The sequence below is a fragment of the Silurus aristotelis genome (assembly GCF_946808225.1).
Source record: "Silurus aristotelis genome assembly, chromosome: 15".
Classification (NCBI taxonomy): Eukaryota; Metazoa; Chordata; class Actinopteri; order Siluriformes; family Siluridae; genus Silurus; species Silurus aristotelis.
The window spans coordinates 17,119,302-17,263,480 of record NC_139588.1 but is presented as its reverse complement, the minus strand read 5'-3'; the positions used below and the strand labels follow the sequence as shown (position 1 = coordinate 17,263,480).

The following is a 144,179-nucleotide window of genomic DNA, read 5'->3' as shown; positions in this document are numbered from 1 at the left end:
TAAAATGATTTTCCAGACTGAAATTTCACTGTTAATAAATAATGAAATCTAAAATAAAATAATCAAATGCAAGCTTTTTTTTTTTATATTAATTTTGTCTCCTCAGATGTGAAATCAGTTGTAAATTGACAAGCTGTCACAGGGTCTCAGTGAAAATTTGTCACAACAGACCTTAGTTCATCATTATTCCACTGCATGACTAAGGACTAATTGGATTTTAAAAATCAGGTTAATGGATATACATCATTAAAATCGTCACGCTGGTGTCATAAGGAATTTAGGGATTCACCAGTCAATTACATGAAGGTTCAACTACCGAAAAGAATTTATTTAAAAATACTGCTTTCATGCAACAAAATGTATTCATAGATGCCTCTAAACTCTTGAACAATTATATTGTTTAAAAACATAAAACAGTATTTCTCATCTGATGCAATCACACTACTGTCAAGGCATTATCATTTGTCTTCTTAAAATAGTTAATAGATTTAAAACAAAGCTTTTGTTTTTGACTTGTCAATCAATTGATTTTTTTTAGGGTTTCACAATCTGGCCTTACTGGCAATACATTTTGGAATCTTTATATGCTTATCTAGCTATGTGCATATCTACCCATCTTACCTTTTTTCTACGCACTCTTCCAATTTTGGATTAATCATTTCATGCTCATTCGTTTATAAATCTATTCATCATCTATCCATCAAATATTTTATTTGACTATCGTATAAGCCATACATTCCATCCTCTATTTATTTCTGTCCATCCATCCGTCTTGCTAATCATACATCCATTCTGTCCCTCTTTGTGTTTTCTAGTCTACCCCAGTGTCTGTCCAGAGATTTGCTGTAGGCTACCCTGTAATTTCGGTTGCCAGGTGACTCTAACGTTGCCAGGCTTCACTGTGTGTTCAAAGGAGAAATCAGGTGGGAAGGGGTGGATGGGGTGGTTTATTGCATCTACTCAGTCTGCTTGGGTATGACTAACTCAGCTTGAAAATGTATGGCTGATGCTGGCCTGACAGTATTTGTTTAATTAAAAAGCAAATCAAAGTCCTGATTAAGCACTTAATTACCAGTTAATTATGGGCTCTAAATAGGCGACTTTATAATCCGCATTGTACTTCAGATCCATTCAAGCTTATAAAATCCGCTCATTATTTCTTATTGTACTGCTGTAGTGGTGTCACATAAAAATTACAGCATTAGTGTAAGCATTTTATTACTGTTATGAGGCCTTTCATGCCACTCATGTGGGTGGTGTAAATTTGGGCTATCAATTATGCCCCCTTATCACTGCAAAGTAAATATTAATCTGTACACACACTAAAATCTGTTTCAGAAAAACAGAAATGTGGCAAGGTTTTATTAATTAATCAGGACAGGAGACGTTGCCGGTTCATTGCAGGTTTAGTTTAGTGGAGACAACATGCGTTTGTCGATGAACACTGAACTCAAGCTAAAGAAGAAATACAGTAGCAAATCCTGACACCACTAAATCTATTATCAGTGTTTGATTGTGGGGTTCAGCACTGGTGAAAACATTTGGCTTTGTACTGGTGCCACAGATCAAGTCTAATTAAACACAGTTAAGTACAGAAGTGTTCTCATCAGTGCATCTTTATTGCTTATTACATTTGTATGAAAACGATGCACTTGCAGGTGCAAATTTGACAGGGGACACCAAGGGCCCAAATTGGATAATGATGAGGTTGTATTTAGGCTGGGTAAAGAAATTAACAGCATGACAGGACCCAGATTGCATAGCTACGCAAAGGATGCAAGGTAATCCAGGACAAGAATGACACAAATTAGATAGTGACAAGGAAGGGACAAGGCAAAGAAACTATATCATGACAAGAAAGACCTGAATGAGGTAAAAACAATAAGCAACCCAATCAACAAGGCAGCTCAATGATGGGAACCAAGATTACATAACAAATGAGTCCCAGATAAAGCAATAGCAAAGACAAGGCAGATGAAGTAGCCAGATGGAACCCATGCAGCATAATAAGTGTGGACGATTATCCTCGAGTCAGTAAAAGAATGAGGAATTTGCACCTAGTGGGAGCGCACAAAATGTAGTGGATCCTTATTATCTGATCAGCATGAAAAGAGTGATAGCACCTGTATCATGGAGGCAGTGGACTGCTCCATGTTAACTACTACACCTTTCAGTTTCTCCCACTACAGTTCATAATAGTCAGCACCCGGTGTCTTGGTGCAGTGGGCTAGTTGACATTCTGCTGAGCAGATTCCAAGTGTGTGTGCAGAATGCTGGCTTGTGTTGGGCCTGTTAAAAAACTATACTGCTCTTGCTGCCAAGGTCGAGTGTGCTGCTGGTAAAAGGATAATTCAAAAACTCCCTGAAATTGCACTGTCTAATATAGTCCTTATAATTAGATTATTGGGTTCGGTATGTACCTCGGATTTTGTGGTAGTAGTGGTAGCTTAGTGGTTAAAGTGCTGGGTTACTGATTGGAAGGTTGAGGGTTCAAGCCCCGGTATCGCCAAAGCTTGGGCCCTTGAGCAACGTACCCTCTGTGCCCCAAGGGTGCCGTATCATGGCCGACCCTGTGCTCTGACCCCAATCTCCAAGCAAGTTGGGATATGCGAAGAACAAATTTCACTGTGCTGTAATGTATATGGGACAAATAAAGGCAATACTAGGATATATTGTGGCTGTACACGTGAGAATGTATTTTGTAAATGTGCACATTATATTATAGGGTAGAATACTGTAAATATTTAAGAGCAGTTGAGAATGTCAGCATACTGTTGCAAATGTTGTAAGCAGATGCATACTATTTGTGAATAAGAATTGGATAAATATGGAAGCATTTTTTGACAGTATATTTTGCAAAAATGTGGCAGCATTTTTGTGAAATGCTTGGATATATGGTGAGCGGTAAAGCTTAAATAATGACCAAAGTGGCAACACGAATGTAAAGAAGCAACTGTGTACCAGCACAGACACTAGTTTTAAAAGGTTTATAGAGCCCAGGAAGAATCCAAAAAATGCTTTTGTTTGTTTTTATAGAGTGCTCGCACAGGCCCGTGTTGCTCAGCAGACATGACCGGTTTTGCCGAAGACAGTTTTACAGTCACCTCCACCTCATAAATTTGATTTTGATTCCCTTATGACAATTCTGTATGATCCTGCGGTCGTGAGAGGGTTCAGTGTTTACCCGCAGACTGTTATTACTTTTCCATTGCTGCTCTAAACATGAATAAAACATGACATGGCTGTTGGTATTATTCTACCACATGCAAACAAAGCATTTCCCACAGCTCCTATAAACCATCCTTATCACACACGCATCAGTGCGGCCAGACAGTCCAGACTTTACCGTTCATTACAGCAGAAAAAATCAAAGTGGTGTCGCTCTGCCCACGTGTAATTTACCCAGGCTGTGCTGTGGCGCTTTGTTTCCGCAACCCCATTAAGGCTACCATGGAGAACAGGTATTAAAGAACTGGTAATAGGAGAAGGGTCTGACCACAGATACCGGTGGTATCTATAAGTGGGACCAATGGACAAGTCCTTGATTTAATATGTTGCCTCAAAGACTTCCTCAAAAATTTCTGATGAGACACAGCAGCTGTAGCACTATGCTGTACATTGGGTATGAAATAAACTAAGACAGGTTAATTAATCCTATCCATTTCATTCAATATTAATGGATTACAAGAAAAATATGGCAAAAAATATGTATCTGTTTACTTATTTGGGTTTCCTCTAGTTTGGCATCATAGTTTATGTATTGTGGTTTTGTGAAGTTCTTTCACCTAATATTGTAAATGATCTACTAACAACTATTAAATAAATTGCATAAAGTGTATAAATTGCCAGATTGAATGTTATTTTCATAATTAAGTTACTGAAGGGCTAGTTACTATGAGACAACTATAGACTTTATATACTTTCCAAAACATCAGGTTGTGACTAGAAAACACAATACTATATAGAACTACTTAATTTTCAGCTTTATTCGTTTTTTCCTTATGCTTTGTTGAATTAACTTTTTAGTGACATGTTATATGTACCACATATAAAGTCAGTGTGTCTACATAGTAAAAAACAATATCCCTGATACACTATATGAACAGAAGTTTGTGGACACCTGACCATAAGATTCATATGTGCTTCTTGAATATTCAATTCCACATCTAGTCCCCATTTGCTGTTATAATAACATCCACTCTTCTGGAAAAAATGTGAGAGATTTGTTTTAATTCAGCCACAAGTTCAAAAGAAAGCCTGGGGTGCAGTCAGCATTCTAATTCATCCCAAAGCAATTTAATAGGGTTGAGGTCAGAGCTTTAAGCAGGCCACTCAAGAACTTCCACTACAAACCTATGTAAACCACAGGAGCATTGTCCTGCTAGAACAGGTTTGAGTCTCCTAGATAAATTGAAGGGAAAATGTAATGCGACCACATCCAAAGACATCCTATACAATTGTGGGCCTCTAACTTTGCAGTATGGGAAAGAACCACATATGGCTGGAAAGTTAATGTGCCACAATACTTTTGTCGATATAGTGTATATAGCCTATTATTTTGCCATCTTATGTATTATGTGTGTATGTATGAACAGTATGTAATGTGTATGTTATCTAATATAAGCAGCCACCTAGCTGAACTACTGGTGCTGTTAACATTTTGCATTGTGTCTTCATACAGAAATCATTTAAGATATTTCAATAGATAAAAGATTGGACGATTTTTTGATGGACTTTCATCAGGATTTCATCAGCTTTTAATATGCCACTGACACACTGTGGGTACCTTGCAACATGACAGCAACTCAAACTATGCACTGAAATCAACATAATAGTGTTAATTCTCATTTATGTGTTTAACAATGACGGTGTGAGGAATTAAGTGTGTTTGAAACGTAATGTATAGCATTTAAAGTCGTTTATTTGCAAGCATGCTTGATAAAAAGTACATTTTAAGACGATGGAATTTTTAGATTGTTGTGATTATCTAATAAACTACCGAACAACTTCGACAGTAGCAGAAGGGAAGGCGACCATTTCGTTTTCTTTGTATAACAGAGAGCTGTGATTTCAGTGACAGTGGCAACCAACAAAACGACAGCAAATCAGCAAGTGACATTTGCATTGACATTTTCTCAATTCTATGCTAATTAAGGACGTCATGGTTGAACAACAAATTCAGATGATTGACTCGTATGTTTTTCCAGGGCCAATCCTATGCCAATCCTGACATTTCTTAATTTCCTTATTTAACTTCATTTCCCACCTGCGTTTGTTAGATTCAAGCATGGAACTTTTTTTTCTTTTTTTATCTTATCCTGCCATATATGGCCTTTCATTATACCTGCCTGGAGACATTACAAAAAAAGAAATAAAGCTTGGAGGGAAGAGCAAAGCTTGTTTCTGTCTTGTTTAAAAATTGGAAACATACCAAGATGAATAGAAAAGCAGCAATATTGAATTATATGGTTATCATAGCATTGCAATTATATCACGGTTCCAGCACAGGTTTCAATTTAAGTAGGAAAATAAAAACAGCTGGCGCGACTCTGGAGGTGTGTAACGGTTGATGTATAATGAAAGTGAGTGAGAGATGAGAGAATGCATGAGTCATGGAAGGTGGACTGGATTATTCAGACATTTCATTTACAGACACACACACACACACACACACACACAGACACACACACATACACGCATACTGTATATATGCAACTGTTCTCTTTATTGGCGTATGCTCCTCTTGTCATGAGAGTGCACAAGAGTGGGAGGCCAAGACAAACAACATCTGCAGGAGCAGGTAGAGGTGTCCCACTGTCACTAGCATTCACTGCGCGCGCGCACACACACACACACACACACACACACACACACACACACACACACACACACACACACACACACACACAAACACCATTCCCAAGTTCATCATAACACTCAATAGTCACTGCTCTCATTTGTGTTCCAAACTTGTGAACTCGCCTTTATTTCCTTGTTTTAAACTCCTTGTTGTAAGGGCTGTTCTACCACTTACAAGCCCAAATAAAGTTTGTTAGACTATTGTATTTGTAATTGACTTAGGATAGAATAGGATTGGTCTTATAGAGCATTTTTAAGCCTCTTAGGTCAGCGGTCAAGGTTGTGCATTTTCCAAACCGGGTGATGTTCAGAAATGTAAAACAAAATATTTTTTATTTTTAAAAATGACTGACATTTGAAGCGCTAAATAAACTGGCATTCTATCTCATAGACAGTGCAGTGATTTGGGATAAATCGATTATTGATGATGAATAAAATAATAAATGATACAGCATTTGATTGTACTGTAAACCAGAAAGGCTATGGATAAACTCCTTATTACTTCTAATTATTATTTCTATTTCAATCCTTTCATATAGCAGTTAATTTTGACTTTTCCACTTTAATGATTTTTATACTATTTAATATGTAACGTACAGTTTTAAGGAGAAAAGTATCAGGACATCTGACTTAAACTGTTAGTTTGTTAGTTGGAGGCACTCAATTGTATGTTCCATCATGACAATGCCCCCCTGTGCACAAAGCGAGTTCCACAAAGATATGGTTGTAGTTGAAAATCTTGAGTAGCCTGCTATAGAGCTCTGACCTCAACCCTACGGAACACCTTAGGGATGAATTAGAAACGCTGACTGCACCCCAGGCCTCCTCAGCACAAATCAGTACCTGGCTTGACTCTAATGCTCTTGTGGCTGAATGAGCACAAATCTCCACAAGAACTATCCAAAATCTAGTGCAATATCTTTCCAAACGAGTGGTGGTTATTAAAACAGCTAATTCATGGTGACCACAAACATTTGTCCATATTATGTACCCTATGTTGGCATTTGTTTTTAATGCTGCAATGCCTCTGCATGTACAATACATGATTGGTAATGATACATTATAACTTTATTCTGCTTGATTTGAAGCAACGTACACAGATCATTTGCCAATTCTGCTGCAGGCAAATGCTTGTTATATTGATGGTACTTACTTCAGCTTGTACCTGCTAAAATACTCTATAATTAATGGTCATACAGACAACTTGCAACAGACAAGTCTTTTACTTGTGTCTACTCACAATAAAAAATCTGTCATTTTCTAAATTACAGAAAATACATAGGATACACTTTTTGCTTCACTTCTACCTCCTATCTGGCATGTGTTCGAAAAATCTAACCAGAACTCAAAGTATAATCGTAAACAGTATATTGGGTAAAATCTAGGTAGAGTTTGAATTATATTTGCTATATACACTAAGACCAACGTGAAAAGTGCTCTAGTATATAAAACTGCATACTTGATTACCATCTCTGAAACTCCCAGTCTGCTACAGCACTCAAGCAGAATTAAACACAACAAAGAAAGCATTGAAAAGCAAGACCGTCGTTCGACCCTGCATTCGCCAACCTCTTTGATTATAGTGCTGTCATAACAGGATATGTGTTCTCACCAGAGACTATGACGCTTGAATGGATTATTTTGATGGAAAAGAAGTTTGGGGATATCAAGTGTTGTGATTGGTAAATGTAAAATGCATTTCCTTTGTACATTTATACATATAAAGTAAATTCTGATCTAAATGTCGGTGTTGGGAGGTCATTAATTATTCACCCATTGCACTGTATACTGTGGCCAACAAGGCAAACATTAACCTCATTAAAAAATGCCACTATAGATTTCGGTCCCCTGCAGCTTTAAAGTTTCGCCGAAGTTACAGAATGCTGTGATTATGAATCGTCTGTCACTATTTTCAGAGTTCCTAATAGCAGGAGGGTCTAGTCAATAATCCAATAAGCACTTGTGGTCTGTGGCTGATAAAGGCTTAGCACTGAGTCTACACAATACAACCTTGCTGAAGAAAAAAAAACCCTGCCAAGTAGCCACAGGAGCCTCAGGTAGAAAAAAGAACGTTAAAATGGATTTAGTCACTCAGCAAAATAGCAGATAAAATGTGTTGGACAAGACCTAGGGGGAAACTGTAGCAAACGTCTGCTTTTTACGCTTTAAGAAGCAAAACAAATGTGTCCTTTTCAATGGCCAACAAGATTTCCTTTAGGCACTTAACTCCTGCCATCCATTATAATGTCTAATCAAAAGGGTAAAGTGTTTTTTTTTTCATCTGCATTCATTCATCTGTTTTTATCCTAGCAGTGTTACATTAAATCTTGGCAGAAAACTAACAAAAAAAAATAGTTTTTTCAATATTTTATCACCACAACAGATTGTATAGACTAATGGTACTTATCTGTGACAGAGTGAACCAGCTTAAATATTTACTGATAGTCTTGAAATCTCTAAAATTCTATAAATGTAAATGGAAACACTATGCATGAGGCAGGAATACACTGTGGCTGTCCAAACAAGTCAATTAACAGAGCACTAGGTCAATTTTCATTCTCAGTTATGAGCTATTTAGTATCACCAGTCCACCCACTGGAGTGATTTTTTGGAAGGTCAGAGAAAAGGGAGAACCTGGAGGGAAACCATGCTGATACAGGGAACTTGTGAAACTTCACAAAGCTCTACACACCTGTGCTTGTGGCTCTGAATCTGCGAGGGAGCCAAACTGCCCACAGCACCATGTGCCACTCTAGAATTCAAGACAAGTCAAGAAGCTTTTATTGTCATTTCAACCATATATAGATACACAGTTTACAGTGAAATGAAACGTTTCTCCAGGATCCTGGTGCTACATAAACAACATAGAGCTACAGGACAGACAGGGCTAAGGACTAAAAGTAAGTTGTCCAAGCCAAACAGTGCAAGACAAAAGACAAAACAAACAATGCAGGACAGATGCATTTTGTACTGAAATGCATGCAAAACAGCAACTGCAATTGAGTAGGTGTGCAAATTGCAATAACCAGTCTTTGACAAGATTTACCTTATTATTTGTCACTGGAATAAGATCTGAGGAGAATTGTTGACACACGGGATTGAGGATGACAGACACATCAGTGTATCAGTCTGTAGTAGTACCAATATTAGTCTAAATATCTAAATGCTGGACAGGTTTCCAGGAAAGTTGTAGCTCAGTAGTTAAGGCTCTTGGTTACTATTTGAAAGGTTTGGGGTTCCAGCCCCACTATCGCCAAGCTGCCACTCTTGGGACTTTGAGCAAGGCCCTTAACCCTCTGTAACAATGTTTACCCTGCACTCTGACCCCAGCTTCCTATCATTGGTTGGATTTGCAAAGAAAGAATTGCACTGTCCTGTAATGTACATGTGACAAGCACAAAGCTCCTTTACCTAATGACTAGCTCCATGCATGAATGAAAGCAGTTGATTTATCCATTGATAGAGACTTTAAAGAATATTTGTACATCACTGTAGATAAGGACTTCCACTAAATGCCATAAATGTAAATTTTCCAGTATTGCGCCACCAAGCTAAGAGGGAAAAGGTTGACCCCTGTTTGCTCAGAGACATCTCGCCGTACCTTTTCGTATATGCTATTGCAATATGGTATTGTTATGCTAATTCTGTAATAGAAATCTAAGAAAGAAAGGCCATACCTGCCACCCAGCAAGCAAGTTCAGTACTGGTGGCATACACTCATGCAGAGCGAGTCTATGAGCACGAGGTAACTATCATTTAATTTAGCTCATCTGACAAGAATGACTGTGTGAATTCTTCATCCTCCTTTGATTAAATCTGATACGAGAGAATAATAACATTAATGGCTGTCATTAAGAGTTCGGAATGAAAGTGTCCTCTCGTTCATTACATGTCAGGTCCGTTATTAATCTAAGAAAGATTGAGCTTAGGGAGTGGCACCAGTTGAGTAACGAATGTTGGTTGAGTTTCAAACACACACACCGCCTCACACTACAGCTCCATCAATCCATTGCTTGCTCAGAGCCTGACGAGGAACAGATGATGCAGAGCTGGTGCCTCAGCCAATGCAAGAGGAATCAGTGTGTGTGTGTGTGTGTGTGTGTGTGTGTGTGTGTGTGTGTGTGGCCTTGTCAGATGTTGCCTGATGTTCAATATAAATAGGTCTCATCAATCACGTGGATGTCCTTCAGTCAGCAGGGGTGTGCCTTAGGGAAAAGCGTGCGCGCCATTAAAGCATGCTTTCGATCAAGCACACGTACGCAGGATATGATTATGGATGTTGTACTGTAGCTTCCAGCGTGTTTGCATGCTTATTTTCAGCTGTTGATGCCATTCAGGGCAAATTGATTCTATTTCACTGGTATCAAATAGAAGTTATGAGGAAGCCTCTAATACCCAGTGGCACTAAAACATTGCGTTGAAAAAAGAAAAAACAAAACAAATACAGCTACATTTATTCATTTACGAAACACTTTTATCAAAGACAGATGACAAGTACGGAGGAATCCAATTCAGCCACAAAGCTGAGAGTTTAGGGCCTTGCTCAAGGTGGAAAGCAATGGAGGTATGCTCCTGACGCAAGGCTGAGATCATGTGTTATCCAAATCCGGTTTGATACTCACAAATTTGTAAATCCAATTTTCAGTAACTATGATGCCACTGTACATATTTGCGGTAGGTAATGATGATGATGATGATGATGATGATGCTTATTGTTAATATTATTATGTTTTATTTGCATGTGAAACCAACATGCACACTGCATCTATATGGTCGGCCTCACCAAAGTAGCTACAAATTCAGGTTTACCACTTTCACAATGTTTATTCTCTACATTTAAAGGACAATTAATTCCCTTATTTTTGCTACTTTTACAATGCACCAGTTAAAATGCCAATGCAAATTAAAACCATAGTATTTTTAATTTCATATTTCACTATTGCAAAATAAAACCATAAGATTTTTTATGAAATATGTCACTATTGCAAAATTTCATTATAAAAACTTTGATGGCTGGACAGATTCAGAGGTATGGGTTGAGTGGAGCTAAAACGAAATACTACAACTACAATTCATACTGAATTAGTCAAAGCTCTGTTTATACATAGAATGAATCTCCTGACATTTCATCTTTAATGAGAGCTGGAGTCTTCCAGGTCTGGAGCAACTGCTACCATGTGACTACCACAGGAAAAATGGTAAAGTGAACATGATACATCTCTGATTTGTTGGACTGCTAATTGCACCATCCACAGATCTGTTATTATGGAAGCCAATAGTCAGTATTATGTTTGATGCAAACTGGTGACTTGATTGTATAGAGATTTTATACTTGCAGTGCATAAATTGTTGCAATAAATAGATTCAATACTTTTGGCACACAATGACAGTGCTATGATTTGTTCTGTTGGCATAGTGTAATGATTCAGGTATAATTAAAGAAAAAAAGATGATTAGTCTAAACCAGAAAGGTTTCTTTTCTTTTGTAGATCCTCCAAAAGAAAATCTAAAAAACAAAGTTTTAACCCTAGAATATATAAAATGGCTTTTGTTATAAAGTCTATACTGTAAAAGTCTATTAACTTGTAGTACTTGTTACACACGGAATTGTATAGAAATCAATTTTACAGAGAAAAAAAGCCAAACAGTACTACATGTATATATTTGTATGATCATATTGCATTGTAAATGAGAGTTCCTGGCTAGAGAGCAGGGCAGTCTTTTGACAACAACAGCAGTTAATTGGATGGACAGGAATCTATGATATACAGTGCAGTAGGCTTTAACTAATGAATTTAAAAAGCTAGTCCTAATCTGTTATGAAAAATATACAAATGTCTAGAGTACTCAAAGATGAGATTATACACAGCAGCAGACGTTCACAGACTTGATCTAGTCACCAACAGGCTGCAGCAAAGATACAAAATATTTCAAAATACAGCAATGTATTGTACAACAAAAAAAGGCACATTGTTAAAATATACATTGTCATTTAAGTGTCATTAAAAGACACTTAAACATGCAATGACCTTCAAAGTTGAACTGAAATCAGCATTTTTTAAGCCTAATATTCTATAATTCTGTATTTGCATCCCTTGCTGTATCCACCTGTCAAGGTTTATCACAAAGATGAAGACAACAAGGGTCCATTAAAAGCAGCAAAGAAAACATGGTCCTGATCATGTTTCCCACTGAGTGACTGCAGTCTGTTATTTTACACTTCACGTGTCGAAAGGAAGTTGAAATAAAGTTTGAGGCCTACCGAGGGCGTTTTTCCCATTACACCGATCCCAGCGGAGGAAGCAGTGTTTATGGGGGAAATTACATTTTAGCCCCTCAGACAGATTGAGTTTTCTCATTCTGTTGAGTGGCGAAATCATATTTCACCAACTGCACGCGCACGCGCACACACACACACACGCGCGAGCGCACATGAGCGCGCACACACGTGCACACACAACTATGCCGTTCTCGCATCACGCTCTCTAAATGTCTCAATCCCCATCTTGGCCCCTGGAGTCCGATTCTTTCATCTGCTCTTTTTTTCTCCAGCACTCTGTTAAACACTAGAAAACTCAGCAGTGTAATGTATTCACAAAATATTCATATCAAGAGCTCAGGTTGGAATATATTCTCACTGAAAAAAAAAAATCTTTTGGAAACAAAACGTTATGACTTTTAAATTCCAGTGATATTTATGAAAAATATAAATATGCAAATGGCTGTTTAATATGCAGTGTTACAAATTGCATCTTTAGCTTCGCTGCTTACACACACTTTACCTCGTTTATGCACTAACCTATTCATACAATTCCAAGCCTTATTTTCCTTCAATCTCTGTGAAGACGATACAAAGTAAACAAATAGTAAAATATACAATGCAGCCTACATCGTGAGATGAGCTGGTGATTAACATGGTGTTTTAAATTAGTTCTATGTGGATCTTAGGGCAGAAAAGAGTAAACATAAGATTAATATCAATGCATTTCTATGAAAAAAAAAATGACAATAGATCATAATAATATTAAATACACTAAAAATCATTATTATATATTTAATAACTCTGGCTAAAAAGAAAGGTCTGAAAAAATTTGTTTCAGTACTAAGAGTACAATCTAAAAAAACCTTTAGTAAGTCTAGAGAACAGCAGGAACGGCGCGGTGATAAACTGGAGGCATAATTCTGCATTATTATTATTACACTGACGTCTGAAAGCACTTTGTGTTTATGCCGGAGGTGGAGATGGGGAAAATGTCCCACCTGCGTCTTCTTAAACCCTCAGGTCTCTGGTCTCAAGAGAACTTCGCCAGCTTGACTGACTCCCACCTGCTCAGTGAAAAAAAAAATCCATCAAACACAACCAGCTTTGTGCAACAGCATTTCTGTTCTAGTTCTGTGGTTTCTGCCAGATCTGTGTCCACGCAGCTGGACTTTGAATATAATTCTTCTATCCTGCATTGGTTTGGAGTGTTGCGATGAATTTCATATAAAGGCCTGCATGTCTAAAAAAAGCATGAATGTTTTAGGTACTGTGTAGTTGCTCGCTCATAGGGGGTGTGGTAGCTCAGTGGTTAAGGTGTTGGGTTACTGATTGGAAAGTCGAAGGTTTAAGCCCCGGTATCACTAACCTGCCACACTTGTGCCCTTGAGCAATGCCTTTAACCCTCTATGCTCCAGGGGTGCTGTATCATGTCTGACCCCAGCTTCCAAATAAGCTGGTATATGTAATGGATGTTTTTGCTGTAATGTATGACAAATAAAGTCTATTCTAGAATCAGAAAGAGCTGTTATGGTCACTTTAAATAATACTCTTCTGTATTTATCTTCACATTTGTAACTTATACTATGTTATTAAAATACATATTGCACCTTTGCGCTCCCATAATACGTTTATTGTCTTCTTCTTCTTTTGGCTGCTCCTGTTACGGGTTACGCCACAGCATATCATCCGTCCTCTACATCTGCCTCACATCATATATAGTATGTTGACCATATAGTGTATCATACCCTAAACCCTCTGAGAAATGTACATGCAATCATAAATCATTATGAAAACATCAATTTTGTTCACTGCTTAGGGTTTTGAGCAGCATGAGAAGAACTGATTTGATCAAAACCGCACACCTAAGCTACTCAAACTCAACCCTATTCTGTAGATATTTTTGTAGGAAGTGGTAACTCACCAGCCAAAGCATGACATTCTGATCAAAAGGTTGTTCAATTCCCAGCACCACCAAGCTGCTACTGTTGGGCCCTTCAGCAAGGTCCATACCCATTATGTATAAATAAGATAAATGTAAGTTACTCTTGATAATAGCGCCTGCCAAATGTCATAATTGTGCAACCCCAATTCCAAAAAAAGTGGGACACTGTGTAAAATGTAAATAAAAACAAAATGCAATGATTTGCAAATCGTATAAATGTATATTTTATTCACATTAGAACATAGAATACATATCAAATGTTTAAAATGAGTATATATGTACGACTCCAAAAATTTGGGACAGGGCCATATTTACCACTGTGTAGCATTACATCCTCTGCCCCTGTACATGCGGGAACTGAGGAGACCAGGTGCTGAAGTTTTAGGAGAGTACTGTTGTCCCACACAGTATGTGGCTGATACTGGATTCTAGCTGCTCAACAGTTCTGGGTGGCCTTTATTGTATTTTTTGTTTCATGATGCAACAAATGTTTTAAATGGTGAAAGGTCTAGACTGCAAGCAGGCTGTATTTCTTCCTTAAAATACTACATTTCCCAACTTTAAATATTTGATATGTTTTCTATGTTCTATTGTGAATATGGTTTTAAGATTTTTGCAAATTATTTGCACCAATCTATTGCCTCACTGGACCATGTCATGTGATTGTGTTTGGACCTGTTAAACATTTTTTGGAAAAATCCACATGTATATAAGTCTCACCTTGCAGAGCACTTGCCTCACATTTGTCATTTATAGTTGCATTTGCTTTCCGCACTTCAGGTAAAATTTTTTGCAAAAGAAATTCAGTACTTGCATCCGCTTTAACACTCAATACACGACATGTGCGTTATGATCACAAAAACCCCTAAGCATTTCCAGAACTTTCCTAAAAAAAGGCTGACATGCTAATAAGTGAAAATTAGACATAAATTCTGCCAAATGAGTGTTGATGTGAAGTATTTTCTTGTCCATTCCTTATACTACACATTACATTTTTCAAAAGTTTTACCTTTACATCACAGCTTCACAACCTTGGTTCTGGTGTCCAGCACATTTTAGTGTTTTCTGCACCAGAGTTATTGAATCATATATACTGTACATAACCGAAGTGTAGCAGGGAAATCACCAGAAGATACAGAACAGAGGTTACTCCAGGACAGAGTTTGGGTACCTCCACCTTGCATCATGGTTTTATTTCTGAATCATGGCTTATATTGTGACTCATAACAATATGTTGCTGAAAACATCTCCAACTTTGGCTTTCTTGTCACTCTGTCTCCTCATGCCTCCTCATTCAGTGTTCTCTTATTTAGTACAAAGAAAAGTGTTTAGAACTTTTACCAGAAGAGAAATAACACTGAGCTCAGCATCAACTTTTCTGCATGCTCAGCCCAGTTTCTCTAATGAACATTAAAGAGAAAAGATTTATTGAGGATGTGAAAATAAATGTTGCAATAGGATTGCTGTGAAATCCTGAAGAGGCGGCCTCTGTGAATCACACTGTGCCTCCAGCCTCACTACAGAGAAAGGTCACCTGTCACTGCAGCTCATTACAGCAGAGAGACAGGGAACACACACACACACACACACACACACACACACACACACACACACACACACACACACACACGCACATGCACACACACACACACACACATACGCACAAACAAACACACACACACACGGACGCACGCAAAAGTGCTTGTGGTCTAGTAATGTCAGAGGAGAATAAGGTCAAATTTGCCTCCCTGCAGTAGCAGCGTGTTAATTAAAATCCACGCAATAGCGCATTAGTGGTGATTACCAGAAACGATGCAGGTTTACGAGCGTGTGTTGCTTTTTGATTAAAGCGTTATGAAGTAAGCAAGGAATTAAAGTCAAACCTATTGCAAAAGCTCTACTAATTTGACAAATAGACCCAACACAACTTAATGGATATGACGTGTCACTGGCAAGCGCTTAAAGGCTTGTATTCGTTCTCCAGATATGTTCGCGTCGAAACCTGCTGAAACACTTTTTTTCAGAAACCTCCTTTAAAATCTTTGTATACTGTGCTGATTTTTTTTATCACGTATGATTGGATTTTTGAAACGCACCACTAACTGGATTATTCTCCCGAGATAGAAAACTTATTATACCATTTTATTGTAATTGCCCTGTTAATACAATTTAATCCCTTAAACTCACATCTTATTATAGTTATTATACTAAAAATTATATTAAAAGAGAATGTTGTATCTCGTTGCAACATTAAAGAACACAAAAATAAAAAAGAAGAGTTGTTTTCTGCCTGACTCTTGTTTTCAATCCTGCCTAAGCCTCACACATTCTGTCGCTGTCAGGATGAAAAAAATGAGCAGGTAGCAGTCAACCTTTACACGTCAAGCAGAGGAGCTATGTGGGAAATCAATCAGCACCCACAATTAGGCAAAAAAGAACAAGCCCACCCCCCCACCCCCCCAATTATTATTTTTTTTATTAAACATGATCGGTAGGGGTCTTAAACACAAATATTATTTGCCATCTTTAAAAAGCCCTGTTCATGTCTGCTATCTCACATTATTCAAAATTTTCTTTGGTTTTCTCATTTGCTTCCAACTTGAAAGATGCAGTCTCACTTTTATTCATGTGAAATCAAATCTGCTGAAAATGTTGAGACATTTGTCTGCCAACAAAAATTGGCATCAATGGAAAATGTAATGAACTAAATTAATTCGAACACTTCGCAAAATCAGTTTGTACAAAACAACATGGTCAAGCCTATTTTGCTAACTGAAACGCGTGTGTACAGCACGGTTTTTTAGTCATCGACAAACTAGCCGCTCGCTTAGGGAATCTGGAATCTCACTTCGTGTGCCAAAAATCTAGAAATGACTCATTAACATAAAAAAAAACCCATTGTGTTTTAGAAATGTAATTGATGTAATTTTTTTTTTTTTTACTTTTTTTGTAAATGTAGGTAAATTTTTTGTTTACTAGAATAAAAAGAATTAGGTCCCCTGGTGGTCTAGTGGTTAAGATGCAGCGCTCCCACCGCTGCGACCCGGGTTCGATTCCCGGTCAGGGAACCATCCCCAGCCAGTGCCGGTCCCAAGCCCGGATAAATTGGGGAGGGTTGCGTTAGGAAGGGCATCCAGCGTAAAACATGTGCCAAATCAAACGTGCGGAGGATCCGCTGTGGCGACCCCTAACGGGAGAAGCCGAAAAGAAAGTTTTACTAGAATAAGAAGAATTAGAGTACGTGTGGGGGGGTATGTGTGCATGCATGCATGTATGTACATGTTTGATTTCTCTTACACCTGCTCCCTCCTGCTGTTTTAACACTCTCACCTTTCCCCTCTGGGAATGCGAGGCAAGCTTAAATACGACAGGATGAAACACACACTCGCAGATAAAGAGAAAGTGAGAGAGACACAACAAATGAGGAGTGAGTGGCACTTTTACACTAGCAATCTGGCAATGTTGTGTCCTGTTGTCCTAATTAGAAGCTTCCTGTTTCAGTAGAACAGCTAGAGATGTGTGTGTGTGTGTGTGTGTGTGTGTGTGTGTGTGTGTGTGTGTGTGTGTGTGTGTGTGTGTGTGTGTGTGTGTGTGTGTCTGTGTGTGTGTGTGTGTGTGTGTGTGTGTACAGTACATGTGAGAGCAATCCTGGTGTGTAGCCAGAAATAGACCCAACATACACCCTTTTAATGTGTCAAATATTTTTTTTTTCTTTATGAAAATGAGAACAACTTCTTTCGGCTGCTCCCATTAGGGGTCACCACAGCGGATCATCCATCTCCATACTACTCTGTCCTCTAGATCCACCTCTTTTAAACCAACTACCTGCATGTCTTCTCTCACCATGTCTATAAACCTCCTCCTTGGCCTTCCTCTTTTCCTACTTCCTGGTGGCTCCATTCTCAGCATTCTCCTACTGATATACCCCATGTCCCTCCTCTGCACATGTCCAAACCATCTAAATTTGGCGTCTCTAACTTTGTCTTCAAAATGTCCTACATGTACTGTTTCTCTAATAAACTTGTTTTTAATCCTGTCTATCCTCGTCACTCCCAATGAAAATCTCAGCATCGTCAGCTTTGCTACCTCCAGCTCCACCTCCTGTCTTTTACTAAATGCCACTGTCTCTAATCCATACAACATCGCAGGTTTTACCACAGTCCTATAAACTTTCCCTTTAACTCTTGCAGATACCCGACTATCACAAATCACTCCTGCTATCACTCTTTTCCACCCACTCCACCCTGCCTGCACTCTTTTCTTCACTTCTCTAACACACTCTCCATTACTTTGCATAGTTGACCTCAGCTACCTGACCTTCTCCACCTCTTCTCCCTGCAACCGCACCACACCACTGCCCTCCCTCTCATTCACACACATGTACTCTGTCTTACTCCTGGAGACTCCTGTCTGACCTCGTCCATCAACCTGTCCATCAGCAAACAGGAAAGGGCTCAGAGCCGATCCTTGATGCAGTTCGAACCCCACCAGACAGAACCAGTCTGTTTCTAATGCAAACTTCACTGCTATCACACTGTCCTCATACATGTCCTGCACCACCCTCACATACTTCTCTCTCACACACATCACCCTTTTTCTTAAAAATCTAACTAACTTTGTGCTATGATGGAATGATGCTCACGTGAAATCATATAAAATCAGCGGGAATAAAAGATTACATGTCATTCCTGAGTGTTCCTGAGTAAACAGAGGGCTTGTCCAAAGCAGGTTGTTCGATATATTAACCTGTCAGATAGCATATATTTATACTCATGTCCCTGAAGCAGAATGAATTACACTGTGAAATATATTAGGTGGCATGTTGATGCAACGCCTCACATTTACAGGGTCTCTGGTTAAACTGTCTGTTTGTGAGTTGAACATGTTCGCATGAGGCTTCTTTACTGGGGTACTAATGTTTCTTACTGCCTTCCAAAAACATGGTAGTCAAAAGCAACTTTCGGTGCAAGTAGAGTTGTAATGTCAAGGACATATTCCTGTTTTTCTCTCATGATCTCATGATTAAATAAAGATTTTATAATAAAGGACAAGAAATTTAAATGACATATTGCCATAGTAATTGCACTGTTAGAATTTTTAACCTTTACTTTATTTCTTCTTTCTTTCTGATTTTGCTTACAGCTGATCACAGAAAATAATTAGCAGATATAAACTAGCAGATATAAAACTTAAACTAGTTTTTAATGGAACACTTTTACTAATGAATGCACAATAACAACACAAAAAACTACAGTCTAATCTGAGTTATGCACTTTTGCAGCAAATAAAACATCTCCTATAATGCTATTTATTATAATGAAAGAAATTGCAAATGCAGATTTATAATACAGACAGTAAGTGCACGCATTGAACAACTTACGATTCGAGGGCATTTTGCTTTCAGCTGGGTCTGCATCACTGGCGTCTGTCTTGTCTGTCTTCAACTTTCTTTCTTGTGAGTTAAGTGTGTTTGTTCTCCACCCATGAATCAGTGCTGTAGATTCCAGAGCATGATTTTTTTTCCCCTTGCATTATTTTTATTTTGTTGTTTTTTACTCAGTAATAGATGTGATTTAAAATGTAGTTAAGTACAATACGTCAAAGAAAACATACTTAAGTAAAGGTAAAATGACACATTTTAAAAAGTACTTTAAATACAATACAGTATACAATAAATTTCAGTAATTATCTTTATTTCCTTTTGGTTTTGCTTAGAGCCTATAGCAGAAAACAATTAAATGTGTGGTAATGTTTTTAATAGATGGAGAAAAATACAGCTGGTGATAAATTATTTTATAAACACAGATGCTGTATTTCAGCACAGAATATTTTAATATTAAAAATATGCAAGGCATGTTTGATGGGCTGATGAATTATTAGAAAATGAACATGTCATGGCCATTCTGTGCATTTTATGGGGGAAGCAGTAAATCAGTGATTAAAGCTTTGGCCACTAGATTGGAAGGTTACAAGTTCAAATCCCAGCATCCCCCAGCTTCCACTTTTGCGCCCTTAAGCAAGACCCTTAATCTTTAACTGCTCAGTTGTAAGTTTCTCTTTAAAGTCGAGTCCTCCACATATGTGTAATTCTATACATTCTCAGCAAGTTATTCTTCCTATACCACAGATACCAAAATTGTTCAAAAAGGGAGTGGTGGGAAGTGAAAGCTCAGTGGTTAAGGCTCTGGGTTACCAATCAGCAGGTCAATGGCTCAAGCTCCATTATTTTCATGCTCAAGGGGTGTGTGATCATGGCTGACCCCCAGTTTGTAACATTGTTTAGATATGCAAAGAAAAAAATTCACTGTGCTGTAAAGTAGATGTGACAAGTATAAAGCATTTTTATCTAAATGTAAATAAAAGTTTTGCAAGATTTGTCAGATAAAAGTACAGTTATTGGAGAGACATAAAGAAAAAGACGGATAATTTTTCTTGTTTTCTCTTTAAAGATAAATGGAAAAAAATAAAGACAGAAAACACAAAGGTCACAAAGGTAAATTATTATTTATTTGTAATATTTTCAACAGCAATAGTAGGTTATTTAAAAATAAATGCCAGCATTTTTGTATGTTGTATCATCTGACTGCTCCGGGGACAGTAGGCTTTCCAGTTCTTTCATTAACATTCATGTTTTAACTTGTAAATGTGATCTGGAACTAGTCATGTGGTCTAGTTCTGGAACTACTTTAAAAGTGATTCAACTAAAAACAGTTAGCATCTGTTAATCAACCAGAATTAAGTAATAAAAATAAAAAAGTGTAAAGGGCATTTTTGGAATCTTGGCATTTCAGTAATACCATAAAAACAAACAAACTAAACTGTGTGTTTGTAAATGTTAGAACATTTAGCAAAAACAAAAAGAAATTTACAACCAACAAGATTTATTCCTTTATTCGTTTACTTTAGCTAAATGTCATGTGATTAAGATACAATTGTATTTGTTTTACAAAGTTCACAGTAAGAAATGTACAGTGACTGCATATTTGGTTACTCTATTGTTACTGTATGAGTTTTTTTTTTATTGAGTTATACCCATCATATTTGAAGAGGTAGATTAGTGGTTAAGATGTTGGATACTAACCAGAAGGTTGTGAGTTTGAATCCCAGCACCACCAACCTGCCATGCTACCTGTACACTTGAGCAAGACCCTTAACCCTCAACCGCTCAGTTGTATAAATGAGATAATTGTAAGTTGCTTCAAATAAGGGCTTATGCCAAAATGCTGTAAATATAAGTACATATTTAGTCGCTAGATATATTTTTTCGGATTTTTAAATCTTTATATTTTATAAAGTAAAAGCTTCTGTGGCTCCATGTTCAACAGGATTTTATGTGATAAATGTTCCCTGAGCTGTACTACAGAATAAGTATAAATATATATTTTTTAAACCAGTCACATCGTATCACCATTCAGGAATGTTGTCGCACTTGCATTTTGTGACCGAATTTATTTATAGTAAATTGGCCCCCGTAGTGAGTCCCAATGTGTTTCTTCACAGGTTCAGAAATCACTAATCGGCATCAGTTCCTGTTCCGTCCTGGTTTCATGCAGTGTTTCTCAGCTCTCTGTGTGTGTGTGTGTGTGTGTGTGTGTGTGTGTGTGTGTGTGTGTGTGTGTGTGTGTGTGTGTGTGTGTGTGTGTGTGTGTGTGTGCCAAAATCCTGCTGATGGTTGTGATATTTCAGAGGACATTTAGAGCATTTCTACCTTAGAAAGCAAAACCCCCTAGACACTCCATCCTGCATGAAATGTGAGACACTGACTTCCAGTAAATTCCAAGACAGAAAAAGAGACTTTTTGTGAGCAGATCTTATTACTTCTACCAAGCCCTGTTTATATCTTCTATAAAATCCAAAGTAGACTGGACTTTATTGTTCAACAGGAGGGAGTTCATGAGGAACATATTAAAATAAAGTGTGCAATGAAATGTCTACAAAAAAAAGGCTGGGTAGAAAAAAAAAGCCAAACTAAGAAATAAATTTGCAAGATGAATACTCTGTGGGGATAAAAAAGAAATTATGTACGCTGTGTCTAATATTTCTCATGTTGATGCAGAAAGCTATGTAATTGCAGATTGTGAAGAAAACATTGAGGGTATGGATTTATAATTTATTACTCTTTCTTTAATTTCTTTACAAATTAGTCAGTGATTATAGCACACCTGTGTATTGTTTAACGTTACTCGAAGAATAATTATCTATGTTAACTAGACAATTTTACAACAGTACGTCTCTATATTGCTGTATCTACATAAATGAGGAATAAGATTGTGGAGGTTGATTCCCAGCACTTTACAAAGTTATATATTGTGCATACAAAGGAGCAATATGCCAATGATTTTTATTAATGAACAAAACATTGTAATTTTTTAGTACAGCGTTCCTGAAATAACATCTGTCAAACTTAGTTTATGGTATAATCATTCCTGTTACAGCTCAAACTAATGTTTTGTTTCAGCTAATAATGTCTCTTTTATATGGTATAACGGGTCCTGTTACAGGTTTAAATGCTCCTTTTACAGGTTTAAATGTTTCTCATACAAGTATTAATGTTCCTGTTACAAGTTTATATGCTCCTGCTACAAGTATTAATATTCCATTTACAGGTAAGAATGTTCCAGTTACATGTATTTATTGTATTTTCCTGAAACAGGTTATAAATGGTTATAAATGTTGCAGGTGTAAATGTTTCTGTTGCAGAGTATAAATGTTCCTGTTACAGGTTATCAATGTTCATTTTACATTTAGAATGCTTCTGCTACCGAATGCTGTTTTCGCACTAGCCCCTTTATTCCCCTCTCTTGAAGTTGATTAGACAAAGCACAAAACACTTCTCCATTCCTAAGACTTCCCAATGGTGAAAATGAGTCATTTTGAAGAGGTGGCACTAAAGACTCGTTAATTTTTTGTTTGTTTGTTTTTTTGTTAGAGTTTCTTTTTCCATGTGTTTAAAAACTTCAAACATACACTATATGTGAGCGAATGATCTTGACTGGCCTGCTAAAGAGCTCTGACCTCAACTCTATTGGACACCTTTGGGAAGAATTGGAACGCTGACTGAAATCCAGGTCTCCTCACTCTACATCAGTACCCGCCTTTACTAACACGCTTGTGGCTGAATGAGCACAAATCTCCACAAGCATACTCTAAAATCTAGTGGAAACATCTTCCTATAAGAGTGGAGGTTATTATAACAGCAAATGGGGGCTACTGTAAATGTGGAATGGGATGTTCAAAAAGCACATACAAATTATATGGTCAGGTGTCCACAAACAATTGCTCATATAGAATATATTAGAACAAACATATTACTAAATATCTGGCACAAGTGCAGGCTGACAGTTATAATCCTTGCGAAATTCAGAAGCGAGGTTGAGGTGCAGGCAAAGATCATACAAATCAGCAGACAAGGGCAGACAAGCGCAGTTTGACAAAACAAGATCATAATCATGATGGCAAACAGCAAAATAGGGCTTGGTAGCTACTGGGGAAAACCAATGCAAAGCATATACTTTGCAGAGTTAGGCCTCTTATGTTGCAAATGTGTCTGAGACTGTGATATAGTCCAGGTGTGTGTAATAAGTAATCAAGTAAACGTAACTGTAACTGTGAGGAAGTCTGAGATGACAGTGCGCTGGAATACTTGCTTCCATGCAGCACTGCATTCCGGTAGCTGTAGTTTGATGCCGATATAAAAATAAAAAATTTATGTAAAACATTTTAATGATCATCATTCTTTTGAAAATGGCAAATGTTTAATTCTTAACTCATTCAGGGATGACCCACTGTTTTTCCTCTTTTAAAACCTGTGAAGATCTGAGCTGAATTTTTCTCTTTCAATTAATTAGCAAAGCTTAAAGGCTGTGTAGACCACCTAGAAAAGTGTATTAAGAAAAGTTTGTATGAATACAGTCACTGGATATATTGCTTGCTTGCATGTGTGAGTGCAATTTGTGAACGCCAGCACAATGTATTCAGAGTGAGCAACACAGTGAGATCAGAAAGTGGCTGAATCTTTTATAAGCTTCTGTTTGCTTTCAGTGAGCTAGAGCCCCAGTACATGCAATTCTATTAGCAGAGAACACACACACCCAGCGAGTCTGCAGTTATAATGCTCATATGAGTCACTGTTTTGTTTTGAATACACTTTCTTTGAAGACAAGGCCAATTTCAGAGACCTCACCATAAAAATATCAAGCACTAGAACAGAATAGTTTTGCACAGCGTTACATCTTTATTTAACTGCTCTGACTGAATTTCTAAGGAATTGGTATTATGCGATTTTAACAGAGGCTTTTTAATGAGTGTGGGAGTATCATGTCATTTGTTGTGATGTCCAGTAACACTGATCGCAACTTTGTTTACTCGCGTTCTGAATCACATCACACATACAGATGTGTTGATTATCTACCAATTAAATAGTAGAAATCAAATCAAATGAATTAATCAGATATGTAAGTCCTCTAAAGTAATGTTGTTTTCCATAAATAATTGCCCCTCAAATGGTATCAGGGTTCGATCCCTGGTCAGGGAACCAACCCCAGCCACTCTTAGTGAAGGTCCCAAACCCAGGTAAATGGGGAGGGTTGCGTTAGGAAGGGCATCCAGCATAAAAACGTGCCAAATCAAACATGCGGATGATCCGCTGTGGCGACCCCTAATGGGAGAAGCCGAAAGAAAGTTTTAAGATTGGAGACACACAATTGGATGTGTCAGCATTATATTTTCCCTTTACTTAAATGCAGAGACCTAATTCGGTTTCAGCATGACAATTCCCCATGCACAATGCAAGCTTCATGAAGAATTACTTCAACCCATGTAAAATTAACATTTTGAGTGGCCCGCTACGAAGCTCTGACCTCAAACCCATTGGGTATTCAAAAAGATCAAATTTCTTATGGTCAGGTGTCCACAAACATTTTTCCATACAGTGTAATTAAATTCAGTTCAGTTTTATATATAAAATATCAATTTGTCCCTATACGTTTATCACATACATCATATGCATTTTGCATACAGTATAGTGTCATCCATGCAGCTACAGTTCCTTGTAATGCCAAATACACATGAACCAAACTTGTTGAACCTTTTGCAATGTAAAGTATAGCATCATATAATTACTATGTAAAGACTAAGGTGGATTAATGGCTAGTACATGAACTGGATAAGCAGGTCTAATGAACATGCAGTGGTGTGACTTAAACGGCCCATTTTGACAAGCAAATGTAATGTGACCAAATTTAGTGTAGGACTTTTCTTTAGGAGAATTTCTAACCTTGTCTTGGTGTCTGCTTTGATACAGATCACTTTGGGTAAATGTAAATGTCACCGCTTTGATAAAGCAACATGTAAACTATAATCTTAATCCTAATTACCATATTATCAGATACCAGCAATCAAATTGTTTGTAATACACTTGCAGTCATATCATCATCAAAACAGAGAGGAGATCTTACACATTGTTTACTGCTGACAGCATCATTTATAATCTTAATGAGAATCATCAGTCACCAAGACAGAACTGAGTGAACGAATCAGATGAAGTTCAGGTTCATGTTTAAATATTGTGAGTGACTTTTTTTTTAATGTGATTTGAATAATGCTGCTATGACTAAAGTGACTTATGTTCTGTTGTAAGCTTGTTATTCTTTAGAGTTTGTCAGCGGTGCAATTTATTTCCATAAAAAAAAAAATATCTTCAAACATGCAATAAAATATAGTACATATAAAACAATTCATAATAGCCTGGAGCTTTCAGAAGATATTATATATATATATATATATATATATATATATATATATATATACAGTGGAACCTCAGAGCTCGCGGCCTCAGCGCTCGCGACCTCGCATGCTCACGACTTTCATTCTGACCGGCGACTCTCATTTAGATCGGCTCGTGAGCAACCGCGAACTGCTCAAAACGCTAGTTTTAACATTTCTAATCAAGGTTTATCTCATTAAAATTGTCTAAAAAATGCTTTAAAACTATTTTTATTATGTATTAATATACTGTACTTCTCTACTGCATACTTTACTGTACCTGTACTTAATTTTTTTTAATTAAGCATTGTAATTGCTGTTAATTTACATAAAGTATTGTTAAAATAGTCTAATAATTAAGTGTTATGGAGTGAAATAGTGTTATTTACTCATTTAAATCGATTTCGTATAGTGTTCTTTGGGTTTTTACTGGGTTGGAAGGGGCGTATCAAAAGGTCGCAGCTCTATCATACAAATAAATAGTTTAAAAATCATATATTGTGATTTCTGTTTTTTTCTTTTTTAGATTATGTCTCTCACAGTGGACATGCACTTACGATGACAATTTCAGACCCTTCCATGATTTCTAAGTGGGAGAACTTGCAAAATAGCAGGGTGTTTAAATACTTCTTTTCCTCACTGTATATATAAAATTATGTTAGTAGATCATGTCAGTATTTTTGCAAGCTGCCACATAAACTATTTACATTATGCTGGCTAGATAATTTTAAGCACTGAGCTGTAATCTAAAAATAGACATGTTAACAAATCCCAAGGCAAGTGATTAATTTACATTTGTAAATGTACATATCAGTTGGAATGGTATTTTGACTTGCTTATGTTTATTTAAAACCTTCAAGAAACTCTGGGCCTGTGAACCAACTTCTGTTGCTAAATCAAGAAGTACAGTACTCTTAGGAAGAAGATAACTTTTGAATTTGACAGATTCTGGCTCTGAAGTTTACACATTCTGCCCAAATGCTGCCTACCTGGCTAGAGATGTGCCTTCTATAATTGGAGCACGATGCATGTCAGATCTGTGGCACTAAAATATTATATAACCATCCATCAATATGCACATAAAAATTGGGGTGGCGATTAGGTTAGAGAATCTCCAAATGACAGGCCTTGTTGGGTATTTCGGGTATGCAGAGGCTAGTACCTTCTAAAAGTATTCCAGAGACAGGGTCACAGGCTCCCAAGGCTAGCCTGTCTGGTCTAATTCCACAGAAGAGTATCTGTAGAAAAAATTGCTCAAAAACCTAATACTGGCGGTGATAAAAAGTTGTTAAATTAAACAGATCATCACAGCTTGCTTTGAGGAGAAGTCAGAGTCTTCAGGCTAACCCCTTCACACAACCAAAAGCACCTACAATGGGCATGTGAGCCTTGGTGTTGGTGCCCTTGCTGAGCCAAGGTGTTGACTTGGTGTTCCTCCAAATGTCCCAGATCTCAATCCGATTGAGCATTTGTGAGACATAATGGACAAACAACTCTGATCCATGGAGGCCCTACCTCACAACTTATAGGACTTAAAGGATCTGCTGTTAACAACTTGGTGCCAGATACCAAACACAACTTAATGGGTTCTTGTAAAGGCCATACCCTGAGAAGTCAGAGCTTTTTTTGGTGACACAGGGGTGGACTACTCAGTATGGTACAATAGCTTATCATTGTAGAGGACAATGTAAACAGCCAAAGTGCATAACAAAAAGTCCAGTTTGTGTCCATAGCTGGAAAAGACACCTCAACATGACTGCTTTGGCAAAACACACAAGCCTTAAGAGCCTTGTGGTCCCTTGCCATCTGTTACATCACAAATCTGAGGAACGGTGGGGATGAAGTGAGAGTCACTCAGGAGTACAGTAATCCTTTCAGCCTGTGGTGGAGAGAGATGGGGTGATTGCTGATTGTAAGGAAAGGCGCAGGTGTGTGTGTGTGGCGAGCCACTGCTTGTTCATATTTTCTAGGGGGTTATGGTTATAGAGTATTGGTCCACAGCAGGTGTGTAGTGCTTCTAAACCTAATGCTTGCATTCACAGCATCTCAAGTGTACACAAATACTAACACACGCTGTCGAGCCTAAATCCTGATCACAGCTTTAACTCCTCTTTTTGTAATGCGTATATCTAAGGAGTTTTTTTCTGTTGGAAATAATATGAAAATTAAGTGATGAGAGGATCATCTAATTAAGACAATATAAATAGACTCAAAAATCTGAAAATGTCATGGAGTTTAATGAATACATAACCACTCACTTAAGTACTGTACTATTCCTTAGGAATGTTACTAAAACGCACGAACCCCAAATTAAGTATTTTATCTTATCCTATCCTATCTGGACAAAAGTATTGTGACTTTTTCAAGCCACATCCAGGTCTTCCCAGAACTGTTTCCACAAAGTTGGGCTCACCCAATTGTATACAGTAGGTTGGCTTTGGATGCAGCAGTGGTAGTACATTTCCCTTCACTTGAACTACGAGACCCAAACTTGTTCCATCACGACAATGCTCCTGTGCACAAAGCCTGCTTCATGAAGATACAGTATGCTTTACATGATAGGGAGTGGAAGATCACCTGTTATAGTGCATAATGTTTAAACGCTGACTGCACCCCAAGCCTCCTCATCAACACTTTACTAACACCCTTTTGCCCGAATGAGCACAAATCTAGTGGAATATCTTCCCAAAAGAGTTGCGGTTAATATAACAGCATAATAGGGGCTAAATGTGGAATGGGATGTTTAAAAAGCACTTACCAAATGTATGGTTAGGTATCCTCAAAACTTTTGTCCATACTATATATGCATGCTAGATAGGTCTCATTTATATAAAATGTAAAAAAAAATAAATTATGAAAATGTTTATATATTTATTTATATTTTATCTATCTATCTATCTATCTATCTATCTATCTATCTATCTATCTATCTATCTATCTATCTATCTATCTATCTATCTATCTATCTATCTATCTATCTATCTATCTATCTATCTATCTATCTAAAATGTTTCTTTTCGTCAAACAATTTGCAGATGTCATACATTTGTATCCATATATATTTACACTACTTTTACACATTTAACATTGCATTTGGGGTGTCTGTTTTTGGGGAAGGTTTCTTAAAAGTTTTTTATTGATTTACCATCTTTTTTCTGCTGCTTCCCATCAATGTGAAGGAATTGAAATTCCAAGACTTTCAAAACAGCTTCTGTTGCATCTGAGACCATCAAGACTAAATTTGCTCATCTCTGTGCTTGGAGTGAATTCAGCCTTGAATTACAACTCAGTTTGGATAAAAGTGTGTGTGCCAAATGAGTGCTGTTCATGCAAATGTAAATGGGATCTGTAATCAGTAGCAGACAAACTGAATATGATGTGTACTGCAAAGTAAAAGGGACAGTTCTGCTGAAGTCCCCTTATCTTTTTCTACACCCTCCATCGACTCCTTTATCCCCACCATCTATCGTTTTTTTCCCCCCACTTTCTTTTTTTAAGAGTCTCTCCTCGTCTCATTATCTGAAAAGCTTCGGTCTCACCATCGTTCTCTCTCTGTTCTAATGAAAAGTGATGGCTCATTAACATCCAATCACAGCAGATCAAAGCAGGCCATCTCTCTGTCTGTCTGTATCTCATTCTGATTTTACCCCCCCCCTTCTTTTTCCCTATCCCCCTTCTCTCTCTCTCTCTCTCTCTCTCTCTCTCTCTCTCTCTCTCTCTCTCTCTCTCTCTCTCTCTCTCTCTCTCTCTCTCTCTCATTTGCTCTGTTTCATTTGTATCTTTTTTTCAGTTTCTCTTTGTCTAATCATCTCTGTTCGACACCATACAATGCAGTGAGCATTATTTATGACAGAACACATTGGCAGCATTGGGAATACCGTTTGAAATTCTTAATTCACTGCATCTCTTTTCTCTCTCTCACTCTCTCCAATTCTCTTTCACCTTCACTATATCTCTCTTTATATCTTTGATTTATTTTTCCTGCTTTGCTATTTGCAAGACGGAGTAGTTTGTGATGATTAATTAAATGAATATGATAATTGTACTGTGATTATTATTAATAATAATAATAATAATAATAATAATACAATAATAATTGTTATTATTATTATCATCATAAAATGTAAATGCATAGCAAACACAATCATAAAATTAACACATTCAATGGTATAATTTACAATCGTATAATTTATAGTAATACAAAAACGGCAAAGAAACAATAGCTGTATAAGTTGTATAACTGTGTGTGTGCGCACTCAAAGCTCCATCTGTGTGTGCTGAGACAGCAATGAGTAGAGACGCTCAGTGTGTGGACTGACAGTGTGTCCCACTGAGACACAATATGAGTCAGCATGAACTCTCACTGTCCTGACAGTGTGTACGTACGTGTACGTGTGTGTGTGTGTGTACTGAGACAGATGACTTAGTGTGGAGGGGAGGATTGAAGGAGAAAAGCTAGAGAGTGAAATAAGAAGAGCAAAAGCAGAGCAGAACAGAAAAAAAGTAAAAAAAAAAGTAAAAAAAAAAGGTGAGAGAGAGTGAGAGAATGCAAGAGAGGAGACAGGGGAGTGAAGGACTGATAGAGATGATGCAGGGAAAGTAAGAATGAAAGAGTGAGGGGCCGATGATACAAAGGAAGTGAGGAAGGGAAAAAAAAGAAAGATAAATGAAAAAAGGGTATTAATTAGTGAGTTTTAAATGTATTACCTGATTTGTCATTTATTAATAACACATTCTGAATTACTCTGTGTTTGGGCAGGAATTCTTACTCTGAGGTGTAACATCCCTCCACCCAGGAGACGCCGACTGGAACAAACTGCACAAGAAACCTCAGAAGAAAAAGCTGGAGTTTCATCAGAACTGAAGAAATTGAAAGAGTTCTTTTTAAAAGCAGATGCTCTTCATCTATACACATGGTGCGCTGATCTACTTTAGCCATTTCATGAGGAACACCAAAACAGCAATAATCTTCTCTACAGGACGGCAAAAATTCAGCACGCTACAAAATCATCAACCCGTCCCTGACTCAGATGTACTAGTGTCCTATGCCATACGCAGCAACACAATCGTATAGATGGATAGACAAGCAAGAAACTGAAAGACAACAAAAGACATTGTGAGATCCTTTCAAAAAATTGTTTATTGATGTGGAAATTGATGTATAGCGAACCCCAACACATTATACAATCAGTGACACATCCAACTTCCTCATATTGATTATAATGAATTAACAAGGCCATGTGGGTCCTTAATAATAATAATAATAATAATAATAATAATAATAATAATAATAATAATAATAATAGATTAATATTGAAACCTGATTTGTCACTAATTCTTTTCCCTGGTATTCCCTTTGTTATAAACAAAAAAAATAAAATTCATCATTATTAAAAAAAATACAAAAATATCAGCCCACTTGGCAGCTATGAAATCTTGAGGTTGTCCCCATGGTGATCGAAATGAATGGACAAAAAAGAAACAGAAAATTAGCCGCATGACTCATCTGTAGACTTTATTTTCTCCATTATGCCCTTATTAACATGGATGAGGACAACAGAAACAAATACTCCTTCAGCACAAATCAAACAAAAACCCCAAGTAAGGAGGAAAAAAATGGCTGCCTCATAGCAGTTACTCATTCCTGACCTTCTTATTTATTTCCCCCATTATGTTCACACGCTAATTTAAAGTAGACCGATTTGGACGTTGTCTTCTTTGTTGTCGTCCTCACTGTGATTAAAGTGCACAGGATCAGACAAGCCGGGCAACATAAAAGGAAAAGAAATTGCCCACATAACCAACCCGTCAAATCACAGTGCACGTCCTCTGCCTCCAGAATGTCCTGGTGCTGATCAGAGTGGATTATGTCTTAGTGTTGTGACTTTATTGGACGTTGAAAAGGGACAACATGCGTTTGTGGACAACGTCCTGGCGCTGGGTGGCACTGGTGCTGCTGGCCTGGGCAATGCTGCTCTTCTTTATGGGAGGCCACTTGGTGCGCGAGAGCCAACACACACACGAAACGACACACACACGCAGAGAGCTGGCCAACATCCTCACCAAACTCGAACGGCTTAAACAGCAGAACCACGAGCTGCGGCGTATGGCACAGGCTCTAAGGTAAGTGTGTGTGTGTTTTTTTTTTTTTATGGCATATTGTAACTCATGTACACTCCTGGGAAATTGAAAATAGACCAATGGACAACTCAATTTTTCTAGGTACAAATGCACACACTTTTTGAAGGAACTGGGCAGGTAGCTTGTTCTGAACATCTTGAGATCAGGACTCTGTTTGGGCCAAACCATCACTTTCAGGATTCGCTACACTGAAGATAGTTCTTAGCATTGGCTGTATGTTCGGGGTCATTGTCCTGCTACAAAATAATTTTGGGGCCAATCAGACGCTGCCAATTGTATTGCTGGACACCTTCCAGTAAAACTGTCTTTCACAACCTCACCTTAGTAGCAGAGTTTGACCCTCCTACACCACTGTTTCTGTTTTTGTTAATGTTCAATTCTGTTTGAACCTACATATGAAACTGGTAATCATTTCCACATTAGCAGCTTGGTAGAAATGATTAATTATACACTTGATGCTGATCCTATAAAATCCCTCACTTTGTGCAAGTGTACAAAAGTAAGAATTAAAAGCCAAAGGGTAGTCACACCAAATATTAAATTGATTAGGATTTCTCTTCTGTTTACTCACTATACATTTAGCAAATTAATACAAATTAACAAGCATTTTTACTTTACAAGATTTCTTTACCCAATACTGTGAGAAAGAGAGAGAGAGAAAGAGAGAGAGAGAGAGGGAGAGAGAGAGAGAGAGAGAGAGAGAGAGAGAGAGAGAGAGAGAGACGTGAGTACACCCCTCACTTTTCAGCAACATTTTTATTATATCTTTTTAATGGACAATATTATAGAAATAAAACTTGAATATATTTTATAGTAGTCAATGTGCAGCTAGTATAGCAGTACAGATTTACACAGAAAATAACAAAAGAAATACAGCTATTATTGTCAAAAAAGCTAGCAACAAAATTTGGGTAATTATGGTACGAATACATGAAAATAATATACACCTAATATACACTATTTCCAAAAGTATTTACTCACCCATCTATACCATTGTATTCTGGTGTTCCAGTCACTTCCACTAGAGCAGTGGGGACGTGTTCTCTGGATTGACGAATCACACTTCACTGTCTGGCAATCCAATAGACAAGTCTGGGTTTGGCGGTCCCAGTGAAAGGACTTTTAATGCTTCAGCATACCAAGACATTTTGTACAATTTCATGCTCCCAACTTTGTGGAAACAGTTTGGGGACGGCCCGTTCCTGTTCCAACATGACTGCACTCCAGTGCACAAAACAACGTCCATAAAGACATGGATGAGTGAGTTTTGTGTGGAAGAACTTGACTGTCCTTCACAGAGTCCTGACCTCAACCTGATAGAAAACCTTTTGGATGAATTAGAGCAAAGACTGCAATCCAGGCATTCTCGTCCAACATCAGTGTCTGACCTCATAAATGCACTTCTGGAAGAATGGTCAAAAATTTACAATTCCTAAACCTTGTGGAAAGCCTTCCCAAAAGAGTTAAAGCTATTATAGCTACAAAGGGTGGGCCAACATCATATTAAACACTATGGCTTAAGAATCGGATGTTACTCAGTTCACTTGAATGTGAAGGCAGACGAGCGAATACTTTTGGCAATATAGTGTATATTGTAACAAATTCACTGGCTCCGCGCTGGAAGAAAGAAAGACAGGCAAATGTTCAGCAAGCAGAGCTTTCTTTATTTTCCTTTCATTTTCACCCTTTCACGTGTTTCACCAGCGAACCTTCTGCTTGTCTCTGCATGTGGTCTCTCGCTGAAACAGAGCGCACTGAGTAATCTCATCAGCTGCAGTTGTTTTTACCGTTTGTTCATATACACAAACACACACACACGTGTATATATATATATATATATATATATATATATATACACACACACACACACACACACACACGCACACACAACAAAATGCAAAACATAAAATTGCTTGTCTATTTTAATAAGTATATTATTATTAACACTTGTGAACATCTACAGTTTACAGTTTAAAAACAATAAAAAAAATGCCTGCTTGGTTAAATAATTTATAAACTAATATTTCATAATATAAAATAGAAAAATAAAATGGAAAAAATCAAATTAATCACTTTTATAATGTATTGAGTAAATTATTAAATTGGCACAAATTAAATTGAATTAAATTAAATTAATAGGACAATTGGATGACATGGTTTACATAAGTTAGACCCCATTTGGGTACTATAGGTGTGTAAGTGTGTTTTACATTTAATATTTAATTGTTTAAAGATATTATCTACTTTACTGTTCTAGTTATGTTAGGATATTTTAACAAATGTCCTTATTCCTTCTATCCTTTATTCATTCACTCTCTCGATATGTGGAACTGTTAAGTTTTTTTTTTTTTTGTTTTAAGAGAAATTCATGAAGCTGGATATAAAACGCTATAGAATCCAAAGCGCCAGTGTTAGCCGCTAGTCACTTTCTAGCACTATGGATTCGTTAATGTTTTAATGCATGTGCAAACAAATCTTACGGAGTGAGTAGGCACAGTGACACTGCGCTAACTCTAGTTTCTTTTTATAAACCTGGAATTGTTGTGTATATTTTTAAGTTTAATAATAATTACAAAAAATGTAAAGTGCGAGGTGGAAACTAAACAAACTTGCTGTCTGCCACATTAAATACATTCTCAACTATTATAACTGAGTTCCGCACGTAAAAAGTATTGCATTCGGTAGACGTGTGTACTGAGCTGAAAGCCCTGGTACGAATATGTGTACAGTTACATTACTAATACATACTGTATATCATCTGATCCAAGAGATAAGCTTCTGTTGCTCAAATTGCTGAAGAAGTTGATGCTGTTAATGCTCAACAGGTCAGTACTGTTTTGGCAGCAAAAGGGGGACCAACATAATATTAGGCAGGTGGTCATAATGTTATGACTGGTCAGTGAATCATACACACACACACACACACACACACACACACACACACACACACACACACACACACACACACACCATCTAGAGACGTACCAGTGCCAATTGGATCCCGCTACATGTGTGGAGTTTGACATTGGACCTCCTGGAGTGTTTAAAGGCTCTGGCATGGAGAAGCTGATGCTGGATCTGTGATGATCACAAATGTTGGGCTCATAAAACTAGGAGCTACTAACCATATAGACTGTATAAGACTGCAGAAAGAACATCACTTATAATCTTATATTCCAGTAATCATGTTAGTTCTCACTCTCCACTGTATTGTTAAAAGATTTATGATCACACTCTTGATGTCACCCAAATGAGGATGGGTTCCCCTTTTGAGTCTGGTTCCTCTCAAGTTTTCTTCGTCATTGCATCCAAGGGAGGTTTTCCTTGCCACAGTCGCCACGGCTGCTCATCAGGGATAAATGCACACCATTCACCTTGACTGTTGATTTGTGTAAAGCTGCTTTGAGACAATGTCTGTTGTGAAAAGCGCTATAGAAATAAACTTGACTTGACTTGACTTGACACATACAATATGGACAAAAGTATTAGGACTACCTATTTCATTTGCCATATTGTGGTTGTGTACCACAAAGATGCGGCACACAATTGTATAAGATGTCTGGATGTTGTAGCATCAAATTGACCCTTCCCTTGAACTAGAAGACCCACACCTGTAACCCTAATGAATATCATTGAAATGAATTGGAATGTTGAATGCACCCCAGTGCGAAGTGAATGATAAGGTTTAATTTGGTTTTGCTGGTATGGACTGAGTTTAAAATAAGAACTTCACTGTTCTGATGATGTAAGGAGACCCCCTGACATCACAAGCTAGCATGGTAACGTACACTACTTAAACTCAGGCAGTGGTACACACCATACGATTAAATATAATAGTATTAAAAAATAGGCAATAAAATATAAATGTAAATCAAAAATAGTAAAATGGCTGCTAAAACATTATGAATTATTTATTAATAAATGCAGGTATTATAATTTTTTTTTTTATATAGTGCATATCCTTACATATTATTGTTTGCCTGTATGTGGTTACAATTCTGGTTAAATCATAGAACAATATTTTTTGATTTAATCATAAGAAAAAAAAGAACTGAAACGTTTTACTCGCTTTGGATTGTAAAGCTTAGCTGTGTGTCTGTGCTGAGAGCCAGACATTTCTGCCCTCCAACTGTCCCTAAATACTTAAACAGACCAACACACACACACCACTGTGGAGCCTGAGTGTACATCACCCTTATCAGAGTGTTACGAGGCGTAATGGAAGCTGTTAGCCAGCTGTCCGTCGTCTTTAAGCCATTGACTTTCGTCTCCTGGCTAGCAGACACATACACACACACACACACACACACACACACACGCACACGCACACGCACACGCACACGCACACACACACACACACACACACACACACACACACACACTGCAGAACAGTGCTGACGCCAAAGAAGATCAAGTTACTGCAGTACATTATACTTTATATTACAGTGTAATTTACAGTATTCTGTTATACCAGTGACCTGTCTGTATACCGTTTTTCTGTCTGTTTATCTCTCTCTTTCTCTCTCTCTCTCTCTCTCTCACACACACACACACACACACACACACACACACACACACACACACACTCACTTTATCTCTCTCACTCACTTTCTCTGTCTTTCTGAAGTAAAAAATGATGCACAAGACCAACAACTAAAACACTATGATACTAATAGTGAAGGACTCCCCTCTGTTATAGTATCAAGTATGCAAGTATACAATATATTTCATTTGATCTACAATGGCACACAGTTGGATCATTTATTCTCACATCTTGCCAAATGGCCCTTGTGTCTGTGTTGCGTTTTCTTTCTCTTCTTTCCATCTGTTCAATGGACAAAACTACTCAGGCAAGCAGAAAAATGTTTAGTGGCTGTTCAGCTTATCTGTTACACTCTACCATTTTTGTAGCAGCTATAAAGTGTACACAAAGCAAAGCTGGGTTTTATGTGTCAGTGCCATCTCCTCAGCAATACAGTACATCCAGATACTGCCTGTATTAGTTGCCTGGTTAGTGCTTTTTCAGATTTAATCACAAAGAGAGCTTAACTGAAGGTTGCAGTGCAAAACAGGGATGCATTATAGGAAAAATATCAAATTTTTAAATATACTGATGGTTCCTTAACCTCAGCTGCATCACTCAAGAGCATCGTTTAGCTGCAGTAGATATAGATGACTCTTTATTTTTATTTATTTCTTTGTGCTCTAAATTTTTTTTTTCTTATTTCTAAGTTTAGTTGTTTCTACTGAATTTTCCAGAATGGAAACAAACTTGAAACCTTGTCCAAATGAAAGAATAGTTTAAATGCACAGGACCCTATCTTCATACCTGACAGCTTGTTAATGCTCACATTTAGGTTAAAACCCTCCAGCTCAGGGTTTTTTTTTTATATATATATCATTTTATATATCATTATATATCATCTAGAACATTTACTTTGCATTACCAGATATGACAACACAGTATTCTCATGTATGGAGAAAACATGGTCTGTAGAACTGCCTGTAGCAGATCCATATTTTTTTTTTCTTTCCATATAATAGAAAGAGCTCCTGTGATATATCCTGTGATATAAGTAGACTGTTTATTTTTAAGTCTTACGACTAAGTTAAGACCTTGCTGCTACACATTGTGGAATCCGAACCTGATGCTGGTTAGAACACACCCGGTTCATTCAAATGATTACTTTCAAATGCTTCAGGGGTTTATAATTTCAAAGTTCATTATTGCTGTCCTATTTTTAATGAATACAGTCATTATCAAGTTTTTTACAGTGATGTTACAGTTTTTTTGGATGGCTTAAGCACGATTTTCAAAACAGGGCCCGTGTTTTCAAAACACTACACACAATTAGCACAACCACACACCCAATTAGCAAAACACTACAGATCCCTTGCATAATTAAACACTCTTGTAAAAACTATACACTTCTGTGTAAAAACCACACTTTGTTATCATATGAAACACACACGTTTCACATTACTATACTTTGTTTGCACGAGTTACACTCTGCTGTGATAAACCTAAAACACTTTTAGCATTTCTACTTCCCTATGATTAGAGTAGGCTACCATCAATAAAGTACAAATATAATGAAAATATACCAAACACTACACAAGACCAATGTTGCAGACTGAAGAAACTCATTTATTTGTCAACGTGCCTAAATTGTTGACATGGAGATTCATAATACTTTAACAAAACGTCACTTCACGTATTGTACTGTAAGTTCACTGTAAAAAAAAAAAAAAGAACTAGACATTGTCTCTTCGCCTAGCTGGATCTGGCCAGAGAATCTCATCAACATCGCAGGCAATGTTGTCATTAGCAAGACACCTTGGAAAGAAATGTCTTGAATGACGAATCCATCCTTGCATTGCTGCTACCTCCATCTGGTCACAGGCCTCCTCCATGGCTTGGATGAGGGGTACCTCAGCCTGGAGACGGAGATCATATACCTTCCACCGCCATGCCGAGAAAAACTCTTCTATAGGGTTGAGGAATGGAGAGTATGGTGGAAGATATAGGACGGTGAAATGTGGATGTTGCTGAAACCAGTTCTGAACCAGAGCAGAGCGATGGAAAGACACATTGTCCCAGACAACAATGTATTGCATATGATCGTTTTGATTTGCTGCTGTTATGTTGTGCAATTGGTCTAAGAATGTAAGTATGAGTGCTGAGTTGTAAGGGCCCATATGGGCATGGCGGTGGAGGACCCCATTCTGTGTAATGGCTGCACAGAGTGTTATATTACCCCCACGTTGCCCTGGGACATTGACTATTGCCCTGTGGCCAATAATGTTTCTTTCCCTCCTCCGTGTTCTCGACAGGTTGAACCCAGCCTCATCTACGTAAATGAACTCATGCTGGATCTCCTCTCCATCCATTTGTAAAACTATCTGAAAAACAGTGTCATGCAAAATTGTGTAGTTCAGTGTAGATCTAGTATACATATTACAGTACAGTAAAAGATTATGAGACAGTATGCAAGAACACACTGCTAAAGTGAATACATACCTCTGCATAATCATGCCGCAGTCGTTTCACTCTTTCACAGGAAAAGGTAACAGAAGTGCTGATAGTGCATAGAATACATTACTGTGAGCAGTTACTGAAACCGTGCAGATGTTTTTGATATGATGATATTTTTACAATACCTATTTTCCAGTCGAAATGTTCTTATCACACTTGCCACTGTGTATCGGCTTAGATTTGGCTGTACTCGCAGTCCAGCCTCCCTCAGCGTCAGGCCGTGGTTGACAACGTGGTCAACCAGTGTTGAGCGGATCTCATTTGTCAGATTCGTTCCTTTTTGAGCACCTTCTTGTCTACCTCTTCCTCTACCTCTACCTCCAGCATGGCCTCCATCTCTTCCTCTTCCTCTGTTGATTTCTCCTCTGTTGACTCCTCTTCCTCCCCTTCTTCCTCTGTTGACTCCTCTTCCTCCCCTTCCTCCTCTGTTGACTCCTCTTCCTCCTCTGTTAACTCCTCTTCCTCCCCTTCCTCCTCTGTTGACTCCTCTTCCTCCCCTTCCTCCTCTGTTGACTTCTCTTCCTCCTCTGTTGACTCCTCTTCCTCCCCTTCCTCCTCTGTTGACTCCTCTTCCTCCCCTTCCTCCTCCTCCTTGTCCTCCATCTCGTTCTCCTCCTCGTCTTACTCTTTCTCTGACTCTTTCCATTGTGCTTGAAGACCGATGAACTCACCTGCTGCTTTTTATAGTGCTTATACACCTGATTGGTGAACCCAGCCATTAGGGGGGCACAAGCCAGTGTACTCTTAGTGCCGGTCCCAAGCCCGGGTAAATGGGGAGGGTTGCGTTAGGAAGGGCATCCAGCGTAAAACATGTGCCAAATCAAATATGCGGATCACAAATGAGAATTTCATACCGGATCGGTCGAGGCCCGGGTTAACAACGACCACCACAGGTATCGTTAGCCGACAGGGTACCGGTGGAAATTGGGCTACTGTTGGCCGAAGGAGGAGAAGGAGAGGAGGAAGGCGTCTACAGAGACGGCAGGAAAAGGAGCAGTGTAGGAGAGTAGAGGTTCGGGTTGGTACTTTAAATGTTGGTACTATGACGGGTAAAGGGAGAGAGATAGCTGATATGATGGAGAGGAGAAAGGTAGATGTGTTGTGTGTTCAGGAGACCAAGTGGAACGGGAGTAAGGCCAGGAACATTGGAGGTGGGTTTAAACTGTTTTATCATGGTGTGGATGGGAAGAGAAATGGTGTAGGGGTGATTCTGAAGGAAGCGTACAGTAAGAGTGTAGTGGAGGTGAAGAGAGTTTCTGATAGGGTGATGATCGTGAAGGTGGAAGTTGAAGGGATGATGATAAATGTCATCAGTGCCTATGCTCCACAAGTTGGCTGTGAGATGGAGGAGAAAGAAAGATTCTGGAGTGAATTAGATGAAGTGGTAGATGGTGTACCTAGGAAAGAACGATTGGTGATTGGGGCAGACTTTAATGGGCATGTAGGTGAAGGGAACAGAGGTGATGAGGAGGTGATGGGTAGGTATGGTTTTAAGGAGAGGAATGTGGAAGGGCAGATGGTGGTAGATTTTGCTAAAAGGATGGAAATGGCAGTGGTGAACACGTATTTTAAGAAGAAGGAGGATCATAGGGTGACGTATAAGAGTGGAGGAAGGTGCACACAGGTGGATTATCTTCTGTGTAGGAGATGCAACCTGAAGGAGATTGGAGACTGTAAGGTGTTGGCGGGGGACAGTGTAGCTAGACAGCATCGGATGGTGGTCTGTAGGATGGTTTTGGAGGCGAAGAAGAAGAGGAGGAAAGTAAGGTTTGAAAGAAGAATAAGATGGTGGAAACTGAAGGAGGAAGAGTGTAGTGTGAGGTTCAGGGAAGAGGTCAGACAGGGGCTCGGTGGTGGTGAAGAGGTGCCGGATGATTGGGCAACTACTGCAGGAGTGATGAGGGAGGCAGCTAGAAAAGTACTTGGTGTAACATCTGGAAATAGAAAGCAAGACAAGGAGACGTGGTGGTGGAATGAGGAAGTGCAGGAGAGCATTAGGGGAAAGAGGTTGGCAAAACAGAAGTGGGATCGACAGAGTGATGAGAAAAGTAGGCAGGAGTACAAGGAGATGCGACAGCAGGTTAAAAGGGATGTGGCGAAAGCCAAGGAAAAGGCATATGAGGAACTGTATAAGAGGTTGGACACTAAGGAAGGAGAAAAGGATTTATACCGATTGGCCAAGCAGAGGGACCGAGCTGGGAAGGATGTACTGCAAGTTAGAGCAATAAAGGATGGAGAGGGAAATGTGTTGACTAGTGAGGAGAGTGTGTTGAGAAGATGGAGGGAGTATTTTGAGCAGCTGATGAATGAGGAAAATCAGAGAGAGAGAAGGTTGGAGGATGTGGAGTTGGTGAAGCAGGATGTAGATAGGATTAGTAAGGAGGAAGTGAGAGCAGCGATTAAGAGGATGAAGAATGGAAAGTCGGTTGGACCAGATGACATACCGGTAGAAGCGTGGAGATGTTTAGGAGAGATGGCAGTGGAGTTTTTAACCAGATTGTTTAACAGGATTCTGGAAGGGGAGAGGATGCCTGAGGAATGGAGAAGGAGTGCGCTGGTACTGATCTTTAAGCATAAGGGAGATGTGCAGACCTGCAGTAACTACAGGGGAATTAAGTTGATCAGTCACACCATGAAGTTATGGGAAAGAGTAGTGGAAGCCAGGTTGAGAGAAGAGGTGACCATCTGTGAGCAACAGTATGGTTTCATGCCGAGGAAGAGCACCACAGATGCCTTATTTGCTTTAAGGATGTTGATGGAGAAGTATAGAGAAGGACAGAAGGAGCTGCATTGTGTATTTGTGGATTTAGAGAAAGCGTACGACAGGGTGCCGAGAGAGGAGTTGTGGTATTGTATGAGGAAGTCAGGTGTGTCAGAGAAGTATGTGAGGGTGGTGCAGGACATGTATGAGGACAGTGTGACGGCAGTAAAGTGTGCAGTAGGTACGACAGACTGGTTCAGGGTGAAGGTTGGACTGCATCAAGGATCGGCCTTGAGCCCTTTCCTGTTTGCAGTGGTAATGGACAGGTTGACGGACGATGTCAGACAGGAGTCTCCCTGGACTATGATGTTTGCAGATGATATTGTGATTTGTGGTGAGAGTAGAGAGCAGGTTGAGAAGAGCCTGGAGAGGTGGAGATATGCGCTGGAGAGAAGGGGAATGAAAGTCAGTAGGAGTAAGACAGAGTACATGTGTGTGAATGAGAGGGAGGGCAGTGGAGTGATGCGGTTGCAGGGAGAAGAGGTGGAGAAGGTGGAGGAGTTCAGGTACCTGGGGTCAACAGTGCAAAGTAATGGAGAGTGTGTTAGGGAAGTAAAGAAAAGAGTGCAGGCAGGGTGGAGTGGGTGGAGAAGAGTGACAGGAGTGATTTGTGATAGAAGAGTATCTGCAAGAATGAAAGGGAAAGTTTATAGGACTGTGGTGAGACCTGCAATGTTGTATGGATTAGAGACAGTGGCATTGAGTAAAAGACAGGAGGTGGAGCTGGAGGTAGCAGAGCTGAAGATGTTGAGGTTTTCGTTGGAAGTGATGAGGATGGACAAGATTAGAAATGGGTTTATTAGAGGGACAGCACATGTAGGATGTTTTGGTGACAAGGCGAGGGAGGCGAGATTGAGATGGTTTGGACATGTGCAGAGAAGGGACATGAATTATATTGGTAGAAAAATGCTGAAGATGGAGCCACCAGGTAGGAGGAAAAGAGGAAGGCCAAGGAGGAGGTTCATGGATGTGGTGAGGGAAGACATGCAGGTAGTTGGTGTAAAAGAGGCAGATATAGAGGACAGGGTGGTATGGAGACGGATGATCCGCTGTGGCGACCCCTAATGGGAGCAGCCGAAAGAAGAAGAAGAAGAAGATACACCTGATTGGTGTGTCTACAATTAAGCAAACAAGTGTTTGCACACCTGATGACTGTGTTAAACCAATTGGTTGGACGGTGCAGTAATTTGACAGTCAGTGCTTTGGTATTGCAAGGAGGTGACTTCATGATAGTTTTTTGTGTGTAATGTATGTTAAATGTGTTTAGTGTTTTGCAAATCACTGTGTGTAGAGTTTTGCAACAAGTGTGAGGTTGACATTGTGCTTATAGTTGTGCAAATATGGGCTGATGTTTTGCCTCTTGAGTGTAAGGTATTGCTAATAGTGTACTACTTTTAATTTTAGTGTGTAAGAAAGCCAAAAAAACTGTAAGATACCATTTTTATATAACCTGACACATTGACACTCCTCTGATCATGAAGAACAGTGGGCTTACTTAATTGTGTTTAAACTACACAACGAAGTGAAAGTATGTTTATCATCCTGGATACATACACCGATCAGGGCATAACATTATGGTCACCTGCCAAATTTTGTGTTGGTCCACCTTTTGCTGCCAAAACAGTCCTGACCCATCGAGCATTAACAGCATTAACCTCTTTAGCAATATGAGCTGCCTCTGTTGGATTGGACCACATGGGCCAGCCTTCACTCCCCACATGCATCAATAAGCCTTGGCCCCCCCCCAGGACCCTGTCTCTGTTTCACCACTATTCCTTCCTTGGACCACTTTTAATAGATAATAATCCCTGCAGACTGGGAACAGCCCACAAGAGCTGCAATTTTGGAGTTGCTCCGATCCAGTGGTCTAGATATCACAATTTGGCCCTGTGTCAAACTTTCTTAAATCCTTACACTTGCCCATTTTTCCTGCTTCTACTACAACAACTTTGAGGTCAAAATGTTTATGTGCTGACTAAAAATATCCCACCAACTAACAGGTGCCATGATGAAGAGATCATCAGTGTTATTTAATCACCGTTCATTATGTTATAATGTTATGTCTGATTGGTGTATAAATAACAAATAAGAGAAAAACAAGAATACTCTCTGTAAAGTCTTGGAGCAATACATACACACAAAGGTTACCACATACATATTCAGGCAGTTATACACCTCATTAAATAAAACTGTATGGGGGAAAAACTGTCCAATAAACCCAGTTAACTTGTGTTTACTTGTTACAAAGTTAACAACAAAAAAATATATAAACAATGAACAAAATAGTACCGCCATTCAGACAACTGTCAAAGCGTTTCAGCTAGCTAATGGCTAATATATAAAGTGGTAAATATGGATAGCTGGCTAGTTTAAAAAAATTAGCTTAGCCATTAGCTAGTTAAAACACTTAGCAGGTACAGTAGCAAGTAAATCCTACAATATTTAATAAATCTTTTCAGCAGCAACATTAATGGGACATTTTAACTTAATTTAACAATATATTTAAGTCAATGATTTGTTAGGACATTAAAAACTTGAACCTTGTTTCTAGATAGATAGATAGATAGATAGATAGATAGATAGATAGATAGATAGATAGATAGATAGATAGATAGATAGATAGATAGATAGATAGATAGATAGATAGATAGATAGATAGCAGCATTTGTATTTAGGTAGTCACAACATAAGCATGATCTAAAACAGGGCTGCATTAGTGTTTATGGTTAAAATCTAGTCAGATATCTAAATGATTAGAGAATAATTGCATAGTAAGCGTAAACCTTCAGCCACTTTTAATATGTATGCCAAACCTTTAAAATTAGCATCTGGGGTTGAGATGGAAGGTTAAATTGGGGTTTTCCTAATTTGCATGTTTAAATCTATCCTTCATTAATTATGAAAGTGAAGGTGTAAAGGTGTTCCTATATCATTTAGGAGCTTCTTAAAATGCATTTAACAGTGTGATCTCTAAGGAATATACCATTTATTTCTTGAACATAAACTCGGTTTGCATATCAAGTAGCTGTATTCATACAGAGGCACGTTTAATATTCAAAGCAAAGGTGAGTGAAGCTGCAAGGGTAGTGATGGCCCTAGGGCATGTCAGATGACTGAAGGAGGGAAGGATCAGAAGTTGTTCAGCGTTCACTGCAAAGACCTTGGTCTGAGAGTGGATGTGTGTGAGACCTGAGAATTGAGTGTTTAAATGAAGAAGGGACACAGTGATGGATGAAGAGTGAAGAGATTGAGGAGGTGCCAAAGGGAGAGGAATAAGGGGGTACAGAATGAAGGGGAGGAGAACGAGGTAAGATAGATAAGACAAGCCACGAGGGAATGACATGGGGTGAGAGCGACTCTGATCATAACCACATCTGACAGTGACCTCTGAGGGAGAGAGGGAAAGATAGACAATGACACACAGAATGACATCTGACTGATAAAACACTTGGTAATTTAAGTGCAAATGATAAATCAGCCTCAGCTGGGTGAAAGAGCTCATTTAGGGTTTGTGTGCACATGCCCCGCCCCTTATACAACCCGCATGAACGATGGCCAAATTTATGCAGGTCTTTAATTGGTGATAGTGAGCCAATAAAAGGGAAGCATTCAGTCATGGAAAAAAGAAAATACATTCCAGTGAAATGTTTATCAACATTACGTGCTATCAATTATTTGTTCTTATTAATATGATCAACTCTGCAAAATCTGTCTATTCATTATGTATTTGTCATGCTGATGACATTGCTTTTAATTATTTATCTGAAAATCTGAAAATTGATGAGCAAGGAACTGTTAATTACCAGAAACTGTTCATCAGATAAGATCAGCTCTGATCGTATGCAATTGATAAATAAAATGGAACAAAAAGAAAAGGACACACAGCTATAGTATTTAGTTTATATATATATATATATATATATATATATATATATATATATATATATATATATATATATATATATATATATATATATATATATATACAGTGAGGAAAATAAGTATTTGAACACCCTGCTATTTTGCAAGTTCTCCCACTTAGAAATCATTGAGGGGTCTGAAATTGTCATCGTAGGTGCATGTCCACTGTGAGAGACATAATCAAAAAAAAAAAATCCAGAAATCACAATGTATAATTTTTAACTATTTATTTGTATGATACAGCTGCAAATAAGTATTTGAACACCTGAGAAAGTCAATGTTAATATTTGGTACAGTAGTCTTTGTTTGCAATTACAGAGGTCAAAGGTTTCCTGTAGTTTTTCACCAGGTTTGCACACACTGCAGGAGGGATTTTGGCCCACTCCTCCACACAAATCTTCTCTAGATCAGTCAGGTTTCTGGCCTGTCGCTGAGAAACACGGAGTTTGAGCTCCCGTCAAAGATTCTCTATTGGGTTTAGGTCTGGAGACTGGCTAGGCCACGCCAGAACCTTGATATGCTTCTTACAGAGCCACTCCTTGGTTATCCTGGCTGTGTGCTTCGGGTCATTGTCATGTTGGAAGACCCAGCCTCGACCCATCTTCAATGCTCTAACTGAGGGAAGAAGGTTGTTCCCCAAAATCTCGCAATACATGGCCCCGGTCATCCTCTCCTTAATACAGTGCAGTCGCCCTGTCCCATGTGCAGAAAAACACCTCCAAAGCATGATGCTACCACCCTCATGCTTCACAGTAGGGATGGTGTTCTTGGGATGGTACTCATCATTCTTCTTCCTCCAAACACGTTTAGTGGAATTATGACTCAAAAGTTTTATTTTGGTCTCATCTGACCACATGACTTTCTCCCATGACTCCTCTGGATCATCCAAATGGTCATTGGCAAACTTAAGACGTGCCTGGACATGTGCTGGTTTAAGCAGGGGAACCTTCTGTGCCATGCATGATTTCAAACCATGACGTCTTAGTGTATTACCAACAGTAACCTTGGAAACGGTGGTCCCAGCTCTTTTCAGGTCATTGACCAGCTTCTCCCGTGTAGTTTGGGGCTGATTTCTCACCTTCCTTAGGATCATTGAAACCCAACAAGGTGAGATCTTGCATGGAGCCCCAGCCTGAGGGAGATTGACAGTCATGTTTAGCTTCTTCCATTTTCTAATGATTGCTCCAACAGTGGACCTTTTCTCACCAAGCTGCTTGCCAATTTCCCCGTAGCCCTTTCCAGCCTTGTGGAGGTGTACAATTTTGTCTCTAGTGTCTTTGGACAGCTCTTTGGTCTTGGCCATGTTAGTAGTTGGATTCTTACTGATTGTATGGGGTGGACAGGTGTCTTTATGCAGCTAACGACCTCAAACAGGTGCATCTAATTTAGGATAATAAATGTAGTGGAGGTGGACATTTTGAAGGCAGACTAACAGGTCTTTGAGGGTCAGAATTCTAGCTGATAGACAGGTGTTCAAATACTTATTTGCAGCTGTATCATACAAATAAATAGTTAAAAAATTATATATTGTGATTTTTGGATTTTTTTTTAGATTATGTCTCTCACAGTGGACATGCACCTACGATGACAATTTCAGACCCCTCCATGATTTCTAAGTGGAAGAACTTGCAAAATAGCAGGGTGTTCAAATACTTATTTTCCTCACTGTATATATATATATATATATATATTGGAATATTAGAATTGGAGTCATGGTGAACCTTTGTTGTGTTGTCAGACCAGTGGAATTCAGCGGGCTTGCCACGAAGTAGAGCTGTAAGAGGTGCCTCTACAGTGCTATAGTTTCAGATAAATTGCCTGTAGAAATTTTGCGACTCAAAAAAAAACTTTGTAATTCTTTGATTTTTTTTTACCGGTGAAGGCAAATCTATCACAGCTTGATCTTTTTGATTGTCCATTTCCACCATCTAAGGACTGATATTTTATCCCAGGAATGAAATGAGTCTATGTGAAATTCACATTTTTCCACTTTTACCACAAGCTGGTATTGCAGTAGTCGTTGTAATACTGTGTGTACATGGTTAATATGATGTAGGTTTTTGAATATATCAAGACGTTATCAATGTATACAATGATAAACATATTTACAAGGTCATGAAAGATTTTTAATAAACGTCTGGAATTTAAACGATAGGTCTCCAGTTTTTGTGCGAAGTATACATCACATTGTCAGAGAAAGCTACAGCAGCGGTCGACAGTCCCATCAAATTTCTCTGGTAAAGCCAGTCATGGAGGTTCCAGTTGGCCGGCCGGCATGGCAAAGAGAGCTTGTAGCAGGTGATTGTTACAATACTTCGCACCAGTGTAAGCGTGAGCATGGCTTAATAGGACTACAAACAGGGAGTGTTCACTAGACCTAGGAAATATGGGACTGCATTCTCTGACAAGCCATGTGACCCATGCTCCTTCAGATTTGTTCAGAATGAGGACTCTTGGAAGACAGCTGTCCTTATGCTGCCCTTATATCTGGATAGATTCTATCTCAGGGGCACAAGTGGCTTGTAAAAATTGTGCCTACCTCGGCAGCCTTCTTTGGGAAAGGGACAGTCCATCTTAACATCTTAACTGTGTTTTGATGAAATGAAACCTTAAACGAGGTCAGGCTATGGCTCAACTCATTCCTTCCGTCCTGTTGTTTAGCTGTGTCAGCTCTTTCTCTCTCTCTCTCTCTCTCTCTCTCTCTCTCTCTCTCTCTCTCTCTCTCTCTCTCTCTCTCTCTCTCTCTCACACACACACACACACACACACACACTGTAGTTCTCTGCTTCGATGTAATAACGTGGCCATACAGCTCGGATGTATTCACAAAATCCTCAGGCACTTTTGCATTTCCATTTGTGTGTGTATTAAAGAGAAGAGCCAAACGCTCACTTTGAAGTGCTGCTAGTGTGTGTGTGTGTGTGTCTGTGTGTGTGTGTGTGTGTGTGTGTGTGTGTGTGTGTGTGTGTGTGTGTGTGTGCGCATGCGTGCCCACTCTGCAGTATCTGATCGCACAGTCCACATACATATGTATTAGCAGCAGGTTCTTCACAGTGGCTGATTGGATTCTAACATGAACTCTTGAGCAGTGCCAGCATAATAAAATGTGTGTGTGTGTGTGTGTGTGTGTGTGTGTGTGTGATATTCCTTTTCACAAATCTACATCAGGCCTAAAAAATTCATAAATACCTTACATAGTCCTGATGTCTTTAATGTCCCATATTAGGATGTCCATTTGTAGTCCACGTGTCTATTTGTAGCCTTGTATCACAGCACACTGAATATCATAGATCTGAGGAGTCGAATTGATTTTTTATTACCGCAGCTCTGACAGCAGTACAGCTGCAAGACAAATTACAGGTTTGAATTGAAGCCCTTGTGCGAGTATGTTAACATTTCTATAGAGCAACTCGATCACATGGACTTGCATTGAGGACACCTAATGTAAAAGTGTAAAGGAGATTTAGGAAAGTTCCCCTCCATGCCAGCAGATGTCTCATCCATTTTATTTGATATAACGAGTTAAAGTAGAGGTACAGTAGGTAAAATATGACTCTAGTAAAAGTAAAAAGGCTCCCTTCAAACTGTCACTTGATTAAAAGTACTAAAGAATTGGCCTTTAAAAGTACTTAAGGAAACAAGTACCATGATTTATGATGGTTATAATGTTCCTATTATCATTTTTGTCACAAGTCTCTTGCTTAATTAACTCAGTTTATGTGAAAAGATGTAACTGTAATGTAACTCTTAGCACACCAATCTATCAAAAAAATGAGGTTAATTAGTCAAACACTGATTGAAATCTATTAAAATTATCATTAACCCAAAACTTTTTAACTACTTCAAAAAAAGTGTGCAAATAAGGCAACAGATGAGGCAAGTTAGATTCAGGAGTTTCTTTCATCATTTATTCCTTTCAAAATGTTCTAAACTGTATGTTGGTGCCAAGTAGATACCACCAAGCGCCAAACAAAACAAGTTCAATACAGAGCGCTATGCCTCGATTGGTGGCTTGCTGCGTGCTTGTCCAGTTACTTTTTTATCCACTCATAAATCAAAAGGAACGACCGAAGGACACGGTCTCTGGTGGTCTAGTGGTTAGGATCTCACCGATGCGGCCCGGGTTCGATTTCCGTTCAGGGAACCTACCCCAGCCATTAGGGTTTTACAAGCCAGTGTACTCTTAGTGCCGGTCCCAAGCTCGGATAAATGGGGAGGGTTGTGTTAGGAAGGGCATCCAGCGTAAAAACATGTGCCAAATCAAATATGCGGATCATGAATACGGATGATCCGCTGTGGCGCCCCCTAATGGGAGAAGCCAAAAGAAAGGTTTTTTTTCACAGATACATGAATTAGCTACTTCAGTACAGTAACGAATTACATTTATTTTGTTACTGTACACTCACAGAAGCTAATTGCACAGATGCGGTTGTCCCAAATGGCTCCTTATACAAGATTTTTGGTTGTCACACAGTGAACTTTATTGTAAAGAGAAGTTCACTATATCATTTACAATCCTCAGTGTCAAGATTTTATATCAGTAAATAAATTCTCTGCCCCAGAAGAGTCTTTACAACATTACAAGTGTTTGTCTTATTAACTTATTAAGAGAGATAATTAAATCAGGGTTGGTGAGGGAGCGAGTGTGAATAATAGTTCAACCATGAGTGATAGTTGACTCTTATAATGTAATAGTTTGGCAAACGGATGTGGAATGAGAGAGATCAAGCATTTTGGGATTTCATTTATTTCCTTCTGTTGATTATTGATGACAGGATTCCTCCTTATAATTTTTCCTTCTTTCTTATTCCATTCTTCTTGGTGCTTTGGTAATAGAGGCACAAATTTACCTTCAGTAACAAAAATCCACGAGTTTTTAGGCAGCTGTTTTTTGTTTGTGTTAAGTGCTCGCTTTCGTACTTTGCGTTGTTTTTTATTTTCACTTACATTTAAACATGAAATGAATTTAATGCTTAGCTTTTTTCAATCACAGGATTGCACTTGCATTTGAGTTAAAAAACAAATTTCACCTCTGGTTGATCTGTCTATAACATGTACTTAAAGACATTGTTTACACCTGCCTAGTGTCTTTCATGTGTGTAAATGCAAGGAACCTGCTTAGTATATTAGCAATAGAGATCAGAAGGTCACGGGTTTAAGCCTTAGCAACACCTACTGTAAACTCCTAGTGTTGTGGCCATGAGCAAGACCTTTAACCTTACCTGCTCTAGGGTTACCTCATTGTGGCTGACCTTGACCAACTTCAGATGGGCAAAGAAACGAGTTTCACTCAATGCACTTTATATGAAACAAGGTCTCTTCTTCTGACATGCGATGCTATGCTGTGTTGCAGTTTGCCGAACCTCACTCCACGTTCCTTACTGTGGAGAAACATTCCTCTGTGATCCATGCAATCTCATTTACCCAACTAATAGAAATAATTTACAACAACAGCCAGGAGGCATCCACAAACATAGTTTAGCATACAGCAGGCTTTGGGAATGATTACCACACAATTCATTTACAACGTGGAGCTGGGTCGAGCCACTATGAAACCTACAAACCAGCTGGAGCGTGTCGCAAACAAATACATTTTTTTTTTTTTCCATTCTCTGGTCGGAATGTTAAAGGAAATGAACACTAGTGACAGTGCTAACATTATTTGAAATTTTTAACCCCCAAGACATAATCAGGTTTGTTCATATAAGCCATTATTTTGTTGTTTTTTGGACATTGTTTCCAGGAACATGATGGTCTTCTTTAGTGAATCTGACCAAATAATTGAGTAATTGGTCTTAATAGGATGTTGGGAACGTGTTGGGGTGTGTATTCCTGGTTGTTAGGCAGTTTGGGAGGGAATGAATTAACGGGCTTGGTTAATGGTTTATTCCCTGCTCGAGCCTGAAAAGACTCCCGAAAACTCATTAGTGCCTGGAACAGTGTGTGTGTGTGTGTGTGTGTGTGTGTGTGTGTGTGTGTGTGTGTGTGTGTGTGTGTGAAAAAGCAGAAAGATGCAGACTGTAATTACTGATTAAAGACTCAAACAGACCTTTACTACTCACTCTCACTTTCATTTGCTTTTTCATTTCACTCTCCTTCAGGACTGTATGTATACAGTAGTGATGGTAAGATTGGATCATTTTTGTGACTCGGTTCTTTGAATCTCGTTTATCAAAATGAACAAATCCCTTTTAAGTCATTTAGTTAATTTTGTTCCTTTAATCCTTTAATCACCTTCATAGTGTATATGGGAGTCATGTGACAAAAGCGGGATATATTGGAATCATGTGATAAAATAAGGAACGATTCGAAAACTAGAAAAAACGAAACGTAAACTATTTAATTCTGTTTTCGCTACATAATCTATGGAGATTTTGCTTTGCTCATGCAAAATAGTAAAAATATGTAAAAAAAATGAACCCATAAGTCAAGAATGACCCATCACTAGTATACATGAAGAGGTGTTTGCAGAGCGTTTGGCAACAATGGTTTGATTAGTATCGCTGTAGTAAATGTATTTGGGATGAAATATTTTAATGGCTCTGTTTTTGTGTTTTGTTTGGGGGAGGAGGGTGCATCAGGTGGTCAACAATTGGGTAAGAAGATTTGTTTTATTTTTTTGTTTTACACACACATTACACAGAAACAGCTGAAGCGACCAAAACAGACAAAACAGAAAAAAGTGACAGACAAAACTGATGATGCCTTTTTATCTTTTTAAAGCTGAAATAAAAGGCAATGTGGATAAACATTCGTAAAACGATTCCTCATAACAGTTTAAAGCCACGATGTACAGACCATCACACAGCTATGGAAGAAAATGTATAAAAATATTTTGGATCAACAAACCTAAAACATTACAAATTAATAACTGCAGAAAGGCCACACTGCAGACAGGATTTGTGTTTTGACAAAATCAAAAGTAAAAATTTATTTACAAGTGAAATTAGAACAAAATATCCCAAACATACAGAAATCCAGCCACCAAGCTGCTCCTGTGTCGATCATGGATCAAGCAAAATTTGAATCTGTCACGGGGGATTGGATTTATTCCCGCACAATATCAACTTATTGTGAGAAAAATGGTAGTTCTATGTGGAATAAAACATTGTGCACCCCATATAACCAAAATGGCATGATCCTCATTTCATAACATCTGTGCCAAGATTCAACTGTGAGATTTGTAGCGGAATAAACTCCTTAGCCTTTATACACTGTACACAAGATATACAGTAAGCCTGTGTGTGTGTGTGTGTGTGTGTGTGTGTGTGTGTGTGTGTGTGTGTGTGTGTGTGTGTGTGTGTGTGTGTTTTCTGTCCTAGGGATTACATTATATGATGCACTCTTAAGGCTAAAACACCTCTTGTGCCTAAGTTCTTAGGCCTGAGTGTAGGAGTAAATTGACCAAAATGTTACTCTGAGAGGGCACTCATGCTGCTGTTTTTCTCTCTTTCTTTCTCTATCTCTCTCTCTATCACACACACACACACACACACACACACACACACACACACACACACACACACACACACACACACACACACACAAACACTTTCTCTCTCCTTGTCTTCTGTCTCTGGTTAATTTATATTTTAATCTCATTTTTTTTGTGCCACACTGTGTCCTTGTGTGTCATGAGTAAATCAGAGCTGGAGATAATTAATGTATCTTTACAGCATAATATTATTAGTGTGTTAGTGTGTAAGTCTGTGTGTGTGTGTGTGTGTGTGTGTGTGTGTGTGTGTGTGTGTGTGTGTGTGTGTCTATTTTTTGTATACTGTATCAAGGTGACAATGTTGACTTTGTGTTGGTGGTCATTAAATATTGGGAAAAATAGACATCTGAAAACATTTGCAAGCTGTGATACATTATATTTCCAGCCACACACACACACACACACACACATATATATATATATATATATATATATATATATATATATATATATATATATATATATATATATATATATATATATATATATATATATACAGTGAGGAAAATAAGTATTTGAACACCCTGCTATTTTGCAAGTTCTCCCACTTAGAAATCATGGAGGGGTCTGAAATTGTCATCGTAGGTGCATGTCCACTGTGAGAGACATAATCTAAAAAAAAAAATCCAGAAATCACAATATATGATTTTTAAACTATTTATTTGTATGATACAGCTGCAAATAAGTATTTGAACACCTGTCTATCAGCTAGAATTCTGACCCTCAAAGACCTGTTAGTCTGCCTTTAAAATGTCCACCTCCACTACATTTATTATCCTAAATTAAATGCACCTGTTTGAGGTCATTAGCTGCATAAAGACACCTGTTTACCCCATACAATCAGTAAGAATCCAACTACTAACATGGTGAAGACCAAAGAGCTGTCCAAAGACACTAGAGACAAAATTGTACACCTCCACAAGGCTGGAAAGGGCTACGGGGTAATTGCCAAGCAGCTGGGTGAAAAAAGGTCCACTGTTGGAGCAATCATTAGAAAATGGAAGAAGCTAAACATGACTGTCAATCCCCCTCGGACTGGGGCTCCATGCAAGATCTCACCTCGTGGGGTCTCAATGATCCTAAGGAAGGTGAGAAATCAGCCCAGAACTACACGGGAGGAGCTGGTCAATGACCTGAAAAGAGCTGGGACCACCGTTTCCAAGGTTACTGTTGGTAATACACTAAGACGTCATGGTTTGAAATCATGCATGGCACGGAAGGTTCCCCTGCTTAAACCAGCACATGTCCAGGCACGTCTAAAGTTTGCCAATGACCATTTGGATGATCCAGAGGAGTCATGGGAGAAAGTCATGTGGTCAGATGAGACCAAAATAGAACTTTTGGGTCATAATTCCACTAAACGTGTTTGGAGGAAGAAGAATGATGAGTACCATCCCAAGAACACCATCCCTACTGTGAAGCATGGGGGTGGTAGCATCATGCTTTGGGGGTGTTTTTCTGCACATGGGACAGGGCGACTGCACTGTATTCAGGAGAGGATGACCGGGGCCATGTATTGCGAGATTTTGGGGAACAACCTCCTTCCCTCAGTTAGAGCATTGAAGATGGGTCGAGGCTGGGTCTTCCAACATGACAATGACCCGAAGCACACAGCCAGGATAACCAAGGAGTGGCTCTGTAAGAAGCATATCAAGGTTCTGGCATGGCCTAGCCAGTCTCCAGACCTAAACCCAATAGAGAATCTTTGGAGGGAGCTCAAACTCTGTGTTTCTCAGCGACAGGTCAGAAACCTGACTGATCTAGAGAAGAGGAGTGGGCCAAAAAATCCCTCCTGCATTGTGTGCAAACCTGGTGAAAAACTACAGGAAACATTTGACCTCTGTAATCATTTGACCTCATACAAATAAATAGTTAAAAAATCATACATTGTGATTTCTGGATTTTTTTATTAGATTATGTCTCTCACAGTGGACATGCACCTATGATGACAATTTCAGACCCCTCCATGATTTCTAAGTGGGAGAACTTGCAAAATAGCAGGGTGTTTAAATACTTATTTTCCTCACTGTATATATATATATATATATATATATATATATATATATATATATATATATATATATATATATATATATATATATATATAGAGAGAGAGAGAGAGAGAGAGAGAGAGAGAGAGAGTATTTGCTTATATTAGTATTATATTAAGATATGTTAATATATATTCTCAAAAGATTTTAATACAGAAATGAAACTTAAACTTTTTTTATTTTTTTTATTTTAGAATTGTCATTGTGCAGTTTGTATAGCAGTATAGATTTACTGTCTTGAGTGTCAATATTTTATTGATACAAAAGAAAAATGATTTGGACATAGTTTTGACATGTTCACTTAAGGTGTACTCACTTTTGTTGCTAGTTATTTTGACATTAATGGCTGTATGTTGAGTTTTTTTTTTTTTCTGTTATACAAGCTGCACATTGACTACTACAAAACTCTATAGGTAAAAAAAAGAAGCCATATCTAAACTTGATCCGGAAGCGCAGGTTTTCTCTGGGCCAAGGCTTGTTTAAAATAAACTGTGGCAAATTGGAAAACTGTTCTGTGGTCAGACGAATAAAAATTTAAAGTGCTTTTTGGAAAACTGGAACGCCATGTCATCCGGACTAAAGAGGATAAGGACAACCCAAGTTGTTCAGCACACAGTTCAGAAGCCTGCATCTCTCATGGTATGAAGTTGCATGAGTGCATGTAGCATGGGCAGCTTACACATCTGGAAAGACACCATCAATGCTGAAAGGTATATCCAAGTTCTAGAACAACATATTCTTCCATCCAGACGTCGTCTCTTTCAGGGAAGACCTTGCATTTTCCATCATGACAATGCCAGACCACATACTGCATCAATTACAACATCATAACTGCGTAGAAGAAGGATCCGGGTACTAAAATGGCCAGCCTGCAGTCCAGATCGTTCATCCATAAAAAACATTTGGCGCATCATAAAGAGGAAGCTGCAACAAAGAAGACCTAAGACAGTTGAGCAACTAGAAGCCTGATTTGACAAGAATGGGACAACCATACTATTCCTAAACTTAAGCAACTTGTCTCCCCAGTCCCCAGCCGTTTGCAGACTGTTATAAAAGGAAGAGGGGATGCCACACAGTGGTAAACATGGCCTTGTCCTAACTTTTTTGAAATGTGTTGATGCCATGAAATTTTAAATCAACTTATTTTTTTCTTAAAATTATATATTTTCTCAGTTTAAACATTTAATATGTCATCTATGTTGTTGTGAATAAAATGTTACAATTTTAAACTTCCACATCATTGCATTCTGTTTTTCTTTACAATTTGTAGAGTGTACAACTTTTTTGGAATAGGGTTTGTATAAAATGAGTAAATTGATGCAATGACATATACAACTCAAAAGAAATACTCCACAAAGATAGTATTATAAGCATGTGTTTGTGTTGTTTTGTGTGTCCTTACTACAGGATTCCTGAAGGACAGTCTATTAAGCCCGTCTCTGCAGGTCGGCTGCGGTTTTTAGAGGAGCAGCTAAACAAAGCCAAACAGGAGATCCGCAACTATCAGAGAGTGTTTGGAGATGGTAAGTGCATGACAATTAAGTTAACAATAAGGTTGAATTTTTATTATCATTGAAATGACAAAAATCATGTACTTTGCCTTAACATGGCACAGATCTTATTTTTTCAGAATATGTCATACAATATGACACAAAAAATGTCTAATGTTTTCATCTAATCGACTCTGAGTATGGACACACTGTAGATGATGTAAACTGAGAGAAAAAAGCCTAGCGAGCTATTTATGGTTAAAAATTAGCAGTTCATCAAATTATCAGTCGTAACTTTTTTTTATGCCTAAATGTTGGACAGTCGTACAAAGCATTTCACTGCATGTCGTACTCTGTATGTATGTGTAAGTGACAAATAAAATTTGATTTGATTTGATTTGAATTTGTTTATATAAGGGCTCAAACAAAATCTAGGTACTAATAAGATGAGTAAACATATGCAATAGATCAGTAGTTAGATTGTGCACTAGTGATCAATTCTGGAACTGTCCAAGAACCCTAGAGCCTAAAGTCACTTCGAATAAAACCATCTGCCTAATGAATAAATGTTGTAAAAGTGACTGAAAAAAAAGCTTATGCTCCATTAGGACATGCACTCTATCTGCTACTAAGAGGTTTTTTGTGAATTTAGAGGACGGGACACGGCCATCTCTCTGAGGCGGCTCTATAAATATCAGCTTTCATAGTCCTCAGAGAGAGAGAGAGAGAGAAAAGGGACAGGAGAGAGGAACAGAGAGGTGAAGGAAATTCCTGATTCTTTATGTTCAAGCCCATGGCACTGAGAGAGGTGACCTGCCTCACAGTCTCGCAGCCTTTATGTCTCCTTGAGCTTGTACTGTTTTTAGAACTTGGCATTAAATCGAAGACCATCTCATCCAGGTCTTCTAACAGGATAACATTAGTTTTTGTATTTTTTCCTAATGGTACACGAGTCATTTTGTTTAGGTTTTAAAGTAGTTATTACAAGTAGGTGCACAAATGTTGTCATTATCAGTAGAGTGGAGGAGAAGGTCAATGGAGCTCTTGAATTTCAATTTTTCTGTAATTAAAAGGAACTGAGGAACTCGACCTCACTGCTTCTGAAGCTAGTTTTTACAGCTGACTATTATTTGTTGCACTGTACAAGATGATGGCAATAAAATTTTACCCGAATTCTGTAACGGGCAATAAAGTTCCTCAAGCGATTAACCTGCTATTTAAGAAAATGACAAAAATTCTGCTTATGTAGGCAATTCCGGCTCATGCAGTCAATGGGCTCACATTTTTCAGAGTGAGTATCGTATTTGCACATTGCAAAATAGTATGCCAGACTTGTTCTGGTGGATTTCTAAAGAAAATTATAGCATTGCAGCTGTCACAGTTTGGGATTTTTAATGGAAAAAAAATTACACTTCCAGAATACCAAAGGATTGATTAAAGATGATTTTTGGCTGCGATACCAAAATCAAGCTACAACCAATGCTAAAGTTGGCTTTAGTCCAACTTGTTAGCTAATTGAAGTGATTCAGCAAACACCAGTCTAGTTATGTTGACAGAAATAGTTCATTTGCAAACCATGGTATCTTCAGGCGGGTTTTTAGCTTTTCAAAACAACTCTGAAGACCACTGTTCTCTTCATCTCAGTCTCCTCTGTGTCCCAAGCCTATTTTGTATCGATCATGTCTTAAGCCGGGTTTTACGCTGTGCGATTCCAGCAGTCTTTTATCATTATTGCTTTTCACCCTGTACGAGAAGATCCCCAGAATTCTATAACTGACTGCAATAACGTGTGCTCTTCAAGTCAGACTAAATGATAGAGATAGCCTTTACCTTCTGCTATACTGAATGGACAGCAACACAGCAGGTTTGTTAGCTACTGCCAAATTCAAGTTTATTCGAATGTAATATATGTTTTTTGCATTTGATCATAAATTATCATGATTGTAGCTGTCATGTGATTGTCATGTGTTTTTTTTTTATTTTTTATTGTAATCAAATGCCATACTCCTATTGGTTAAATTTAGATCAGCGATTATACTTTTCCGCAAATTTTCCTAATCTGCGTTTTTTTTTTTTTGGGTCACACCTACACACCCTCCGCCAGTGAGCATAGATCTCAACTTAGATCATGATCATTGATTATCCTTTATGATTATCCTTTATGCTGTATGTGCTTTTTTTCATTTGAGTAAAAGTACAGAAGTATTTGCCTTCAAGTGTATTTCAGTATCCAAGTACTATGAGTAATTATGGCTATAATGACTTATTATCATTATCACAAGACTCTTTGCTTAATCAACTCAGTTAATGGAAAAAGACTCTAATAGATCTTTAATAGATCTCACCCCAAATCTATTGATAGAATGATACAGTATTAATGAGGTAAACACTGATATCTAATAAATTATCATTGTGAATTCAGCGTGCACAGATGATAACGCACAGTAACAGGTTGTACAATTTCATTTTTTGCTATACAATAGAACTGAAGCCGAGGTTTAAGAATATTGTTGTTTTTTTTTTAGTTTGTTTTTGTTGGTTTTCTTTCTCCCCAAAGCATCTAGATTATAAAATCATGTTTGAACAGTGCATTTTCAGTTTTCTTTATAGTTGCATGGGTTACATTATATCTCTCAGGTGTTAATTGCAGTGTCTTTAAATCAGACTGGCACCCTATCCAGAATTATTTTTGCCTTAAACACAGTGTTCCCAGAATAGGCTCTGGATCTAGTATGACCCTGATTGGGATCAAATGATTACTTCATTGAAGTCAGATTAGTCCAGCGATATCAACATTTTAATCTGTAATACAGTAAGAGCATTAAAAAAAAGTAAAGAACATTATATTAAAACCCCAAAACACCACATGCCTGTCTTGCAATCTTGCCCCCAACCACTGTCCTCAGGTAAACCAGTAAATGAGCAAAGCGGTGAAGGGTGAACAGATGTCATAAGCAGAGTATGATGACGCTGGAGAAAGAGCAGCACTGTGGGCCTGCCAGGGTTCAGATAAAAGGCTGCTCAATGACATACAGTGTCTTCAAAGAATGTGGTCACCGTGAAGCGAATGATTATTAAGAAACATATTTTATCAATTCAGCTGTGCATGGATGATAACCCGTAGCAACAGATACCTAACTCCACGTTTCCAGACTAATTGACGGCATTAAGAACACGTGTGCAATCACAGCACGAACTAAGCGAATCAGGGAAAGACGTTAGACCTCAGAAGGAACAGCGTTTTAATGCGGAGTGTGAAATTAATATTAATTACTCCTCTCTATCTCTGTCGCTTACCCCCACTCCCTCGTGCAGTAGGCCCGGGCCGTGTGCAAGAGGAGTACAGAAGAACGGTGGAGAGAGGTGTGCGGGAGTTTTGGTATTTTCTGCGCAGCGAGGTGAAGAAGCTGAACCACGTAGATCCAGCTGCACTGCAGAAGCACACAGATAAACTGCTGCATGATCTTGGCCACCAACAGAGGTTTTACACAACAACATGAACACTAATGCAAACAAACACACACACACGCACACACAATTCAAAATTACAATTTGTCACTACATTTAAACTTAGCATACATTTCTAAACTCTAATATCTTTGTTTTTGCTACATAAAAACAAACTATAATATGATATTATGACATGATATTAATGTGTGCACAAGTGAATGTTGGCTATTCAGTGCGATTGTAATGTTTGTTGCTTCATAGTAGCACTGAGAGCTAGCTATCAAAAAAATAAAAAACAGTCACAAATATCTTAGTTGTACCAGCTAACATTAGCTTATGACATAATGTCATCAAGTTTTTTGATCTTTTTTTTTTTAAGAGATAAAGCCCTCCGCAAAACACAATGCAATGCACACTACTTTGAGACAATGTTCATTGTGAAAAGTTCACTCTCACTCTCTCTCTCTATCTCTCTCTATTTATTTATATATACAGTATATATACAGTATATATATATATATATATATATATATATATATATATATATATATATATATACACACACACATACGTGGCCATTGTATATTACTCCAGCAGGGAGCAGCCAGGGAGGTACTGGTGGGAAATTGGCAGTTTTATTATGCAGAATATTTATTCATGCTGAATATTGCTCTTTATTCATGCTCCTTAAATTAATGCATAACCGAAACCTAAAAATGGCCTAATTTGCAGGATTAACAAGCTTAAAAAGCATTTTATTTTTCTTTCTTTGTCTGGGTAAGAAACTAGTCATTTTCGCGTGATATCTACACAGCAAAAGTCTTCTCATGATCACGACTTTTCAAAATTTTTCTGTGGACTCAGCGTTAAAACATGGTTTTATTGTTCTGGAGGCAGCAAAAGCTAAGCTCAATCCCATAGCGCCATGGATGAGTAAACTCAGTTTTAATTTGATTTGAGACTCACTGAAGCTGAAACAGCCAGTGATAGTCAGGATAGTCAATAGTCAGTGATTGACAACTTCCACAGTGTCTTGACATCCCACCTTTAAAAAAAAATACATCATAGCAATGTCAACTGGAATTTAATCACGATTTCCAAATATCTAACAATAAACAAGTGCTGATCACTTTAATATACAAGATAAAGTCCATCTGTACAGAGGGCAGTTGTTACATTTATGATGGCAAATAGGCCAAAGTGCATGCAACAGCAGTCCATTTCAGAAGGCATGAGACAGTAAGAAAAAAAAAAGAAAGAAAGAAAGAAAGAAAGAAAGAAAGAAAGAAAGAAAGTAGGAAAGAAAGAAAGAAAGAAAGAAAGAAAGAAAACCTTTCAGTGAACGGCTCAACAATCAGAAGGCTGTGATAGTCATGATCATGCCCACCCACTGTAGGCTATTAATAGTTGCCTAAATGAATAGTTTGATTACAACAGTAGTGTTGGTCTGTAGGACGAAAATGAAGATAAAAATAAAATGATAGAAATGATAAACACATTTTCTGCACACTGAATTTGTGTTATATACGTATTTTCTAATATTTCTTTTCTAATCAGAGTGCTAAATAAAACCAGATTCATCAAAAATACCTAAAATCTTATGTTAAAATAGAATAATAAAATAGAAACACCAAATTTGTGACTTTTCCAGCAAAGAGAGACATGTGAATATTTGGTGTGCTTGCACCACCAACCCCCCGATCTTCCTGTGTCTTTCTCCCATGTGATAATTTATTGATTAATAGGAAATAGTGCACTAATTGCTTCCTATTAGAGCTCTAATCAGTTCTTAAAACTGGCTGGGCAATCCCACAATCCTTTGCTATCTTAGCACTGCACATTCTGCATAATCAATAGATAAAAAAGAGATAGGCATTAAACACTTTTTAACATAGTGTCCTCCATGGTAAAGATTGTGCACATAATGTACTTAAAAAAATGCATTAAAGAAAATGCAGAGCAACACACAGTTTCTATTAGTAGGAATTCTTAAAAGGATGCACCCAAACTTTAACAAACTGAACAATAGGAGGGAGCAGAGGTGGAAATGAATTAAACCGTGAAAACACATTAGAAATAATTTTACAACACATTAGCCTTTGCTAAGAGAAGTTTATTAATAGGTACAACATATGGCTTATAGACATTTTGAAAAGCATGATGTACAAAGTCTCAAGAAAATGTAACAGACTTGCTTCAGTGCTACAGAATATTGTGCTATTCAAATTATAATACTGTTGTGTTTGGACTCGAGCAGCTGCAACACTTAATTAACATAATTAACAATAATTATCTATGTGCATGTGAAATAACGATATTTATCCTTTTTTTGTTGTTTTTTTAACAGTAGTTGTTTTTGATTCCATATGAAGCCCATATTAACATATCATATTTAAACTTACAAATTCTTCATAATGATCCTTTTTTACCATATATATAATATATAACAAATATAGAGTTTAAATTAAAGCTTTCTAATGCAATAATATACTACCTATAATTCATTAATAATTGTAATGCTATGTTCAGTCCTGCAAAGCCACATGACCTGCAAACAAAATATAAAGCAACTGTGATACTTATGAACAATCATGGAAGCATTGATTTAAAAAAAAATAAACATTGAGAGACATATTTGACATCCAAAGTACTCCAATAATTTTTTAATTCTTTGCTTTAAGTAATATCATTATTATTTGCCTTAATTGAGTATTATTAAGGTTACATTTCTGTATTTAACTTAATTGTTTTATCAAAAAAAAAAATAAAGGTTTTGATTATGTTCCATTTAACATTCAAACAGTTTAGTTTAAGAATCCCATGAATGTTTTTTAAATAAATGAGACAAAACCCAGCTGCGCGACTTATGTTCAACCTGCAAAGTTCTCCCACACAACCCCACTGCTGCACTCTCTCCAATGGCTTCCAGTAGCTTCATGCATCAGATTCAAAACATTGATGCTTGCCTACAAGGCTAAAAATGATCCAGCACCCTCTTACCTCAAATACCTCATCACACCTCGCACTGCACCACGCTGCCTGAAATCTTCTAGCACTACTTGACTGGTCTCACCTTCTCTAAGGGTAAGAGGTAAGTATACATCAAGGCTTCTCTCTGTTCTGCCACCGAGGTGGTGAAATGAACTTCCCCTAGCTGTCAGAACAGCGTCACTGGCTATCTTCAAGCGTAGGGGTGACGACTTACCTCTACCTAAAGCACTTAAACAAGCACTTTTCCTGGTTTGCTTTGTTTTTGTCTAAAATAAAAATCTTAAGTTTGTAATCAAGTGAAGCAGTGTTGATTTATTCTTTGATAGAGATTTAAAGCACTTTTGTAAGTGGCTGTGGATAAGAGTGTCTGCTACATGCCGTGAATGTAAGAATCACATGTATTGTTTATAGTGAGTACTTATAAGGATCTATATGCACTTAGATTTTTGTGCTATATATACATTTATACAACTACGAACAAAACTTTAACTATGAAACTAAGCCTTTTTACTGTTTAGTCGGTTCATCAGTGTGAAAGATTATCAACCTTTTCTTGCTACATAATATTGCTAACATTAAAAGTACCTGTACAAACTTGAGTATGGATAAGGCACAAGACACACAATCTAGAACTTATTGGTAAATGCCCATGGCCCTACCTCAGTAAAATGTTGCATTATCCTGGAGTAAGCAAAAAGACATAAAATAAATTCCATCTTATTAGAAAAGGCATGTAGAGGTCAGCTTCACTAATTTGTTAACATTAAATAGATTATTATTGACTACTAGAAGCGAAGAGCTAGCGTAAGCACCAAATCACAAGATAATGGTATATATATTTTATTTCTGATTAAAACAACAAATTGTGTAGAATTAGATATGCATGTGGCTAGCAAACATTTACAGATTGTTTTTAGGCAGAAATAGTGTAATAAAAATTACAATTTTAAAATGTCTTTAATCTGGTAAAAACATTTACCACTGTGTGAAGTTAGCATTACATTTATAATTTTTTTTTATACTTATAATACTTATTATTTGGGTTATTTTGAAATTCCACTTTCTGTCTAGATCCTCTCGAGGCTGCAGCTATGGAAATGGTTTTCGGAACACATTCTGCTTCAAATCTAAGAAGGCAAATCATAATTAGGTTGTAAGCCCCCAGCAGGTGGCCATATTGGCTTTTTACCTGAGAGCAGATGGAGCAGTAATTCAGCATGCAGGTGAACTAATCCATGATGAGGTGTGTTAAGTGCGGTTTAGACACTGCTGGAATCACAAAATAAAAACACTCACAGGACACCGATCTGATTTCTCGCTACTATTCTCAGTAGCACTGGCAGTAGATTAGTGAAAAAGAGTGGGAGAGAGCGAGAAACAGAAAAAGACATAGATAAAAGCGGTGTATTCATATGAGTGTACTGTATGAGTGGGTGAATTCACGCTTATTGGCTTAACTGGAAATCTCAGCTGTAGTGAAGAGAATCAACATGAGGATTTAGATCAACACAGATAGGTGATTAAAATTAAAGGCGGAAAAAAAAAATCACAGTTCTGCTGCGGAATTTGCTGGAATGGTTTGGGTTCACTTGTCCTTTTAGTGGGAATTGTCACTGCAAATGAAAATCATGCCAAAAGTACACTATGACCTTCCCGAACCCAACTTAACACTAGGGTGAATTTTGTTGTGAGATGTTACAGAGATCTCTCCACCACCACCATCAAAACACCATCCTTACACTGAAGTTGCATAGATGTGTAGAACCTATTACAGTGCATATAGGAGCTTTTCTGGTTGCTTGTCATGGCCCATATTGGGTTTTATTTTGATTTTTCACCAAAATGTAAATTTTTATTCAAAAGATGGCACCCCTCGACCGAATCACATATTGTGCTATTTGATAAATGTATTTGTAATTATTTTTTTTTAAATACAGTTTTATTGAAAAAAAAAAATGTTAACGCACAGTTGCTTTATATTTGAATTAAAAGATAATAAAAATAGTAATTGTGGCATGTGCAGAATTTTGGAAAACCTTGCAGTTGTAAAGAACTTAAATAACTAATTACGCTGTAATTACGCTCTTAAGGATTCCAGATGGAATTTTTCACTGTACAAAATGTCATTAGGAAATGGCAGTTAAGGAGAAGTGTGGAAGTCAAAGCAAGACCCCAAAAACTGTTTAGATAAAACTGCATGTATGTTAAGGAGACAGGCAAAGCAAAAGCCCCATCTGACATTATAAGAAGGCTAAGTTGACACCTGAGTGGTGGTTCTATTGTGCTTCATTGATTCCAGACATGCGGGTGCATCTGATGAAAGAGTCAGAACGAAACTTTACCTGTGAACCTTTTGTGCTCTATGTAAAACAATATCTGGATATGACAGAGCTAATTTGGAAAGTTGCCAAAGTAAAAGTGTTACTCTTTGCCTTGGTTTACTCTTTGTGGACCACATGCTAGCATTGGATGAAATAAAATCCCAATGTTCAGCATGAGGGCTCTACTGTTCATAAAGCCCTCACAGATGAGTGGAGGTTATTATAACAGCAAATGAGGACTAAATATAGAATGGGATGTTATGTTATGTTATGTTATGTTATGTTACCAAACTTATAGTCAGGTGTCCACGAACCTTTGTCCATATAGTGTTTATGCAAAAGGAAGACCTAGTAAAGTTTAAAAAGCTTTGCCTACAACGACCAGGCCTAACATTGTGAGCATCGATCCAGCATAACATTAGGACCATGTGCCTAATATTGTGTTGGTCCCCCTTTTGCTGTCAGGACAGTTCTGACCTGTCGAACATTAGCTTTATTAACTTCTTCATTAATTTTAGCTACAACAACTTGGCTATTGGATCGGACCACAGGAGCCAGCCTTCGCTCCCCATGTGCATCAATGAGCATTTGGCCACCCATTTAATTGTCACCAGTTTAAACTCTTTACGCTTGCCCATTTTTCCTGCTTTTAACACATTAACTATGAGGAAAAAAGTTCACTTGCTACCTAATAATATCCCACCCACTAACAGGTGCCATGATGAAGAGATAATCAGTGTAATTCATTAACGGGTCATGATGGTATAATGTAATAATGGTATGCTTGATCGGTGTCATAATTATTTTTTTTTACTTTTTACATTGTATATAATTTTTTTTTAATAATACAGTGTAGAATTTGGTTTTGTTTGTTTTTGCTAATTTTTCAATCTAAAAGTCAACAAAATGCTACCTAGCATTTTACATAGTAAGAGACACACATGCACACAAAATGAAATAGACACTGTAAATATTTTACATGCCTATACAGGTTATGGCCGGCTACTGTTTTTAGCTTTGCAAGATTTGCTTCTGAATTTTGAATTGTAATTTTTTTCTTAGAAAATGTTCTGGATCACTGGACATGAAAGGATAGAGCACACTGTGCAGAATGGAAGCGTTAACCAGCAAAAGAGGCAACATCTGCTTGTAAAATCAGAGATGTCCAGAGGGTGAAGGAAGAAAAAAACCAAATCAAATCAAATCACAGAGTAACACCTGTAAAGCATGAAAGTAGCCCAGCTGCCCATGCACAATGACTGCCAACCAGTGTTAGCAAAGGTTTTTATTATGTTACCAAAGATCTCTTATAAGTACAAAAAATCAACATTGGGATTCAGCTAAAGCTTAAAATCTACCTTTGTCCATTTTTTATTTGTGTATGTGGTTAATTTCTGTGGACCCTCAACAATAAGCTATAGATTAATTATAGTAACTTTATGTTATACTATGCAGGTCCATCCTGACAGATCTGCACTTCTTGGGTCAAGCTGATGGAGCAGGTGATTGGAGGGAAAAGGAAGCAAAGGATCTTACCAATCTGGTGCAGAACAGGATCTCCTTCCTGCAGGTACCTCCCAAATCCAAGTGCATGCTGGGTAATTGGTTCTGTATTGCAAGGAAATAATGAATGTTATACTTTAATACATAAAAATAATAATACACTGTATACTTGGTGTGAAGGGTGAAGAAAAAAACCAGTTGTTGTTGTTAGCAATTAATGGTACAGACAGTGTGTGTGGTGTGTGTGTGTGTGTGTGTGTGTGTGTGTGTGTGTGTGTGTGTGTGTGTGTGTGTGTGTGTGTGTGTGTGTGTGTGTGTGTGTGTGTGGCACTAGAGTCAGCAGTGTTAATCATAGCTGTAGGCAGTGCTTAGGGGCTGCCACCTTTCTCTTACTCTCTCTCTCTCAATACTTCCTTCTCTCTCAATCATTACATATTCATCTTTCATCTCATCTAGTGTGTCTCTCTATTTCCAGTTGTGTAGAGTGTTATCTGTGCCTCTCAGAGTGGCTTCTACTCCTCCTCCCCCCAACCTTTCTCTCTCTATCATAACTAATTCATCTCTCGCTTTTCCAACTTGTCTCTCTATTTTTTTTGCATAAAGTAGAATTTTATGTATTTCAATGTCTCTCTCTTTGCTCGTTTCCTTATCTTCCCTCTAGTCTTCCTTATTTTTCTTTATTTATTTGCTCATTAAATGATTGATGGATTGGGATACTGACAGAGATAAATATAGTGTTAAATCAGCGCTATTGAAAAGTACTTTACAAATTTAATAAGCTAGACAAACAGGAAATGAACTAAAAACATATTCTAGGGTTATGATCATCTTTCACAATAATGGTGTTCAAAAGGAAAGTGACACAGAAACATAAGATCAGTCAACAATTATACAAGATTTATTAGAATGTCATGTAGTACTCATGATAGCGGAAGCGGATGCAAGTGCTGGCAATACAAAACTACAGGTAGTGTCAAAAATGTGGAACAGGCAAAGGTCGGGCAATTGGCAAACAAAACTATGAGGGCAAAACAAAAACAAGAAACGTAATGAGATCGAGAAAGAGGAGAAACGAAAAACATGAAACAAAACTGTTTGGTATACAAGAGTGACAGACTGAGCACAATACTTGTGTATGCAACACGGAAACACAAGGACCATTGATAAAACAGGGTGGAGACATTACATGAATGAAAACACAAACATATGTGGCACATGATAACGTAAAGGAGAATGTGGAAATCCATAGCACTGCTGGCATGCACTGTTTAAAAATCCCTGGCACTAAACTTAATATATAATGCCTAATGGAGTTAGTCCACATAGCTAGCTAATGTTGGTGAAATGTGGTTAGTATTGAGTACTGCTAAAATTACTAACTTGTAGTAAACATGATAGCATATGTGATATGTAATAAAGTAAAAAAACTTACACACAAAACGGGTCACTATTGCATATGCGGTGGTATCGGAAAGTTTTGAGACTAACTCTGTTTACAAGAAAGTACTTTATTTATCTACGTTTAAACATTATGACTTTCAAAGTAGTCCCTTTGCACAGCAATACAGCGCTCCCAGCATTCCCACTTTCGGAATGTGTCCTGGAAGTATTCTTTTAAAAGCATGCCAAGCATCTTCTGCAATTTGCGCTGGACCTCCGCAATGGTGTCGAAACAGCGACCTTTCCCATATGGAAATCTCATACATGGCCATATATGAACATATATTGTATATATAGAATGATACTTAATATATGTGAAGATATATGAACATATTAGAAGTTCTATTAGTTGCTTGAGACATATATAATAAAGTATATGTACAAACGTGGAAAACGTTTTTTAACTTACTTTCTAATGTTTCTATACATATTTAACTATTATTGCTCCAAATTACTTTTCCGAAACCAACCTGATCAAATTACATACACTATACCTGATATGCTGGCGAAAGGTGCCAATGTAGATGCTGCGCATGTGCCTTACAGTCGCAAAAAAACAAAAAACAAGTCGGAGGAATACTTCCTGCAATACATCCTGCAATACATCCTGCAATACTTCCTGCAATACTTCCTGCAATACTCTGCAACAATGAAGATGCGGATGAAAAAATTTGGAGATTTTACAAGGTAAGATATTTTCTATATTTCTAAATGATTTACACTTTTGATTTATGAAAAAAATAAATAATTATGATTTAATTGGTCTTGATTTAGTAAATATCTTAGTTTTGCTGTGACTGCAGTTATGGGTGAATTAACTATTTCCCGCCCTCTATAAAAATGTATATATATATATATATATATATATATATATATATATATATATATATATATATATATATATATATATATATATATATATATAGTAACTTTTATCATGTACTTTCGACTGACTACATCTTGTTTTACCGATGACGTGTTTGTGGTTTTGTAAACAGTTTTGTCATCCCAAAGTACATTTTCTTTTGCTAATATAAAACTCTCAAACAAAAGTGAATGTTCACCAAATGTTAACTTTTATCAGATTTCTCATGTTAGCAAATATTTGTAACTTGTACGGTCAGTGCGGTAAGATGTACGGTCAGCTTTATGTAGGTTAAAGCAAACTACGTGTTTTTGATTTGTTGTCCCAACGTTCATTTTACATTGGTAGAAATTGCCTTTACAAATACGCTAAAACACTGCACAAACACATAAATTATCTACGTTTAAAGGTTTGATTTCATTTTAAAACAAATTGTGTACATGAAGTGTAACATGCATTTCTGATGCTGAGTTGTAATTTTATTACAAAATCTAACTATTATCCATTTTTACTATTTCAGAGACCTTATCGGTGTTACATCATCATTTTTAACTCCGGTTTGGGACAGTCACTAAATTACGGTATGTTTTTTTTTTTTTTTTTTTTTTTTTTTTTTGCTTTTTTTAAATTAAACTACTTTACTCGTATAATTTCTTTGTAAAAGCGTTGATGTCACTTGTTTTCTCCCGTTTTGACTTTTAGATATATGAGTTTTGGAAGTGATATTATTTCAACATTTTGACTCCAGTTTGGGAAAATCACTCAAATACAGTGTTTCAGAAGAAAGTGCAAATTGATAACGGTACCATGCAATCACATCATAATGTTACTTTGAAAATGTGAAACTAATGTTTAATGTTGCAATGTTACAGCTATGGTACATTATGTTTAATGTTATTTTTGGATTCTTGTTGATCCCTGGTACTTTTTGGCAAACAGGTTTTATACAATTGCTGTGATTTAAGTTCTTCATTATGTCCTGCTGCTTGCTTTTTTGACTCTGGTAGCAATTGTAAACCAACAATAAATGTTTAAAAATTAAACATGTTTTGACCATTTATTTAATATAAAAAAATTAATAAACATACCTATATTCTGAGTGTGTGTGTGTGTGTGTGTGTGTGTGTGTGTGTGTGTGTGTGTGTGTGTGTGTGTGTGTGTGTGTGTGTGTGTATTAGAAATACAAGGATAGATATTCTTTACCCACATAAGAGCATGTATTCTATATGCATACAGTGGGGAAAATAAATATTTGATCCCCTGCTGATTTTGTGAGTTTACCCATTTACAAAGAAATGAACAGTCGCAAATTTTTATGGTAGGTTTTTTTTTTTAACAGAGAGAGAAAAAAAATTATAAGTAAATAAGTAAATAAAAACATTATAGAAAGGTTATACATTAATTTATATTTGATTAAGTTAAATAAGTATTTGATCCTGTACCAAATTAGCAAGAATTCTGACTCCCACACACCCAAATAAGTCCTGTCTCTTTAATAAAATAACTCATAATATCAACTCGCTATGTGTATAAAAGACACCCGTCACAGAATCAACCTTTTCTGGATTTTTTATATTCTTTCTCTCTGTTAAAATAAACCTATGATTAATGTTCTAGACTGTTTATTTCTTTGTAAGAAGGTACATTTACAAAATCAGCAGGGGATCAGATAATTATTTTCTCCACTGTATGTGTGTCATACGAATTTGGCAAATAGGGTGGGTGCAGAAGTGAGATCAAGCAGATTGTTCTCTGACGATCATCATGCACAAGTTGCCGAGAAGTTTAGACATTTTAGGGGTTTTAGCTCGTTGAAGGTCTTCCTGATCTCTTGTCGTCTTGCTCCTTGAACAACTCGTTGCAGAATCACCGTATGCCAAATGTATCTCATGTCAAATGTCTCTGTGGCAGATTTGCCCAGTTTCACACAGAATTTTATGTTTGCTCTTTGTTCTAACTTACTGTCATTGATAAAATTACAGACGTGGTAAAACACGTGGTCAGAATAGCACCATTTAGCACCGTTAGTTTTGAAACCTTTTGATACCACCTTGTTTACAGTATTTGGTGTGGTTACGATAAATGGTATAATAAAGTAAAAAAAATAATAATAAAAATTATTTTTTTCAAAAAAGGTAATTAATAGGATCAAGTCCCTTTTATTGTTTTCATTGTTTTTATCTCCTGGACAAAAAAAAAAGATGTCTCTGCATTTGATAGTGAACATGCTAGCAGACACAGAGCAGCAGTAGCAATGAAACATGTTTACAACAGTGATGGATTATACTATAAAAGGGTTTTGTAGCCCTGTCGATTGCATGGATATTCTGTATAGAGGTTGCTGCAGTACAATCTGGGGGGTCCAATAAGATGGAGTTAATGCATTTTTATCTGCCCAATACGTCGCACAATACCGGTCGATTGCAAAGGTGGTGTGGGAAGATCGCATGACATTAAAAAACAGATATTTATTTATGGATTTTTAAAGTAGGTCGATAATATTGGTCATTTTATAAGTACTTAAGTACTTCTCCATCAACATTCTTAAAGCAAATAAGGCATCTGTGGTGCTCTTCCTTGGCATGAAACCATACTGTTGCTCACAGATGGTCACCTCTTCTCTCAGCCTGGCTTCCACTACTCTTTACCATAACTTCATGGTGTGACTGATCAACTTAATTCCCCTGTAGTTACTGCAAGACTGCACATCTCCTTTATGCTTAAAGATCGGTACCAGCACACTTCTTCTCCATTCTTCAGGCATCTTCTTACCTTCCAAAATCCTGTTAAACAATCTGGTCAAAAACTCCACTGCCATCTCTCCTAAACATCTCCACGCTTCTACCAGTATGTCATCTGGTCCAACCAACTTTCCACTCTTCATCCTTTTAATCGCTGCTCTCACTTCCTCCTTACTAATCCTATCCACTTCCTGCTTCACCAGCTCCACATCATCCAACCTTCCCTCTCTCTGATTTTCCTCATTCATCAGCTGCTCAAAATACTCCCTCCACCTTCTCAACACACTCTCCTCACTAGTCAACACATTTCCCTCTCCATCCTTTACTGCTCTAACTTGCAGTACATCCTTCCCAGCTCGGTCCCTCTGCCTGGCCAATCTGTACAAATCCTTTTCTCCTTCCTTAGTGTCCAACCTCTCATACAGCTCCTCATATGCCTTTTCCTTGGCTTTCACCACATCCCTCTTAACCGGCTGCCGCATCTCCTTGTACTCCTGCCTACTTTTCTCATCACTCTGTCTATCCCACTTCTGTTTTGCCAACCTCTTTCTCCTTATGCTCTCCTGCACTTCCTCATTCCACCACCCGACTCCTTGTCTTGCTTTCTATTTCCAGATGTTACACCAAGTACTTTTCTAGCTGCCTCCCTCATCACTCCTGCAGTAGTTGCCCAATCATCCAACACCTCCTTAACACCACTGAGCCTCTGTCTGACCTCTTCCCTGAACCTCACACTATACTCTTCCTCCCTCAGTTTCCACCATCTTATTCTTCTTTTAGTCCTCACTCTCCTCCTCTTCTTCTTCACCTCCAAAACCATCCTACAGACCACCATCCGATGCTGTCTAGCTACACTGTCCCCTGCCAACACCTTACAGTCTCCAATCTCCTTTAGGTTGCATCTCCTGCATAGCACATAGTCCACCTGTGTGCACCTTCCTCCACTCTTAAACGTCACCCTATGATCCTCCTTCTTCTTAAAATAAGTGTTCACCACTGCCATTTCCATCCTTTTAGCAAAATCCACCACCATCTGCCCTTCCACATTCCTCTCCTTAAAACCATACCTACCCATCACCTCCTCATCACCTCTGTTCCCTTCACCTACATGCCCATTAAAGTCTGCCCCAATCACCAATCGTTCTTTCCTAGGTACACCATCTACCACTTCATCTAATTCACTCCAGAATATTTCCTTCTCCTCCATCTCACAGCCAACTTGTGGAGCATAGGCACTGATGACATTTATCATCATCCCTTCAACTTCCACCTTCACGATCATCACCCTATCAGAAACTCTCTTCACCTCCACTACACTCTAACTGTACTCTTACTTCAGAATCACCCCTACACCATTTCTCTTTTCATCTACACCATGATAAAACAGTTTAAATCCACCTCCAATGTTCCTGGCCTTACTCCCTTTCCACTTGGTCTCCTGAACACACAGCATACAGTGAGGAAAATAAGTATTTGAACACCCTGCTATTTTGCAAGTTCTCCCACTTAAAAATCATGAAGGGGTCTGAAATTGTCATCGTAGGTGCATGTCCACTGTGAAAGACATAATCTAAAAAAAAAAAAATCCAGAAATCACAATATATGATTTTGAAACTATTTATTTGTATGTGACAGCTGCAAATAAGTATTTGAACACCTGTCTATCAGCTAGAATTCTGACCCTCAAAGACCTGTTAGTCTGCCTTTAAAATGTCCACCTCCACTACATTTATTATCCTAAATTAGATGCACCTGTTTGAGGTCGTTAGCTGCATAAAGACACCTGTCCACCCCATACAATCAGTAAGAATCCAACTACTAACATGGCCAAGACCAAAGAGCTGTCCAAAGACACTAGAGACAAAATTGTACACCTCCACAAGGCTGGAAAGGGCTACGGGGAAATTGACAAGCAGCTTGGTGAAAAAAGGTCCACTGTTGGAGCAATCATTAGAATATAGAAGAAGCTAAACATGACTCAATCTCCCTCGGACTGGGGCTCCATGCAAGATCTCACCTCGTAGGGTCTCAATGATCCTAAGGAAGGTGAGAAAATAGCCCAGAACTACCCGGGAGGAGCTGGTCAATGACCTGAAAAGAGCTGGGACCACCGTTTCCAAGGTTACTGTTGGTAATACACTAAGACGTCATGGTTTGAAATCATGCATGTCACGGAAGGTTCCCCTGCTAAAACCAGCACATGTCCAGGCACGTCTTAAGTTTGCCAATGACCATTTGGATGATCCAGAGGAGTTATGGGAGAAAGTCATGTGGTCAGATGAGACCAAAATAGAACTTTTGGGTCATAATTCCACTAAACGTGTTTGGAGGAAGAAGAATGATGAGTACCATCCCAAGAACACCATCCCTACTGTGAAGCATGGGGGTGGTAGCATCATGCTTTGGGGGTGTTTTTCTGCACATGGGACAGGGCGACTGCACTGTATTAAGGAGATGATGACCGGGGCCATGTATTGCGAGATTTTGGGGAACAACCTCCTTCCCTCAGTTAGAGCATTGAAGATGGGTCGAGGCTGGGTCTTGCAACATGACAATGACCTGAAGCACAAAGCCAGGATAACCAAGGATAGGCTCTGTATAGAAGCATATCAAGGTTCTGGCATGGCCTAGCCAGTCTCCAGACTTAAACCCAATAGAGAATCTTTGGAGGTAGCTCAAACTCCGTGTTTCTCAGCGACAGGCCATAAACCTGACTGATCTAGAGAAGATCTGTGTGGAGGAGTTGGCCAAAATCCCTCCTGCAGTGTGTGCAAACCTGGTGAAAAACTACAGGAAACGTTTGACCTCTGTAATTGCAAACAAAGGCTACTGTACCAAATATTAACATTGACTTTCTCAGGTGTTCAAATACTTATTTGCAGCTGTATCATACAAATAAATTGGTACAAATCATACATTGTGATTTCTGGATTTTTTTTTTTTTAGATTATGTCTCTCACAGTGGACATGCACCTACGATGACAATTTCAGACCCCTCTATGATTTCTAAGTGGGAGAACTTGCAAAATAGCAGGGTGTTCAAATACTTATTTTCCTCACTCTATCTACCTTTCTCCTCTCCATCATATAAGCTACCTATCTCCCTTTAACCGTCATAGTACCAACATTTAAAGTACCAACCCGAACCTCCACTCTCCTACACTGCTCCTTTCCCTGCCGTCTCTGTAGATGTCTTCCTCCTCTCCTTCCCCTCCTTCGGCCAACAGTAGCCCAATTTCCACCGGTACCCTGTCGGCTAACGATACCTGTGGCGGTCGTTGTTAACCCGGGCCTCGACCGATCCGGTATAAAATTCTCATTTGTCATCCGCATATTTGATTTGGCACATTTGGCCCTTCCTAACGCAACCCTCCCCATTTACCCGGGCTTGGGACCGGCACTAAGAGTGCACTGGCTTGTGCATCCATAATGGCTGGGTTGACTTCTTACTAATAAATAAGCTTTGTAAATTTCTTCAGAGGAGAATATCAAAGACAGTGAGAAAGTTTAGATAGATAGTAGTTTGGCTAGTTTGCCAACCCCCATCTGTCTTTTTGTAGTTAGTAGACCAAGGAAAGTGTGTCCAAGTGCATGTGTGAAGAGTGACTAAATAAGCATGCAGTTGGGGTTATATGAGGTTTCTTGAAGAGAAGAGCAAGGCTTAAATACAAACACACATTGATTTTTCACACAGTTGGCTAACATAAGTTGACATGACAGACGTTCTGTGAGGATTTTGATCTTTACTGATAACTTGAACAAAACTAATTAAATTAATATTTTTTCATTAGTAATGTTAATTGCCTATCTAACTTCAACTAGTTTAAAAGTTCTAAAAACTTTACTGTCAAGGCTAGCCAGATAGCTAACATAATTTAGCTGATAAGATTTATATTCCTCTATGTTCATCATATTACTGCAAACTAATAACTAGTATAAGCTGGAGTGACAGGATGCCTGAACATGGTTGTCATATTTACATGTTGATAACTAACATGATATTCCTGACAAAATTTGATTCATGAAATTCGGCAGCAATTTATAGCTGACTAGTTAAGTGTAAACAGCCTTGCTTAAGGGTCCAGCAGTGGCAGTTTGGTGGTGCTGGGATTTGAACTTATGATGTTCTGTTTCAAAAACCAATGCATTAACCATTGCGCTATAACCTACCACCTACAGTAAAAGCTCGGGACTCGTCTTTAATTCATTCTGGAACTTAAATATGCTGAAAGTGACGAGTAGGGAAGTACATTGTAGCATTTTTAACCACTTTAGGACCCGTGATTTAGGCTTAAAATGCACAGAAAGCACAAAAGAGAATGCTATGGCACTGTTTACGAGCTAACGTGAGTATCTTTATGCATCTGTTTTACCGTGAGGTGCTCACGAGTTTGTTTGTTTTTTCGGGAGAGTCAGTGTCGAATTCTGAGTATGAGGCAAGTGCTGAAATATTTTTCAGTTGTCATAATGTGATGAGTAGCGAATTTAACGAGTACCAAGGTATTGCTGTAATTACTTACAAACAGTTGACTGGTGTGTTTTTAAGTACATATATGGACACAAAGTAGGACAGCAAGAGCCATCTGTGATCTGGTCTGTGTGTCAGTCTGGCTAAGAAGTGGTAGCTTAGTGGTTAGTGTATTAGACTCTGGCTTGGAAGGCCCCAAGTTCAAATCCTATCTTAACCAAACTAGGCCCTTAAGCAAAGCTGTTAACCCTTAACTGTTCAGCTGTAAGTTGCTCTTAATAAGGGTGTCTGCCAAATGAGGTAAATGCCTGTCTGTGATTAGCTATTTGAGAATTGGCCTGAAAGCATTGAGAGGAATATGTTTGGGTTGATACACACCATAGAATGTATTTGAAACCCCTGTTTTATGTTAAATATGTATCAATGGCACTTTATTATCTTTTGTGTATATAGTGAATATTCTGTGTTAGCACAACTTTCAACTAGCATAAACAATAAACACACAAACTACTGTTTGTTTATGTTCATTACTGATCAATCTTTTTTGGATTTTATTCAACTGTGTAATAATGTTAAATTAATCCTTAAATAAGCAATTAACCCCCTCTTTATTTTAAGCAGTTAAACATTATTCAGATCACACTGTTTTCTCCTTTTAGCTCCCTCCTCCTCACTGCTAGTCTCTTTCTCTCTGTTTTATCGTGTCATACAGCGTTTTATGTTTATTTACATGGATTTATATGGATTGCTGTTTAAGTGCGATCGATTTTTTTTTGTAGTTCATTTAACTTCTTACTCTCTCCTTCTTTCTCTTACATTTAGTTTATTTTTTTTTTCTATTGCTGTTTAATTACTCATCAGTTCAATTTGCACATGGATTCCTTGTCATCTATTTCAAATCCCTGTTTTCCCTAATGAATAATTAAACCTCTTTTCTGTCTCTTGCCTCTTCAGAATCCTCCGGACTGCAGTAAGGCACGCAAGTTGGTGTGTAACATTAATAAGGGCTGTGGTTATGGCTGCCAGCTGCACCATGTGGTTTACTGCTTCATGATTGCATACGGCACCGAGCGCACACTCGTGCTCGAGTCCCACAGCTGGCGCTATGCCCCTAATGGGTGGGAGACGGTGTTCAGGCCTCTGAGCAATACCTGCACCGAGCGCACAGGAGCATCCACCGGGCACTGGACAGGTGAGCAAGGGGGCAGGGCTAAAAGGCAAACAGAACACAAAGTTATCATTTCCTTATACGCTAGTTTATTCATTCATTCACAGTAACAGTTTCAGTCTGGTCAGAGATTATTTCTGTAAAAGCTTAATGATAATTAAAAGGAATCTTAAGTTGATTTTCATGAATAAATATGAGGTGAGCAGGAAAAGTGGCGAAAGGAAAAATAAAGAAGATTTTCAATATGGAAAAGAAGATAAAAATAAATAAATACAATGAGAAAAACCTGATAGTAAAAATCCCCAATGGCACTGACAATACGAGAGCCTTCAGCGATGAAAAGTAAAGTGGATAATATAAAGATAAAAGCAGTGAAAGAACAAAAAAATAAAAGACCATCTGCTATATTTAGTTTATTCTCCACAAGACCCTGGACAGGGAGGCAGGGACCTGAGAAGAAAAGAAAGGAGTGGTAACCCTCTGGCTTCAAAATATACTGTTTTTTTGGCCTCTTGTGATTGAGCTATGTAGGTCATTTTTTTGAAGTCACCCACATTGCCTGAGACATATACAGTAGAGGGGGCATGCAGCAAAGACCTAACTTTTGGTTTAGCTGTAAGCTCTGAGTCTTATTATGATTTCTGTACAGTCATGGATTCGGTTTGGTTGGTTTGTCTTGTTGTTTGCTTTCCATTCAACTCTTTACAGTGTGAAATTCAGCCCTGTCAGGATTAGGGCTGTGGACGATGTTTCCCATCAGCCTCTGCTCCCTGAGATGTCTTGGTCACATGTATCAATAAGCATTTGTATTTATGTCTCATCTTTTACCCTACAGTTTGTCTCCTCCTTTTCCTCCTCATCCTTGTTGTTCTTTTTTCCCCACCATCGTCATTGTTTTCTTTCTTCTCTTCTCCCTCTTCTCTGCATCTTTCTTCTGCTCCTTCTTCTTCTCTGTCTTCCTCTTCTCCTCATCATTTTTGTAGTTATTCTTTTCCTCCTCATCCTTCTTGCTCTTCTCTTCCTCCTCCTCATCCTTCTTGTTTTCTTTGTTCTTTTCCCCATTCTTCTTGTTTTTCTTCTTCTCCTCCTCATTCTTCTTCTCCTGTGTTCTTGTTCTCCTTCTTCACTGTCTCTTGGCTTCTTGCTTATGATTTTATATTTAGGTTATAATTTTCTGTTCAGCATTTGTTGGCACCTGTATTTTTTTTTTTGGTTTTGTTTGTATGTTATTTCATGTTTGCACTGTTTACTACAAAAATACAAGTAACACAATCCAACACATATTAATATTATTATTATACAGTATAATACAGTACCCCGTATACAGTTTGGTTACAGTGCCTATAAATGTGAGCTTTCTACACAGCCACAGCAGATAAACCTGTAGCCACATCAGTGATTCACTTGTATGTAGGGTGAGGAATTCAGAAAGAATGTGTGTCAAAGTCGTACCGCGCTGTTTACGTTTAAATACTCTCAGCATTCTTGCCTCTGCCTGGAATTTTTCCTGTCATACACATGCACTTTCCTTTTCACCTTGTTATGAATGAGTCTTTCTCTGTAATACATGGCATATCTTTATAATGAAGTACCAATCCTATATCATGCAATATTTCATAAGCACACACACACATACACACACACAAGATTGACTCAATGACACTTTCATTATGGGCAGACAAGAGAGAGAGAGAGAGAGAGAGAGAGAGAGAGAGAGAGAGAGAGAGAGAGAGAAACACACTTCCATCATCATTCACTCTCCTTCCGTATTTACAGTAAGCACTGATTTATTCACTCAGGTCTAAAGACACATTGAACATGTATCTCACTTTGTGTCTTAATGAACAAGACTGCTGGAAGAATCACTTATCTGAAAGACTTCACCTGGTGAATAAAAGTCTCTCTCTCTCTCTCTCTCTCTCTCTCTCTCTCTCTCTCTCTCTCTCTCTCTCTCTCTCTCTCTCTCTCACTCTCTTTCTCCCATGGGCTGTCAGTACATTATTTCTTATATAACCCTTATGTAAGTACAACAGGAAGAGATCACTGTACTCCTAAATATTTGATGCTGTATTCACAGGAAGTTCTACACAAGCTCACCCCCTCATTCATAAAAACTGCTGCATAAGTGTGTTTCATTAGCTTGTGACTGACACCCGGAAAAAAGCGGCTTTTAAAGACCTAAACACCCAGAATCGTGCTTTTATTCTATTGCAATTACTAGCTGTCCTGTTAGCTGGAGCTCATTTAGAAAGCCCTGCAAGAATTTTAACCAGGTCAGAGCCAATCTATCCTATCTTTCAGGTTCTCTCACAGGCTTTAGGAAGCTGCAAACCGTCACTGCTTGTTTCTAAAGCACTAAAGCTTTTTTATTTAGAGTGGCATCTTAAATCTGCAGACGAAGAAGAAAAAATACATTTAAATCTAAGTCCAGTTAAAAAAAAGTTTTAACTTATGGACTTCTGTTTGGCAACTTACACCAAATAGTTCAGTTATTTCTCTGTTTGTTTTAATTATTTATTTAAATTGTGTGGGTTTTTTTATTTAATGAATGTGTGCGGGGTGCTTGATGTTGTTCTCTCAATGCTTGTTTATTATTGGTCTGTTTTTTAGTAATCAGACCCCGAATACTTTATTGATCGCATAGGAAAATTGTTTGTCGTTGTTTGTAATTGTTTGTAATGTCTTAGTTTTACTTGTGTTTGTTCAAGTATTGATTTGTGCGTGTGCTTTTTCGTCTTCTCTAAATAGATTTAGAATGCAAACTGATGCTTCCTTTACACCAGGGAAACCCTGTAAAAACTGCATGTGAAACGCGACACAAAAATAATTCCTGTTCAAGTTGTCTGTTCATAATGCAATAGAAAACAAAACAGACAAATGCAGGAAGTAGGTTGTATTCTGGTTGTAGTGTGTAGGTAAAAACAAGTCCAAAAATGTATTAATAAATTGTAAAATGGTGGCAGGTGACTAGCTAGTCGGTTTTCTTTTTTTTTTTTTCGAGATGAACTACTTTTATGAAAGAAATTGCTGTGCTATTGCTTTAGTTTTAAACATTGTTTAAGGAAAAGCAGCTGTGTTGCTTCAGTATGGTGTGTATTGCAGGTGTAATCTCATTTCTTCTCTTAGGTGTTGACTATTTCAGTCTCTCTCTCTCTCTCTCTCTCTCTCTCTCTCTCTCTCTCTCTCTCTCTCTCTCTCTCTCTCTCTCTCTCTCTCTCTCTCTCTCTTTCTCTCTTTCTCTCTCTCTCTCTCCTGTATATTAAATAACCGTTTTAATCAGTATCAAGCAGCTTCTTTGCTCCTAGCCAAGAGAAAGGGAGAGAGAGAAGATTTGATTACATGTGATTGGTTGACTGCAGAAGATAAAAATCCCACAGAGGCTTATTATATAGATAAACAAAATCTGATCCTGTACACATGCATACATTCAGCAATATAGCTGTTTTATTCTGGCAAAAAGATTTTTTTGTTGAAATAAGCTCTTATTTGTCACAGTAAAAGTGTACATTTTACACATAAAAGTCGCAAACGTAAATTCCTGTTTTATCAGTTTAGCTGCGATTTATCATTTTAGCCTCAAGTTCAAATATTTTCTATACATCATTTCTGCACATGCATCCATTCATCTTCATTAGCTGCTTCACCCTGGTCAGTGTCGCCGAGTCTAGTGCAGGAACGCTGGGTGCATTGCAGGGCATTACACACACACACACACACACACACACACACACACACACACACACACACACACACACACATGCTTAATAACAATTAGAGATGTCAGTCCACTTACTGGCAAGCTTTATAGGAGGTGGAAGGAAACTGAAACACTGGGGAAACCCTATCTGAAACTTGACACAAACAATAACCGAGCTCAGGATTGAACTCTTAAAATATTTAACCGAATCCTACATACTGTATGTTTTCTACATTTTGCATTATTTAATCATCTGTCCTAATTCCTAGGCATCTATTTGACTATAGCTAGCGATCATAAAATACTAAGAAGACAGTTGCAGCAACCAATGCAGCTTTCTGACTGACTGTGCTGTGCTTTTTTTAATGGAATAATTTATAGAAAGAATTTCAGGTAGCCTAAAAGTTGAACTCTACGGCAATTTACACAATTTACTCACACTAGAAGCCTGGAATTGCAGCTAATTACTTTTAAATGAAAGCCAAATTGCACAAAAAAAAAGGACCTAGCAGAAAAAATGGCGAGGTTTTCATGTAAATATAAATGAAGCCGAAATGCACATATTGTTTTTTTTTTTTTTTTTCCAGTAGCAGCTTGCAATGAATTGACAGGATAAAGGTTATGAAAAGGCTGAACTATATTTAATTTGAACATCTATTTCACTGTAAAGACAAGATGGGATGCCGTGTGGGATGTTGAAGGCTATGTTGAAGTTTGCATTTATGTAAAATGAGTGTGTTTTGTGTTAGTGGTCAGATATTTAATATTAAGGAAACGTAACCTCAAAGTTTCATAATCGGATGAAATAGTCGTTGCAAAATGATGAAGCTTTAATCCAGCTTACTTCTGCTTCCCAGCAAAGTGAGTCACTGGAAATTCGTGGAAATTCTACCTACAGATAGAGATGATGACGATAATGATGAGAGGCAAAGTCACCTTGCCATATAATACGCAATGACTTCTGAAGCATCTTTCTCTCAGCATGCTTTGAGCATGTGGGTGTTTTTCTCTCTCTCTCTCTCTCTCTCTCTCTCTCTCTCTCTCTCTCTCTCTCTCTCTCTCTCTCTCTCTCTCTCTCTCTCTCTCTCTCTCCCTTTCTCTCCATCCTTGTAAGTCAAATAATTAATGAACTCTGCTCTGTTCAGCTGAGTGTGCATATGCAGATTAGCGCGGCAGTTAAATAGCATACGGGTCAGCAGCATTGTACGTTTATGTGCACAAAATGATGTATCGAGCTCCTATTCTTTAGCGTCGCTGTATAGGTTTTATATTCACTCGCGTTGTTCCCGAGAGACAGGACGAAATGGAAACATGACGTCTTACTACTGCTCATGCAAGACAATATTCACAATATTCAATATGCAACGATTCCTTTTATTGCTGTCCTGTAACAGAGGGAAATTCAGCTCCATACTGAGGCAGAGCAGAGACAAACACAATTACCTCAGTATGTTTTAACCATAAACAATTATGATATTGAAAGTAAAAACATCGAAAGAGTTTTAAAAGGTACATTTATCTAATGGAAAAAAATACAATATATAGAGTCACTATAAATATTACTTCTGATTCTAAAGCTTTTTGCTAATATTTCTATCCATTTCTATTAATTACAGTTTGTTTCATTTACAGCAGAAATTATATGAAAATTTTTTTTATTAAGAACACCAGAAATACTAAACAGATTAAATAAATTCTAAATAAAATGGTAATTGTCCTGCTTTTTGATCAGTCAATAATACTTAGAATTGGTAATCCTTTTGAAATTCTGTAATGGCTTTAGCAACTCTATACACTTACTTATTGCCAGGTTACAATACTAATTTACAGGTTATGATTAAGTTTGAAAATAATGTATGGGTTAAAATGTCTGCATGGTTTCGAATTGTTTATATTATAATGTATTTTTTTGTGTTGTATTTTTTCATTGCATCACATTGCATTGAATCGCATTGTGTTCAATTCAAATGTTTTGAATTCAAATCAAAAAATAAAAAATCTGCATCAAAATCAAAGTAAATTATTTATAAAAGTTTATAGGACTGTGGTGAGACCTGTGATGTTGTATGGTTTAGAGACAGTGGCATTGAGTAAAAGACAGGAGGTGGAGCTGGAGGTAGCAGAGCTGAAGATGTTGAGGTTTTCGTTGGGAGTGACGACGATGGACAGGATTAGAAATAATTTTATTAGAGGGACAGCGCATGTAGGACATTTTGAAGACAAGGTGAGAGAGGCGAGATTGAGATGGTTTGAACATGTGCAGAGGAGGGACATGGGGTATATCGGTAGAAGAATGCTGAGGATGGAGCCACCAGGAAGGAGGAGAAGAGGAAGGCCAAGGAGGAGGTTTATGGATGTGGTGAGGAAAGACATGCAGGTAGTTGGTTTAAAAGAGGCAGATGTAGAGGACAGAGTAATATAGAGACGGATGATGGCGACCCCTAATGTAAGCAGCCGAAAGAAGAAGAAGGTTAGGGTAATATTTTTTCACAAAAATAGTAATAGTTAGTAATAATTGTAGTAGCAGTAGCAGTTTTAGTAGCGTTAGTCTCATTAGTAGCAAATGATGAAGTGAGAACAGCATTATTCGAAAGACAAGAAACAAAAACCTTTTTCACTATTAATACCTGGGGTGCCATAACAGGCAACAGCGTAAAAATGTGATGTGAGCAAGTAAAACATTTTAGAACCTAGCCAATTCTAGAAACCTAGCAAGCCCACGTAAGTTAGTTACTGAACAAACGAGAACACATTTTATTAGTTTAGCAGTGCACATCACTGTTAGTAATAAGGAAGTCTATGCGATTGCATGTGTATACATACTCTCCTTCCATTTAACTGTCAATTAAACAGAAATGTGGGATTTTCCACTCCAAGAAAGAGACATCCAGAAATAAGGAAATGGTAGGACAGCCATTATTCATGAGAGATCAACTCAAAAGCTATAGCTGTATTTGTTTTAGTGTTTTCTCTGTTGTCTGTTTTTTATTTATTTATTTATTTTTTAAACGAGTATCTGTTTCGTCTCTTGCTCCCTAGGGGAGGATCATGATCGGGATGTGCAGGTGGTGGAATTGCCTATCGTGGACAGTCTTCACCCCAGACCCCCCTACCTGCCTCTAGCTATCCCTGAGGATCTAGCTCCAAGGCTTCAGAGGCTGCATGGAGACCCCTCTGTCTGGTGGGTGTCTCAGTTCGTCAAGTACCTGGTACGGCCTCAGCCGTGGCTGGAGAAAGAGATGCAGGAGGCGGGCATCAAACTGGGTTTCAAACACCCCATCATTGGGTCAGTGTCTTTCTCATTACATTTTCTTATTACATTACATTTAATTATTACATTACATACAGTATTGCATTTACTTTTGTAAGGTATTAAAGATTATGTAGTATGGTCAAGTTACGGAATATGTCAAAGAAAAATAGAGAAAGGTAAATCAAAGATCTGGAATAATGCTATAATGATATGAGAGAATTTCTAAATGATTAATTATAGTATTCTATATATAAATTGAATTATTAGCTTAATAGTTTTTTCAAAGTTCACATAGAACTGTTACAGTAAAACAATCAGAGTTAGGATGCGGCGCTCTCACCGCTGCGGCCAGGGTTCGATCCCCCGGTAAGGGAACCAAACCCAGCCATTAGTGTTGCACAAGCCTTCGTGCCGGTCCCAAGCCGGGATAAATGGGGAGGGTTGTGTTAGGAAGGGCATCCAGCGTAAAAACGTGCCAAATCAAACATGCGGATGGTCCGCTGTGGCGAACCCCTAATTGGGAGAAGCCAAAAGAAAGTCTGGTATCATATTTTATAACCACTTTTATTTACACTTATTGTTATAATGGTCCTGTTATCACTTATACTGCAGGCCTTATGATTTCCTTGATTTTGTCTTTTCTTGAACATAAAAAGCTGAAAAATCTTGATCCCAAAGTCTGATACTAGAAATTTAAATAAATACCACATTCCTGAAAACTTTCACCATATAAAAGATTAGAAATGTCATCATTATCAATAATTATAAGTTGTAGTAATGTAAGATACAGGAAGCGGATGGAAGTGAAAACATTTTTACACAGAAGCTATAAACTAATGAGAAAACACAAAACAAAATTAAATGACAATGCATAAATCTGGATGCTTATGTCTTAAATCTGGACATTATTATTTTCAAATATTTTTATTTATTTTTTCTTAGAGTCAGAAGTGTTTTCTGGGCTGCTGTTAAAGAAAATAAATCAACAGCTTCTATAAAAGCACACTGTAGAATTAAATAGCACTTTAAAGACAAATAGAGGGACGAAGGAAATAATAGAAAACTGAAGAATGTTTGCGGTTGTAGATGCACAGGAAGTTTAGCCACACTGTTGGAAATTTTGGATAGTTTTCCTCCAGACCACTAGAAGCCACCCATGCTGTACCTGTCTCTGACTTTTACTTAATTCCTTTCAGGAAGACACCCTTGTGCACACTTTTGAATCTCGTTTGTCATCACTTCCATTTCTTGAGCCCATTTTGCACACCTGTTTTGTTTTAAATCATTAGCCACATTATTTTTGGTCCATGTTTTATGTTGCTCTTTGTTGAGGCACAAAATGAACTATTTGTGTAAAGCCCTATTCGGATGGGACTAGTTTTACAGGGGGTCGTTAGAGAAATTTGTGATTTTAATCCCGTCCGAATCTGCAATGTCTGTCTTTTTCTCACACGACCTCTGTAAAAATTCCAGAGCAAATTTCATACTGTTTTTCAGCAAACTCAGCCGTCCTCTGAGAAATCTAATCCCGTCCGAATGCGAATGTCTGTGATTGGCGAAAATGTTTTTTTTTCCAAAACGCGTTTACTTGGGTGTTTTGGTCAACTAACCCTAGCGCGCCGGTATTCAAATTTCTGCTTTCTGCGCTCCAATAATGGATGTAGAGGTCTTGTGCAACGCCCACATGTAAAACACAGACACTTCTACCTCCGCAATTAACACAGAGTTGTTAGTCCGATCCGAATCCATACATGAAATAACAGACGTCGGCTGAAAAAAATTCTTACTCAAACGTCGTTTGGAAAACTAGTCCTGTCCGAATAGGGCTTTAGTGATGTTTCCTGTGACTTGGGCCTTGTAGTTTTTTTCCACTTGTTCAAGGTCTCTAGCTTTTTCCTAGCCTTAGTCTAGCCTTTTCTTTTTCCTCCCCAGTGTTGGGTTATGTCTGGTTTTTGAAAAGAAATGTCTGCATTTGCATCCTCCCCCCGTTCTCTTGGCTCTACACTGGGACACTACCAATCAGACAGCACTATATAGAGTTCTAAAATACATTTTTACACTAAGCAGATGTCCTTGTGCATCTCAAGGTCTTTAGTATGGAGAATACACAGTGCTGTGCTGTAATTAGATTTATACCTTAGGGTTTTTGGAATGAGATTATGGTACATTCTATCTCTAGACGTAATATTTCTCTCTGTGCTAAAGGAGAGCAAAATATGGTCAAGAGCAGATTAATCCATTAGTGAATACAATGTGCGATTGTTATCATACTGTATTTCATTGACTTGAGTTCCTGGCCTAAAACGTTGCACACGTCATGCAAGGGGAAGCTTTGAACTAGAATGCAAAAGTTGGTGAAATCCCATGAGTACTAAAGATAGAATTGATTCCCTATTGTTCAAGCGTTTTTTTTGTGGGGGGGGGGGTTTCTCCATCCTCGAACTGCTACAGGACTCCCTTCCTGCTTTGATTTTTAACCTCTCTCCATTTTCTTTTCCCTCTTTTATCTCCCATAGCCTCTCTCCCTCTCTGTGCTATTCGTTTTCAACCCCTGCCTCATTTTTCATCACTGCTCTAGCACTTCTACCTTCCACTCTCTCCCACTCAATGTCCTGCTCTCCTTCTCTCTGTCTCTCTGTCTCTCTTTCTCTCTCTTTATCTCTCTCCCTCTCTCTCTTGCTCCACTAGGGACCTGAGAGAAAAGATGAGTGTTGACCATTAAAGGCTTTTAGGCTCCATTCAGGCTCCAACTGCTGCACTGAGAGCCGGACAGAAATATGCTTTATGGGGTTCAGAGAGTGATGTTCTGTTATATTTTTCATGATTTTCTCACTTTCACATAGAGCAAGTGTACAGATTTAGGGTTCAAGAAGCTATTTGGGGAAGTGACAAAATTCTGATTTTTTTTTTTTTATGTCTCTTATTCCCAACAGTGTGATCGCCACATAAGTCCATGATGCCCTTTACTTTGAATGCTACTTAACGCTACTTCCGGCAGAAGCTGAAAAGCAAAGCAAAACCTCATTTGAGTAATATGAAAGTTATCACACAGCTGTCTGTCTGTATTTCTTTTAAACAATAGCTGAGGGTGCTTTTTCCCATCGATTAGTCAAAATCCAAATACAGAAGAAAATGTGATATGTTTGCTATGTGTAAGGCTGGAAATATACACATAACATTATTTTACTTCTTAGTCAGATATACAACCAATAAAATAAGCAGTAAGGTTCAGTTTATAAATGGAATAAGCACTATATTTGTACAATCATCCTAATATTCTATGATTATTTGCAAAATATTTGCAATAAATAAAGCATTAATGTTTACTAAATGTCCACTACATCATGGCAGACAATTTTCTTCAAAATATATACATTATCAAATGTGCCCAAGATGTACTTTTCAGTATACAGTATACATTTTCTGCTTAAGGTCACTATGCCACCAAAAAGATTGTGTTATATTATGTTACTATACATTGATATAGAAAGGGCATTTAAGTCAAACTGGGACTTTTATCAAACAAAAGAACAAATTTCATTAAGTGGAAACTGCATTTATTTTTCGACATACTCCCCTGCTACATTCAAACATTTATCCCAGCATTTAACTAATGCAAGATTCGACATAGAAAGATTTGTCAGTATGCCTAAACCATTCTAGGACAGCTTGCTTCACTTTGTCATTAGTGATCTCAGAGGAACTCTTTTAAGAGTCCAAATCGGACCTCAACTCAGTTCAGACTTCAACTCTTCTGTGTCGGTCAAAAGCCGTAAGCTGTCTTAATAGCCAGAGTGCACTAACTTTTTTAAAAATGCAAATGTTTGTGAAAGATTGTGGTCATCATTCCCACAGAAAGATTCGTCTCTTGTGCAATTTCACATCAGGCTATACTTTCATTCTCATGGGTCAAGAATTCCACATGCTGAACTTTCACAGGAGTGACTGCTGTGGGTAGGGAACCACCACAACCGGGATCGTCACTGAAGGACATATGGCCATCTTTAAAACATTTACACCAGTTATATATCTTACTGGAGCTGAACGTCTCATCGCCGTACTGTGCTTGAAGTCTTCTGTATATATCCGCGTGGTTTTACACCTTCATTCAGAAGAAGCTTCATCACCACATCGCCAGTCTCTGAACTGGCTGCCTTTTAGTAATAGGACACACTAGCCACTTACAACTGAATGTAGTACCAAGCATATGTCAGGGATCCACCAGCCACACCTTCACCAAACCCACTTATCACTCCTAGCAGCTTTCCATCATACTAACTACCCGCACCTGGCACTCATCAGCTCACCTCCTACTTAAGTTCCGTTCTTCCTTCATATCACTGTCCGTTCTACAGTTTAGGCTGGAGAACACTGGTGGACTACTCAAGAGACGAATTTCTCGTATCACGTTGGATTACTGCGTTTTCAGGACATTGCATGTTCCAGGGACTTAGCCTTTCTAAAGGATTACCAGGGTTTGCTGGATCTTTATGTACTGTGTTGTTCGCCGCTTTTCCCTTTTTGTGCTACCTTTTATTAAACCTTCGTTTAGCTGAACTCCGGTTTCTGGCATGTTCTTCCTGCCCGACGGCATGCTACCATAGCACTACAGTAGTACAGTATGTTTTACCAAAAGTACTCTTTTTTTCATCTTTTTTTCCCTGGTGGTCTAGTGGTTAGGATGCAGCGCTCTCAACGCCAGCCATTAGGGTTGCACAAGCCTTAGTGCCGGTCCCAAGCCTGGATAAATGGAGAGGGTTGCGTTAGGAAGGGCATCCAGCGTAAAAACGTGCCAAATCAAACATGCGGATGATCCGCTGTGGCGACCCCTAATGGGAGAAGCCGAAAGAAAGAAACTCTTTTTTCATCGAATGACACTAAGGTGGGTTTCATCCTTATACTGTGCAACACTGCAGCATTTCTTTTCATTAATTGCGCTAATTTTTAGCTGAGATCTAGTATTGAAAAAATTAAAGTCAAACCACTCCATAAAGTGTTTTCTGGCACATCCCAGTGACTTTCAATAGGCTTAAGGACAGGACTCCTTGTTGGCGAATTCATGAGTGAAAATTATTCCTACTGCTCCCTGAAACACTCTTTCACAATTTGAGCCTAATGAATTTTGGCATCGTCATCCTGGCGTATGCCTGCGTTGTCATGGAAGAGAAAATCCGGGAAAACCTGGAAATTCAGTACATACAGGTAGTCAGCTGATTTTATTTTATTACCAAATAATGTTTCTAAACCTGGACCGGACCAACTGAAGCGACCCCCAGATCATTACACTGCCTCCGGAGGCTTGTACAGACACTACTGATTCATGTACTTCCCTGCTTACCCTGCTGCATCTATTGATTTGGAATAGGGTCAATCTGGACTCATTACACCACATGACCTTTGTCCATTGCTTTATAATTCAATCTTTATACAAAGTGGTGTCTTTTTGTATTAATTAGCTTAGCAAGTTATATAAGTTCTTATCACATTGTTCATGTTGAAATGTTCTTTCTTTCACTACTCGACATACTGTAGTTGTGAGTTCTACTATTGATTGTTATACACTGTGACCTCACCAAGTGTTTTAAGGACCTGAAATCACATGTATGATTTTTTTTTTCCCCAAACATTTTTTCCCAACTTCACAACTATTCTTCAAGCTTTTACTAATGAGATGGACAGTTCCTAACCCAGTTCCAGTCATTTCAGCAATCTCCTTAGTTGTTTAATTTGCTTGAGTAGCAATAGTAATTTGCCCTTTAGGAAACAGGGTGACATCTTTTTCACAATGCATTTTCTGGTATGATGGTTTTAAAATGTATGTGGCTACACAATGCATTAGTTAGAGTTAAAAGAATTGTTGACCTAAAGCAGATTAATCAGTGCAACAATGCTATAATCATATGCTCTTAAAGTATTTGCTTAAGCTTTGTTTTTCAGCCAGGCGGTGTAAATTGCATACAGATCTTTTGTTGCATACACTTGTCTATGTATGTTCATTTCTTTTTTTCATACCCTAGTTTGATAGGAAGAGCAGTCGAGGACTAAAGGTCCAGCAGCGGCGGTTTGGCAATTTAGCAACTCATCAGTAAGCCGGAACCACTTAGCTCGCACCATTAACACATCACTACCACAAATAAAATTTTCATGAAGAGCTTTCATTGACTGACTCATCTTCAGTTTGCACATTTGACCTAATTTGAGTAATCATGTGGAAAAAATGGCTGATTTTGTAGTGGATTGTAAATAAGAATTGCAAATGCAGTGTTCACATTTATCCCATTTCTACTCCCCATCTCTCATCAAAACAAGCCTCAAGCACTTGAGGGGATTTTGTACAAAGCTGAGCAGTTAAGAGTTTGGCATCTTGCTCTAGGGCTCAACAATAGCTCTTTATCTTACTGAAACACAGTGTGTGTACAGTATGTTTAATTGTATTGCATCATCATGATGTCTCTACTTCGACTTTTTCTTGGCAGCATTTGGATATTACAAATATCAAGCATGACTGATTTGCTGGTGTTTTTTATGAAGCTTGTGTTGACATTTGCTCTGAATCTGTAATGCTATTTTTTCCAAACAAGTTTGCATGGCTTTGTGCAAACTTCAAGTGTAAAACATTACAGGCTCACCTCAAAGATTAATGTTTAGTCTGTTCTATGTAAAATGAACATGACTGACTAGTCATCTTTCATTTTTACTCAGGTAGAAGGTGTGGCTATAAATGTATCAGCAATTTAGATAATAAAGTAACAAAAGTCATTCATTTCTGCTGTATATTTACTAAATTGGGGAGGGAAGCAGACAAGCTGCAAACGTACGACAAGACACATGCCTTTCTTTTTCCCTCTTTTTGCAACAAAGGGAAATTTGGGAAACTTTTGGCCACAATGTTACTTTAAGTTAATCACTGAGTGCAGTTGCTGAGGAATTCGATTGTTTTTTTTTTTTTTAAATGTTAACAAGTGCTTGCTACAAACAAACCCACTGCAGTTTTCTACGAGAAACAAGATACAAAAAGACTGAGCTCAGTGATGAGCTCTGCAAAAGTAAATAAAAAGTGCGCATTCGTTTGTTAGCAGCGGGGCATGGTCAGGGAATATCGATCGCTGGATGCTAAGCACCTCAGTGTAGCCGAGAATCAGCACTGAATGAAAGACATGAAGTGAGAGAAAAAAGATGAAAGGCAATGTGTGTGAAGGGGAGAGAGAGCGCGAGAGAGAGAGAGAGAGAGAGAGAGAGAGAAGCCGAACAGTACTGGTGCTTTGTCACTTCAGACAGTGAGAACAAGTAGGAAAAGCTACCCAACAAGGGAACGAAGAAAGGAAGAAAGAAAAGAACAGTGCATTCGACAAGCTTTCTGATCTCTCTCTCTCTCTCTCTCTCTCTCTCTCTCTCTCTCTCTCTCTCTCTCTCTCTCTCTCTCTCTCTCTCTCTCTCTCTCTCTCTCTCTCTCTCTCTCTCTCTCTCGCTCACGCTTACGCTCTCATTGCTGTAGTACTTAAGCAGGGAAACGAAGCCCTAATGCTTGTTAGTCCATTAATCGAAAACAGAATATTTAACGTGGTTGTATGGAAAATAAAAATGGCTATAAAAATAAGGGCCAAAAGGGTATCTCTACTGGAGACTAAAGGAAGCATTATTCTGATTAAGTACAAAATCTTACTAGCTAATCGGATTTTTTGTCACAGAGCTTTTTCCATTTTTATAACTGCAAAACACACTAAGACATTTTATTAGTGTAAGCAATAAAAGTCCAAAAACAAACAAGATTAATGGCTTTATATGGAGCAGGCCTTTATGTTTACATCTACTTTAATAAACCTGCAACACAATGCTGCCATTTTACATTACAGTTATGTTGTATTTAGTTTGATTTAGGGGATTTATTTGAGGTGAAAATTTCAAATCTTGACTAGAATAGGACTTTTCCTGAAGAAAATGTGAGCGGTGCTTGACGGGTGCACCACATTACCCAAATAAATAAGAATTTTTATTTTGAAGTATGTAAATAGTAGTTCAGTGATTAAGGCTCTGAGTTACTGATCAGAAGGTTGGGAGTTCAAACCCTGGTATCACCTACCTGCCACTCTTGGGCCACCAAACTGCCACTTACTTTAGTCCTTAGCTCTGTGTTCTGTTCTGTAACTCTGTGTTGTTTTATGTAGCACCAGTTGTTCTGGAGGAACGTTGTCTCATTTCACTGTATATGGTTGAAATGACGATAAAAGCTTCTTTGACTTGACTTAACTTGACTTGAGTCCTTGAGCCCAGGATCATGGCTGATCCTGTGCTCTAACCCCATCTAACTAACATTGCTCAGATGCAGGTGCATCTCAATAAATGTAAATATCATTAAAAAGTTGATTTATTTTAGTATTTTAATACAAAAGGTGAGACTGTATATTATATATATATTCATCACACACAGACTGATATATTTCAAGTGTTTATTTCTTTTAATTTTGATGATTATGGCTTATAGCTAATGAAACCCAAAATTTTGTATTTGAGAACATTTGAATATTGTGAAAAAGTTCAATATTGGGACTCGTGGTGTCACACTCTAATCAGCTAATTAACTCCAAACACCCACAAAGGTTTCCTGAGCCTTTAAATGGTGTCTCAGTGTGATTCAGGCTACACAATCATGGGGGGAAGACTGCTGATTCGACAGTTGTTCAGAAGACGATCATTGACACCCTGTGCATTGAGGGTAAGACACAAAAGGTCATGGCTGAAGAAGCTGGCTGTATCCCAGCACACAGAGTGCATACAGAGGATACAGATTGCTGTATCCAAGCACATTAATGGAAAGTTAAAAGGAAGGAAAAAATGTGGTAGAAAAGTTTAAACCAATACAAGAATTGGGGGAGATACACAAAGAGTGGACTGTAGCTGAAGTCAGTGTTTCAAGATGCCCCACGCAAGATGCCTGACGCATTCCTTGTTTCACGCCACTCCTGAACCATAGACAACGTCAGAGGTGTCTTACCTGGGCAAAGGACAAAAAGGACTGGCCAAAGTCGTCTTTTTAGATGAAAGGAAATAAAATGTTGCATTTAATTTGGAAATCTAGGTCCCAGAGTCTGGAAGAAGAGAGGAGAAGCACAGAATCCAAGTTGCTTGAGGTCCAGTGTAAAGTTTGCTCAGTCGGTAGTGGTTTGGGGAGTTATGTCATCTGCTGGTGTTGATCCACTGTGTTTTATCAAGTCCAAGGTCAGCACAGCTGTCTACCAGGAAGTTATAGAGCACTAATGCTTCTCTCTGCCGACCAGATTTATGGAGATGCTGATTTCATAGAATCTCTGGGGTATTGTCAAGAGGAAAATGAGAAACCAGAGACCAAAAAATGCAGATAAGCTGAAGGCCACTGTCAAAGAAACCTGGGCCTTCATACCACCTCAGCACTGTCACAGACTGATCATCTATACCATGCTGAATTGAGGCAGTAATTAAAGCAATAGAAGCCCATAACAAGTATTCAAATTTTTTGAGATAGTGAATTGATGGGTTTTTGTTCATTGTGAAAACTTGAAATATATTAGTCTGTGTGTGATGCATCTATATAATATACAGGTTTCACTTTTTGTATTAAATTACTAAAATAAATCAACTTTTTAATGATATTCTAATTTATTGAGATGCACCTGTATGTGAAGAAAGAATTATAATGTGCTGTAATGTACATTTGGAAATTATAAAGCACTTTTAAACTTGCACGTGGTTCTTAATGCCAGGCAGAGATTATATAAGTCAATATAATCTTTCCCCAATGCTAACTCAAGCACTGTTTAGAGCCACATATGCAGTAAAGATCTGCAAAGCGCTTTAAGAAAATGACAAAATCTACAAATTTGAAAGAAACTTTTCCCTCCCAGCATCTGCAAAAATCTCAAATCAATTGTCATTTTCTAGTGTAAACTAGTGTACGAGCATTCTGTCATAATGTAAGTATATTGTACAGTACATTCAGATTTAAGTTTAATGTCTTCTAATAGATATGTAAAATGTAAAATAACATTTTAAGGACCAGCAGACACCCTGTGTCATCATTATGTGTTTCGATTTTGTAAAAGCAAAGCGTTAAATGCAGTCTTGTTCTTTCAGGCATTTTTGACCAAAGATGTCCGGATCAATGAGATTCAAATCTTTTCATCTGAAAGTTTCTTTGTTACACTGCTTGGGAGCAACACTGGAGATAAAGATTTATATTAAAACATGTACAGGTGTAAATAAAACTTTTCTTTGGTGAAAATTAGATACGTTTAAGCTGTGGACCTTGTATTGTAAATGCAGATATTCTAACTGTCAAGGTTTAGCTAGGAGGAATACCAAAATCTGCCATATTTTAAAAAGATAGAACTTATAGTACTATGGTCTCTGTAAATGCCAATGATCTATTAATAGCTGTATACATTAACATAATTACAGTAACAGGTAAAATTTATTAAATGGGAAAGTTAAGATTCATTGTCGAACAACAATATACAAGCGTACGCATATTTCAACTTTCAAAATCTCCTTCTGCAAAAAGATGAGGTGAGAACATGAACAAAGGGTTTAGAATAAGAGAAAAAACATTTTATGCTGGTAAGAACATTTTTCGGTACATTTTTGTTTGCGTCTCATTCTTTATCCCTGGATTTTATCATTAATTTTCTCTCTATATGTCGATCTGGGATTAGTCATGGGTTTGTAAAGGTAAGTGCAGCTGTATTAAAGCAGTGTGTATGGTGTGCTTGCAGGGTGCATGTGAGGCGCACTGATAAAGTTGGCACAGAGGCTGCGTTTCACCCCATAGAGGAGTACATGCTGCATGTAGAGGAACAATTCCAGCTCATGGCCCAGCGCATGCAGCTCGACAAAAAGAGAGTGTATTTGGCAACTGACGACCCCTCACTGTTGCAGGAGGCCAAGAGCAAGTGAGTGAACTGAATCAGGAGTGTGTTTTCTTGTCCATGTGTGTGTGATGTGGGAAAAGTGTGGATTTGTTTTTACAGATATGAATATCTAAAAGTTTTGACAATCATGTGTTTTATGCTTTATAGCTTGTGTGATATTTTTCAGTAGAACAAAAATTTGTCAGTGTGTGTGTGTGTGTGTGTGTGTGTGTGTGTGTTTGTTTCCTTTATTTGCATTTGTATTTAAAAAAGTTATATTTTGTTCCTAAATTGTGAACCTGTAGTTTATTTGTGTGTGTGTGTGTGTGTGTGTGTGTGTGTGTGTGTGTGTGTGTGTGTGTGTGTGTGTGTGTCAGATACCCCGATTATGAGTTCATCAGCGATAACTCTATCTCGTGGTCAGCTGGACTGCATAACCGATACACGGAGAACTCTCTCAAGGGAGTCATCCTGGACATCCACTTCTTGTCCCAGACTGACTTTCTAGTCTGTACATTCTCTTCACAGGTATACACACACACTGTACCTATCTGATTTCAGGTATCAAGTAACATATACAATAAATCTGAAGTGTGTATTCTCATTTCTTAATAACACACAAATATTATGGGTGTGTTAATATGTCTATATACACCATGATTGCACTGTGGCTGTATGGTTGTGTGTCCATTTCAAACCTGGAACCGCTCGGTTTCCTCACGTCTCTATGGGTTTTCTTTAGGTTCCCCAATTAACCTTTTATTGTATCTAAGTGAAGAGGTTGTAGTTAAAAGCAATAGCAATGAACAATTGTACGTTCTGTCACATTCAGGCTGTATTCCTGCCATTAGCTCATTGTTCCCTTGATATTCTTTGGCTCCACTGATCTACATAATAAATATATAGCTTATCCTTCTATATATTATACACTTATATATTATCATTATTTTCTTATATTTATAATGCTACATAACATAATAAATATACTTAGCTATATAGTATACATATGCAGAATACTTAGATACTGTATAGCTGTACAGGTATTACCTGAGTTCTGATATGCTTTACTCTCTCTGCTGCTAAGATCTTTTGAATATGAATTTCAGAATAGCCATGGACCCAGAGACTATCAAGTGTTCCCCTGGTTTCATAGGAGGAATGCAGCCTAAATGAGACAGAACATACAGTTATTCAAGAAGAAATAGATACGATGTGAGGGTGTGATAAGGTAGTGCAGTGAAATGTTTTTTGTGAAACTTTGCTGAACAACAGCTGATTTGAGGTGAATTAAGATGACAGTAGCATTTTAACAAGTGTAAAAGAATAAGAGTGAATGTCATTAAAGTGGCAGTGTTTATTATATCCGTGTTGCCCTCTAGTGGATGGCAGCAATACAATCCTACCAAAACCTGAACTCATCGGCTCTTAAATACGAACACCTATATGACTAGTATCTTATTTATGCAGTCAATCACAGGGCGGCAGCACAAAGCTTAGACCCATGCAAGTCACGAGATTCAGTTATTGTTCACATCAAACATAAGAATGGGGAAAATACGATCTCTGTGGCTGATGGTCTAAGGTTTGTTGGTGTTAGATGGTCTTGTTTGCATATTTCTGCTGATTTCCTATGATTTTCAAATTCTTAAAACTCTAAAGTTTACACAAAATGGTGTGTGTGTGTGTGTGTGTGTGTGTGTGTGTGGGGGGGGGGGGGGGGGGGGTGTCCTATCTGTAGAGTGTCTGCAGGCTGAAACACCCTGCTGGTGAGGGAAACCAGAGGAGAATTACTTTGGTCTGAGTTGACAGGAAGTAGTAACTCAAATAAGCACTTTTTACAACCGTGCTGAGAAGAAAAGCATGGCTAAATGTACAACATAGCAAGCTTTGAGCTAAATAAGCTGCAACAGCAGACAATTGCACCAAGTGTCACTATTGCCAGCCAAGAACAAGACTTTGAGGCGGCCATGAACAAAGACTCAACTTTTAACTGTTCTTTTTCCATTCTTCAACTGCCTATTATCCACTCCATCCTGTTTGGTACTGGCAGAGATGCAGTGGTGGACAGGAAGGAAGTAAATGTAATTCATTACTGTACTTAAGTAATTTTTCCTCGATCTGTACTTTACTCAAGTATTTCCGTTCGGGGAGGCTTTTACTTAATTACATTAGAAAGTGAAATATCTTACTTGTTACTTAACTTCATTTCGCAAAATCAGTTGTTCCTTTTTGTTTATGAGTGGATAAATATTTTACAGGTCAAGTATGCAGCAAGCTGCCAATCAGTGTAGAGTGCAGTCTGTTTTAAACTTGTTTTCATTGCCGCTTGCCAGTGGCGGGTTTAGGCGTAGGCGACGTGGGCAGCCGCCCAAACCAGCATCTTGCCGGGGTACGTAACGAGGAGTGTTTTGTCTTGTGATAAAAATGATAAAAAGAAAAGTAATATCTTACCTACTGTATTTCTACTTTTACTCAAGTACATGCTTTGTGTACTTCTCTCACCACTGCTGAGATGTGCTTGTGTTTACAAAGAGTTGCAGAGTGTGATTTTCTGAGTAATATATCCTTCCCGGTAGCTGAAAATTCTGACTACTTTTGCCTAAAAGGCATTTCCACCCACAGATTTGTCACACTGTGTTTTTTGTTTTGCACCATTTTGAGCCAATCCCATGGTTTCTAAAAAAACTCAGATCAGCCCTTCTGGTACCAATACCCATGCCATGATCAAAGTCACAGGTGTTTCACTTTTTTGTTTCCATTCTGATGTTTGATGTGAACATTTCCTGGAGCTCTTGACCTATATCTGTATCAAAAGAAATTTTGCATAATTTTGCACATCGTTGTTACTGAACGTTTGGCCGATTAGAAAACTGTCCAGGTGCTTCTAATAAAGTGGAATGTAAGTGCTCAGAATATATATTTAATATACATGTGCATGTAAATAAGTTTTTTTTTTAAAGGTATTTAATTATTTATTAATTCATTATTATCTCTTACTAGATTCCTGCTTGTTGGTAATGCAATATATGGCAGTTTATTTGTTACATTTTATACACTTGTTCTAAGAAAGAGACTTCCCCCTAGGGTACTGGGAAAAAAATTTCAAGGACTCATTCTCTGGAGCTCTGCTCAGACACAAGAGCTCATTGCCAAGCACAAAGAGGGAACTTTTCTGGGGTCCAGATTCTCAATTTAATTCATTTTTATTTGTGTAGCACTTTTAACAATATACAATGTCTCGAAGCAGCTTAACAAAGTTAAATCGGTTATAAAAGAATGTAAAAGCTTGGTCCATATAATTGTACATTTTTCCTTTAAGAGCGAGCCAGTGGAGACAGTGGCAAGGAAAAACTCAATTTGATGGCATGAGAGAAACCAGATATAAAAGGAACCCATCCTCATCTGGGTGGTACAGACTGTCCATTATTTACAGTTCAATTGTTGTTATGGTGTGCAGTGACAGGTGATTAAGTGCAACCTGTGGTCCTGAGCCATAGTAGAGCCATAGTAGACTGCTGACATTAAGTACATTCCAATTTTATTTTTAAAGATCCCGTGTTGCTCAGCAATCTCATACGTCAAAAGACATGAATACACCAAGATGAAATGACTATGTTTGACCCACAGTTAAAAGTGATTTTCTTTAAGCAGAGACTTTCTTACAATACTTTAACACTTGGTTATGAGTTAAAATGTTTTGTTCAATGTGCATTTCTGAACACAGAATAATTTCATCCTGTCTCGCTTGTTGTACCAGGTGTGTCGTGTAGCCTATGAGATCATGCAGACTCTGCATCCAGATGCTTCATCCTACTTCTACTCTCTGGATGATATCTACTATTTCGGCGGGCAAAATGCTCACAACCAGATCGCCATCTACGCACATCGGCCGCACACTGCTGAGGATGTCGCACTGGAGCCTGGAGATGTAATTGGCGTTGCTGGAAACCACTGGGACGGCTACTCCAAAGGACTGAATCGCAGACTGGGGCGCACCGGCCTCTATCCATCATACAAAGTGAAGGAGAAAATCGAGACAGTGAAATACCCCACCTACCCCCAGGCAGACAAACAGCTCAACTCAGAAAACAGGGCAAAGTAGACTCAAAGAGACAGTAAGACACTTTAAAATCCGAGTGAGGCATGAAGAGACTGGAACAGACTGAGACAGACAGAGGCAGAAAGAGATAGGGTGAGAATGGCAAAATAATTTTTCCTGTATAAAGCTTATTGATAAAGGAGAGATAATAAGACAGTCCACAAAGAGATACATGCTGTCAGTGTGTGTATGTGTGTGAGCTAAAAGTGATGATGTCATGAGATGTTCGAGATGGGGAAAAAATTGATGGAATGAAATAATGGTATGGAAAGAAAATATATTAAGAGGTATAGAGAAGGAAAGAGACAGCAAAATCGGAAATGACAGAATTGTGCACAAAAGACGTGGAAACAGATAGAGATATGTCCAGGTGGAACAACATAAAAAAGTCAGAAAACTAGGGTTAAAGAAAGAGAAAGAAGAATGGAAAGAGACAATGATACACATGGAGACAGAATGAGATTGACATAGGAATGAGACATCAGAGAAAAATACAAAAATACAGAAATAGGTTAAAAGAAGCAAGAGGAAGAGACTAATTAAGACTGAAAGAAAGACAAGAAAGAAAGAAAGATTTGAAAGACATGGGCTGATGTGGAAAGAGACAAAAAAAGCACAGACAGCAGGAATTATCAACTGGGGGGGACTCTGTATCAGGAAGCAAACTAAAACATTCTGAAAAATGGACGCACGCTGGGGACACTACTGTGTTTATTTTTTTTTCACTTTGATGTAAAATACCCCAACGAACCTGAGGCAAACAAGCTACAGATTACAGAAACAACATGTACAGAGGCTGCAGAGACAGGAGGGATAATGAGACATAATCCACAAAGACAGACGAAGGACGAGTGCTTGTGCTTTGACTTAGCACAGCCTCCTGAATGACTCTGATATGGGTGGAGGCGGAGTGTCTCTGTGTTTGACTGCAGGCGATTTGGACTCGGCAACAGCTGAGCATGATTTACAAACCCATAATTCTGCCTCGCTTTCTAGTTTTATTGTTATTTAAATGTCCCAGGGTGGTTTCAAGTAATTTTTAATCTTGCCTTTTAATCTCTCCTGCCTGTTGGATCACTGGTCACTAAGAAACTAGGGGAACTCAGTAAAACTTGTGAGACATAATAAAAGATAAATATTAGGGTGCTTCTTATTTCTTTAATTGCGCTTCCTTGTTTTGTTCCCTTGCTTCTTAGTTCTTCTCACTAAAAATGGGAGAATAAGGTTGCATGGAAAGAAAACAACACCAGAGGAATGAATGCCAAACGTTGTGCCATGTCCAGTCAAATATACATCACTTTAACCCAGTTATTGATGACTTGTTGTCCAGCATGTTTTAAACTATACAATATCTACTCTATTGTCATGACTGACTTGGCATGTAAATTCAAGCCCATTTATTGACTTTGTTCTTGTCTTATTATTTGTTTGAGCCTACACTGAAAAAAAAGAGTTCATTGAATTTACTCAAAATCAAAGTTTCAACACAGTTCATCTTCATACTGTACATCCAACATAAAATGAGCATGCATTTTTAAAACCTTGGAATCAAACCAACTCCATACATTCACCCAAGCTCAGGATCCAACCCATGAGTTAATTTAACACTATATCCATTTCCGCTGTTAGTGCCACATCTTTGTGAGACTTTTAATCGTAATTGGATCACATTAATTATACTGTGTACATTGATACATTTTTTTTACATACTTAAACTTACATATTTCCAACTAGTAGATTAGATAATGTATGTGTTTACATTTCATTTAGAAAAAGGTAATCATGTTTTAATGACCAATTAAGTATTTTTATGAAAACTATATGTAATATTTTCTGTGACCACAGATTCCCTTTTTTTCAGTGAAGGTAGTTGTGTGAAAATGCTAAATGTACACAGTAATCACATGGCTCCCACATAAGCATATATATATATATATATATATATATATATATATATATATATATATATATATATATATATATATATATATATATTTTTTTTTTTTTTTTTTTTATTATTATTTTTTTTTTTTACACTGGAAGCCTCTGTGTCCATTTAATGAATTGATAGTCATTTAAAGTATCTAGCTTTTTGAAATGGAGCAGGTCCACAACAACGTACTCTACCCTGACTGACTTATATAGTTCTTCAAGAGAACTTAAGTGTTCATGCCCAGAACAGTGGATCCATTCGGAGAGGAGTGATGGAGTGGGTCACGGATTTTCAAAAACTTAACACAGGTTTGCTTGTAGGTATATTTGCTACCATAGCCTCTCCTGATTTTGTAAAACAAATTTCTATGTCTAAAAGGACTTGAGGAAAAAGGTTGAGGACATTACGTTTAAAATGGATTATATTCTAGTTTTCCATTTATAGAGGCAACTCCAAGAAGCTGTAGAGAGCCAGTGGAGATACTGCAAAGGCAGATGCAGCACAAGAAGTTTGGCAATGGGATTTAGAGAGGCCACTGATAGGCTTAAGATGGCCAAAAATTGATCTGAAAAACTGACCATGGAATACCTCTGCCAGTGTAAGTGTTGACCTCCATATTGTTAAACAATAAATGGAGCACTATAAGAAATGTTTATGGAGTCCTTTACTTTAGCTGAGCTACTATGCTGGTTACAAACAGTTATATTGTCAAGGCTGGAGAGGTAAATGTTGTTTGGCCAAAAATATAGAAAGCATTGGGCAAGGATGGGGTGGGGAGGTTAACATTCCTAATTCATGTTGCATCAAGATGTAGGCTCTTGGAATGGCTAACTAAGATGATACATCCAGAGGATATATTCTGTTTATGGAATTACAACTCCTCATCCTTCCAGCAGAACTCAGTGCCCGGGTTCTGGAGAAGATTTAATCAGATATTTTAACCCACCAGTTATTGGGAACAATAGAGTTACCCCAAGCTATAAACATATTCTTGTCAACTGTATGAAGGGCCATGGTAGTCTACCTTAATGTTGTGGATTTGGACATCATGTATTATTTTGTGCCTCAGCTTTTGGGTTGGAAGAAACTAAGGACGTACGGAGTGAATCATTATTCGATGGAATTTAGACTATATATGTACACAGTGAGAACAGTGTCCATGTTCTGAACATCAAATTGACACTGTTTAATATGGTTGAGTCTGGTCTTTTATACATGGTTTGCAGAGACAGTTAATCAAGATCAAGGAGGTGTCCATTATGCGATGTTATAGCTGTATGCCTTAGACTGTCTCCTGAGAGAGTTGGGTGCTCTTTTCAATTGAGGGAAAAGATCTTATACCTGGTGTGGATCCTGGAATTTTGTTAATTACTTATGGAAAATAGTGTATACAAGATTGGCAATGAATCGATTAAGAGTTACAATAAGATAAGAATAGCAGTGTTATAGCTACTGTACTGGTTTGTGGTGGAAAAACAGTAACAAATATTGTAGGCAAAGCTCACTGTTTACCATTCAATATATGTCCTTATTCTCAAGCTGTCGGGAGACACACAGTAAGTAACTTGTGAAAAAGAGTTTCTTGACAATTTGGGTGAATCTTCAAGCACCGCCATGGCTCCTTCAAATTGAGAGGCCAGTAGTGGTGGCTTCTCAATTTGCACCTTACAATTAGGTCCCCTGGTAAGCCCACAGTAAAGCTTTTATGAAGAAAGTCCCACTGGATGGTGATTCCAGGGCTAACTTCAAGGGACCTGCTGAAGTGATTATATTTGTCAGTTGGCTGGGAACACTTAGTGAGCTCCCTGAAGGAGGTATAGTCAGAGTTGGAGTATAGAATAGACTTGGTATAAATAAATCTGGGATGACCTTCTCAGTCCGTTGTCTGTGTCTGAGGCCAAATAATCTAGGTTTAAAAAGGCAATGAGGCGTCAATTACAGTATTTGGAAGCACCCTAAAAAGTAGAGGAATTAGAAGTAGCTAAAGTATTTAAAATGAAAAGAAAGGAATGTGCAGTCTAGTAACATTAATTAAGAGAAATTAAAGACTAAGAAACAAGTTTACTAAAAAAGACTTACCAAGGAGTAACTAGTGAAATAAAGGGGACTCAATGATAATCAGGGAATTAGGAAAAAGGAAATTGGAGGTCTAAAAAAATAGGAAAATCAAGGAAACTTGATTGATAAATCTGTTTTCTAACATTCTCTGGTTCTTTGAGAGAAACCTTTTCCTCACTCAGTCATCACTTGGCTTTTTATTTAATACTTTTATCCCTTTGTTATTTTATGTGAAAATACATTTTCTAATGGCAAAATAGTAGATGATGTGTAATATTAAACAGCCATCAAAGTGTGGATAAAAACATGTTAGAAATGTGATAAAACTTCTCAAACACCAGCAGAAATTGCTGAAAACCGTAAAATCAGGGTTGACTAATATTTACTTCAAGTATGCTCAAGTTATGTTCCTCAATCCCTCTCAGTCTTCTTTACCATTTGAACATGATGGAATAAATGGGCAGAATCAAGTGTTTCTTTTTCTGTTGTTTTTTTTTTTCTTTTATTAAAATGACAGACTGGTTCAAACCATTCAAGAAGGTATTTAAAATAAAAAGAGAAATGTGTTGTTTGTGTGTGTTATAATTCAACCTTTAAAAAAAAAGGGACTACATATACCAGGACTAGGACTTAGGAGCAATTAGGAAAGTAAGAATCTAGGAAAGAGAAGTAGTAAATTAGTAATAGATAAAGAATACTCAAAAACAACAACAAAAAACCCCAAAAAACATAGAAGTAGGAACCAGAAATAGGAAGCAAGATGAACTGTGAAACAAGAAATAGGAAATCTGAAAACTGCTACTAGAAAGCAATAGTGCACAAATAGCCAAACAACGGCAGAGTAATCACAAAGAAAAACTTGCAAATTATTCAAGAAAAGCATATAGTAGGAAGCAAACAAGGCAAGGCAAACAAGCAAGAGGTCTTGGTGACACTAATCAAATAATTTGCTTTCAGAAGCAGGATTTTATTTTAAAGTACCCATGTGGCCCTTTAAAAATCTTGTGTGTTTTTATTAATTTATCTTACTACTTGCAGTATATCTTCAGTATTTGAATCTGAGATTTGTATTTATTTTATAACAAAAAATATCCTGAACCACCTGATAATGTTTTCAAAGGTGATGTTTTCCTACTTTATGTTCCACAGTATTGTGTTTGATACACCACAGATCAATTAAAAGGGTTGTAAGGCATTTGCTGTGTTTGTTGCATTGTCACATTGATTGCTCTGGGTGCTGTTTCAAGATACTCTCCTTTAACAAAACAGTTCTATGATTCACGTGATGATGGCAGTAAAACTGGTTTCTGCTTCTTACTCTACTACTTCACATGGTTCACAGACTATGATGTTGCTGGAAGAAAATTGTTTTTTATTGCAATTTCTCCCCTGACAAACATTCATATTCAATTCAGTCAGCTCTGACTAGCGCGCACTCACAGCCGTAACAGTTCAATGAACTGAAGTGCACTACAGGATTTTGTAAATGCCCGCTGTTACTATGACCTATTTTATTCACTTAAAAGAACTGTTGCCTTAGTTAATTGCTGTGTTAATCGGCCTTCTGCCTCTTGCAGGCAGAATGCTGAACTTTATATGTCCTATTATTTATTTCTGCAAAGGATGCATACTGAATTGACCCGGCTTATATATATATATATATATATATATATATATATATATATATATATATATATATATATATATATATATATATATATATATATATATATGTTTTTTTATTACAAGTACACTGCTTTTACCTCATACAAAATCTGTTCTATATTGCACTGACACTGATATTGCACTGACTGCCTATACAACACTTCTATATCACATTGACAATGAAAACACTTAATGAGAGGGAAGAGAAACGGTATTTCGATTATTGAGTATGTCTGCACATATAGTGGCATTGACAAATAAAAAACCCTGAACCTTGACTTATAGCAAGCATTGCTGCTTAGAGGGAACAGAGCAAGAAATGGCAATAGTATGATGGTAACTGATGCTTTTGTCCATGTTGGAATTAGATAAATGCAATCACAGGATCATATATATAATGAATTTACTTGCTTATAAATGTAGTTCTTAAACATTAACTAAGATATGAATTGATTTATGTATATTTGAAATGTCATTGTTTATTATTAAGAATGCTAGTGTTAGTATTTGGGAGATAGTAGCTCAAGGCTCTGGCTTATTGATTGGAAGGTCAGTGGTTCAAGCCCATTTGCTCCATGGACTCTGTATCATGTCTGACCTGAAAAGGTGGGATATGTAAAGAAATAATTAATTAAACAAGTAAAAGCCTTTATACTACTTATACAAGAGTCAGCAGTGATACTTCTAAAATCTCAGCAACACAAAACCAGTTTTTACCCTGTGCTCTGTTACCATCTGCTTCAAATCCACCACTGTCATGCCTGGTCACTTGCCTTTTTTTTTTTTTTTTTTTTGCCATTTCTGACCACTTACTTTACCCTCTTTAGTTTGTGTATAAAGCCAGAGGACATTCTGATGCATCTTGAAAGTCCAGGAAGAAATGCTAGGATTCTGTACCTATATCCAGAGCTGCTTATTTATCACAGACAACAGATTTTAGACAAAATTTAAACAGCAGTTGTGGCTGGGTAGGAACGTACCATATTTACTGACTATCAGCTCTTTCTGGAGGCTCCAACACGTACAAGAATAAGCTTCTGTTTATCCAAAATGCTGCATCCAGTAGGTTGGAACACATTACACTTTTTCATTTCTTTTTATCAAACACATTTTATTCACACCACTTATCTGCAGTAAAATCTTTATAGATTATAAACCATTATAATCTCAATGACCAATAAAGCACTAAATGGATTTGCCATACAATAAACATTTTGGTGTAGTCTTATCAGATATGCCAACTTTGAAATGCCCACATGTCCTTTATTTGCACCTAGACTAATGAAATCTACAGCATTGTACAGAGCGTAGTCCTTGTTCCTCAAACCCAATGAGCTATGCAAAAATGTCTCTGTCATTCTTTGGGACATTCTTTGGGACTACCAGAGCTGCCTGAGCCTGATGCCCAACTTGAGCTTTCCTCATCCTCTTTTATCTGAGAATTTATCTGTGCTTGTGACTTTGGTTTACTTTGGTTCAAATTTTAAATCCACATTTCTGTAAAGTTGCATTGTGATCATGTGTTAAACGAAATGTGTAAAACAAATAAAATATAACTAACCTGAATGTGTTTATAACTCAATCTTACCTTCAGTTACCATTATTTAGAAAAACATGGAATTATATCGTTACCTGTATCATGACTTATTTCTAATCCATACTGCAGATACCCTCGTTGCTCAGTAGTTTAAGTCAGAATTAGCACTGTAAACATCTCCTCTCCCCAAGTGTGTGTTGGCCCTGTGGTTTGGTCTCATTCTATTGCAAACCTCCACTGTCCTCCTCCTGCTGTGATGACCATTAGTGTGTGTCTGTGGTCGGTGGGAGATAAACTGTGATTTAGAGCTCTGTTCCCCTGCGCCACGCTACGCCGCCATCCCACAAACACTTTTACACACTCACCCGCCGTTCTAAGCCATCTGTCTCTGTCCAGGGGCTTTGATAAAGGTAGGCGTTCACATGCTGGGGCTCTAGATTCTGCTCATGTGAATTTATTTACCAAGTTACCATCGTACTGACCCGAGGTATCTAGATCTATTAGAAGCACCAACGACTACAGTAGCTGAGGAAGTTACTGTGCTGATACATATTCTTCAGTACATCAAACGCTTCCTTCTGCTTAGTGAAGAACTGCTATTAAATTGAATAGGACACACCTGGTGCTTTTGTGGAAGTCTTTTGTTGCAGCTCAGGCTGCCATTAGGCATGCAATTTAACAGGGACACCTTTATGCCTGTTCAGAATATTTCTACAACCGCCTTTAAAACTCGTCCATGCTGACAAAAGTTGTCCAAACAAGATAGAAACCACAAGTCAGAATAACAGAGACTGTGAGGGAGATGACATATGAAGAGGCTACACATGTGCCAGAACCCAATTTTTTTTTTTTATAAATCTGGATGGCTGCTGCTTCATCTATCTGCCAAGCGTGTTTCAACATCCACTGTAGTCTTTTCTGTCTAGAAAACCCTATCTGAATCATATATTTACTACTTATCACAAGGGGTCCAAGGAAGGTAAAACAGTGAACTGTGCGAGGGTCATTGGCTCGGCCTTTGCTGCCATTCCACAGAAACAAACTGCTGAAAAAGTTAATGCTGGATATGAAAGAAACACACAGTGCTGTTTATGGGGCTGTCCATTTGCAGACTTGTCCGATTGACTGTTGAACCCTGACCCTGGCATATGTCAACAATGGGAAAGTGAGAATTAGGATTGCATTCTGAAGCAATGGAGATGTTAACCACCCTGGTTTGTAGTGGTTGTATGCAGTAGGTGGGAATTGTCAGGTAAACAAATTGGGTAAACATATTTAATGAAAATCCACTGCGTACCACAAACACCCCACAAATCTGCCATTTTCGAAATGCTCTCACCCAGTGATCAATCCATCAAGATTTGGTCCTTCTCCTAATTGTTCAAATCCTTACACTTTCTTATTTTCCCTGTTTCCAGCAAATCATATATATATTTATATGTTTATTACCGATACTGACCCTAAATCATGTATTCGATTGAGATGTACATTATGTATTTGCTTACTAATATTTTAAGAAACACCCTGTGTGGAGTTTTAACATTGGACCTCCTGGAGTGTTTAAATGCTCTGGCATGGAGAAGCTGATGCTGGATCTGTGATGATCACAATTGTTGATCTCCTAGTTTTATAACCATAAAGACTGTATAAGACTGTAGAAAGCACATTACTTATAATCTTATACTCCAGTGCTCATGTTAGTTCTCACTCTCCAGTGTTCTGTATTGTTGAAAGATTTATGATCAAACTCTTGATGTCACCCAAATGAGGATGGGTTCCCCTTTTGAGTCTGGTTCCTCTCAAGGTTTCTTCCTCATAACATCTAAGGGAGTTTTTCCTTGCCACAGTCGCCACGGCTGCACATCAGGGATAAATGCACACCGTTCACCTTGACTGTTGATTTCTGTAAAGCTGCTTTGAGACAATGTCTGTTGTGAAAAGCGCTATAGAAATAGACTTGACTTGACTTGACTTGACTTGACTTGACATGACTTGACTGACTTTAATAATAAATGGTGCTACTCTATGTACAGTTAAGTGCATGGAAATAAAAACAAAAGAGAAACAAATTTACAAACAATAACATTCAATTGAACATGTATGCACACAGTACATTTCCTATTACTGGCAGGTGTAAGAGTTTATTGATGCATGTTGGACTATTTCTGTGACTCAGTCCAATTTATATGCTTGTCACAGCTTAAGCCTTTGAAAATACCATCTCTCCACTGATTCGAATAATTCACTGGACACAACTTCTCAAATCCAAGTAACACCTGTCACCACAGAAATGCGGGCAGATTTAGAACTACATTTGTGAGCTGTCAAAACTCTAAGACCTATTATTTGTGTTTTGTACCAAAGTTCCTTTAGTTTCTACTATCATTGCCCATGACTATGTTACAGGACCCTTTCCTATATGTAGGTTTTGTTAGATTAGTATTTGTTATGTTAATTTTTTTTTCCCAGCTGCAGAATATTTTTGAGATCGATGCTAGGCAAAGTGTTTGTTTTATAAGTTGCTTTTTGGTTTCTGTGTCATTAAATGTGGAGTGTTTTTGCTGTTTATCAGTGACATGAAGGTTTTGGGTTTTTTTGACATTATGTATAACCTCTTAGTTCTGTCTTCACCTTTGATTCATATTTTCCTCTAATATACTTAATTACAGTGGTTTTCAATGCTTCAAGAACTTTTATTTGTTCTACTCATTGCCAGATTTTGACTTTGAGTCATTTTTTTTGTTTTTTTGTTTTTTAAACATAATTTTAAGTGTTAAATAATGGCAGTTCAACCATTTCAAGAGTATGCACATCAATGTAAGGTGGGTAAATAATATATTTATTTTACTAATAGCCATGGTCAGAAATACATTCTAAGCTAAAAAGCTACAAATAGTTTGATAACGAATTGCTGAAAAACACCTGCAGCACCATTGTTAACAAAGTTTGTTTAACAAAGTTTACAGGCCATAATATCATGATTAAGCCAAAGCATTAGGCTTGTAAACTTTGTTAAGAAACAAGAATACACAGGTTAACACGCCAAGAACAATTTATTTCTAGAAATAAAATGTAAAATGTTTATATATAGTTTTAATAATCTTGTTTTTAATTTTATAATGAAGACATGCTAAATAAATGTAAGGAATATTTAATATATTCCTATAACATATTTCCATTTTGGTCAGATAGGTTTGTTTTGTTTCATCTAATAAAAGTTTTCTGGCTTCTAATTGTGCCAAACACTGTATTTTATACACCAAATATTTTGGCTCTGTCTGCAACTTCATGTCTATTCTTCCATGCCAACTGCAATTTGCTTGAGCATTGAGCCAAAATCCTCCAAATTCTCATGGACTGCACTGTAGTTCAGCTTCATTTATTTTATTGAAAACATCCAGTTCCTGATTTATTAAAGACAAAATGTGCAAGATGATGTATTAACTGATTTATCATAGAGGACAAAAACAAGAAAAACAGCTGGAACATGTTTTTTTTGTCATTCAAGTGGGATCAGTTACAGCCCTAAATATACAGCCAGAAGAAGTTCTCCCATCATCGATACAGAGCAATCACTTATCTCTGCTCAGAAAATAAATGAACAGCCCCTTTATTTAAATTGTTTCATTACATTACTGTATTTAATCCAGACTTCCATATTGAAATAAAGACAGGCTTTTTGGCAACAAACCTTGCTCACTCATTACTCTGAATTGATTGTGAGCAGGCTTGCTATCAATTTCAAGGGGGTTTTTGTCAGCTTCTGGTGTTGTCTAAACCAAGAGATATCTGGCTGGTGTCAGGCTGCAGACGCGGAAGCCGATATAGTCCGATCATTGTCCTTTTATTTCAACAACCGTACAACACAAAAACACTCATAAGCCGTTGAAAACAACAAACAAAGACATCCGCTCGATACGCGTTGTCCGCTATGAGTTCGAATGTCCCAAGCATAATCCATAAAGCCTTCGGCAATGAGTAATCCAAGTCGGAAGTGGAATTCGCATATACAGCCGGCGGTCGAGCAGCCACGCGATTGTCCAGCTTGACAATATAACGACCGACAGCCTGTGACTCAAGAACGTGAGTTTATGTAGTCTGATCTTTCATGAGCCACAGCTGTCGGTAATCTTGGGAAGCAGCGTGACTGCTATCGAGGGGGGCGTGGCAGGGTGGATCTCTGACAGCTACAGACGGGGGCGTGGCAGGGTGAATCCCTGACAGCTACAGACGGGGGCGTGGCAGGGTGAATCCCTGACAGCTACAGAGGGGGGCGTGGCAGGGTGAATCCCTGACAGCTACAGAGGGGGGCGTGGCAGGGTGAATCCCTGACAGCTGGTGTGATACAAATAAAGCATACATTTTCTCAAATGTTCTTACTGTCTTCATGGGATTTCCCTGGGTTTTCCTACATTTTTCCTACTTCCCAAAAAACCCTGGTAACTTTAAACTCCCCATTGGAAACTGACAACTGACATCTACTTTCTTCCAGGAAACTTACAGGAAAATTAGCCAAAACATTTGCAATAAAATTGCAAAGCATTTTACAATCCTCCAATTCTTTGAAGTAAGCACCTTTAATGGGCTTTGTGGTGAATTTTTTCTTTAGAAATGTGATTGTGTGTTCCTTATCACCAAACAAGGTTGACCACCACTTGCTGGGTAATCTAGCTCCAAAGAAATTCTTGCTCTTAGCCATGTATCTGAGGTGTATCATATGAGAGCAGTCTGACATTTCATTCCAACATAGTTGTTTCTTAATCTTGGCCCATGCTGTTCTTTAACTTCTCAGAGAAATTAGGCTTAGTATGAAACCAGGCATTTTCATCTGTCTCACATAGACAATGTTTGTAATATGGAGACTTGCTGAACGGGCAGGCACCCAGTTGCAGTCCTCTGCTAAATTCTTATGACATTGCAAGTGTTCTTGTGATAAGGAGTTGGCTATCTTCCTTCTCTCCTTTCTCTCTCTCTCTCTTTTTCTCTATCTTCACTATTTTCTCTCTCTCTCTCTCTCTCTCTCTCTCTCTCTCTCTCTCTCTCGCTCTCTCTCTCGTTGTTCCCTTGTTCTTCCGATCCAGTTCCACTGCCTTTGATCTGATGAACAGGCAGGAGTGAGGAGGGCTGTTTAATTAACTGTGTTTCCGAGGTTAATAAGTTCCTTTATCCTGCAGCCTCCTGTGTGACTCACATTATCTTCACAGACACAAGGGAATGAATCGAAATGCCTTCTGCTCATCACATCACCACTTCATGTCTTCCTCTTTTTTTTTTAGCTTTTTTATATGTATTAAATGAAATTGTACAATCCCAAACACAAAACGCAAAACACAAAACGTGTTGGTCTAGTAAATAAGGTGCATTTTATATATATATATATATATATATATATATATATATATATATATATATATATATATATATATATATATATATATATATATATATATATATATACACTTTTAAATCTACCATACACAGTCTACTCTGAAAGTATTGAAACGTCAGGACCAATTTTATTGTTTTTGCTATATATTGAATTTCTTTAGATTTGAGATCAAACGATGAATATGAGACAGTCTGAATGTGTTTTGCAAATCAAAAAGTCTTTTGCAAGGTCTATTGTAATTTTTATATTTACTGGCAATAAACCAATTTTTATCCAGTTTCCTAATGTTTTTCATCTAATAACTGCTTGAATTTCTCCCACAGAAAACTAGAAAACTGTCTATATCTAGGCTTATCCTTTCTAACAACAAATTCAGTTTTTACAGGTAACACCGAGGGCTAAAACCATGACTAGACATCCAGAGTTATTAATTATTTAAACAACAATCTAGCAGAGTACACCTGGAAACAGCTGTCAGTCACAAATTATTATTCCTAAATTTATGTGCAATTTCTTGAGCAATCAAGTTTTTGTTTATTGTTTCTTGCTTTTTTTTTTTTTTTTCTCTACATAAGACAGATACAGTAATGGGTTGGCTAAGGTATTATTATTTTTTCAATCCAACACACTTTGTCAATATCCATACTTAGGAAGCTTTGTGTGACAATGAATCAATTTATTCACCTGACCACAAATCACATTGACTCACATTTGTTTATTTAATAATGAAGGTTTTGGCATAAATATTTTAATTTCAATGCTGGTTTCTTTCATTTAAGTTGGTTGTTATTTGCTGTTTATATATTTAACTATTAAAGTAAAATCAACTAATGCTTTTAGAGTTGAAGCACTCAAAAATTATATTTACATTAACATTTAGTGCATTTGGCAGACACCGTGTCCATAGTGACTCATAAAACTGCTTTAAAGTCTCTGTCAATAAATAAATTCTGATGCTGGTTCATAAGGACACATGCTAAGAATGCCATCAGTCAAAAACTCTGCTAGAAGTAAAACTAGTTAGGAAGAAAGGTTTTTTTGGTAATAAAACTGCTATATAAATACTCAAATTAATACATATAAATACTTAAATTATTGTTACTTGTCCTACATTAATGACACCCAAAAACTAAACATAACTCACCACCTATTCTATACCAAACACTTTTGACTGTATTGTTGGTGTAAATAGTTGACCACCCCTGCAAAGAGCATTTAACTCACTCTAATCAACTTGATGATTAACGTTATTGATTCACACTATTTTTTTTGTCTGATTTTTAAGCAGTAATACATAGAAATAGATCTGAAGTCCTGCTGTATGTAGACTTTTAAAAGGCAGATCCAAACAATGATGCTATGGCAACCCCATGTATCCAAAGACATGAAAGCTCCTGCAACAACAGCTCCTTGATAGAGGCCACCAAGTCTCAGCATGCTACAACAACATTAAAAGCCATCATGCTGATATTCCAGCAGGCTGAAGCAAGAGCTCCTCATCAGAAACTGAAGGGATGGCATCTAAGGTTGGGTAATTGAGCAAAACCTGCAAACCATCAGCTGTCTGTAGTTGTAAATCACTCTGGATAAAAGTGTTGAAAACAAACTAAATGCATAAATACAGAAGAAACACTTTACTAATGTAAAGTTCACAATGCCAAAGTGATTTTTGGGATTTATGGATTGTGTTGCAAATTGATGTGCATTTAGTATTGCTGTGTTGAATTATATGTGTTCTAGGTAAATTATGCTTCCAAACAAGTTAATTGTGTGTGAAAGCAATAATGTAGGAGTAGATGAGTAAGTATATGATGGTCTCACACTTTCAAGTGTCAAGTTTGTGTAGTCAAGTGTATATTTTTATTGAGTGTGTGTGTGTGTTTGTGTGTGTTTGTGTGTGTATGTGTGTGTTTGTGTGTGTGTGTGTGTCTGTGTGTGTGTGTGTGTGTGTGTGTGTGTGTGTGTGTGTGTGTGTGTCTGTGTGTTTCCCTCTGGTATTTCATGTCACCCTCACTAAGATTACTCCTTAAAAGTCAGAAGCTTTCTAGAGCTTTTTGAGCACACAGCATATGGTGAAGATGCCTCCTAATGGAGGACCATAATGCAGGGGACATGGTGGTGCATCACTTATCTCCAGAAGGAGATCATTGAATGTCATTTATCAGGCCTCTAGACGAGGCCATTGCACTCTTCTTTTTACTCCCTGGTTCCCAGAAATGACAGCACTCACTAGGTGGGTGCTTCTGTGGCTGAAAGGAGTGAGGTCATCAAGACATAACATTTTGCTTCTCCTGTGAGATCAAACTGCTGACCAAGTGAGAGCAGTCAGTGGTCTTTTACTTCCACCAGGAGTTGCATCAATGTAGGTTTTTTGTGATTAATTTTTATATATCGGGCTGTGTGAGAGATCAATAACACTTAATCTGGAGAGAAATTTAATGATTATTGGTGTAAAAGAGCTGCAGAAAAAATACTTTGCCATTTTCCATAAAATGCCATGGCCATTTAAGGTGATAAAAGACATTGAACCATTTGATTTTTGCCATTTTCTTTCCCTTATTTATCTTTTCTTTTTCCCCAGCATTTTTTGTTGAGACACATTCTCTCATATGGAAAACTTACTGACATAGAAGGAAACAAAGGTACCACTTTCTATTAGCTTAGAGGACTTCACACTTGATGTTAGACCCTCTCTCACATAATCTCCCAAGTCTGGATCCCAAGAGAGATTTTGCCATCATTGCTTTGTCATGAACACTGCACAAACTCTGTAAATTATTAGGCATTAAGTCAGTATAAACCAATATTATAGTTCCCCAGATGAATGGTCCGGTTGAAAGATTTAATCCAATCCTCAGGACCTAGAATACTTCAGGGGTCAGAGTCACAGTATAAGTGTCCCCAGAGTCCTCCACATGACTTTCCCTATTTGAATTACTGTATAGATGCATGGTCCAGGGCATTTTGGACATCATTCACATACACTAGAGAGAAGAATATAATTCAAATTCAGTACATCCTAAAGTAAAAATCCATGGATTGGTGAAGTGCTGTTTGAGTTCTCACATATGCTGTACTCTATATTTACTTTCACCTTAGAAGACCCTAAGGCTTTTGTGGTTGCTCTAACTTTATACAATACCACACTTCTCAGACTCTTACCACAGACTTACCACAGACACTTTTTGGGAATGATTGTTCACAACTATGAATAACACACACAAATTATCAGAACTTTGGGCTATGCCTGAAATAGGAGTAATCACTCCTACAATGACTGAAAAATTATCCTTGTGCCTATGGCAGATTGGGGCAATGTGGATGTCAGAATTGTCAAATTGTGTTTAAATGTGAAGCTTGAAACTAGCTGTAGATCCTATTTACTCCAATATCTTGAAAAAAAAAAAAGTCACACTCTCTATGTGTTGAGTATTTTTGTTACATTGGTATGTTTGCCCATGTTTTAATGCCTTATGGACATATCTCGCTACTATTTCAATGTTTGTGCCAACTTGTGTAGCATCTGAGAGATGTCACAGGATGAGCCAATCTTTCTCATTCAATCCCTGAAATGCTTGAGTTCTCACCACAACATCTGCACCCCATTTCAATAAGATTTTATAAAAGCACAGGCCATACCAAATTGAGTGAGTTTATACTGTATATCCATATGGATGGGTGCATATTAGGCCCTTTATGAATTTGGACAGCATTCTTTACTATCACACTGTGTACGCTGGCACATGTAGCATCTGGTACATGAGACAGTCAAATCCTAAAAATATGCAGATGGGAAGCTTGAAATCCGAGATGCTTCTGGTTATGATTAGATGGATGGATCTGGAAAGATGTGTACATTTAAGCAAGCCAAAGGAGCTGATCTGCAGTTAAATGAGTCAGCTGGAAAGGTGATGGGTCCGAAGTGTAATAGGAGAAAGGGTGGGTAGGCAACAGGTGCTGGAAATACCCAGAAGCTCTTGATATGATAACGAAAAATCAAGTGATCTCCTGTAGTGAGGTGTTTGACCATATCAGGCCTCTGGGTCATTTTTTGTGTATTGGTGAAGATTTCTGATTCTCTTTGTTAATTAACTTTTTCTGTATTTCCTTGCTCTCACTTTGCTCCATCTCTCAACACATTATGCCCTGCCTAGTAAACTGTAAATATAGCTCCTATTTTGGATCAAATGTTTTGGTATTTATTTTTAGTTAGTGCTTTCTCTTTTTGTGTGGAAAGCATCCAGCATGTACATGTTATTATTTGCTAATTAATATAACATAAACTTATCCACAGACTCATTCTCTGTTGCCCTGATGAAAATGATAACTGGGCAAGAAATGGAGAGTATTTTTCAGGATGCTTGAGCAAGTTTTTCAAGTTCCCTGTAGGGATTTTCTACCTGGGGTCATCTTATAATAAAGTTCTCATGCTGCAATTCCCCTCTAAAACTTACACTTTTGCAGATTTGTTTAACATGCAAATTACATATCACATTTTAAAACAGCAATATATAAATACATTTAGAGGTCTTAATTGTACATGTGCAGAAATTATTATTCATGGAGAAATATGAGTTTATCTGTAATGAGGTAGGAAATGATCTGTAAAGATTTAAGATTACAGTTTTCATGTAACTGTAATTTGTGAAAAGGGAAATTTTGCCAGACACTGAAAACTGTGTTAATGCGTTTCTTTCAGGTTGAAGACTGTAATAAAGTCCACATCCATTACTTTGTGTCAGTGAAGCCGAAAGTGGTCAGTATGGTTTTAGTTGGGTGTGGCCTTTGTGTCTTTCAGTCCGATTGGAGGAAATTTGGTCTGTGTTAGCAGAAGAAAACATCGAAAAATTGGCCTCTGGCCTCTGAGACTTGAAAAAATGAATATGAAATATAAAACTTTTCACATTAAAACTTTGTTTAAAACATTTAAAACAATTTCCATCACACCAGAGATGCTTAAGTTTTTTTAAATAAAGCATTAAATGATCATGGATCATGGGTCATAATCTTCACCATCAGTAGCACCATCCAACATTGACAGGACACACTACATTCATTATTTTGACAATGAGTATCTACCGCTCCTCTCTTTCTCCAAGCTATGATCAAACTTCATCTGATGTAACTGTCTTGGCAGCCTTCTCTGTGTATCTTTTATTGGTGTTTCCCTGCAATGCAAACAAAGGCGAATGTCTGTAGGAGGACAGTGTCTTTCTCCTAGCATATTAGTACACAACACAATCTGTTTCTCTCATGAACTAGCAAAATATTGAACATACTGTATGTAATATGCTGACACACTTGGCTGTGAATTCCCACACGAGCAGGTTTGATTTATGATCTGGAGCCAGCAAGAAGCCCAAGGCAGGAAAAAAGAGAAACCAGTGTGCATGCACTCTGAATGATGCCTGGTTCATGTGTCCTTATGATAGGCTTGCAAAGCCCACAGGAAGGCCCTGTGAAGCACTTCAGGGAGGAGCGGTGAAACATTTTGCAAAAGTGAATTTCCAAAAACAGAAATGTCCCAAATGGCCTCACAACAACAGGGTGGGTGGTTGTTAGTAGAGATATAAGGGAAATACATTTCATAATAAATAGCAATTTGGCTGGATTGTATTTTATTTCACATGGTTTCAACAAGCATTGTCCTCAACTGTCCATTGTACACTGTCATATAAATTGGTATTGTTTTTTTTTTTTTTTTACAAATCTGCAAATGTGAAGCCATGTTGAACATTTGTTTACAAGCTTATTTGAGATGCACTAATGGGCAGCAGTGCCAGTACAAGTAGAATTAGTTAAATTAATTAGATTAGTTCGACGACCTTACTGCATAAATACTGTGTAGTTCTTTCTAACTAGGTACAAAGTGAACTAACTAACCTAGCCAAAAAAACAAACAAACGGTTTCTTCGCTCTCTTCTAAGCTAAACCCAATCTCATAAAAACGAAAAAAAAAAAAAAAAAAAAGAAAGAAAGACAAACAGATTAAACATACTTTCATAAAAGTGAAAAACTGTTGGAAATAATTATTTTTTTTTTTGCTATTACCAAAAGATGTCTCTTTGTAGTTATGGGTTAATTAACACCAATTCTGTTACAGTACATGGATTTACATTTATGGTGTGATGTTTCTACATAGCTTTTAGTGTAGTTGCATTATGTGAAACTAATTTCTTTAGTCAGTAGTCAGCTTTAATGTCAGTACATATATTTAGCCACACACTATATATATACAGTGAGGAAAATAAGTATTTGAACACCCTGCTATTTTGCAAGTTCTCCCACTTAGAAATCATTGAGGGGTCTGAAATTGTCATCGTAGGTGCATGTCCACTGTGAGAGACATAATCTAAAAAAAAAAATCCAGAAATCACAATGTATAATTTTTAACTATTTATTTGTATGATACAGCTGCAAATAAGTATTTGAACACCTGAGAAAGTCAATGTTAATATTTGGTACAGTAGTCTTTGTTTGCAATTACAGAGGTCAAACGTTTCCTGTAGTTTTTCACCAGGTTTGCACACACTGCAGGAGGGATTTTGGCCCACTCCTCCACACAAATCTTCTCTAGATCAGTCAGGTTTCTGGCCTGTCGCTGAGAAACACGGAGTTTGAGCTCCCGTCAAAGATTCTCTATTGGGTTTAGGTCTGGAGACTGGCTAGGCCACGCCAGAACCTTGATATGCTTCTTACAGAGCCACTCCTTGGTTATCCTGGCTGTGTGCTTCGGGTCATTGTCATGTTGGAAGACATGTTGAAAATCTCGCAATACATGGCCCCGGTCATCCTCTCCTTAATACAGTGCAGTCGCCCTGTCCCATGTGCAGAAAAACACCTCCAAAGCATGATGCTACCACCCTCATGCTTCACAGTAGGGATGGTGTTCTTGGGATGGTACTCATCATTCTTCTTCCTCCAAACACGTTTAGTGGAATTATGACTCAAAAGTTTTATTTTGGTCTCATCTGACCACATGACTTTCTCCCATGACTCCTCTGGATCATCCAAATGGTCATTGGCAAACTTAAGACGTGCCTGGACATGTGCTGGTTTAAGCAGGGGAACCTTCTGTGCCATGCATGATTTCAAACCATGACGTCTTAGTGTATTACCAACAGTAACCTTGGAAACGGTGGTCCCAGCTCTTTTCAGGTCATTGACCAGCTTCTCCCGTGTAGTTTGGGGCTGATTTCTCACCTTCCTTTCTCACCTACCTTAACCCAACAAGGTGAGATCTTGCATGGAGCCCCAGCCTGAGGGAGATTGACAGTCATGTTTAGCTTCTTCCATTTTCTAATGATTGCTCCAACAGTGGACCTTTTCTCACCAAGCTGCTTGCCAATTTCCCCATAGCCCTTTCCAGCCTTGTGGAGGTGTACAATTTTGTCTCTAGTGTCTTTGGACAGCTCTTTGGTCTTGGCCATGTTAGTAGTTGGATTCTTACTGATTGTATGGGGTGGACAGGTGTCTTTATGCAGCTAACGACCTCAAACAGGTGCATCTAATTTAGGATAATAAATGTAGTGGAGGTGGACATTTTAAAGGCAGACTAACAGGTCTTTGAGGGTCAGAATTCTAGCTGATAGACAGGTGTTCAAATACTTATTTGCAGCTGTATCATACAAATAAATAGTTAAAAAATTATATATTGTGATTTTTGGATTTTTTTTTAGATTATGTCTCTCACAGTGGACATGCACCTACGATGACAATTTCAGACCCCTCCATGATTTCTAAGTGGAAGAACTTGCAAAATAGCAGGGTGTTCAAATACTTATTTTCCTCACTGTATATATATATATATATATATATATATATATATATATATATATATATATATATATATATATATATATATATATAGTTTGCAGCAATACAATCATACAATTATATACTATCATTTGAGATAGGGTGACAGAAATACAAAGGAGCAAGGTATGCAAGTCTTTTCCATTTAGGTAGCAGTAAGATGGATCTTTTTAAAGCTTGTAAAGAGCATGTGACAAGAAACTGAAATTCAGTACATGGGGATATGATGTAATACAGTCAGGGGTCTCCATTAATGGATATACTGTTCAGCAAAGTAAATAGGTAATCAATTACAACTCTACCTTGCAGATTTCAAGTACACTGCCTAAGATAGAATCACGTTAAATATCTGCAAAAAAAAAAAAATTACTGCACGCAAATAAATGTAATATTAATTTTGAATGATAAATTGTGACTTTGCCTCTTGAATTTGGCCAGAGCAATTACTAGGATTGCTATTACTACCAATCAATGCTCTGCAGTATTTTGCTATCAAGCACATGGTATCTGGCCAAGAAAAATAACCCAATTGAGTTTGGCCATTTAGTGACGACACAGCTAGCATTCCAGTGAAAAAAACACCAGATCTTCTGGTGGAAAAGTGTGGTGTGTGTGTGTGTGTGTGTGTGTGTGTGGGTGGGTGTGTGGGTGTGTGTGTGCTCTTGTTCTCCTATCCCGGTGGGGACCTGAATGCACACCGACTCATGGGGACCCATGTCACCGTGGGGACCTAAATTGATGTACCCACTGGCAAAGCCATAAAAGCACCTCCCAAACAGTGTCTAGACACGCCCAGTAAAGTGTCCTCTAAAGACCCTATGGGGTCCATTTTCAAGACAAACTCTGTGTGACTGTGTAATATATGCGACTAGAGGTCGCACATGGTATTGCCGACCGTTAAATTGTTCTGGAAGTGTGTCACGTCCTTTCCACTCTCTAGTGCCGTCTATCGGTCAAAAATAAAATATAAATGTAATGTATATTACACAATAGATCATTATACTATTTACTTATACAGTGGAACCCCGTTGTACGAGCATAATTCGTCCTTGAAAATTGCTCGCAGGTCCATTTGCTCGTACGTTCGAACTGATTTTCCCCATAAGAATGAATGTAAAAGTGTTTTAATCCGATCCGAGATTGCCGACATTCGATCGCCTATCGCCCATAATTGTAGCCTATTTTAACAAACAAATACACCACAAATTACCGTAATGTAAACATAATTCAACACTTACTGTCAGGGAGCTCCCTGATTCTTCTCCCGTGCGTGCCCCGCCTTTCTGCAGGGCACGCATACATTTTTTATATTTTTACAATTTTGTCGTATTGCTATCGGCAACATCGAAAAATCGTAAGTCGAACCATTGTAACTCTGGGATTAACTGTATTAGATAACTACACACATTCGGCAAAGCTCTGTGCTCTTTCAGCTCCTAAAAAGTGAACTACTAACTAACTGATTGGCCAGGCAGAAGGACCGAGTTGAGAAAAATGTGCTGCAAGTTAAAGCAATAAAGGATGGAGATGGAAATGTATTGACTAATGAGGAGAGTGTGTTGACCCTACTATGATTTTCTTCAAGAGTTTGCTCGTTTTCTTTCAGACCTCTTGATCAATTTTGATAATGTGCTGCTTGTAGGAGATTTTAATATTCATGTAGATGATGCAAACGATGCCCTAGGATTATAATTTGTGGACTCATTAAACTTTTTTGCGGTTAAACAAAACATCACCCTACCAACTCATCGCTTTAACCACAAATTAGACTTAATAATATCCCACAGAGCAGACGTCACTGATATAGATATTTTACCTCAGAGTGATGACATAACTTATCCTTACTAGCACATTAGACACTGTTGCCCCAATCCGGTAAAAAAGGTTCGAGAACAAACACCTGCACCTTGGTATAATAGTCATATGCTAAATCCCTCAAGTTAGCCCCTCATTAAGAAACCTAATTTGGATCCAAACACATTATCAAATTACAGACCCATTTCAAATCTCCCATTTATGTCTAAGATTTTAGAAAAGATTGTCGCTGCCCAGTTATGTTCCCACTTACAAGAGAACAATATCTTTAAAGAGTTTCAGTCAGGTTTTAGGCCCCATCATAACACAGACACTGCTCTAGTTAAAATCACTGATGACCTGTTTTTAGCTTCAGACCAAGGCGTCATCTCGCTGTTAGTTTTACTAGATCTTAGTGCTGCATTCGTATAGATCATGATCTCCTCCTAGATCGCTTACAAAATTACATCGGCATTCAGGGACAGGCATTAAGCTGGTTTAAATCCTACCTGTCCGATCGTTACCATTTTGTAGACTTAAATGGAGAGCTATCCAGGTTAATGCTAGTAAATTATGGCATGCCACAAGGTTCAGTTCTAGGACCCTTGATTTTCACAATATACATGCTTCCCTTAGGAAATATTATTAGAAGGCATGGAATTAGCTTCCACTGTTATGCTGATGATACCCAGCTATATATCTCATCAAAACCAGGCGATACAGCTCAATTAGCTTGGATAACTGAGGGTATTAATAAATAAAAAGACTGGATGACCCATAACTTTCTACTATTAAATTCTGATAAGACGGAGATTTTGCTCATCGGCCCAAAAACCAGTACACAGAAGCTCCAGCATTTCAACTTGCATTTAGACGGATGTTCTGTAACCACTAGTTCAACAGCAAAAGACCTGGGAGTTATCTTAGCCAGCAACTTATCTTTCAAAAATCATATCAACCAAGTTACAAAAAGAGCCTTCTTCCATCTTAGAAATATTGCTAAGCTAAGAAACATGTTATCTATATCTGATGTAGAGTTCATGCGTTCATGACCTCCAGAATAGACTACTGTAATGCATTACTAGGTGGATGTTCTGCATCATTAATAAACAAGCTTCAGTTAGTTCAGAGTGGGGCAGCCAGAGTTCTCACAAGGTCAAGAAAATATGATCATATAACCCCAATCTTATCATCCCTACACTGGCTACCTGTTGAGTTTAGAATCAACTACAAACTACTACTTCTTACTTATAAAACACTAAATGGGTTAGCTCCCATGTATCTTTCCAGTCTTTTAACACGCTACAATCCGTCACGCTCCTTGAGATCTCAAAACTCTGGACTTCTACTAGTTCCTAGAATAGCAAAGTCCACTAATGGCGGTAGATCATTCTCACATTTAGCTTCTAAACTTTGGAATAGTCTTCCTGACAGTGTTCGGGGCTCAGACACACTCTCCCAGTTTAAGTGCAGATTAAAAACGTATCTTTTTAGCAAAGCCTACACATAACATACGTCACATCATAAACTGGTGCTCCAGTAAAGCTGATAGATAGATAGATAGATAGATAGATAGATAGATAGATAGATAGATAGATAGATAGATAGATAGATAGATAGATAGATAGATAGATAGATAGATAGATAGATAGATAGATAGATAGATAGATAGATAGATAGATAGATAGATAGATAGATAGATAGATAGATAGATAGATAGATAGATAGATAGAACTTTATTGTCATTGCATAGTACAGGTACATAGCAACGAAATGCAGTTGGGCATCTACCAGAAGTGCAAAATGTAGCAGTCGTGCAAAAGTGCAAATAAATATATAGCATATTTATAGCAAGTTATAGTGATAAAATGTAAACATATGTAAAGTAAATAAATACAAAGGCAGTAACAGTGCAGAGATGTGTGGACCTCAATTTAGAGTACAAGTCGAATAAACAGTCTACTATATATAAATATATATATATATATATATATATATATATATATATATATATATATATATATATATATATATATGTAAATATATATACACACACAGGTTATATACACTAATGAATGAAATGTTGGGCAGAATGTACAGTAATGATATAAGGATACATATAGATAAAAATAGTGCAGATGTAATGAGGAGTAAAAGATATACTATGTAATATGTACATGTATAGTACAGAGGTTATATACAGTGTTTTGTTTTGTGTTTTCGTTTTGTGGTGATTTAGCGGTGTAGTGTAGAGTTCAGTAGTGTGATGGTGGATGGAAAAAAGTTGTTCCTGAACCTGCTGGTTCTGGTGCGCAAGTTCCTGTATCTCCTTCGTGATGGAAGGAGGTTAAACAGTTTATGACTGGGATGTGAAGAGTCCTTGATAATGTTGTGAGCTCTGCGCAGACATCTGCTGTGGTGAAGGTGCTCAATGGCAGGTAGTTGGGTGCCAGTGATGCGTTGGGCGGTTTTGACCACCCTTTGCAGGGCTTTTCATTCACTCACAGTAGAGCCTCCGTACCATACAGTGATGGAGTTGGTCAGGATGCTCTCAATGATGCAGCGGTAGAAGCTCGTTAAAATCCCAGGGGACAGATGAGATTTCTTGAGACTTCTCAAGAAGTACAGGCGCTGTTGTGCTTTTTTTTACCAGAGCTGAAGTGTTCTTCTGCCATGTCAAATCCTCTGAGATGTGAACTCCCAGGAACTTAAAGCTGGAGACTCGTTCTACCTCAGTTCCATTGATGCTGACAGGTAGATGTCTCCTGCTGTTGGATTTCCGAAAGTCCACAAGGTCCTCCTGAGGTTTGGCCAGCTCCAGTCATGTCCCACCTCATGAAGATTATGGACCTTTAAAGAAATAGATGCGGAACTCACAAACATCCCGTACCACCCAGAGACGTACCAGTGCCAGCTGGATCCCACTTCATGTGTGGAGTTTTGACATTGGACCTCCTGGAGTGTTTAAAGGCTCTGGCATGAAGAAGCTGGTGTTGGATCTGTGATGATCGCAAATGTTGAGCTATTTTATGAGTTGCTCAGTAGCTTCTAGTTTTATAACCATAATGACTGTAAAAGACTGTAGAAAGAACATTACTTATAATCTTACACTCCAGTGCTCATATTAGTTCTCACTCTCCAGTGTTCTGTATTGTTTAAAGATTTATGATCACACACTTGATGTCACCCAAATGAGGATGGGTTCCCCTTTTGAGTCTGGTTCCTCTCAAGGTTTCTTCCTTATAACATCTAGGGGAGTTTTTCCTTGCCACAGGCTTGCTCATCAGGGATAAATGCACACCATTCACCTTGACTGTTGATTTCTGTAAAGCTGCTTTGAGACAATGTCTGTTGTAAAAAGCGCTATAGAAATAAACTTGTCTTGACTTGACTTGACTTGTTGAGAAGATAGAAGAAGTATTTTAAGCAGCTGATGAATTAGGAAAATTAGAGATAGAGAGAAGGTTGAATGGTGTGGAGTTGGTGAAGCAGCTAGAAGGGAGGAAGTAAGAGCAGCAATTAAGAGGATGAAGAATGGAAAGTTAGTTGGACCAGATGACATACTGTTAGAAGCATGGAGATGTTTCGGTGAGATGGCAGTGGAGTTTTTAACAAGATCGTTTAACAGGATTTTGGAAGGTGATATGATGCTTGAGGAATGGAGAAGGAGTGTGCTGGTACCGATCTTTAAGAACAAGGGGGATGTGCAGACCTGCAGTAACTACAGGGGAATTAAATTGATCAGTCACACCATGCAGTTATGGAAAAGAGTAGTGGAAGCCAGGCTGAGAGAAGAGGTGACCATCTGTGAGCAGCAGTATGGTTTTATGCTAAGGAAGAGCACCAAAAATGCATTATTTGCTTTGAGAATGTTGATGGAGAAGTATAGAGAAGGTCAGAAGGAGTTGCATTGTGTGTTTGTGGATTTAGAGAAAGCGTATGACACGTTGCCAAGAGAGGAGTTGTGGTATTGTATGAGGAAGTCAGGTGTGTCAGAGAAGTATGTGAGGGTGGTGCAGGACATGTATGAAGATAGTGTGACAGCAGTAAAGTGTGCAGTAGGAACGAAAGAATGGTTCAAAGTAGAGGTTGGACTGCATCAAGGATCGGCTCTGAGCCCTTTCCTGTTTGCAGTGGTGATGGACAGGTTGAAGGATGAGGTCAGACAGGAGCCTCCATCAACTATGATGTTTGTGGATGATATTGTGATTTGTGGTGAGAGTAAGGATCAGGTTGAGAAGAGCCTGGAGAGGTGGAGGTACACGCTGGAGAGAAGGGGAATGAAAGTCAGTAGGAATAAGACAGAGTACATGTGTGTGAATGAGAGCGAGGGCAGTGGAAGGGTGCAGTTGCAGGGAGAAGAAGTGGAAAAGGTGAAGGAGATTAGATATCTGGGGTGAACAGTGTAAAGTAATGGAGAGTGTTTAAAAGATGTGAAGAAAAGAGTGCAGGCAGGGTGAAGTGGGTGTAGAAGAGTGATAGCAGGAGTGATTAGTGATAGAAGAGTATCTGTGAGAGTGAAAGAGAAAGTTTAAGTAAAAGACATTGAGTAAAAGACAGGAGGCAGAGCTGGAGGTAGCAGAGCTGAAGATGTTGAGGTTTTCATTGGGAGTGACGAGGATAGACAGGATTATAAATGAGTTTATTACAGGGACAGCGCATGTAGGACGTTTTGGAGACAAGGTGAGGGAGGCGCTATTGAGATGGTTTGGACATGTGCAGAGAAGGGACATGGGGTATATTGGTAGGAGAATGCTGAGGATGGAACCGCCAGGAAGGAGGAAAAGAGGAAGACCAAGGAAGGTGTTTATGGATGTGGTGAGGGAAGACATGCAGGTAGTTTTGTTAAAAGAGTCAGATGTAGAGGACAGAGGGGTGGAAACGGATGATCCGCTGTGGCGACGCCTAATAGGAGAAGCCGAAAGAAGCAGAAGATGTGTTGAAGTATGTAAAAGAAGCCATGTTGTTTCATTAGGCTTATTGACTGCTTGTACAAGTTAGCTCAGTGGGTAATGTGTAGATTTACTGATCAGGAGGTCTTCATATGGTTGTAGGTTCAAACCCTTCAAACTGCTCGCACAAGTCGGCTATGTTAGCTCAGTGGGTAAGCTGTAAGTTTACCGTTGAGCAGGTCCCCACAAGGTTGTGGGTTCAAGCCCTATCATTGCAAAGTACAGTTTTTATTTCTCTCATGAAACTTAATAGTTTCTCTACTTTGTGACATTAAACTGTAAATCTATTTGTTAATTAAAGAGACCTGTTTAAAAGATTGCTTTATTTCTTTGTCTTTTTTAAAAGACTTTTTTGGGCTTCTTTTCATATGAGTTACATGGTGTTGATGTATGGAAAAGAAGCCTTGTTGGTTTATTAGGCTTATTGACTGCTTGCAAAGACAGATTAGGATAGCTCAGTGTGTAAAGCATTGGTTTACAGATCAGCAGTTACCCATAAGTTTGTGAGTTCAAACAATGGCACAGCCAAGGGAAAAAAAAATAATATATATATATTTTTTTTAATCTACCATATATATATATATATATATATATATATATATATATATATATATATATATATATATATATATATATATATATATATATATATATATATATATATATATATATATATAATTTTTTTTTTTTTTTTTTTTATCAACCATAAGGTTTTGGGTTCAAACCCTGGCACAGCCAAGGTAAAAAAAAAAAAAATCATCTAATAATTTGTCTACTTTGTGACATTAAACTGTAAATCTATTTGATAAATAAAAATACCTGTTTAAAATATTGCTTTATTTTCTTGACTTTTTTGAAAGACTTGTTTGGCTTTCTTTTAATGAGTTAGATGGTGTTGAAGAATGGAAAAGAAGCCATGTTGGTTCATTAGGCTTATTGACTGCTTGCACAAATCTGAGAGAATAGCTCGATGTGTTAAAGCATTGGTTTATCTATCAGCAGGTCACCACAAGGCTGTGGGTTTAAGCCCGGAAACAGCCAAGGTACAGAATTTTATATCTTTATTTAAATCTAATAGTTTGTCTACTTTGTGACATAACACTGTAAATTTATTTGATAAATAAAAAGACCTGTTTAAAAGATTGCTTTTTTCTTTGTCTTTTTTGAAAGACTTGTTTGGCCTTCTTTTAATATGAGTTACATGGTGTTGAAGTATGGAAAAGAAGCCAACTTGGTTCATTAGGCTTATTGACTGCTTGTTCAGAAAAGAGCATAGCTCAATGTGTTAAGTCATTGGTTTATCTATCAGCAGGTCCCTACAAGGTTGTGTGTTCAAGCCCTGAAACAGCCAAGGTTACAGAATTGTATTTGTTTTTTAAAATCTAATAGTTTTTCTATTTTGTGACATTAAACTGTAAATCTATTTAATAATTAAAGAGACCTGTTTAAAAGATTGCTTTTTTCTTTGTCCTTTTTGAAAGACTTTTTTGACCTTCTTTTAATATGAGTTACATGGTGTTGAAGTATGGAAAAGAAGCCATGTTGGGTCATTAGGCTTATTGACTGCTTGCAAGAAGGGGAGAGAATAGCTCAATGTGTTAAGGCATTGGTTTATCTAGCAGCAGGTCCCCACAAGGTTGTTGGTTCAAACTCAGACAAGGTAACAGAATTTTTATTTTTTTTTGGAATCTAATAGTTTGTCTACTTGTGACATTAAACTGTGAATCTATTTGATAATTAAAAAGACCTGTTTAGAAGATTGCTTTTTTCTTTGTCTTTTTTGAAATACTTGTTTGGCCTTCTTTTAATATGAGTGTAGCGAATTTAGTTTGCAAAGAAAGGTAAATATTTATAGTAATTATAAATATTTAAGTTAAGTTGAATTGACGGTAATGGAATTAACATTACACTTATTTGTCTGTTTGTCCGCCAAACAGACAGTATAATTTTATATTAATTCTATAAAAGAGGTATCTCCCTGGCCAAGAAAGACGTAACCCCCTTTTACTTTATACCGTAAATTAAATTAAAAGAGCATGTAGTTCAGACCGGATGTAGCAGGAACTTTGCCTTTGCAAACGTACTCAGAGACAATTACTTGTGAAAAATATGCCGTTTAATAAATGAGACAAACACACATAGAACTAGCTACATGAACAAACAAAGAAATAAAGAAAACAAAAATAAAATAAACAGAGGTTAAAACTAGGAAAGGAGGAAGAGAAAGGAAAAAGAAGAAAGAGAGAATGGAAAGAGGAGGGATGGAAATGCTTAAGCTTCAAAATTAAGCACACCCTAACTGGGAAATCGTCACAGAATTTTAAATTCACCTTAAGATTCACTAAGACTTAAAATACGCATCTAAATTCGTTGGTAAAGGAAACGGTTACTTGCATTGGCTTGTTGCACAAGATTCCGGATGCAAAAAGGAAATCTTTGAATAGCCAGTTAGGGTGGGGTCAGATGTTCTTCCAGGTTCTCCTGAAGATCAGAGCAGTGGTTGTTCTTGGAAGTGAAGCTTGCCGGAAGATCTTGAAGAAAGAGGGAGTCGTTTCCAAGCTGTTTCGTACGTCTGACCAACGATTGGTGTTGTTTGTGACATTTTAAAGGTCTCGAACTCCACCCATCTTTGATGGAACGGCCAATACTAAGGGTTGAGATTTTGGAGGGAAATCCTCCCCTTTGTTTCATGTGTTTGTGGGCATGGTTTGGACTATGGAACTTTAAAGTTTCATCTAAAGTGTATTAAAACGGTATTGTGACTTTCGTGATCCAATAAAATGTACCATTGTTTGAAAAGTAAGTTACAGATAATTTTGTGGTCATTTGGATACTAAACACGAGAGGATTGACGGCATAACGGCAGCGGTACATTACATACATAGATCAGTAGTTAAAGTGTAACTAATGTTACTACGACATTATGTTCTGATAAAAAAAAATGAAGACACAAAACAAAATGCACTTTCATTAGGAAAGTGAAGAGCAGATAATTTTGTATAAATTCTGACATCAGGCCTTAAAAGGACATACAGCATTAGAACAGGTATATAATAACGTGCTGGGACCAGTAATTAACGTATAACGGATGTTAGTACAATGTCGTATTCTGATCAAATGAAATGCACCCTTGTCAGGAAAGTAAAGAACAGATAATTTTAAGTCAATTAAGCCTTAATAGAAGAGACACATTAATAGAGTTACATTAATAGGATCTTTAGCGTACAACTATAAACAATAAAGGAGATAGATACAAGTATAGGTTAATGTCGTGGGATGTGGAGCATCTTATTCATTTTGATTAATTAGAAAAAGGAGTGCTTTATTGTATCAGTGCGTGTGTGTGTGTGTGTGTGTGTGTGTGTGTGTGTGTGTGTGTGTGCATGTGTGTGCATGTGTTTTATTACCGAGGTCTCTATGCGGTCAAACAGAGAACCTGCATGGGGTTATCTTGTCTTGTGGTAGGATCCAGACCTTCTGGAGCCAGTTGTGTGTGGGTGTGTGTTTTAGGATTAAAAGATTTGTGTCTTTGGAAGGGGGAGTGGGACACTTTACAGATATATCACCCCCAATAAAAGTTTCAACTTTTGATTGAGGTGAAGATGTCATAGGTTAAAAGGAATGCCTGGGACATGAAATCTAAATGATCTGTGCCAGACGATACATGAGTTACATGGTGTTGAAGTATGGAAAAGAAGCCATGTTGGTTCATTAGGCTTATTGACTGCTTGCAGACCTGGAAGAGAATAGCTCAATGTGTGAAGTCATTGGTTTGTCTATCAGCAGGTCCCCACCAGGTTGTGGGTTCAAGCCCCGAAACAGCTAAGGTAACAGAATTGTATTTTTTTGGGGAATCTAATAGTTTGTCTACTTTGTGACATTAAACTGTGAATCTATTTGATAATTAAAGAGACCTGTTTAAAAGATTGCTTTATTCTTTGTCCTTTTTGAAAGACTTGTTTGGCCTTCTTTTAATATGAGTTACATGGTAGTGAAGTATGGAAAAGAAGCCAACTTGTTTCATTAGGCTTATTGACTGCTTGCAGATCTGGGAGAGAATAGCTCAATGTGTTAATGCATTGGTTTGTCTATCAGCAGGTCCCCACAAGGTTGTTCATTAGGCTTATTAACTGCATTTTTTTAAATCTAAACATTTGTCTAATTTGTGACATAACACTGTAAATCTATTTGATAATTAAAAAGACCTGTTTAAAAGATTGCTTTTTTCTTTGTCTTTTTGTCTTTTTTGAAAGACTTGTTTGGCCTTCTTTTAATATGAGTTACATGTTGTTGAAGTATGGAAAAGAAGCCATGTTGGTTCATTAGGCTTATTGCCTGTTTGCAAAAATTGGAGAGTATAGCTCAATGTGTTAAGGCATTGGTTTATCTATCAGCAGGTCCCCACAAGGTTGTGGGTTCAAGCCCTGAAATAGTCAAGGTAACAGAATTGTATTTCTTTTTTGAAATCTAATAGTTTTTCTATTTTGTGACATAACGCTGTAAATCTATTCGATAATTGAAAAGACCTGTTTAAAAGATTGCTTATTTCTTTCTCTTTTTGGAAAGACTTGTTTGGCCTTCTTTTAATATGAGTTACATGGTGTTGAAGCATGGAAAAGAAGACATGTTGGTTCATTAGGCTTATTGACTGCTTGCAACCCTGGAAGAGAATAGCTCAATGTGTTAAGGCATTGGTTTATCTATCAGCAGATTTCCACAAGGTTGTGGGTTCAAGCCCCGAAACAGCCAAGTTAACAGAATTGTGTCTTTTTTTTTTTATCTAATAGTTTGTCTACTTTGTGACATTAAACTGTGAATCTATTTAATAATTAAAGAGACCTGTTTAAAAGATTGCTTTATTCTTTGTCCTTTTTGAAAGACTTGTTTGGCCTTCTTTTAATATGAGTTACATGGTGGTGAAGTATGGAAAAGAAGCCAACTTGGTTCATTAGGCTTATTGACTGCTTGCAGATCTGGGAGGGAATAGCTCAATGTGTTAAGGCATTGGTTTATCTATCAGCAGGTCCCCACAAGGTTGTGGGTTCATTAGGCTTATTGACTGCATTTTTTTTAAATCTAAACATTTGTCTACTTTGTGACATAACACTGTAAATCTATTTGATAATTAAAGAGACCTGTTTAAAAGATTGCTTTTTTCTTTGTCCCTTTTGAAACACTTGATTGGCCTTCTTTTAATATGAGTTACATGGTAGTAAAGTATGGAAAAGAAGCCTTTTTGGTTCATTAGGCTTATTGACTGCTTGCAAATCTGGGAGAGAATAGGTCAATGTGTTTAGGCATTAGGTTATCTAACAGCAGGTCCCCACAAGGTTGTGGGTTCAATCCCCGAAACGGCTAAGGTAACAGAATTGTATTTTTTTTGGGAATCTAATAGTTTGTCTACTTTGTGACATTAAACTGTGAATCTATTTGATAATTAAAGAGACCTGTTTAAAAGATTGCTTTTTTCTTTGTCCTTTTTGAAAGACTTGTTTGGCCTACTTTAATATTAGTTACATGGTGTTGAAGTATGGAAAAGAAGACATGGTGGTTCATTAAGCTTATTGACTGCTTGCAGCAATAGGAGAGTATAGCTCAATGTGTTAAGTCATTGGTTTTTCTATCAGCAGGTCCCTACAAGGTTGTGGGTTCAAGCCCCGAAACAGCCAAGGTAACAGAATTTTATTTTTTTTTTTAAATCTAATAGTTTTTCTACTTTGTGACATTAAACTGTGAATTTATTTGATAATTGTAGAGACCTTTTTAAAAGATTGCTTTTTTCTTTTTCCTGTTTGAAAGACTTGTTTGGCCTTCTTTTAATATCAGTTACATGGTGTTGAAGTATGGAAAAGTAGCCATGTTGGTTCATTAGGCTTATTGACTGCTTGCAGACCCGGGAGAGAATAGCTCAATGTGTTAAGGCATTGGTTTATCTATCGGTAGGTCCCCACAAGGTTGTTGGTTCAAGCCCCGAAACAGCCAAGGTAACAGAATTGTGTTTCTTTTTTTAAAGCTAATAGTTTGTCTACTTTGTTACATAACACTGTAAATCTATTTGATAATTAAAAAGACCTGTTTAAAAGATTGCTTTTTTCTTTGTCCTTTTTGAAAGACTTGTTTGGCCCTTTTTTAATATGATTTACATGGTAGTGAAGTATGGAAAAGAAGTCAACTTGGTTCATTAGGCTTATTGACTGCTTGTAGCCCTGGGAAAGAAAAGCTCAATGTGTCAAGGCATTGGTTTATCTCTCAACAGGTCCCCACAAGGTTGTTGGTTCAAACCCCGGCACAGCCAAGGTAAAAGAATTGTATTTCTTTTTTTAAATCTAATAGTTTTTCTACTTTGTGACATTAAACTGTGAATCTATTTGATAATTAAAGAGACCGGTTTAAAATATTGCTTTTTTCTTTGTCCTTTTTGAAAGACTTGTTTGGCCTTCTTTTAATATGAGTTACATGATGTTGAAGTATGGAAAAGAAGCGATGTTGTTTCATTAGGCTTTTTGACTGCTTTGCAAATATTGGAGGAAATAGCTCAATGTGTTAAGTCATTGGTTTATCTATCAGCAGTTCCTCACAAGCGTGTGGGTTCAAGCCCCGTAACAGCCAAGGTAACAGAATTGTATATATTTTTTTTTAATCTAATAGTTTGCCTAAATTCTTTTAAATCTAAAAGTTTGTCTACTTTGTGACATAACGCTGTAAATCTTTTTGATAATTAAAAAGACCTGTTTAAAAGATTGCTTTTTTTCTTTGTCTTTTTGGAAAGACTTGTTTGGCCTTATTTTAATGAGTTACATGGTGTTGAAGTATGGAAAAGATGCCACGTTGGTTCATTAGGCTTATTGACTGCTTGCAAAACTGTGAGAGAATAGCTCAATGTGTTAAGTCATTGCTTGATCTATCAGCAGGTTCCCACAAGGTTGTGGGTTCAATCCCCGAAACAGCCAAGGGAACAGTATTGTATTTATTTTTTTAAATCTAAATGTTTGTTTACTTTGTGACATAACGCTGTAAATCTATTTGATAATTAAAAAGACCTGTTTAAAAAATTGCTTTTTTCTTTGTACTTTTTGAAAGACTTGTTTGGCCTTCTTTTAATATGAGTTACATGGTGTTGAAGTATGGAAAAGAAGCAATGTTGGTTCATTAGGCTTATTGACTGCTTGCAGAAATAGAAGAGTATAGCTAAATGTGTTAAGTTATTGGTTTTTCTATCAGCAGGTCCCTAAAAGGTTGTGGGTTCAAGCCCCGAAACAGCCAACGTAAAAGAATTGTATTTCTTTTTTGAAATCTAATAGTTTTTCTATTTTGTGACATTAAACTGTAAATCTATTTGATAATTAAAGAGACCTGTTTAAAATATTGCTTTTTTCCTTTATCCTTTTTGAAAGACTTGTTTGGCCTTCTTTTAATATGAGTTACATGGTGTTAAAGTATGGAAAAGAATCCATGTTGGTTCATTAGGTTTTTTGACTGCTTTGCAAACATGGGCGAGAATAGCTCAATGTGTTAAGTCATTGGTTTATCTATCAGCAGTGCCCCAGAAGCATTTGGGTTCAAGCCCCGTAACAGAATTGTATTTCTTTTTTAAATCTAATAGTTTGTCTACTTTTTTTTTAAATCTAAAAGTTTGTCTACTTTGTGACATTAAACTGTAACTCTATTTGATAATTGAAGAGACCTGTTTAAAAGATTTCTTTTTTCTTTGTCCTTTTTGAAAGACTTGTTTGGCCTTCTTTTAATAAGTTACATGGTGTTGAAGTATGGAAAAGAAGCCATGTTGGTTCATTAGGCTTATTGACTGCTTGTAGCCCTGTGAGAGAATAGCTCAATGTGTTAAGTCATTGGTTTATCTATCAGCTGGTCCCAACAAGGTTGTGGGTTCAATCCCCGAAACAGCCAAGGTAACAGAATTTTATTCATTTTTTTAAATCTAAAAGTTTGTCTACTTTGTGACATAACGCTGTAAATCTATTTGATAATTAAAAAGACCTGTTTTAAAGATTGCTTTTTTTTGTCTTTTTGGAAAGACTTGTTTGGCCTTCTTTTAATATGAGTTACATGGTGTTGAAGCATGGAAAAGAAGCCTTTTTGGTTCATTAGGCTTATTGACTGCTTGCACACCTGGAAGAGAATAGCTCAATGTGTTAAGGCATTGGTTTATCTATCAGCAGGTCCCCACAAGGTTGTGGGTTCAAGCCCCGAAACAGGCAAGGTAACAGTATTGTATTTCATTTTGAAATCTAATAGTTTTTCTACTTTGTGACATTAAACTGTAACTCTATTTGATGATTAAAGAGACCTGTTTACAAAATTGCTTTTTTCTTTGTCCTTTTTGAAAGACACGTTTGGCCTTCTTTTAATGAGTTACATGGTGTTGAAGTATGGAAAAGAAGCCATGTTGGTTCATTGGGCTTATTGACTGCTTGCAGCCCTAAGACAGAATAGCTCATTGTGTTAAGGCATTGGTTTATCTATCGGTAGGTTCCCACAAGGTTGTTGGCTCAAGCCCCAAAACAGCCAAGGTAACCGAATTGTGTTTCTTTTTCTAAATCTAATAGTTTGTCTACTTTGTGCCATAACACTGTAAATCTATTTGATGATTAAAGAGACCTGTTTAAAAGATTGCTTTTTTCTTTGTAATTTTTGAAAGACTTGTTTGGCCTTTTTTTAATATGATTTACATGGTAGTGAAGTATGGAAAAGAAGCCAACTTGGTTCATTAGGCTTATTGACTGCTTGCAGCCCTGGGAGAGAATAGCTCAATGTGTTAAGGCATTGATTTATCTATCAGCAGGTCACCACAAGGTTGTTGGTTTAATCCCCGACACAGAGAGGGTAACAGAATCTTTTTTTTTTTTTGAAATCTAATAGTTTGTCTACTTTGTGACATTAAACTGTGAATCTATTTGATAAATAAAAAGACCTGTTTAAAAGATTGCTTTTTTCTTTGTCCTTTTTGAAAGACTTGTTTGGCCTTCTTTTAATATTAGTTACATGGTGTTGAAGTATGGAAAAGAAGCAATGTTGGTTCATTAGGCTTATTGACTGCTTGCAGAAATAGAAGAGTATAGCTAAATGTGTTACGTCATTGGTTTTTCTATCAGCAGGTCCCTAAAAGGTTGTGGGTTCATACCCCGAAACAGCCAACGTAAAAGTATTGTATTTCTATTTTTAAATCTAATAGTTTTTCTACTTTGTGACATTAAACTGTGAATCTATTTGATAATTAAAGAGACCGGTTTAAAATATTGCTTTTTTCTTTGTCCTTTTTGAAAGACTTGTTTGGCCTTCTTTTAATATGAGTTACATGATGTTGAAGTATGGAAAAGATGCGATGTTGTTTCATTAGGCTTTTTGACTGCTTTGCAAATATTGGAGGGAATAGCTCAATGTGTTAAGTCATTGGTTTATCTCTCAGCAGTTCCCCACAAGCGTGTGGGTTCAAGCCCCGTAACAGACAACGTAACAGAATTGTATTTCTTTTTTTTTTAATCTAATAGTTTGTCTACTTTTTTTTTAAATCTAAAAGTTTGTCTACTTTGTGACATAACGCTGTAAATCTATTTGATAATTAAAAAGACCTGTTTAAAAGATTGCTTTTTTCTTTTTTCTTTTTTTTTTAAGACTTGTTTGGCCTTCTTTTAATATGAGTTACATGGTGTTGAAGTCTGGAAAAGAAGCCATGTTGGTTCATTAGGCTTATTGACTGCTTGCAGACCTGTGAGAGAATAGCTCAATGTGTTAAGGCATTGGTTTATCTATCAGCAGGTCCCCACAAGGTTGTGGGTTCAAGCCCCGAAACAGCCAATGTAAAAGAACTGTATTTCTTTTTTGAAATCTAAAAGTTTGTCTACTTTGTGACATAACGCTGTAAATCTATTTGATAATTAAAAAGACCTGTTTAAAAGATTGCTTTTTTTTGTCTTTTTGGAAAGACTTGTTTGGCCTTCTTTTAATATGAGTTACATGGTGTTGAAGCATGAAAAAGAAGCCTTTTTGGTTCATTAGGCTTATTGACTGGTTGCAGAACTGTGAGAGAATAGCTCAATGTGTTAAGTCATTGGTTTATCTTTCAGCAAATCCCCACAACGTTGTGGGTTCAATCCCCGAAACAGCCAAGGTAACAGTATTATATTATTTTTTTTTTAAATCTAATAGTTTTTCTATTTTGTGACATTAAACTGTAACTCTATTTGATAATTAAAGAGACCTGTTTAAAAGATTGCTTTTTTCTTTGTCCTTTTTGAAAGACTTTTTTGAAAGACTTGTTTGGCCTTCTTTTAATAAATAACATGGTGTTGAAGTATGGAAAAAAAGCCATGTTGGTTCATTAGGCTTATTGACTGGTTGCAGAACTGTGAGAGAATAGCTCAATGTGTTAAGTCATTGGTTTATCTTTCAGCAAATCCCCACAACGTTGTGGGTTCAATCCCCGAAACAGCCAAGGTAACAGTATTGTATTATTTTTTTTTTAAATCTAATAGTTTTCTATTTTGTGACATTAAACTGTAAATCTATTTGATAATTAAAGAGACCTTTTTAAAAGATTGCTTTTTTCTTTGTCCTTTTTAAAAGACTTGTTTGGCCTTCTTTTAAAATGAGTTACATGGTGTTGAAGTATGGAAAAGAAGCCACGTTGGTTCATTAGGCTTATTGACTAATTGCAGAAATAAGAGAGTATAGCTCAATGTGTTAAGTTATTGGTTTTTCTATCAGCAAGTCCCTACAAGGTTGTGTGTTCAAGCCCCCAAACAGCCAAAGTAAAAGAATTGTATTTCTTTTTTGAAATCTAATAGTTTTTCTATTTTGTGACATTAAACTGTAAATCTATTTGATAATTAAAGAGACCTGTTTAAAAGATTGCTTTTTTTACTTTGTACTTTTTGAATGACTTGTTTGGCCTTTCTTGTAATATCAGTTACATGGTGTTGAAGTATGGAAAAGAAGCCATGTTGGTTCATTAGGCTTATTGACTGCTTGCAGACCTGTGAGAGAATAGCTCAATGTGTTAAGTCATTGGTTTATCTATCAGCAGGTCCCCACAAGGTTGTGGGTTCAAGCCCCGAAACAGCCAATGTAAAAGAACTGTATTTCTTTTTTGAAATCTAAAAGTTTGTCTACTTTGTGACATAACGCTGTAAATCTATTTGATAATTAAAAAGACCTGTTTAAAAGATTGCTTTTTTTTGTCTTTTTGGAAAGACTTGTTTGGCCTTCTTTTAATATGAGTTACATGGTGTTGAAGCATGAAAAAGAAGCCTTTTTGGTTCATTAGGCTTATTGACTGCTTGCACACCTGGAAGAGAATAGCTCAATGTGTTAAGGCATTGGTTTATCTATCAGCAGGACCCAACAAGGTTTTGGGTTCAAGCCCCGAAACAGCCAAGGTAACAGTGTTGTATTTCATTTTGAAATCTAATAGTTTTTCTACTTTGTGACATTAAAGTGTAACTCTATTTGATGATTAAAGAGACCTGTTTATAAAATTGCTTTTTTCTTTGTCCTGTTTGAAAGACTTGTTTGGCCTTCTTTTAATAAGTTACATGGTGTTGAAGTATGGAAAAGAAGCCATGTTGGTTCATTGGGCTTAGTGACTGCTTGCTGCCCTAAGACAGAATAGCTCATTGTGTTAAGGCATTGGTTTATCTATCGGTAGGTTCCCACAAGGTTGTGGGCTCAAGCCCCAAAACAGCCAATGTAACCGAATTGTGTTTCTTTTTCTAAATCTAATAGTTTGTCTACTTTGTGCCATAACACTGTAAATCTATTTGATGATTAAAGAGACCTGTTTAAAAGATTGCTTTTTTCTTTGTAATTTTTTAAAGACTTGTTTGGCCTTTTTTTAATATGATTTACATGGTAGTGAAGTATGGAAAAGAAGCCAACTTGGTTCATTAGGCTTATTGACTGCTTGCAACCCTGGGAGAGAATAGCTCAATGTGTTAAGGCATTGGTTTATCTATCAACAGGTCCCCACAAGGTTGTTGGTTCAATCCCCGACACAGAGAGGGTAACAGAATCTTTTTATTTTTTTTGGAATCTAATAGTTTGTCTACTTTGTGACATTAAACTGTGAATCTATTTGATAATTAAAAAGACCTGTTTAAAAGATTGCTTTTTTCTTTGTCCTTTTTGAAAGACTTGTTTGGCCTTCTTTTAATATTAGTTACATGGTGTTGAAGTATGGAAAAGAAGCAATGTTGGTTCATTAGGCTTATTGACTGCTTGCAGAAATAGAAGAGTATAGCTAAATGTGTTAAGTCATTGGTTTTTCTATCAGCAGGTCCCTAAAAGGTTGTGGGTTCAAGCCCCGAAACAGCCAACGTAAAAGTATTGTATTTCTTTTTTTAAATCTAATAGTTTTTCTACTTTGTGACATTAAACTGTGAATCTATTTGATAATTAAAGAGACCGGTTTAAAATATTGCTTTTTTCTTTGTCCTTTTTGAAAGACTTGTTTGGCCTTTTTTTAATATGAGTTACATGATGTTGAAGTATGGAAAAGAAGCGATGTTGTTTCATTAGGCTTTTTGACTGCTTTGCAAATATTGGAGGGAATAGCTCAATGTGTTAAGTCATTGGTTTATCTATCAGCAGTTCCCCACAAGCGTGTTGGTTCAAGCCCCGTAACAGCCAAGGTAACAGAATTGTATTTCTTTTTTTTTAATCTAATAGTTTGTCTACTTTTTTTTTAAATCTAAAAGTTTGTCTACTTTGTGACATAACGCTGTAAATCTATTTGATAATTAAAAAGACCTGTTTAAAAGATTGCTTTTTTCTTTGTTTTTTTTTTTTTAAGACTTGTTTGGCCTTCTTTTAATATGAGTTACATGGTGTTGAAGTCTGGAACAGAAGCCATGTTGGTTCATTAGGCTTATTGACTGCTTACAGAAATGGGAGAGTATAGCTCAATGTGTTAAGTCATTGGTTTATCTATCAGCAGGTCCCCACAAGGTTGTGGGTTCAAGCCCCAAAACAGTCAATGTAAAATAATTGTATTTCTTTTTTGAAATTTAATAGTTTTTCTATTTTGTGACATTAATCTGTAAATCTATTTCATAATTAAAAAGACCTGTTTAAAAGATTGCTTTTTTCTTTGTCCTTTTTGAAAGACTTTTTTGAAAGACTTGTTTGGCCTTCTTTTAATAAATAACATGGTGTTGAAGTATGGAAAAGAAGCCATGTTGGTTCATTAGGCTTATTGACTGGTTGCAGAACTGTGAGAGAATAGCTCAATGTGTTAAGTCATTGGTTTATCTTTCAGCATATCCCCACAACGTTTTGGGTTCAATCCCCGAAACAGCCAAGGTAACAGTATTGTATTATTTTTTTTTTAAATCTAATAGTTTTTCTATTTTGTGACATTAAACTGTAAATCTATTTGATAATTAAAGAGACCTTTTTAAAAGATTGCTTTTTTCTTTGTCCTTTTTAAAAGACTTGTTTGGCCTTCTTTTAATGAGTTACATGGTGTTGAAGTATGGAAAAGAAGCCACGTTGGTTCATTAGGCTTATTGACTGCTTGCAGACCTGGGAGAGAATAGCTCAATGTGTTAAGGCATTGGTTTATCTATCAGCAGGTCCCCACAAGGTTGTGGGTTCAAGCCCCAAAACAGCCAATGTAAAAGAATTGTATTTCTTTTTTGAAATCTAACAGTTTTTCTACTTTGTGACAATAAACTGTAACTCTATTTAATAATTAAAGAGACCTGTTTAAAAGATTGCTTTTTTCTTTGTCCGTTTTGAAAGACTTTTTTGGCCTTTTTTTTAACATGAGTTACATGGTAGGGAAGTATGGAAAAGTATCCATGCTGGTTTATTAGCCTTATTGACTGCTTTTTTTTTAATCTAAACATTTGTCTACTTTGTGACATAACACTGTAAATCTATTTGATAATTAAAAAGACCTGTTTAAAAGATTGCTTTTTTTCTTTGTCCTTTTTGAAAGACTTGTTTGGCCTTCTTTTAATAAGTTACATGGTGTTGAAGTATGGAAAAGAAGCCATGTTGGTTCATTAGGCTTATTGACTGCTTGTAGCACTGTGAGAGAATAGCTCAATTTGTTAAGTCATTGGTTTATCTATCAGCTGGTCCCCACAAGGTTGTGGGTTCAATCCCCGAAACAGCCAAGGTAACAGAACTTTATTCATTTTTTTAAATATAAAAGTTTGTCTACTTTGTGACATAACGCTGTAAATCTATTTGATAATTAAAAAGACCTGTTTAAAAGATTGCTTTTTTTTTGTCTTTTTGGAAAGACTTGTTTGGCCTTCTTTTAATATGAGTTACATGGTGTTGAAGCATGAAAAAGAAGCCTTTTTGGTTCATTAGGCTTATTGACTGCTTGCACACCTGGAAGAGAATAGCTCAATGTGTTAAGGGTTTATCTATCAACAGGTCCCCACAAGGTTCTGGGTTCAAGCCCTGAAACAGCCAAGGTAACAGTATTGTATTTCATTTTGAAATCTAATAGTTTTTCTACTTTGTGACATTAAACTGTAACTCTATTTGATGATTAAAGAGACCTGTTTATAAAATTGCTTTTTTCTTTGTCCTTTTTGAAAGACACGTTTGGCCTTCTTTTAATGAGTTACATGGTGTTGAAGTATGGAAAAGAAGCCATGTTGGTTCATTGGGCTTAGTGACTGCTTGCAGCCCTAAGACAGAATAGCTCATTGTGTTAAGGCATTGGTTTATCTATCGGTCGGTTCCCACAAGGTTGTTGGCTCAAGCCCCAAAACAGCCAATGTAACCGAATTGTGTTTCTTTTTCTAAATCTAATAGTTTGTCTACTTTGTGCCATAACACTGTAAATCTATTTGATGATTAAAGAGACCTGTTTAAAAGATTGCTTTTTTCTTTGTAATTTTTTAAAGACTTGTTTGGCCTTTTTTTAATATGATTTACATGGTAGTGAAGTATGGAAAAGAAGCCAACTTGGTTCATTAGGCTTATTGACTGCTTGCAACCCTGGGAGAGAATAGCTCAATGTGTTAAGGCATTAGTTTATCTATCAGCAGGTCCCCACAAGGTTGTTGGTTCAATCCCCGACACAGAGAGGGTAACAGAATCTTTTTTTTTTTTTTGGAATTTAATAGTTTGTATACTTTGTGACATTAAACTGTAAATCTATTTGATAATTAAGGAGACCTTTTTAAAAGATTGCTTTTTTCTTTGTCCTTTTTAAAAGACTTGTTTGGCCTTCTTTTAATATGAGTTACATGGTGTTGAAGTATGGAAAAGAAGCCACGTTGGTTCATTAGGCTTATTGACTGATTGCAGAAATAGGAGAGTATAGCTCAATGTGTTAAGTTATTGGTTTTTCTATCAGCAGGTCCCTACAAGGTTGTGTGTTCAAGCCCCAAAACAGCCAAAGTAAAAGAATTGTATTTCTTTTTTGAAATCTAATAGTTTTTCTATTTTGTGACATTAAACTGTAAATCTATTTGATAATTAAAGAGACCTGTTTTAAAGATTGCTTTTTTTCCTTTGTACTTTTTGAATGACTTGTTTGGCCTTTCTTTTAATATCAGTTACTTGGTGTTGAAGTATGGAAAAGAAGCCATGTTGGTTCATTAGGCTTATTGACTGCTTGCAGACCTGGGAGAGAATAGCTCAATGTGTTAAGGCATTGGTTTATCTATCAGCAGGTCCCCACAAGGTTGTGGGTTCAAGCTTCGAAACAGCCAAGGTAACAGTATTGTATTTCATTTTGAAATCTAATAGTTTTTCTACTTTGTGACATTAAACTGTAACTGTATTTGATGATTAAAGAGACCTGTTTATAAAATTGCTTTTTTCTTTGTCCTTTTTGAAAGACTTGTTTGGCCTTTTTTTAATAAGTTTCATGGTGTTGAAGTATGGAAAAGAAGCCATGTTGGTTCATTAGGCTTATTGACTGCTTGTAGCACTGTGAGAGAATAGCTCAATGTGTTAAGTCATTGGTTTATCTATCAGCTGGTCCCCACAAGGTTGTGGGTTCAATCCCCGAAACAGCAAAGGTAACAGAATTTTATTCATTTTTTTTAAATCTAAAAGTTTGTCTACTTTGTGACATAACGCTGTAAATCTATTTGATAATTAAAAAGACCTGTTTAAAAGATTGCTTTTTTCTTTGTCCTTTTTGAAAGACTTGTTTGGCCTTCTTTTAATATTAGTTACATGGTGTTGAAGTATGGAAAAGAAGCAATGTTGGTTCATTAGGCTTATTGACTGCTTGCAGAAATAGAAGAGTATAGCTAAATGTGTTAAGTCATTGGTTTTTCTGTCAGCAGGTCCCTAAAAGGTTGTGGGTTCAAGCCCCGAAACAGCCAACGTAAAAGTATTGTATTTCTTTTTTTAAATCTAATAGTTTTTCTACTTTGTGACATTAAACTGTGAATCTATTTGATAATTAAAGAGACCGGTTTAAAATATTGCTTTTTTCTTTGTCCTTTTTGAAAGACTTGTTTGGCCTTTTTTTAATATTAGTTACATGGTGTTGAAGTATGGAAAAGAAGCAATGTTGGTTCATTAGGCTTAATGACTGCTTTGCAAATATTGGAGGGAATAGCTCAATGTGTTAAGTCATTGGTTTTTCTATCAGCAGGTCCCTAAAAGGTTGTGGGTTCAAGCCCCGAAACAGCCAACGTAAAAGTATTGTATTTCTTTTTTTAAATCTAATAGTTTTTCTACTTTGTGACATTAAACTGTGAATCTATTTGATAATTAAAGAGACCTGTTTAAAAGATTGCTTTTTTCTTTGTCCTTTTTGAAAGACTTGTTTGGCCTTCTTTTAATATGAGTTACATGATGTTGAAGTATGGAAAAGAAGCGATTTTGTTTCATTAGGCTTTTTGACTGCTTTGCAAATATTGGAGGGAATAGCTCAATGTGTTAAGTCATTGGTTTATCTATCAGCAGTTCCCCACAAGCGTGTGGGTTCAAGCCCTGTAACAGCCAAGGTAACAGAATTGTGTTTCTTTTTCTAAATCTAATAGTTTGTCTACTTTGTGCCATAACACTGTAAATCTATTTGATGATTAAAGAGACCTGTTTAAAAGATTGCTTTTTTCTTTGTAATTTTTGAAAGACTTGATTGGCCTTTTTTTAATATGATTTACATGGTAGTGAAGTATGGAAAAGAAGCCAACTTGGTTCATTAGGCTTATTGACTGCTTGCAGCCCTGGGAGAGAATAGCTCAATGTGTTAAGGCATTGGTTTTTCTATCAGCAGGTCCCTAAAAGGTTGTGGGTTCAATCCCCGAAACAGCAAAGGTAACAGAATTTTATTCATTTTTTTTAAATCTAAAAGTTTGTCTACTTTGTGACATAACGCTGTAAATCTATTTGATAATTAAAAAGACCTGTTTAAAAGATTGCTTTTTTTTTGTCTTTTTGGAAAGACTTGTATGGCCTTCTTTTAATATGAGTTACATGGTGTTGAAGCATGAA

General features: G+C 37.4%; 1 protein-coding gene across 1 annotated transcript; it reads left to right on the top strand.

Moving 5' to 3' along the window:
• Positions 1-30,899: 30,899 nt before the first annotated feature.
• On the top strand, positions 30,900-100,759 carry fut8b (fucosyltransferase 8b (alpha (1,6) fucosyltransferase)). The gene is made up of 9 exons (XM_083562294.1): positions 30,900-31,949; positions 56,639-56,754; positions 60,037-60,202; positions 66,939-67,053; positions 77,455-77,692; positions 84,405-84,651; positions 95,364-95,540; positions 95,876-96,026; positions 99,256-100,759. Exons 1-9 carry the CDS (start codon positions 31,738-31,740, stop codon positions 99,598-99,600), a joined length of 1,767 nt encoding a protein of 588 aa, XP_083418420.1. The 5' UTR covers positions 30,900-31,737; the 3' UTR covers positions 99,601-100,759.
• Positions 100,760-144,179: the final 43,420 nt, after the last annotated feature.

Bases quoted from the DNA above. Each gene is read 5' to 3' on its own strand.
- fut8b (XM_083562294.1), top strand. From the start codon at position 31,738: ATGCGTTTGTGGACAACGTCCTGGCGCTGGGTGGCACTGGTGCTGCTG. The intron at 56,755-60,036 runs GTAAGTGCATGA...TCCCTCGTGCAG, and splicing joins TCAGAGAGTGTTTGGAGATG to TAGGCCCGGGCCGTGTGCAA. The intron at 96,027-99,255 runs GTATACACACAC...TTGTTGTACCAG, and splicing joins TCTGTACATTCTCTTCACAG to GTGTGTCGTGTAGCCTATGA.